The sequence below is a fragment of the Rhamphochromis longiceps genome, linkage group LG3 (genome assembly GCF_057381845.1).
Source record: "Rhamphochromis longiceps isolate RC_006_pf linkage group LG3, R_longiceps_female_GT1.1, whole genome shotgun sequence".
Taxonomy (NCBI): Eukaryota; Metazoa; Chordata; class Actinopteri; order Cichliformes; family Cichlidae; genus Rhamphochromis; species Rhamphochromis longiceps.
This window is the reverse complement of record NC_140559.1, coordinates 11,440,577-11,584,755: the sequence shown is the minus strand read 5'-3', so window position 1 is coordinate 11,584,755 and position 144,179 is coordinate 11,440,577. Positions and strand designations below refer to the sequence as shown.

Here is a 144,179-nt window from a genome sequence, read left to right as displayed (position 1 = left end):
GTAAGAGCTGAGGAGAGTCCCAGATGAGGGCTCACTCAGCAACCGCGGAGCAGAAGCCAGGGGGAGTTGCAGTGACGCGCCCGTGAGCTCCGCCGGCAGCCAGCTGTGCCTGAGTGACCGAGCCCCAGGCCGAGAGGCCGGGGGCACCCCACCTCCGAAATGGCCCGAGCGAGCCCCAATAAGCGGCCGCCAAGGAGTGAGCCGGTGTGTACCCGGACGCCCACCCCCAGACACAAAGAACCACCAACGCACCGACACCTGAGGGAGTCCGCCACCGGCAGGGGAAGTGATGGTGGGTGGAGATAGGCCCTCCAAGGTTTGGAGGCCTGAGATGTCCCCAGAGAGGTGGCGTCTGATACCCAACCTGACATATAGACACAGACATACAGGCACACACAGACACAAACATCCATTCCCACCCTCATGCTCTCATATGCACTTACTCCACACTCAACCAACGTGGAGACAGACATAAAGAGACACTGTACACACAATCACACTCCCCAAGCGTACTCTACCAACCGGGTCTAGGTACCCTTGCTCCTGGAGGGGGGGAACTGCACCCAGACCCAGGTGGTGTTACCCTTTTCCCTGCGGTGGGGAGAGGCAGACCGCCTCGACTCTGCAGCAGCAGGGAGACCCCACACCCCAGACCGCAGTAACACGTTACTGCCTATCTCTGCACCTAAGAATGTCATTGTTTTAATCCAGAGTTACTCATATAAGGTTATGCATTTGTGCCTAAGAAATGATCCAGCTCCTCATATAAGTGAGGTAACACAGGTGGATATCAGTAATGTGCGTGCTGGAGCTGCTCTTCTACCTAGTGTTAGATTTGTATTGTTGATTGTCATTCATGCTTAGAAATATTTACTCATATATGCTTAGAGTTTATAGTCGATGTCATATTGATAGGGGTCTGATCCTTAATAGTCTGCAAAGACTTTGTGTGCATTCCAGGGTGTTCTGGCATTCACACCCTCCTGGGAGCATGGCAGCGGTCATACCTTCTCTTATTGTTTCATGTTAGGATAAACACATCTATATCTGTTCTAGTCTAAGTGCCTTTTGTTTAGATGAACTGCTGGACTCCCAGGCCAGCAGATTTAGGCAAGTCTTTTACGGGGTCACACTCCAGATCTATGAAGTTTGTCACGATTTGAGCATGCTGTTTAGGGTCCATGGCCACATGTTCCAGCGCTGTAACCATGAGTGAGCTCATGTCATGAATAAATGTATCATAATAAATATCTACTAATATCATAACAGCAGCAAATATTGAGTATATCAGTACAGACTTCAGTCTTTCATGGGTTCAATGCTGATAACTGTTTTTAAACAAACTTTATTTTTTGCATTTGTTAACAAGTATTAACAAACTGTATTAACATTTATGGATTAACACATCTGTATGTGTGTAAAGCATGCCCCCCCCCCCCCCCCCCACCCACAGCCCCTTAGTGAGACAGAACAAACAAAAACCCTTTTCCCGTAAAGGCAAATCAAAGAAGGCAAATAGAATAACATGGGGTAATACTGCTGGGTCCAGAGGGTCAGAGATAATGACTCATTCTCAGCAATGTTACAGTTTAAAAACCAGACCAGAAATCCCTCCACACTCAGCAGTGTGACTGTCACTGCAGTTATTTCAGTGGGCTGAAGTTTGATCTGTGTTGTTTACTAAAGTGCAACAAAAGCTGTTTAACATGTTTCATTTTTAATTTGGACAGAAACATTGTGATTTTTGTCTTTTAAGCAAATATAGCAGTCTGTGACATCACTGATGAATCCATCCGTTGTGTTTGAGCCTGTTATCACTACACAAACGTTTGTTTAGTCTTTCCCGAGAAATAAAGTCAAAAACATGGCAGTCAGACATCCCAAGCTGGGTAAAGGGCACTGTTGGTGGCTACACTTACTGTAACGCCCAGTGATTTTAGAGAATATCAGTAGTTACACACTACAGTGGGATATCCCAGCACTGGTGTTAAGACAAACATGGACACATACAGAATAGAAATAATATTTTGTAACAGCCGAATTAAACTCTGAGCTGATTTAGAAACATCACCTCGGAGCACTGTATGTTACTGTAATGTTTTACACTGAACAACAAGCTTTACTGTTGTCTATAGTTTAGTGTTCAGTGCTGAAAGCAGGATTGGGATTTTGTAAATGTGTAAGTGATAGACTTTGTGGAGATCAGAGTACATGAGTGCATTTCAAACACGTGGCTGTTATGTGGGTGGGGACGATCAGCCGATATTTAGCCGAAGCTGACACTGAGAACGATCACAACCAGTCATGGACCGTCTCTGGATCCTGAGCTGCACTCTGTGTGTCCTCCTGAGCTGGATACGTGTGGATCAAGCGGTGGCTGAACCGTGAGTTTGTCTTCAGCGTGTTTTTGTCTGTGTGAGTTGTTCACTGCAGTAACTGCTGTATGTGTGATGCTGTATGCAGCCAGTACCTGGTGGCCATTCCTGCAGTTATTGAAGCTGGAGCTGAGGCCAAATTCTGTGCAACTCTCCGACAGCCCAGTGGGACTCTGGTCATGACTGTCACTTTGATGTCCCGAGAGAAGAACACAACCTTATTCACGCATACGTCAAATGAGGCCTTTCAAACCTGTGTTCAGTTTGAGGTTGGCAACCAGCACTTTCACACACAAAGTGTGTGTTAGTTGTTATCGTAAGCATTATAGGCTTTAATGACTATCTAAATATCCCACTGTCTCAGGCTCCTTTGGTACAAAAGGAGGTGCAACATTTTCAGGTGGAGGTACGAGGAGACACATTTTACTCCAAACAAGTCAGAAAAGTGATGATCCGAGCGTCTGATCCCGTCACATTCATCCAAACAGACAAACCCATCTACCTCCCTGGACAAAAAGGTAACAATGTGCTGTTATGTTATATAAGACATGTAGTTCATTCAAATTCCAACATCATGAGCCAGCTGCTCCACCATCTCCAATTTGTGTAACAAGTTTTATGGTCCAAAATTTGGACACACATGCAATGATTGATGTGAAAGTTGTGCTTCATTTAGCAAATGCTTTTCAAGATATTTAATACGGTCCATCGACCGAAATATTTGTTCGCACTTTGAAATCTGAGTCCATCTTTGAATATAACTATTTTAAAAATTCACAGTAATGCAAAATAAAACATGCAGAATACTCAGAGTGCATGACTCCCCCCAAAGGGCAAAGTCCATATTATATCACTCAGACATGATTTATTGTTTGTACCATCTGTCCCCGATTAGAGTCAAATTCATTTTATGTGAAAGTTTAATGGTTTTATCCTTAATAGTTTTATTGTTCACAATTAAATTATGTTCAAACATGGAATTTAAAGCACCAAAGTGGAGGGCCACGGGTGCCAAAATGTATGAAACACATAATTAGACAATAAATGAAATGTCTTGTTAATTAAAATATAAATTAGTGATACCAATTCAATTTAAATAAATTATATATATATATATATATATATATATTAGGGGTGCAACACTACCTGTATCGATATTGAACCGTTCGATACAGTGCTTTCGGTTCGGTACGCATATGTATCGAACAATACAAAATTTCAATTTATTTTATCAACTTTTCTTCTGAGGACGCTGTCTGTGTTGAGAGCTCAGTGGATCTGCGCTCGACAGTGCAGCCTAGGTGGAGTAGTCGAACGCGGTAGGTCGTTAACAGAGATTTGCCGTGTTGTGGCTTTAACGTCATTTCAGATTAACGCTGACAGCACTAGTGGGAACACAACGAATATGACTGCACATTTACGCCGACATCATCCTAGTGCAAAGACAAGTGGAAGCAGACAAAAACAACAAGCACGCATGCTACAAACTTTACCCGAGTCATTTAGACATCTTGGCATACAGCTTGATGTCATCCATGTACAGGAGGTGGCTGACAACTGCTCCATTCCGTAGTCGGTATCCGTAGCCAGTCTTGTTAATGATCTCACTGAGGGGGTTCAGGCCTATGCAGAACAGCAGTGGGGACAGAGCATCTCCTTGGTAGATCCCGCACTTGATGGTGACTTGTGCTTTGGGCTTGGAGTTGGCCTCAAGTGTTGTACGCCATATCCCCATTGAGTTCCTGATGAAGGCTCTTAGGGTCCTGTTGATCTTGTACAATTCTAAGCATTCCAGTATCCAGCTGTGGGGCATTGAGTCATAGGCCTTCTTGTAATCAATCCAGGCAGTGCACAGGTTGGTCAGTCTGGTCTTGCAGTCTCGGCTGACTGTTCTGTCTACCAGTAGCTGGTGTTTTGCGCCTCTGGTATTCTTGCCAATCCCTTTCTGTGCCCCACTCATGTATTGACCCATGTGCCTGTTCATCTTAGCCGATATGATGCCTGATAGGAGCTTCCATGTAGTACTGAGGCAGGTTATTGGTCGGTAGTTGGATGGGACCGGTCCCTTCTTGGGGTCCTTGGGGATCAAGACCGTTCGACCTTCGGTTAGCCATTCCGGGTGTCTCTCGTTAACTAGCAGCTGGTTCATTTGTGCTGCCAGACGCTCGTGGAGTGCAATCAGCTTCTTCAGCCAGTAGGCGTGAACCATGTCGGGCCCTGGTGCTGTCCAACTCTTCATACTGGAGACCCTTTCTTGGATATCTGCCACTGTGATGGTTACTGGACCCTGTTCAGGGAGGTCGCTATGGTCTGCCTTCAGATCCACTAGCCACTGAGCATTGCCGTTATGGGTTGCGTCCTTCTCCCATATGCTCTTCCAGTATTGCTCCGTCTCCAGCCTTGGTGGTGCTGTTCTCTTATTGTTCCCTTGCCACTGAGAGTACACCTTTGCTGGTTCTGTGGAGAACAGCTGGTTTATTCTCCTGCCTTCTATCTCTCTGGTGTACCTCCTCAAGTGGCTGGCCAAGGCTGTGAGTCTTTGCTTGGCAGTTTCCAAGGCCTCAGGTATGGACAGCTTGCTGTATTTCTTATGCACCTTCTTTGTCGCACCTTTCTGCAACTCCGTTAGTTGGCTAACCTCCCTCCGTGCTACTTTGATCTTGCCCTCTAGCCTCCTTCTCCATGGAGGGTACTGCCCCTTGTGGCTGTTCAACTTGTAGCCAAGCATCTTACTGATCGTATTGTAGATCAGCTTGTTAGTGTTGGTAATCATGGTTGTAGGTATCGTCCGTAGTGCTGCATTAACATCATCTAGCAGACCTTCTGGAGGTACTTCACGTAATCTTGGTAACCAAGGTTTCAAGCTTGGCCATGATCCTATTTTTTAGGTCAGTTCCTCTCGCACTCAACGATCCTTCTCCTATCGCACTTGGGGCTATGTACCCAATCTCGGGTGGGGGTGACCTGGTGTCCTGACTCCTCCTTGCCGTAGCATTTGTGTTGTACCTCGTCAATCTCTAGCTGTGAGAGCAGTCCCTTCTTTCGAATGTTGGAACACTGAGCTACTAGTTGTTTCGCCGTCATTGTGGATGTTGGGTATCGAAGAATCCATAGGTACCTCATTCTATTCGTGTAGCCCCTTCCACCAAGGTTACTTGCGTAGTAGCATTCCAACAACGCCCTGTTTTCGTCTCTTGCCCACCGATGCCTTCTTGTTCCAGTAGCCCACTTGTCATCAGGGTGCCCTGGTTCCTCAACACCTGACGCGGACCTTGTTGATCCAGGCGACGTCCGAGCCGGCATGCCTTCATATTTATCTGTCTCGCTCATGTCTGCGGTAGGCTCGCTTAGGATAGGGGGTCTAGCCTTAGGACCCTTACTGGATACAGACGCCCCAGGCAGGAATCGAACTTGCGATCCTCTGCTCCAAAGGCGTGTAATCTAAAAAAAAATCGTGTAATCTAAAAAAAAAAAAATATATATATATACACATATATATACACATATATATATATAAAACACCCAGCACGCCCCTGCGGGCGGTTTATCCTTTCAAGCTCGGGTCCTCTACCAGAGGCCTGGGAGCTTGAGGGTCCTGCGCAGTATCTTAGCTGTTCCCAGGACTGCGCTCTTCTGGACAGAGATCTCCGATGTTATTCCCGGGATCTGCTGGAGCCACTCGCCTAGCTTGGGAGTCACCGCACCTAGTGCTCCGATTACCACGGGGACCACCGTTACCTTCACCCTCCACATCCTCTCGAGCTCTTCTCTGAGCCCTTGGTATTTCTCCAGCTTCTCGTGTTCCTTCTTCCTGATATTGCTGTCATTCGGAACCGCTACATCGATCACTACGGCCGTCTTCTTCTGTTTGTCTACCACCACTATGTCCGGTTGGTTAGCCACCACCATTTTGTCCGTCTGTATCTGGAAGTCCCACAGGATCTTAGCTCGGTCATTCTCCACCACCCTTGGGGGCATCTCCCATTTTGACCTCGGGACTTCTAGGTTATACTCGGCACAGATGTTCCTGTACACTATGCCGGCCACTTGGTTATGGCGTTCCATGTATGCCTTGCCTGCTAGCATCTTGCACCCTGCTGTTATGTGCTGGATTGTCTCTGGGGCATCTTTACACAGCCTGCACCTGGGGTCTTGCCTGGTGTGATAGACCCCAGCCTCTATGGATCTTGTACTCAGAGCTTGTTCTTGTGCTGCCATGATTAGTGCCTCTGTGCTGTCTTTCAGTCCAGCTTTGTCCAGCCACTGGTAGGATTTCTGGATATCAGCCACCTCCTCTATCTGCCGGTGGTACATCCCGTGCAGGGGCCTGTCCTTCCATGATGGTTCCTCGTCTCCCTCCTCTTTCTTGGGTTTCTGCTGCCTGAGGTATTCACTGAGCACTCGGTCAGTTGGGGCCATCTTCCCAATGTATTCTTGGATGTTCCTTGTCTCATCCTGGACTGTGGTGCTGACACTCACCAGTCCCCGGCCCCCTTCCTTCCGCTTAGCGTACAGCCTCAGGGTGCTGGACTTGGGGTGAAACCCTCCATGCATGGTCAGGAGCTTTCTTGTCTTTATGTCAGTGGCTTCTATCTCCTCCTTTGGCCAGCCTATTACCCCAGCAGGGTACCTGATCACGGGCAGGGCGTATGTGTTGATGGCCCGGATCTTGTTCTTACCATTCAGCTGACTCCTCAGGACTTGCCTGACCCTCTGCAGGTACTTGGTGGTTGCAGCCTTTCTAGCGGCCTCTTCATGGTTCCCATTTGCCTGCGGGATCCCCAGGTACTTGTAACTGTCCTCTATGTCTGCAATGTTGCCTTCTGGTAGTTCAATCCCCTCAGTTCTGACTACCTTCCCTCTCTTTGTTACCATCCGACTACACTTCTCCAGTCCGAACGACATTCCAATGTCATTGCTGTATAGCCTGGTAGTGTGGATCAGTGAATCGATGTCTCGTTCACTCTTGGCATACAGCTTGATGTCATCCATGTACAGGAGGTGGCTGACAACTGCTCCGTTCCATAGTCGGTATCCGTAGCCAGTCTTGTTAATGATCTCACTGAGGGGGTTCAGGCCTATGCAGAACAGCAGTGGGGACAGAGCATCTCCTTGGTAGATCCCGCACTTGATGGTGACTTGTGCTATGGGCTTGGAGTTGGCCTCTAGTGTTGTACGCCACATCCCCATTGAGTTCCTGATGAAGGCTCTTAGGGTCCCATTGATCTTGTACAATTCTAGGCATTCCAGTATCCAGCTGTGGGGCATTGAGTCATAGGCCTTCTTGTAATCAATCCAGGCAGTGCACAGGTTGGTCAGTCTGGTCTTGCAGTCTCGGCTGATTGTTCTGTCTACCAGTAGCTGGTGTTTTGCACCTCTGGTATTCTTGCCAATTCCTTTCTGTGTCCCGCTCATGTATTGACCCATGTGCCTGTTCATCTTAGCCGATATGATGCCTGACAGGAGCTTCCATGTAGTACTGAGGCAGGTTATTGGTCGGTAGTTGGAGGGGACCGGTCCCTTCTTGGGGTCCTTGGGGATCAGGACCGTCCGACCTTCGGTTAGCCATTCCGGGTGTCTCTCGTTAACTAGCAGCTGGTTCATTTGTGCTGCCAGACGCTCGTGGAGTGCAGTCAGCTTCTTCAGCCAGTAGGCGTGAACCATGTCGGGCCCTGGTGCTGTCCAACTCTTCATACTGGAGACCCTTTCTTGGATATCTGCCACTGTGATGGTTACTGGACCCTGTTCAGGGAGGTCGCTGTGGTCTGCCCTCAGATCCACTAGCCACTGAGCATTGCCGTTATGGGTTGCATCCTTCTCCCATATGCTCTTCCAGTATTGCTCCGTCTCCAGCCTTGGTGGTGCTGTTCTCTTATTGTTCCCTTGCCACTGAGAGTACACCTTTGCTGGTTCTGTGGAGAACAGCTGGTTTATTCTCCTGCCTTCTATCTCTCTGGTGTACCTCCTCAAGCGGCTGGCCAAGGCTGTGAGTCTTTGCTTGGCAGTTTCCAAGGCCTCAGGTATGGACAGCTTGCTGTATTTCTTAGGCACCTTATTTGTCGCACCTTTCTGCAACTCTGTTAGTTGGCTAACCTCCCTCCGTGCTACTTTGATCTTGCCCTCTAGCCTCCTTCTCCATGGAGGGTACTGCCCCTTGTGGCTGTTCAACATGTAGCCAAGCATCTCACTGATCACTGCTGCCGTATTGTAGATCAGCTTGTTAGTGTCGGTAATCGTGGTTGTAGGTATTGCCCGTAGTGCTGCATTAACATCATCTAGCAGACCTTCTGAGGGTACTTCACGTAATCTTGGTAACCGGCTACGGGGGATCCAGGTTTCAAGCTTGGCCATGATCCTATTTTTCAGGTCAGTTCCTCTCGCACTCAATGATCCTTCTCCTATCGCACTTGGGGCTATGTACCCAATCTCGGGTGGGGGTGATGATATCTCCCCCCTGACCTGGCGTCCTGACTCCTCCTTGCCGTAGCATTTGTGTTGTACCTCGTCAATCTCTAGCTGTGAGAGCAGTCCCTTCTTTCGAATGTTGGAACACTGAGCTACTAGTTGTTTCGCCGTCATTGTGGATGTTGGGTATCGAAGAATCCATAGGTCCCTGTAACGGTGGACCCAAGAAATACCAGCCGGAGCGACTTTTGACAGTGCAGAACTTTTTATTAAGCTCGGGTTGTAGTGGACACATGTACTCCGCGCTCTCTTTCTCTGCTGTCACGTTCCTTCTCCGTCTGTCACTGCCAACACATAAAGAGACACAATCACTGTCAGATCCCAGCACACCTGTTCACCCCGCCCCTGCGCCGCCCCGGGAGCTCACTGCGTCACGCCTCCTCTGCAGCTGGCCAAGGACCACACCCACGCCACAGTCCCTCATCCTATTCATGTAGCCCCTTCCGCCGGGGTTACTTGCGTAGTAGCATTCCAACAACGCCCTGTTTTCGTCCCTTGCCCACCGATGCCTTCTTGTTCCAGTAGCCCACTTTTCGTCAGGGTGCCCTGGTTCCTCAACACCTGACGCGGACCTTGTTGATCCGGGCGACGTCCGAGCCGGCATGCCTTCATATTTATCTGTCTCGCTCATGTCTGCGGTAGGCTTGCTTAGCATAGGGGGTCTAGCCTTAGGACCCTTACTGGATACAGACGCACCAGGCAGGAATCGAACTTGCGATCCTCTGTTCCAAAGGCGTGTAGTTTAACCACTACGCTATCCAGCTGCTATATATATATATATATATATATATGTATGTACATACATACATATACTGTTTATATGTATGTATGTATGTATGTATATACATTAATTAAATATCAAATATCTCAAAAAGTTTCTTTTCATCTGGATGTTTTCAGTGGGGAAACCCTGAACCAGTGACTTTGTTTTGTTCCAGCCAGGGTGCGATACCAGAGCTCTGCTTTGCACTTCTTCCATGTAGTGAACGGCAGATTGTTCCTTCAGTGGGCTGGTTTCAGTCATTATACAAATGTACTGTTTATAAGATTGGGGAAACTTGCAGTCAGCTGAGATTGAAGAAGTCACCTGGATCAATTTCTCCACTGAAAACGTCCAGATGAACAGAATCAACTTTTGGAGATTTACTTACCTGGATAATTGAGCGTACACCAACACACATTTAGGTTTTTATTTCTGATTTCCAGTTTCCAGCACATATTTAATGATCTTTTTATATATTCAATTCATTTTTTCTCATTTTGATTATTTACAAGGATAGTTAATTATTTCATTGTCCAATTATTGGTTTTCAATTTAATTAATTATTTTGTGTTCATTAATCAGTTTTATCTGTCACCCATCAAACTCAGGGACACAGACAATTTAATGCTTTGGCCGGGTGTCTGTTTATTTAGTGTGCCCTGCTTAATGCACACAGCCATTCGGACCTGATGGAGCTACACCACAAGAAATATTTTAAAATACTTGCCGTGTCACCAAATATGATTTTGTTATTTTTATGTAGTGCAACCTTCAAGCATTTGGTCGGTCTGTCCACATAACCACCAATTCATATCAGTCCCTTATCTGAGATCTGTATTGACTTGCTGTGTAGGGTAAAAATCAGATGTTGTGTTTGTTGATAAGCTGCAGTGACAGATCACGATGCACTGCAGCACAGCAACCATGAAATATTTAATTGAAAATTGAAACTCAAAATACATAATTTAATTAATAATAAAATTGTTTAGATATTTAATTAATTATTTCCATTTTAATTAGTAATGTAATTAAGTGTTTATTTTGTTAATTTTAGCAGTCATGGCCCCAACCCTAATGGACCTTTGTTTTAAAGTATAAGGAGAGAAACAGAGACACAATCTCTTTAAAATTTTTCTCACAGTGAATTTCAGAGTCGTTGCGATGGATAATAAGATGCGACCGGCCAATCAGCTGGTGAGTTTTTGAACAGTGTTATTAATGATGCTGTTTAGAATTGAGATGCAGTGATTTACACAACAATTTCTTAACTCCACCTGTCTTTGGTTCTTTCTTTCAGTATGATGTCATTGAACTTCAGGTAAGAGAATATCTCCAGAAAAGGTTTTTTTACTTCTGCTGTAAATGCATCAACACAATGCTGAACACATGGAGTCAGACTTGATTGTTCCCTGCTCACTGCTTATGTACACACTGCTTCTGCAGTATTACTCCAGGTCACTGACAGTTTCAAAACTGGACAAATTGGGTTGCATATATACAGAGGTGGGTCGAGTATCCAAAAATGTTATTCAAGTAAGAGTAGCATTACTTTAAAATATTATTAAGTAAAAGTGAAAAGTAGTGTTCAAAAAAATACACCAGAGAGATTGCTGCCAGCGCTCGTAGGGTCAGGTGCAGCTGCCATTCCAGCCAGTCTTTAAGCCTGTATAATGATATTGACAACAAAGAGTTGTACTGGTCTTACAGCCAACAGGAAAATGTCCAGAATGCCAGATTCCCAGTCAAGTCCTGCTGTCACCACAACTTTGCACTGCCAGTAAAGTTAGAAAGCTAGCTCCCTGTGACTCATAGCTGACAATGGCCTTACCAGCTTATTATTCCTTTCATTGGTATTATAGAAAATGAACAAATAAACAAATGTTCAAAAGAATTATTGTGTTTTTACACCTGCCTTTTCATTGGCATTGTTGTCATTTTAGAGGCAAGGGAAACGATATATATATATATATAAAAAAAACACCCAGCACGCCCCTGCGGGCGGTTTATCCTTCAAGCTCGGGTCCTCTACCAGAGGCCTGGGAGCTTGAGGGTCCTGCGCAGTATCTTAGCTGTTCCCAGGACTGCGCTCTTCTGGACAGAGATCTCCGATGTTATTCCCGGGATCTGCTGGAGCCACTCGCCTAGCTTGGGAGTCACCGCACCTAGTGCTCCGATTACCACGGGGACCACCATTACCTTCACCCTCCACATCCTCTCGACCTCTTCTCTGAGCCCTTGGTATTTCTCCAGCTTCTCGTGTTCCTTCTTCCTGATATTGCTGTCATTCGGAACCGCTACATCGATCACTACGGCCGTCTTCTTCTGTTTGTCTACCACCACTATGTCCGGTTGGTTAGCCACCACCATTTTGTCCGTCTGTATCTGGAAGTCCCACAGGATCTTAGCTCGGTCATTCTCCACCACCCTTGGGGGCATCTCCCATTTTGACCACGGGACTTCCAGGTTATACTCGGCACAGATGTTCCTGTACACTATGCCGGCCACTTGGTTATGGCGTTCCATGTATGCCTTGCCTGCTAGCATCTTGCACCCTGCTGTTATGTGCTGGATTGTCTCTGGGGCATCTTTACACAGCCTGTACCTGGGGTCTTGCCTGGTGTGATAGACCCCAGCCTCTATGGATCTTGTACTCAGAGCTTGTTCTTGTGCTGCCATGATTAGTGCCTCTGTGCTGTCTTTCAGTCCAGCTTTGTCCAGCCACTGGTAGGATTTCTGGATATCAGCCACCTCCTCTATCTGCCGGTGGTATATACCGTGCAGGGGCCTGTCCTTCCATGATGGTTCCTCGTCTCCCTCCTCTTTCTTGGGTTTCTGCTGCCTGAGGTATTCACTGAGGACTCGGTCAGTTGGGGCCATCTTCCCAATGTATTCTTGGATGTTCGTTGTCTCATCCTGGACTGTGGTGCTGACACTCACCAGTCCCCGGCCCCCTTCCTTCCGCTTAGCGTACAGCCTCAGGGTGCTGGACTTGGGGTGAAACCCTCCATGCATGGTAAGGAGCTTTCTTGTCTTTATGTCAGTGGCTTCTATCTCCTCCTTTGGCCAGCCTATTACCCCAGCAGGGTACCTGATCACGGGCAGGGCGTACGTGTTGATGGCCCGGATCTTGTTCTTACCATTCAGCTGACTCCTCAGGACTTGCCTGACCCTCTGCAGGTACTTGGTGGTTGCAGCCTTTCTAGCGGCCTCTTCATGGTTCCCATTTGCCTGCGGGATCCCCAGGTACTTGTAACTGTCCTCTATGTCTGCAATGTTGCCTTCTGGTAGTTCAATCCCCTCAGTTCTGACTACCTTCCCTCTCTTTGTTACCATCCGACTACACTTCTCCAGTCCGAACGACATTCCAATGTCATTGCTGTATAGCCTGGTAGTGTGGATCAGTGAATCGATGTCTCGTTCACTCTTGGCATACAGCTTGATGTCATCCATGTACAGGAGGTGGCTGACAACTGCTCCGTTCCGTAGTCGGTATCCGTAGCCAGTCTTGTTAATGATCTCACTGAGGGGGTTCAGGCCTATGCAGAACAGCAGTGGGGAGAGAGCATCTCCTTGGTAGATCCCGCACTTGATGGTGACTTGTGCTATGGGCTTGGAGTTGGCCTCTAGTGTTGTACGCCACATCCCCATTGAGTTCCTGATGAAGGCTCTTAGGGTCCCATTGATCTTGTACAATTCTAGGCATTCCAGTATCCAGCTTTGGGGCATTGAGTCATAGGCCTTCTTGTAATCAATCCAGGCAGTGCACAGGTTGGTCAGTCTGGTCTTGCAGTCTCGGCTGACTGTTCTGTCTACCAGTAGCTGGTGTTTTGCGCCTCTGGTATTCTTGCCAATTCCTTTCTGTGTCCCACTCATGTATTGACCCATGTGCCTGTTCATCTTAGCCGATATGATGCCTGACAGGAGCTTCCATGTAGTACTGAGGCAGGTTATTGGTCGGTAGTTGGATGGGACCGGTCCCTTCTTGGGGTCCTTGGGGATCAGGACCGTCCGACCTTCGGTTAGCCATTCCGGGTGTCTCTCGTTAACTAGCAGCTGGTTCATTTGTGCTGCCAGACGCTCGTGGAGTGCAGTCAGCTTCTTCAGCCAGTAGGCGTGAACCATGTCGGGCCCTGGTGCTGTCCAACTCTTCATACTGGAGACCCTTTCTTGGATATCTGCCACTGTGATGGTTACTGGACCCTGTTCAGGGAGGTCGCTGTGGTCTGCCCTCAGATCCACTAGCCACTGAGCATTGCCGTTATGGGTTGCGTCCTTCTCCCATATGCTCTTCCAGTATTGCTCCGTCTCCAGCCTTGGTGGTGCTGTTCTCTTATTGTTCCCTTGCCACTGAGAGTACACCTTTGCTGGTTCTGTGGAGAACAGGTGGTTTATTCTCCTGCCTTCTATCTCTCTAGTGTACCTCCTCAAGCGGGTGGCCAAGGCTGTGAGTCTTTGCTTGGCAGTTTCCAAGGCCTCAGGTATGGACAGTTTGCTGTATTTCTTATGCACCTTCTTTGTCGCACCTTTCTGCAACTCCGTTAGTTGGCTAACCTCCCTCCGTGCTACTTTGATCTTGCCCTCTAGCCTCCTTCTCCATGGAGGGTACTGCCCCTTGTGGCTGTTCAACTTGTAGCCAAGCATCTCACTGATCACTGCTGCCGTATTGTAGATCAGCTTGTTAGTGTTGGTAATCGTGGTTGTAGGTATTGTCCGTAATGCTGCATTAACATCATCCAGCAGACCTTCTGAGTGTACTTCACGTAATCTTGGTAACTGGCTACGGGGATCCAGGTTTCAAGCTATACCTCGTCAATCTCTAGCTGTGAGAGCAGTCCTTTCTTTCGAATGTTGGAACACTGAGCTACTACTATGTGTAGTAGCTGTCACTGTCACTTGATTTAACAGGATCCTCACAGTAACAGGATTGGACAGTGGCTAAATGAAACATCCAATAGCAGAATACTGCAGCTTTCTTACTCCTTGGACGCTGAGGCCCCTGAGGGACCGTACCAGATCATTGTGTCAGTGGGTGAGAGGAAAATATCTCACAACTTCAAAGTGGAGAAATATGGTAAGTCAGTCTTATTTATTCTTAAATTCTTTGTTGTAATGGAGTGCAAATGCTGACATTCATATTTCCCCCAGTTTTACCCAAATTTGATGTGACAGTAAATATATCTGAAGAAGTGAGTATTGGGCAGGAAGACATTGAAGCTAAAGTGTGTGCAAAGTAAGGAAAAGTTCTTTCAGGACAAATTATGTGTTGTAAAATCTGGAGTTTGGAGAGCAAATGACTCATAATGTTTACTTATTTTTCTTAAAACAGGTACACGTATGGACAGCCTGTACCAGGACGTGTTACAGTCAATGTATGCAGACCTATTAATTTGTATAGAGGTTTTGGTATATCGTCGCACGATTACGATCTTTTGGCCCTATTGCAGATGGGTGGCTCCTGCCACACAGAGACAAAGCAGGTACAGTTATGGCTTCATTTCTCTTTTATTCCCTGATACTTTGGGTACATTCAGGCCACTGCATTAGCATTACGGCACACGGGTTGCCTGCTGTACTCAGTTAAGCTGGCGCCGTGTGTCCTCTTTACTTTTTTTCACTACAGTTTCATTGTCTCATATGTCACATACTGGGTTATGTGCCTTCATTGAGCCGTGAGCTAAGGCAAGTGGTGTGTTTCATTATGTCTGACACACAAGAGAATACAATTTCAGACTGTTACACTGACACAAGCAGAATGAATAGCTACAGGGTTTACTGAAACATGCAAACACAAATAGAAATACAGCCTGAAGTCTCTCAGGCAAGCTTCCATGAGTTCAAACCCCATTGTTAGATTCAAAGAAGGACATGGGAATAAAGGATGTGCTTTTGCAACAGGCTGCTCAACAATGTGATACAAGTTCAAACTGGTTGTCTGCTAAGTTGTCTGTTATGTGTAGAAACAATAATCCCTTGAGGCAGGTGTCCTTGTTGTGCTTGGATGGTTCATAGGTCAACATAAAGTACCTGATGCAAATAAAGGAATGAAAGAAAAAAAGCTTTCTCTAGAAATGATCAGGTATGGGGACTGAACTGGAAATGAATGTAAAAGCAGCCAAAGTCTAAACAAAAACTGCTCAAGCAGGAAGAAATTAACAAAGTTTGGCTCTTTGGAAGCCAACAAACAAAAAAAAGGGTGGTTGGGTGAAGATTTTTTTCACAGTACTGTATAACATATATATGGTAGTACTGAGATTTTGAGGATGTAAATGAGATGCTGCTGGGAAATTTAAACGATACAGTGGTTTTGTGAGGTGATACCATCATACTGCTATACAGGCCCAGCTCGACAGGATGTTTGGGATGTTGTGGAGGATACAGCGTCTGTTTTTTCCAAAAAGAATTTCAGATTTCGATTCATCTGAGCACAGAGCAGTGTTTGTCATTTTAAATGAGCTTTTGCCCAGAAAAGAATGCAGCGTTTCCAGTTCGCATTCACATTTGACTTTTGAACTTTGTGCGCAGATATTGATTTGTGGAAGTGCTCCTGAGGCCATGCAGTGATCTGAGTGGCAGAATGATGACAGTTTTTCATGCATTGCTGCCCAAGGACCTGGAGACTGCATCTGATAGTGGATTTCAGCCTTATCCTTTGCATGTTTTGATGACATTGTGCGCTGCAGATGATGAGATATTCCCCGTCTTGATAATTTTACATTAATGAAATTATTCTGTCATTGTTCTACAATTTGTAGACACAGTCTGTTGCAGATTTGTAAACCTCCGCCCGTCTGTATTTGTGAGAAACTCTGTCTCTCTATGATGATCTTTTTATACACGTTTATCTGAATGATCTGTTGCCAGGTAACATAATCAGTTGCAAAATGTTCCTTCAGCTGTTTATGTTTAGTACAACTGACCCCTCCAGACTTTTGTCCCCCCACCCTGCATTTTTAAACCATATTGCTTTCATCAAATTCTAAATGAGCTCAAGTCTTCCATGACTCCTCTCTAGTTTGAACATTTAATATATTTTATAGATTCGATTGTGAATGAGATTTGATTCTAATTTTGGTTTATTCTTGTATCAGTGATTTTCTTTCTTTATTGCTCTTTCCAGGCAGACAAGACTGGCTGTGCAACTTTTTCCTTCAACATGTCAATTTTTACTAAAATGGACCAAAAGGTGCTTCAAGATGTTCTGGATATCAGGGCCAAAGTGGAAGAAGAGGGAACAGGCAAGTTGTGTTATTCCTTTAAAATGACACATCAATGTATGTTTAACCAAAAAGGCATTCACAGGACTGTAACATGAAAGTTTTTACATTCAGGTGTTTCACTCCCTCAAGAGAAGAGAGTCACGATTTCTTACGTCCTTGGAAAAGTGTCTTTCATTAACGTGCCCAAGGTTTGGGAACGGGGATCTAATGTGGAAGGAAAAGTAAGCCTAACATGTTGTTTTCAGCTCAGTTTGTCGTACAAAGCACATTTAAATTGTTTGTATTTTCCATTGATAGAGCATTGTGTTCTTCAACAGGTCAGAGCAGTGTACCACAATAATACACCAGTTTGTGACGCACCGGTCTACCTGTTCACGGGACAAATGTGGCAAACACGCTCACTACAAAATCTGACAACTGACAGCAACGGTGTGGCCTCATTTTCTTTCAGCACTGATAACTTTGACCAGGATATCCAACTCCATGTGAGCTGACACACGGAAACAATGTGTAATTTAATGCAGCCATGACAGCAGCCTGAAGCCACAATTGGTTTGTGATAGGCTGCAAATGTCCAAATACCTCCCACAGTAGGAAGCTGCAATCCTGAAACAGTTTATGACTCATCTTCCTCCACCTTTGCCCTGCTTATAAAGTCTCGTTGTCCAATGTTATTTGTAGATCAAGTTTTTAAATTTTTGTTTCCTATCCCCAACTAGGCAAGCCTGACACCAACAGTGGGCTACCCGGGATATAGAACTGCATACTATGACAGGGGATTTCACACATTATCCATGTCCCAGCCGTCTTCTCCCGATATTAAAACAATCAGCTCTCTAGAGGTACAGAAGAAGGATAAATCACTTCCCTGTGATGCAGAAGAAGACATATCAGTCAACTACACTATAGTGGGAGAGTCTCCGGGGTCTGTGGATGTCATTTATCTGGTGAGTTATCTCTGGGTTTACTACAAAGTTGAACATGACCAGACTTTTTGTGTGTTTGCTAAAAAACTACTGTTGTAATGCCCATCATGACTGAAGAAGAAACTTTCAGTCCATCATGAGAATCCAGCAGCTTCGATCTATTTCAGCATAAATACTGATCCAGCCCAAACTATATGCTTTAGCAAAAAGGAAAAAGCCTAAACGTAAAACTCGGAGGGCGTCTGTCTCCTGAATCCAAAGTGGAAGCTGGTTCCACAGACTTCAGGTCTGGTCCCTGTGCTTTGTCCCTCATCATTTTCTGTCAGCTTAGTAATTAGCCTCAGTGTTTGGTCCTTTGTTCATGATATCCTTAGTTTTCTCTCTCTGTTAAGTATTTATATTCTTTGGCCTTCGTAGATTTAGTCATTTCTGTTCTCAGTTAATCATGCTTTCCCTGTGTTTCCCCTGCACTTTTCAAGTCTCGTCTTTTAGTGACTCCACGTTTAGTTATTTTCTGTTTTATTTTTCTAATCCTTTGTTTTGTGCATCTTAGGATTCTCAGGATTTGTATGTGTAAAAAGAATTTATGTGTGCATAAAAAAGAATTTGTGTACGTGAGAAACTCTGCACTCAAGTTTCAAGTTACAAGTACAAATTTTGACCCTATTTTTCTTCCTTTCATCTGATTGGCCAATGTCCTGTCATATAGTTAGGGCTGGACCAGGTGACCCTGAATCCTCCCTTAGTTATGCTGCAATAGATGTAGGCTGCCGGGGGATTCCCATGATGCATTGAGTGTTTCCTTTCCAGTCACCTTTCTCACTCACTATGTGTTAACAGACCTCTCTGCATTTAATCATACCTGTTATTAATCTTATTGTAGGGTCTACCTTACAATAGAAAGCACCTTGATGTGACAGTTTTATTGATTTTGTACTGTATAAATAAATTGAATTGAATTATTTCAATTGATTCTCACTGAAGGCATCAAAACATCAAAATGAATGAATACATATTTAATCATTTGGTGAACAATGCTGAGCACTTGTTGGCCTATTTTGTGGTCCATCTCATCCCAAACCATCTCCTTTGAGTTTAAGTCAGGTGACTGTGGAGGCTAGGCCATCACTCTCCTTCTTGGTCAAACAGCACTCACACAGCCTGGAGGTGTGTTTGGGGTCGTTGTGCTGTTGGAAAATAGATGATGCAATGGCATGTGGCTGCAGGATGCTGTGGTAGCCATGCTGGTTCAGTGTGCCTTCAGTTTTGAATAAATCCCCAACAGTGTCACCAGCAAAGCCCCCCCCCCCCCCACACACACACACACACACACACACACACTATCACACCTCCTCCTCCATGCTTCACAGTGGGAACCATGCATGCAGAGACCATCCATTCACCTTTTCTCTGTCGCACAAAGACACGTCAGGTGGAACCAAAGATCTCAAATTTGGACTCATGAGACCAAAGCACAGATTTCCACTGGTCTAATGTCCATTCCTTGTGTTTCTTGGCTGAATCGTAGCATAAATGAATCACTCATTCACTCACCCCCTCCCTCCTGGCTCACAGCTTCTTCTTCTGCTTGGTTGGCAACCAATGTTAAGGCGCATTACCGCCCCCTGGCTCACAGCTCAGTGGACATATAGATGTGAAAATATATATTTAACACGTGAGGAAAATACTAATAAAATAAAATAAAAATAAATAAAATAAATGTTACCTTTAGAAATCTTTTTTTTTGCTCTTTTTTGCTCTATAAAAATGGTTGTTTTTCTTTTTCAATCACTTATCTTACCTGTAGGATTTACTAAAAAATGGAAACAAATTAAGTTTGAGTGAAAATGTAAATTTTTTGCACTCTCTGGTCAACTGACTCAGTGACTCAAATGACTCAAAACACCCGATTCACTTTGGTGAGTGACTCACTAAAACTCGATTCAGCAAAAAGAATCAAATTTACCATCACTACCTGCTACTGGAACTCTGTGCGGCATTTATCTGGACTCTAATCTGAGCTGCTGTTAACTTGTGATTTCTAAGGCTGGTGACTCTGATGAATTTATCCTCAGCAGAGGTGACCCTTGGCCTTCCTTTCCTGGGGCGGTCCGCATGTGAGCCAGTTTCATCGTAGCACTTCAGAATCAGAATCAGAATCAGAATACTTTATTGATCCCTGGGGGAAATTATTTTTTGTTACAGTGCTCCATTTTAAACCAACATTAAGACAAGACAGACAATACGCTAACTAAGAATAGTACAATATATACATATATATACATACATACATACATAAGTCACTTATAAATAAATATTTGGAAAAGAAACATGTGTAGCTGTAGCAGCAAACAGTGTGTTAAGTGGATGCGTTGTACAGGGAGATGGCCACAGGCAGGAAAGATTTCCTGTGTCGTTCAGTGGTGCTTTTCGGTAATCTCAGTCTCTCACTGAACGAGCTCCTGTGACTGACCAACATGTCATGGAGTGGGTGGGAGGTGTTATCCAACATTGTCTTTATCTTGGACAGCATCCGCCTCTCCGACACCACCTTGAGGGAGTCCAGCTCCATCCCCACAACATTGCTGGCCTTACGGATTAGTTTATTAAGTCTGTTGGCATCTGCGACCCTCAGCCTGCTCCCCCAGCATGCAACAGCATAGAGGATCGCACTGGCCACCACAGACTCATAGAAAATCCTCAGCATTTTCTGGCAGATGTTGAAGGACCTCAGTCGCCTCAAAAAATAGAGACGACTCTGGCCCTTCCTGTAAAGTGCTGTGGTGTTTTTAGCCCAGTCCAGTTTATTGTCAATGTGTACTCCAAGGTATTTATAGTCCTCCACAATGTCAACACTGACCCCCTGGATTGAAACAGGGGTCAAGTGTTTCCTGGTCTTCCTGAAGTCCACGATCAGTTCCTTGGTCTTTGCCACGTTGAGCTGCAGATGATTCTGTTCACACCACGTGACAAAGGATTCGACCACAGCCCGGTACTCTGTCTCATCATCCCTGCTGATGCATCCAACCACCGCAGAGTCATCAGAAAACTTCTGAAGATGGCAGGTCTCTGTGCAGTGGCTGAAGTCTGTGGTGTAGAGGGTGAAGAGGAAGGGGGAGAGGACAGTCCCCTGTGGTGCCCCTGTGTTGCTGATCACCTTGTCAGACACACACTGTGGGAGACGTACATATTGTGGTCTTCCTGTCAGGTAATCAACAATCCAGGACACCAGAGAAGCATCCACCTGCATCGCTGCTAACTTATCACCCAGGAGGGTCGGCCTGATGGTGTTGAAAGCACTGGAAAAGTCAAAAAACATGACCCTCACAGTGCTCGCCGGCTGGTCCAGATGGGTGTAGACACGATTGAGCAGGTAGATGATGGCGTCCTCTGTTCCGAGACGAGGCTGATAAGCGAACTGAAGGGGATCCAGATGTGGTCTTACTATGGGTCGCAGCTGGTCCAGGATGAGCCTTTCCAGGGTCTTCATGATGTGGGAGGTCAGTGCCACGGGCCTGTAATCCTGGGGGCCACTGGGACGAGGCGTCTTTGGTACAGGGACGAGGCATGATGTCTTCCACATCACCGGGACCCTCTGCAGACTCAGACTCAGCATAAACAGTTTATGAAAGACTCCACACAGCTGGGGGGCACAGGCCTTGAGGACAAGGGGACTCACTCCGTCTGGTCCAGCAGACTTGCCTGAGTGAAGTCTCCTCATTTGCATCTCAACCTGGTATTGAGTGAAGGTGATGGGTGGGGGAGGGGTGTCAGGACTCTCACAGGAGGCAACATGTGAAGAGAGAGGCTGGCACAGTGGTGTGGCTCTGGATTCCAGGCTGACTGCAGGTGAGGTTGTGGGGGTGGGAGCAGACACTGTGGTGTCGAATCTATTGAAAAACAGATTCAACTCGTCGGCTCTATTCTCACCTCCCTCAGCTCCCCTGCTGTTGGTTGGCCTGAATCCAGTGATGGTCTTCATGCCCCTCCACACCTCTCTCATGCTGTTCTGCTGGAGTTTCCACTCCAGCTTCCTCCTGTAATTGTCCTTAGCCTCTCTGATCTTGTCCTTTAGTAACACCTGGACCTTCCTCACCTCCTCTTTGTTGCCCCCTCTGAAAGCCCTCTTCTTGTTGTTGAGGAGGGCTTTGATGTCCTTAGTCACCCACGGCTTGTTATTTGGGTAACAATGAACAGTCTGAGCTGGAACAATGGAGTCGGTGCAGAAAGTTATGTAGCCTGTGATACACTCAGTAAGCCCATTGATGTCCTCGGCGTGAGGCTCACAGAGTGTTTCCCAGTCGGTCACCTCGAAACAGCCCTGTAGTTCCGCTATTGCCTCCTCTGACCACCTCCTAACAGTCCTGGTGGTCACAGGTTCCCTCCTCACAATTGGCACATAGCGGGGGGTGAGGTGAATCAGGTTATGATCTGACCTACCAAGTGGGGGGAGGGAGGAGGAGCTGTATGCATCCTTGACGTTAGCATACAGTAAGTCTAAAGTTTTCTCTCCCCTGGTGGGACAGTCCACATATTGTTTGAATGTTGGTAGTGTATTGTCCAGTGATACATGGTTGAAGTCACCCGAGATCACAATAAAGGCACTCGGGTGCTGAGTCTGTAGCCGAGCTATGGCAGAGTGGATAGTGTCACATGCGGCTGTGGGGTTAGCAGAGGGGGGAACATAAACAGCCACCAAGATGACGTGAGAGAATTCCCTGGGTAAATAATACGGCCTGAGTCCAACAGCACACAGTTCAGTGTCCGGGCAACAAATCCTTTCTTTGACTGTTATGTTGGCAGGGTTACACCACCGGTTGTTAACTAAAACAGCAAGCCCACCTCCTTTACGCTTACCGCTAGCGATGCTGTCCCTGTCCGCCCGAACAGTGTGGAAGCCTTCCACGGAAGCATTCTCATCGGGAATGTCCTGGTGCAGCCATGATGGTTTTTGTGACTGCACCTGGGGACACATTCAAATATGAATTCTAACAGTTGTGTCAGCTGTTCTGTCAGCCGTGTACCAACCTGACTTTTGCACAAAACAACTGATGGTCCCAACCCCATTAAGAAAGCAGGAGATTCCACCAATTGACACTGATAAGGCTCACCTGTGAGGTGAAACATGTCAGGCGAGGGTTTGCAGCACTGTTGTGCAGCAAAGTTGTGTACAGGGCTTTGAGTGCTCAGAAAGAGTAGAAAAGCGCTATATAAGAACCAGTCCATTTACCATTACCATTCACTGCCAGTAAAGCAAAGGGCAGCTCTGAGGACTCTAAAACATAAAACATATTTAGAGATATTTATATACTTTTCTTTGCTTCAGTATGCATCTACATTGTAGAAAGTATTAAAATAAAAATTAAAAAAACACTGAATGAGAAGGTGTGTCAAAACTTTTAACTGGTAGTGTATATCCACCAGTGTTGGTCAAGTTACTTGAAAAAAGTAATCAGTAACTAATTACTGATTGCTTCCCCCAAAAAGTAATTAATTACTTAGTTACTTAGTTACTTTTTAAAAACACGATTTACAACCTGAATAGGTGATAAAGTGATAGATCTTTCAGCCCAATTCTACTTTTTCTGCATAATCCATCATACAAAATGTAATCAAATGGAAAAGTCTCTTTTTAAAACTTGTTTTATTATTTTTAATCTTTTAACTTCATGCATCAAGCAAAAATTTAATTATATGCAACATTCTCTGACTGGAAGAAATTAGTTTAACATTTAAACCTATTTTCTGCACATTCCAGCACATAAAATAAAATATTTTTTGTGTTTACACTCAGTCTTTCAAATAGATGCAAGTAAAACACAGCAGAAAATAAATAAAGTCAAAGACTCAGCGGTCCTGTTGCTCTATTTTCACCTGTAAAGCAGGACTGGGATAGGCGGAGGTTTACCCTGGTGCAGGTGTGCCGCGGTCAGTTAAAGAATCCGTGAGTTTCTCTGTGAGTTTCCCATTACGTCGTAGCTACTCGGTGCTTGTTTGGAAGTTTAGGGGTTTTTTTCGCTGTAAAAAGAAGTTTTCTTCCCACGCACAGCGGACACTAATGTTTTTGTCACTTTTTATGGAATCAAACTCAAAGTAAGGCCAGTACTTCCACGCTTTAAACGCTGCACGCTCATACTCTCTCAATCAATATGTGATCCACTGTTGATCTGCACACAGCTGTTGTCACTAACGGCGCACTCGCTTACGTCACTGTCGTGAAACATTCTCGCAAAAAATCACGGTTTTAGTAACGCAGTAACGCAGCGTTCCTACGGGAAAGTAACGGTAATCTAATTACCGATTTTGCAATAGTAATCCCTTACTTTACTTGAAAAAAGTAATCAGATTACGCGTCACTGCCCATCTCTGATGTCCACAGATATCAGTGCTAGTTCATTCTTGTTTTTAAATGATTTCTGTCTTCCAGGTGTTGTCCAGAGGAGCAGTCACCATGCAAGGACAAACACAGGTTGAAGTGCAAGATAGATCGGGTAAAATTTCCATATTTCCACAAATGCCACAGCCAAGCATTGGCGTTGGTCTGTTTTGTTGATCTGTGGATGCATGTTTGGACCTGTGTTTCAGTGAATGAGGGCCAGGTGTCCTTTAAAGTCAGAGTGTCTCCTGAGATGGCTCCAGAGTTCCAGGTTGTGGCTTATGCCGTCCTGCCAAGTGAGGATGTAATTGCCCACAGTGCTGACTTCTCTACTGACAAATGCTTCAGCAACAAGGTGAGTGTAATTCTAGAGGTGTGCTGTGTGTTTGGTGTCTGCAGTCATGCCATGTCGTTCAAATCAAAGTCAAATTCAGTTGGCTAAATCACCTGAGGATTTCTAGCATCAGTAAATGGACTGGTTGTTGCACAGCTGTTTCTACTCTACCTGAGGACTCAAATTGCTTCTTTATATGACCTCATGACCCGCTCACTCCCATTTATACAAGCACTTTTTCAATGATGATGCAAGTCCTACCTATCTAACACTGACACAGTGTTCATACAGTGTCCAACGTGGGCTACAGCCATCACATGGGACTCATGATTTGTCACTCACCACAGTGAAGCAGCTCATTTAGCCAGCAGTGAGTGGGGAGTTTTCACAGTCACTAAACTTCTACGGGTGTTTTGTGTGTGTCAGGTGTCAGTGGAGTTTTCACCGTCTTCAGCCGTCCCAGGTGAAGAGACCAACATGCAGGTGACGGCCCTGCCACGTTCTCTGTGTGGTGTGAGCGCCATCGACAAGAGCGTTCTCATCAAGGAGCCTGGGAAGACTCTGGATGCAGATAAGGTAACTGCTGATATTAACACCAGTGAGGTGGACACATCCCTTATTTCCAGAGCCCGTAGTGTCGTGAGTTACCAGCAGCTCATGCCTTCGCTCCGGTACTTGTGTCCTGATAAGTATTCTTTGGGCAGTCGTACATTGAACTGTTTTAAACAGTCAAATGCTGAGTTTGTCTTAAAGCAAACTGGTATAAAAAATACAAGGTTACATATGCATGTGTCTGTGATGACAGTCTTTCTAGCGAGTAAGTAAGTACCATGCTTGTTGCTCATGTGGTTGCAGACAGCAATATTTTAATCTTATAAAATTAATTCCTTTTGAGCAAATTAATATTTCAGCATGGAGATAAATCCAGGATCATGACTTTTTTTTTTTTAGCAAATAATTCAACCATGCAAACAAGTGTATGACCTGCCAATCACTGTCTGCTTTACTTGAGAAGAATTTAACTTTGCACCAAAACTGCTCAAATACACGAGTATTTGTTGATGTTAAACGTACAGCAAAACCTGGAAAAAGTGATACTTGGTGAGTTTAAGGAGCTACAGAGACAGCTTCAAATGGAGAACACTTACTGTAGCCATATAAGTCACTAAGAACGATGTGGTGTTTATAGTAAAATTGTAGAACTTCTGTAACATTTGGTAAACAGATACTTCAACTACAACACCTCACATCTGCGAACACTTACTGCTGACTTGATCATTTTTATTTATTTATTTTTTCAGAATTCTTCTTAGATAATGTAGCAATTGATTTGAGCCTAATCTGTACTTGTATTTGCACCAGTACTACAGGTAAGAGTTAAAAAACACATGTGGATCAAATGTGACCAGGCAGGCAATAAATGTTTGGAGGTTTTGCTGATCTGCACTTTTCTTTTCAGATATTTGACTTGCTCCCACTCAAGAAATCCTCAGGTATCCCGTATGAGGTTGATGATGCTACAGACTGCCTTAATGTGAGACCAAAAAGATATGTTTTGCCGCACCCCAGTCAAGAGCAAAATGACGCCTATGCAGTTTTCCAGGTAAAATACAAGTATACCTGTGAGTCCGTCAAACTTAATCTAAATACAATAGTTTTTGTTGTTGCACCAGTTTTTGCTGATCTTTGTGTGCTGCTGAAATATCTAGAAAGTCGGACTGAAGATGGCGACAAACTTGCTTTTTCGATTGCCTTCATGCCTCAAGTTCAAAGGAAAAGTCTACCATCAAGGCCCTGGTGTCTACTATGATGGCTCTAGTCATGTCTACTATGGTGAATCATTCACTTGTTTGTGTTGTGTCTGGCTATAAATTTTGCTTTGTATTTACCAAAAAGAAAACAGGAAATTAATTTTTCTTTTTTTATTTAGCTATGGCTCCCCGGTTTAGAGATGGTTCTATTCAACTAAGTAGTCCTGGTCTGGGATCTGCTGGGCAGCTTCCTCCACTAATAGAGACAGCTCGCTCTTTCTTCCCTGAGACGTGGATCTGGGATCTGGTGGAAGTTGGGTAAGTATCTGTTGTGAAGAGATCTGGTGCATATTCCATTTTAAAAAGTTTATACGATCACATTTAGAAACCCATGTGACCTTTCTGCTGTGTCTTTGCACACATGAAAAACATGAAAATAGAATAATTGTGAGTTTTTTCTTGAGCATGTTTTGATGCTTCAGGCTGATGTTTTGTCACATTTAAAGTTTGGTGGGATACATTATTTCACTGTCATCAGCACCGTGGAGCTCTTTTACTTTGTCAATGCAACATATACAAGTCATTCACACTGCAGGATGTAACTACACTGTTATACAAGTAATTTACAGACATAAAAACATGTTTGATTATGTTACAGAATATGTTTGTGTGTATCTGCTGCTTCAGAGACGATGGGAAAAGGGGCGTGTCCCTGACTGTCCCAGACACCATCACCACCTGGGAGACGGAGGCTTTCTGTTTGTCCTCTCAGGGTTTTGGTTTGGCTCCTCGTAAAGAAATGAAAGTCTTCCAACCTTTCTTCCTTGAACTCACCATGCCCTACTCCATCATCCGGGGGGAGCACTTTGAACTGAGGGCGACTGTCTTTAACTACCTGACCAGCTGCATCATGGTAATGAATGATTAAAGTGTTTAGATACATGTCTGTTCATAGCCAAGGAAAGCCATACTGAAAACATGACTTTCTAAGCAAAATTTATATCATAGTTATTAAAATACAATAGAAAATATCTTTTCTTTGGCAATATAACCATGCAGGATGCAGGCCGTTCTTGAAGGGCCCCTGCTCACCAACACCTGCAAGCTCACCTGTAGGTGTGTTCACATTTGAACTCAGGTTTAAATGTAGCCATGTCTGTGTTCCTCGTACAGGTTACTGTCACTCCTGGGCCGTCCTCAGATTACACCCTCACGCCTCTCTCTGGTGATCTGTACACATCCTGTTTGTGTGCCAACGAGCGCAAGACCCTCAGGTGGACCATGATCCCAACAGCCTTAGGTGAGGATCAGGCTTTGGTCCTCCACACGTGGGGGTTGTAGGGAGTGGGGCAGAACGTCTATACCTCCAGTCTGAGGGCAGCAGCTGCCTCCATCCTCATGCTTTACTTAATGCAGCTGTCTTAGCCAATTACAAGTCATTTTGAAACCTTCCTTTCAATTCATTATGCATGCTTCCCTTGGTCAGTATCATTAGAACAGACTGTTTGCAGTTGCATTGCCATGCAAATGATTTCTTCTTAATCTTAAATGGATCTTATGATTTGCAGTACTTTGGCCTCCAGCAGGACTCAGCAGCAACCCTGACATCATTTTGGACTGTTTTTTTCAGCTCATGTTTTTCATGCCTGATGCAGTAAAATTTCCAATTGTAATTGATCTTACCTTCGATTTAGAACCAACATTAAATCTAGATTTAGATCTAGTGTGATCACAGTTAACCGCCTCCTTTTGTCCCAACACATTTCCTTCTAGTTTCTACAAAATCTGTAAAATAACCTCGGTAACCTTTATTTTAATGGAGAGACAAAGAAGGTGACCTGTGCTGCTGCTTTTAGGGGCTGTGAATGTGACTGTGTCTGCTGAGGCCGTAGCGTCCCATGTGTCATGCGATAATGAGGTTGTGAGCGTACCAGACAGAGGTCGCATCGACGTGGTCACCAAATCTCTCATAGTGAAGGTCAGTGTCATAAATACAAGATGAGAAAAACATTTTTACTCATAAAATTTAAATTGTTACTCATTTTAAAGATACTTTTCTTCAGGCCGAGGGAACTGAGACGACAAAGACATACAACTGGCTTCTTTGTCCAAAAGGTCAGTGTGATGTCCATCAGTTACAAAGTTTAAATAAAGAAATGACCTAAATGCTCAAAGTTAGCAGTGGAGTGCACTGTGTACATAAAATGTGCCAAATTTTCATCTTTTACTTTCACAAAATGTAACGATATGTGCTGAAGATCAGGCCACCTGGTGACTTTGGACAGTAACTCTGTTGTAGTCGTGACTTCCTGATTGGACGTTTGTTGTGTCTGTACACAGGAAGCCCGCTGACGGAGGAAGCAGAGATACATCTGCCTGAGAATGTGATAGAAGGATCTGCCCGCACTTCTGTATCAGTCCTGGGTAAACCTCATCATTTCATCTCAATTTTGATTCAGCCAAATAAAATATGGCAGGTTAAAGCTTTGTTAAAAAGGCAAATTACGAAAACAACAGAAAATAAAAGAGACGTCATGTTCAAGTAAAAGTAAAAACCGTATTCAGCTTTTAAAAGATGATTTCATTTATAGATAGACCCACGTCTTCCTGGCCTTGTGTGAAAAAGAAATGGACCCCAAAAAGGCTGTTTGTGCCATTCTGTGCAGGAAGAACTGCAGTCTAGCTTTAGTCATAAGTGTGTTTGAAACGCTGAGTTTTGGCCCAGTCACACCAGAGGGTTTTCCAGCGCAATCGTTCTGGTCATGCAGAATCATGTCAGTAGGATTTAAGTCCAGATTTTGACTCGACCACTTTCTGGTGTCCTGGATCATTTTCCATCTTAACCCTCTGGGGTCGACGTATGCGCCGACACGTCAAAATCACATGACCAATTTAAGACGACACAGCTACAAGATAGTGAGGGGATTTCTTTCTCTTGTTGGAGAAACGGCTCTTTCGGCTCGGCGCATTAAAAAGAGCCAGGACTTTCAGCTCCCAACCGGCTCTTCAGGTTGTTTTGTTGGTCGAAAGTAACGGACTTCAGACTATATACCAGGTCTTGAATTGTGTCGATGGACCACGTAAAACCAGAGTTATGATAAAAAATACACATAAAGTTTTTTTCTGAACAAAACAGTGGCGTTTACAGCAGGAAGAAGGTAAAAACGTTGTTTTCTACAGACAGTGCTAGCAAACACTCTCTGCTTGCGCGTGAAAAAAGAAAAAGAAAAAACACCCCTTCCCTATTGGTGTTAGAGTTTACCATGTCAGCCAATCAAAAAATGATATGGCAACATGTGACGCTTGGTTATTTAGGGAGAACGGCATTTTTAGTAGTGACGGAAAGCGAGCAAAAGAGAGAGAGAGCGAGTTTTCATATGTCACACATTAGTGACGTTTAGCGTGTTTGGAGGCTGTAGTTAGTGTGTTGTGTAGTTATTGTGTTGTATTGTGTGTCAGTTATACTGCTGAATGTCACATTTGCTCCAAAAACGCCGTCAAAGGCAGAGTCCAGTGTAAACGCTGTTCCCACATGGAAAACTGGACTGATGCTCCTCCTGCTGTCAGACCTGGTTTAGGCCTGTGCTGTTCTCCTCTGTCTTATACTGAACACAAATCATTTGTGTGCCTTCTTATTTGATGCAGAACTGATTGTTCTGTAAATAGATTTAAATGGTTATGTAAAAACGCCTGAGGCCTGGGCTGCATTTTTAGGTAAATAGTACCATATAACTTTGTTGTTTGCAAAATTTGTGCATAATTTTATTCTATCTATTTGCATTTCAAGTTATGAAAATGATTCATTAAACATGTTTGTGGGTTTTACAGTAAAAAATTTAACTTTTTCTACTCGGATTTTGACATTTTTGTCTGAATTTAGATCAATTGTGCTAATATAGTATACCAAAATGAAAAAATAACTCAAATTTCAGATATTTAAAGCTGTGCTGAAAGTAACGATACCAAACAAGGCAAGATAAACAGTTTTTAAAGGTGAGCTATAGAGGTAAAATCAAAAGTAGTCAAAAACGGCCAATTATACCCTGACCCCAGAAGGTTAAATGCCCAAGTTTTAGATTTAAGGCACAAACTGATAGCTGGACATTCTCCTGGTAGAGAGTTCTTCCCTCCAGGTCGTGGCGAGCTACTGAAACAGCAGAGGCATGATTTAACACTGGGCACCAGCTGCCTTAACCAGACTCCTCCGTCGCTAACCGCCTGAACCCAATGCCCCACCCCTCCCCTGCAGCTGAGCCGCAGACAAAGCTACGCCACACAGCCCCAGAGCATCACACTGCTACCACCGCTGTTGGTATGATGTTCTTTCTATGAAATGATGCGTCACTTTTAAGCCAAATGCAACAAAAGTCAAAACTTTTTCTCTTCAGTCCACAAAATATTCTCCCAAATATCTTGTGGAGCATGGAGATGTTTTTTTGACAAATGTGAGATAAGCTTTTGTGTTCTTCTTGGTCAGCAGTGGTTTTGTCCATGAATGCTGTTTTTGCCCCGTCTCCTTTGTATTGTTGAATCGTAAACTCTGACCTTTACAGAGGAAGGCAAGGCCTTCAGTTCTGGGTGTTGTTGGGATTCGCTTGACTTTTTCGGTGAGTCGTCGATGTGCTAATGGAGTAATTTCGGCCACATCTTTTCTAGTTTTCTCAGTTTGTGGATAATGGGTTCCAACATGGTGCACTGGCGCTCCAAAGCTGTAGAAATTGTTTTTAATCCTGTCCAAACTGATAGATCTCAAGACTTCTCGCCTATTTTTGAATTTCTTTTGGTCATGGCAACGACGTGTTTCTTCTGGACGTCTTTTAGCCTGCTTCCCTTTGTCAAACAGATTGTACTTGAGTGATTTCTTGATCCAGCAGGTCTGGCCTTAATCAGGCCTGGGTCTGGTTGGTGAAATGAAACTCAGTCTTCCCAGAAATATTTGGTTAATCACAGTCAATCTACGATTTTCAGTTTGGATGTTTTTTCGCTCACTAAATGAAATCATCATTTAAAATTGCATATTGAAGTATTCAGGTTATCTCTGCCCAATAATACAAAGTTGTTTTACGCTAGTTTTGTTAGTTTTAGTGAATCAGTGTTTTTGATCAGGTGACATCCTCGGCCGGGCTCTGAAGAACCTGGATGGATTGCTGCAGATGCCGTATGGCTGTGGGGAGCAGAACATGGCTCTCCTGGCCCCCAACATCTACATCCTCCACTACCTGAAAGGCACACAGCAGCTCACCGCAGCCATCATGGAAAAAGCTACTAACTTCCTCACCAGTGGCAAGTTTTTATTGTTTCCTCTAAGAAGGAAATCATTTGAATCACTTCAACACACACGGTTCAAGAAACAAGCCGACAGGAGGCAGAACATTAGCCGCAGTTTCTGGTCAAATGTGTCATTTTCCTCATCTGTCAGCAAGAGTCATTGAATTTCCCAAATCTTGATGTACACATGCAGATCCATAAACAAATGGAGTCCAATCATCACCATAGCAACAATGTCTCGATCATGGTGTCCCTGTTGTTACAGGATACCAAAGACAGCTCAACTACAAAAGTGCTGACGGTGCTTACACCACATTTGGAACAGGACCAGGAAACACTTGGTGAGAACATCACTGATCAAACATGTCACAAACCAGAGAGGTTACACTGGTTTTTAAATGTCCCACCAAACAGAAGACGTTTCTTCAAGTTTGACTACCCATTAATAACATAAACATGTCTACCTCTAATACTTAAAATAATTCTCCATTTAATCCTTTGACTAAGCCAACATTAACAATACCTTTTGGTTAATACTGTGTAATTTAGTAGGTAGGAAGGAGCATTAGAGCCACATAAAAATGTTATTGATCATTATTAGAATAAAGTCAAATTTTAAAGCTTAAAGTTATTTTACTTTAAGAAAAAGTCTAAATACTATTTCAATAATAAAGTCTTAATACTGTTTTGTGAAAAAAGTCAAATTCAAATCTAAGAAAACAGTTGAAATGATTACAGTTGTTGCTTCAAACGACTGCTATACCCTGTATAAAATACCTTGAGTAGATGTAGTGAAATCAATCAGTGGTCTTGTGATACAGCATAGATCCTCTTTATTCCACGAGCGTGGAACCATCGGTATCCTTGCATCTGTACATTAGCAGCCATTTCCTTTTATACAAATCTAACCACATGCAGCTTTCTGCACCACTTTCTGCTTTTCAGTGTACTTGTACTTACTGCCACGCTGTTTTTATTGCTACAAGTGACATCAGTTCCTTCCTTGTTACTAAAACTGAGTCTGAAGTACGATTTCACTAATTCAGAGGGTAAAGCAACCGTGGCAGTTTGTCCTGAAATAACTGTGATATCCACATTTCTGCTTTTGTCTCAAAATACATTTTCAAATTTAACCTTGAAATTTCAAGTTTATTTTCAAAATGATCAGTATTTCTTTCTCTTAATGTGACCTCACAGCCAAACATTTCCATCATTGTAAGACGTGTAAGTGTTGTTTTCTTTCTGTCAGGCTGACTGCGTTTGTGGTAAGAAGTTTTGCCAAAGCTCAGTCTTTCATCTTTATTGATCCCAGAAAGATCGAAGAGTCTAAGACCTGGCTGCAACATAAACAACAAGAAAATGGCTGTTTTGAAAAGTCTGGGAAACTCTTCAACAACGGAATGAAGGTAACCTGCAGTTCTTCGCTGTTAGACTGTGGAAACAGCCTCCAGTGTGGACGAACTTTAACAAATTTTATTACTATTGTCATGCAAACACGGGAAACACTGTACTAAATACCGTAATAGCTCACACCAGTATATTCTATTATTTTATTTAAGAAATAATTTCCATACATCTTGTTCCATTCACACCAGCACTGCTTTCTATGTAGCATTCACACATATTTATACTAAATACAAAGTATGCACTAGAGACCAACTTGGGATTAGTATCTTGCCCACAAATATTTGGCATGCAGGCTGGAGCAGCTGGGAATCAAACCACCAACCTTCTGATTAGTAGATGACTACACAAACTGTTTATAAGGTTGGGGAAACCCGAGGTGAAGAAACATCCATCTCACTGGAAATACAATGTCCAGATGAACAAAATCAACTTCCCGTTCATCTCTTTAGCTGGATGTTTGAACATGCATGAAGACATTCATGATACTAAAACCACATGCAGCTGAAAATCATTTTCATGACTTCATATCTCTGAATGTTGGTGCACTGATGATAAAGTGTCTATGATGTCTTCTGTTGACAGGGTGGTGTATCTGATGAAGTGACTCTCAGTGCGTACGTTACTGCTGCCTTCTTGGAAATGAATACATCCCAACATGTGAGTAGCTGTGTGCAGATCAACAATGGATAATATATCGAGTGTGGGAGAGAGTATGAGCGTGCAGCGTTTAAAGCGTGGAAGTACTGACCTTACTTTGAGTTTGATTCCGTAAAAGGTGATGAAAACATTAGTGTCCGCTGTTCACTGTGTGGGAAGAAAACTTCTTTTTACAGCGAAAAAAAAAACCTAAACTTTTGTGGGGAAGTAATCAGTAATTAGTTACTGATTACTTTTTTCAAGTAACTTGACCAACACTGCCCACTACCAGCCAACATCACCAGATGACACAGCTCACCTTTGTTATTTCTATTGGCCTTTTTATATGGAGTATGCATCAAGATATTAAAGCAGCTTCAGTGTCAACAATGCAAGTCATGATCATTGTTAGTGATGCCTGTGCCATTCTGAGAAGGGTAAGTGTGTGGAAGTGTGAAAAGATGCCAGAATAAACTTGTCAAAATCAAATAACTATCTTATCTTGACTAAAGGGGTCCAGACAAAAATACCGGCAAATATTTGAGTTTTATCAATTTTTAAAGTATTTTTTTCTTTTGTGCACAGCTACTGACTTGTTGCAGGTGCCTCGGTTGGCTCCAACAAAAACAATTTTCTGTCTCATTCCACCCATTCCCATTTTTCCCATGTACTCCTTAAATTGTCCTGACAAAATAAAGGCTGAAGTGCCATTGATGACACAATTGTTAAAAATTCCATAAATTTTAGTCACAAAAACAAAAACAAGCACTGGTAAACAATTTGGGGTCTGAGTGTGCCATGATGTGTTGACCTGTGGAACCAGCACGCTAATACAGTCTGGATCAGCTCTCTGTCTAAAAAGTCCTAATCTCTGATCCTATGGGTTTTACTCAGGAAGCAGTAAAGAACTTAGGTGGAGGGTAATGGGTGAGGAGACTCTCTCACTTCTAACTGCCTCTGGTGTCGAAATATCTACCCTGCATGTCTCTGATAAAAACAGGGGACCTAAGCAGCCTTGTAGGCCTGGTGTTCATTGGCCACTTCTCTCTAGACCAGTGCACTTGGCATAACTTCACCCTTGACCAGTGCACTTTGTATAACTTCCCTCTAGACCAGTGCACTTGGTATATCTTCGCCCTTGACCAGTGCACTTGGTATATCTTCCCCTTTGACCAGTGAACTTGGTATATCTTCGCCTTTGACCAGTGCACTTGGTATATCTTCCCCTTTGACCAGTGAACTTGGTATATCTTCGCCCTTTGACCAGTGCACTTGGTATATCTTCCCCTTTGACCAGTGCACTTGGTATATCTTCGCCCTTGACCAGTGCACTTGGTATATCTTCCCCTTTGACCAGTGCACTTGGTATATCTTCCCCTTTGACCAGTGAACTTGGTATATCTTCCCCTTTGACCAGTGAACTTGGTATATCTTCCCCTTTGACCAGTGCACTTGGTATAACTTCGCCTTTGACCAGTGCACTTTGTATAACTTCCCTCTAGACCAGCGGTCCCCAACCCCCGGGCCTCGGACCGGTACCAGTCCGTGAGTCGTTTGGTACCGGGCCGCGAGAGTTATTTTATCGTTTTCATCGTTAACTCGGTTTTCCTGGGTCTTTTCACGTGTGTTATGAATAAACCGGTATTAGTTTTATTTTGTTGTATTTATCCGCGACACCTTGAAGGCCGGTCCGTGAAAATATTGTCGGGCATAAACCGGTCCGTGGCGCAAAAAAGGTATGGGACCGCTGCTCTAGACCAGTGCATTTGGTATAACTGGGCTTAATTTAGTGGCTTGGATAGCTAAGCCCAAGGCTCGGTTACTTTTAAAGAGTTGGAATAAACTGTAAGAGCTTTTCATACTAATGTAGATTAATACTTGGGTTTTTAGCTTTACAGTTTCATGAAGGGTTAAAAACTGGAAATATCTATAAATTAGACTTTTAGAATGCAGGATATTTTATTCACCCAGTTTAGCATGAGCAAATCAAAAGCACAATCAATTAATAATAAAACGGAATCAAATTACTTATCTAATTAACCTGCTCTCAGCTAATGCTGACTTTGTTCTGATCTCTGTGAAGAGAAAGGTTGTAGAAAATAGGAATCTGGAGTTATTTCTTTGATCCTTACTGTATGGAAATCCAAATCTTCTTGAGTCCATAATCCAACATGGCAAATTAAAGCAGAGAGAAAAACAAAAAATGCAAAACCAATTTGCAGGTTCACATTTTGGGCTGAGCGGTTTACCTCTCTGGCGTCTTTGCTGAAATTTTCACTTGAGATCTAACTGTTCATCATGCAGGGGACAAAGGGAAGAACCTTATATTTCTTCTTGGCTAACCTTTATATCTGTTCACCCCTTCTTCCCCCCTCTCCTTGTGGATGCATCTGGCCTCTCCCATTGTGACATCCACACCTTATCATCCTCACTCTATCAATCTGACTTACACATACATGATTTAAAACAAAGTTTACATTTTAAAATCACTTCACTACATTTTCTTCTTTCCTATGTTACTCTTAACATAGAAAACTCCATTACATATGAACCTTTAGTCTCATATAAATATACTTTTATTCATATTTGTTTATTTTCCTTCTTTGTCTGCCTCTGTCCGCTGGGAGATGTTTTTGCAGCTTCTCATCCTCTTTATTAAATACAACATATTGGAAAACATACTTGCCTGTCTCCCTTCATATGCAGATGAACTTGCATGCCCAATTCCACTCTCACCCCTGCAGGTGGTCAATCCTTCAAACTTGGGTCCTCTACCAGAGGCCTGGGAGCTTGAGGGTCCTGCGCAGTATCTAAGCTGTTCCTAGGACTGCGCTCTTCTGGACAGAGATCCCTGAAGTTGTTCCTGGGATCTGCTGGAGCTACTCGCCTAGTTTGGGAGTCACTGCACCTGGGACCACCGTGACCTTCACTCTCCACATCTTTTCGAGTTCTTCTCTGAGCCCTTGGTATTTCTCAAGCTTCTTGTGTTCCTTCTTCCTGATGTTGCTGTCGTTCAGAACCGCTACATCAATCACGGCGGCTGTCTTCTTCTGTTTGACTACCACCACTATTTGCAGTTGGTTAGCCAACCCAACACCAATTTTGTCTGTCTGTATCTAGAAGTCCCACAGGATCTTAGCTCGGTCATTCTCCACCACCCTAGGGGGCGTCTCCCATTTTGACCTTGGGTTCATACTCAGCACCGATTTTTCTGTATACTATGCCGGCCACTTGGTTATGGCGTTCCATGTATGCCTTGCCTGCTAGCATCTTGCACCCTGCTGATATGTGCTGGATTGTTTCAGGGGCATCTTTACACAGCCTGCACCTGAGGTCTTGCCTGGTGCGATAGACCCCAGCCTCTATGGATCTTGTACTCAGAGCTTGTTGCTGTGCTGCTATGATTAGTGCCTCTGTACTGTCTTTCAGTCCAGCTTTTTCCAGCCACTGGTAGGATTTCTGGATATCATCTACTTCCTCTATCTGCCGGTGGTATATACTGTGCAGGGGCCTGTCCTTCTATGATGGTTCCTCGCCTTCATCCTCTTTCTTGGGTTTCTGCTGCCTGAGGTATTCACTGAGCACGCGGTCAGTTGGGGCCATCTTCCTCGTACTCGTGGATATTCGTTGTTTCATCATGGAATGTGGTGCTGACACTCACCAGTCCCTGGCCTCTTTCCCTCCATTTAGCATGCTGGACTTTGGGTGAAACCCTCCATGCATGGTCAGGAACTTTCTTGTCTTGATGTCAGTGACTTCTATCTCCTTCTTTTGCCAGCTTATTATTCCAGCAGGGTACCTGATGACAGGCAGGGCGTAGGTTTTTTGATAGGCCGGATCTTGTTCTTACCGTTCAGCTGACTCCTCAGGATTTGCATGACCCTCTGCAGGTACTTGGTGGTAGCAGCTTTCCCAGCAGCCTCTTTGTGGTTTCCATTTGCCTGTTGGATCTCCAAGTAGTTGTAGATGTCCTCTATGTCTGCAATGTTGCCTTAGTTAGATTCCCTCAGTTCTGCCTACCTTTCCTCTCTTTGTTGTCATCCGGCTACATTTCTCCAGTCCAAATGACATTCCAATGTCGTTGCTGTATATCCTGGTGGTGTGGATCAGTGAATCGATGTCTCGTTCACTCTTGACATACAGCTTGATGTCATCCATGTACAGGAGATGGCTGACAACTGCTTCATTCTGTAGTCAGTATCCGTAGGGACAGAGGATCTCCTTGATAGATGGTGACTTGTGCTATGGGCTTGAAGTTGGCCTCTAGTGTTGTATGCCACATCCCCATTGAGTTCTTGAGGAAGGCTCTTAGAGTCCTGTTGAGCTTGTACAGGTCTAGGCATTCCAGGATCCAGCTGTGGCGCATCGAGTTATAGGCCTTCTTGTAATCAATCCAGGCAGTCTCGACTGATTGTTACCAGTAGTTGGTGTTTTGCACCTCTAGTATTCTTGCCAATGAGTGGGGCACAGGAACATGTGTCTGTTCATCTTAGCCACTATGATGCCTGACAGGAGCTTCCATGTGGTACTGAGGCAGGTTATTGGTCAGTAGTTGAATGGGACCGATCCCTTCAAGATTGTCTGGCCTAGCTGGATGGGACAGATTCCTTCAGGACTGTCGGGCCTACAGTTAACCATTCTGGGTGTCTCTCGTCACCTAACAGCTGGTTCATTTGTGCTGCCAGACGCTCATGGAGTGCAGTCAGCTTCTTCTGCCAGTAGGCGGGAGCCATACTGGTGTATGGCAAGGTGCTGGCCAAGGCTGTTAGTCATTGCTTGGCAGTTTCCTTGGACAGCTTGCTATACTTCTTGGGCACCGTCTTTGTCACACTTTTCTGCAGCTCCGATAGTTAGCTATCTTCCCTCCTTGATCTTAGCCTCTAGTAATAATAATAATAATAAATTTTATTTATGAGCGCCTTTCAAGTCACCCAAGGACACTTTACAATAGGATAAAATGCTTAGTAAAACAATGGCAGAATAAGAACAATAAAATAAAAGCACAAGATAAAATTAACAAACAGTGGATTCACAGTGAATATGCAGATTTGAACAGATGAGTTTAGAGTTGGTATTTAAACTGGGGGAGAGAACCAATGTTTCTTATTTCTGGGGGCAGAGAGCTCCACAGCCTGGGAGCAGAGCAGCTGAAAGCTCTGCTTCCCATGGTGGTGAGGCAGAAGGAAGGTACAGCAAGCTGGATAGAAGAAGAAGAACGAAGTGAACGGGCAGAACAGGTGGTGGTGAACAGGTCAGAAAGGTAAGGAGGAGCGAGGTTATGAATGGCCTTGAAGGTGAGCAGAAGAAGTTTGAATATTATCTGGAATTTCACAGGGATCCAGTGAAGTTCCTGAAGAACAGGTGATGTGCTGGTAGGAGGGGGTTCTGGTGATAATGCGAGCAGCAGAGTTCTGAACCAGTTGAAGCTTATGGAGGGATTTTTGGGGGAGACCATGCAAAAGAGAATTGCAGTAGTCAATACGGGAGGTAACAAGACTGTGGACAAGAATGGACGTAGACTGGGTGGAAAGAGAAGGAAGCAATCTGTTAATGTTACGTAGATGGAAGTAGGCAGAACGGGTGAGATTATTGATGTGAGATTTATAGGAAAGTGAACTGTCTAGGATGACACCAAGGCTCTTAACCTGAGGAGAAGGGAAAACTGTGGAGTTATCGATGGTGAGTGAGAAATGGTTCGCCTTCAAAAGGTTGGATTTGGTGCCAATAAGGAGGATCTCAGTTTTATCCTCATTGAGCTTTAGAAAATTAGAGGTAAACCAGGATTTTAACTCGGATAGACATTCTGTAAGGGAAGAAGGTGGGAGGGAGGAATCAGGTTTGCAAGAGAGATATAACTAGTCTCCTTCTTGTGGCTGTTCAACCTGTAGCCAAGCAGCTCTCTGATCACTGCTGCCGTAGTGTAGATCAGCTTGTTAGTCTCGAAAATCAAGGCTGTAGGTATCGCATTTACAACATCTAGCAGATCTTCACATCTTGGTAACCAGATACGGGGGATCTAGGTTTCAAGTTTTGCCATGATCCTATCTTTCAGGTCAGTTCCTCTCGCACTATAGCACTTGGGGCTTGGTACAAATCTCGAGTGGAGGTGATGACATCTCCCCCCTGACCCCCTCTTCCTCCCCTCCTGGCTCCCATGGCATTTGTTGTGGAAGTTTTCCATTTAAATAAAGCCTGCAGACGAGCAGTGAGCGGTAGCTAACAATCTTTAATCCAAACACACAAAGAACAGAAAACCAAGCTTGTGGAGAGCCTACATGACCGCGGGGCAGGTCAGCAGAGTCTCCCTGAGACCAGCATGGCTCTCAGTTAAATACCTTCTCCAGGAACAAAAGGCAGTACACAGCTGTTTAACACCTTAAGGTTCACAAAGAGACAAAAGACTCTTCCTGTGGAGTTGTCTGCTTCCCCCAACTTCCTTACTACACCCCCACCATTTGTCTTACAGTATGGGTGTCAGACATGTTAAAATGCAGTGGCACCAAGGCATCATACAATAAAATAATGTGATTAATACATAAGTAAAAGAAATTCCTATACACATTTGTGTTGTACCTCGTCAATCTCTTGCTGTGAGAGCAATACCCTTCTTTCGAATGTTGGAACGCTGAGCTATTAGTTGTTTTGCCGTCAATGTGGATGCTGGGTATCGAACATTCCATAGGTCCCTCATCCTCTTCATGTAACCCCTTCCGCCAGGGTTACTTGTATAGTAGCATTCCAACAACGCCCTCCAATGCCTTCTTGTTCCAGTAATTGATCTGGGCGACATCCGAGCCAGTATGCACATATATATATATATATATATATATATATATATATATATATATATATATATATATATATATATATATATATATTAGGGGTGCAACGATACACAAAATTCACAGTTCAGTTCGGTTCAATACTTTGGTCTCGCGGTTCGATATTTTTACGATACAAAAAAATGTCATGCCTTTTTAATTTGTCATTTATTAAAATTATAAATATATATTTTAACTCAGAAGTACAGTTTTTAAATTTAATGTTGCTGAAACAACAAAATAATTTAAAAAATCAATCTATCTGATTGAGAAATCACTCATGTTTGGAAAAGAGAGGCTGGCCTGTAGGTGACCTGTGGAAATCTCACAGTCTAAGAAGACTAACCTGACACTTTTCATATCCTCCCTGGTGAATTTAAAGTGTCGGTCCACCGAGTTAATGTGATCCGTGAATTGTGGAACGTCCTGAGAATTGATTTTCACCCAGGTGTCATCCACATACCTGAACTCTCACCAGCAAGGACTGATATCACCACCCAACCTGTACAGTGTTTTTTCAATATGTTCTTTATATTGTAAATACTACTAGAAGATTGCTCCAGTCTTTGCTTGATCTGTACTTTCCTCTAATTGCTGTGTTTTCTATTATCACGCTGATGTTTTGAGTGACTGAATCAGGAACTCTGCCTCCTATTCTTCTCACACTGGGTTTAATGAAAGAAGGTTTCTGTTTGTCCATTAAAGTTCTTTGTTTTGATCTTTTAAAGGATCCTGTGATGATCCAGAGCCTGGCTTGTCTCAAGGAGTCTCTCAGTGACCTGAGCAACACCTACACTACAGCTCTGCTGGCCTATGTGTTCACTCTGGCAGGAGACGTGGAGACCCGAGCTCACCTTCTGCAGCACTTAGACACAGTTGCAGTGAGGGAAGGTGAGTCATCCTCTAGCAGGACATCATTCAGGCTTCATTAGCATCACTGTGACTGTTATTGTGTTTGTAGGAGGTTTCCTCTACTGGTCTCAGACAGCAGCAGAAACATCAGCCTCCCTGTCAGTGGAGATCAGTTCTTATGTGCTGTTGGCCAAACTCAGTGCCTCCCCGACTGCTGAGGATCTGGGATATGCCTCTGGTATTATCAGGTGGCTGACTGGGCAGCAGAACTATTACGGAGGCTTCTCCTCCACTCAGGTACGACACCACCCGAACAGTATGAAGCTCATCTTTGAGTACAGTCTTAGACAAAACCAGGGACAGAAGAAATAATACTGAAGCTTTCATTTTTCTATCAGATATGTAAAACAGATTTGTTTTAGCAGGCAGAGAAGTTTTTATTCTTTAGTTAGAATATGACATTTAAGTTTTGTCTAAAAATTCATTGTTTTAACAGAATAGCAATGTTACCTCAGACTTCTGTACACCAACTACACGTAACAGCCTGTAAATAACAGATCACCTGCGAGTTTATACCTGTAATTTCTATACTTTGATAATTCTCAGTTAAAGATATTTTAACCTGTTTAACGTTTATTTAACCAGGAAGTGAACTTTGGAAAACTTGAGATTAAGGATCTCTTTTGTGAGAGGGTCTCAAAGTGACACAGGCCGTTTTAACTTAATGTCTATTCCACTTAAGCCCATGAAATATGGAGACATATGCTGTGTGTGTTAACCACAATGAATCCATCCTGTAGGACACGGTGGTGGCTCTTCAGGCTCTGGCTCTCTACTCCACTCTGGTGTTCAGTGCTGAAGGTTGGAGCACAGTGACAGTTCAGGCTCCCAGCAGTCAGCTGACGTTTGATGTAAATCAGGGCAACAAACTGCTCTACCAGGAGGAGGCGCTGCAGGACGTGTCAGGAAAATACAGGCTGGAGGTGAAGGGCACTGCATGTGCTTCAGTGCAGGTCAGTGACAGCATCACGTGAGAAGCTCCTGGTTGATGTCAGAGAAAGGGTTTCTTCTTTTTCTTTTTCCTTATACAACTTCAGAGAGCATTAGCATTGTCACATGTAATAAAGCTCATCTTGCACATGTATTGTCATACACAATAAAGACATTAGACCTGGCAGTAATAACTGTAGAGAGTACAATGCTATTTTAAACTAAATTGGAGAACTGAGCAAAAATAAATGAACTTTCTGTCTGTATCAGAATCAGGGAAACTATTAATCCCACAGGGAAACTGAGTTGTCATAGCAGCAAATATACAACAAACATCAAGCACTCGTATAAAATGAGTGTAGATATAACAGAGATACTCATATTAAGATGAATATAGACATATAGGTATGACTATAAAAGTATGTGTGCTAATATGTGTCATGGTGTAGAACAGTGACAGCAGGGTGCATTGAGGTGTGATTAGTTCTGTTCCACACGTGACCCAAGTGTGTTTCCCAGATTTCTGCCACCTACAACATCCCAACACCTGCTGATGTCACCACTCTCAGTGTGAGAGTCCATCTAGAGGTCAACACCAGTGAATCTGCTAGACCCAAATTCACTGTGCAAATGCAATCACTGTAAGTATGTGACAGGTGAGAGGAGCGCTCTTTACCCGTGTGGAGGAACTGCTGGAAGATGAAAAGCAAGTGTGCACACAGGTCAGTATAATCACACTGTTCAAACACAGGTACAGTGGAAAGGAGGAAACTACAAACATGGTGATCCTGGACATCAAAATGCTCTCTGGATTTTCCCCAGACCCCGAGTCTTTGAAGAGTGTGAGTAATTAGACAGATTCTACCAACGAGTGCATCTCATGTGATAATTGTGAGGATAATAATAAAATGATGTCATCTCCTCACAGCTCAAACGTGGCCTCCTGGTGAGTCGTGTTGAGCAAAAGGAGGATCACGTTCTGGTGTACTTAGAGGAGGTAAGTGAAAGTCACCGTGGGGACACCAGATGATGATCTTTGGTACAAACTGTGTCTGCGATTGTTTCTGTCTCGTCCAGTTATCAAAGGACACACCCATCAACCACAGCTTAGAGATCATCCAGGAGCTCCCAGTGGACAACCTGAAGCCAGCCGTGGTCAAGATCTATGACTACTACCAACCAGGTCCAAGTCTAACTAAGCTTTACTCCAACAGCACACTGACACACTTCAGAGGATCCATCAGACTGAACAGTTCATACAAGCTGATGTTTCCATCAGTGACTCAGAGAAATGACACGTTCATGTTTTTCTACCATGTTTCTGTCAGGTGACCAGGCTGAGACCCAATACATGTTTGTCTCGTGAGCTGCAGGTACGAAGCTGTAACAACACACAAGGACACCTTTCACACACGTTCATGTTCACAGCATCAATGAAAAGAACTTTGAGCTTTTACTAACTTGTATTCTTCGTCTCACAGTTTGAAGAAGGTGTGGCTGGTCCTGAGGTTTAAACCTGCATTTGAATAAAGATACTTTTCCTGCTCACATGTGTGTAAGTGTGTGTGTTAACAGCTCCAGTATTATTAATGCTTCTTTAATAACAGGCTTCATTATTAATAATCGGCAGAATGGAAATTATAGTGCTGTGAATGCACCGCTGAGACTGGCCTCATGCCACATTTCTGTCTTTGTGCAGGTTTAGACAAAAACAAAAAGGTGCAAGTGGGCAACAAGTGGGCAACAAGTGGGCAACAAGTGGGCAAAACATTAAAAGAGCTAAACGTGCTCGTGGGAGACATTGAGTGACAGCTGGCAAGTGACGTCCACGGAAATACAGACAGAAACGTGTGTGTGTGTGTGTGTGCGCGCGTGTGTGTGTGTACGTGTGTGTGTGTGTGTGTGCGCGTGTGTGTGTGTGTGTGTACGTGTGTGCGTGTACGTGTGTGTGTGTGTGTGTGTGCGCGGGCGTGTGTGTGCGCGTGTGTGTGTGTCTGTGTGTGTGTACGTGTGTGTGTGTGCGCACGCGTGTGTGTGTGCGCGCGCGCGTGTGTGTACGTGTGTGTGTGTGTGTGTTCGCGCGGGCGCGGGCGTGTGTGTGCGCGTGTGTGTGTGTGTGTGTCTGTGTGTGTACGTGTGTGTGTGTGTGTACGTGTGTGTGTGTGTGTGTGTGCGCGCGCGTGTGTGTGTACGTGTGTGTGTGTGTGCGCGTGTGTGTGTACGTGTGTGTGTGTGTGTGTGTGTGCGCGGGCGTGTGTGTGCGCGTGTGTGTGTGTGTGTGTCTGTGTGCGTTTACGTGTGTGTGTGTGTGTGCGCGCGCGCGCGTGTGTGTGTGTGTGTGTGCGCGCGTGTGTGTGTGTGTGTACGTGTGTGTGTGTGTGTGTGTACGTGTGTGTATGTGTGTGTGTGTGCGTGTGTGTGTGTGTGTGTGTGTGTACGTGTGTGTGTACGTGTGTACGTGTGTGTGTGTGTACGTGTGTGTGTGTGTGTGTGTGTGTGTGTGTGCGTGTGTGTGTACGTGTGTGTGTGTGTTTGTGCGTGTGTGTGTGTGTGTGTGTGTGTGTGTGTGCCTGTCTGTGTGTGTGCGCGTATGTGTGTGTTTGTGTGTGTAAGCTGGAGGAGGTCTGGGCCTCTTTGCTTAGGCTGCTGCCCCCGCGACCCGGCCTCGGATAAAGCGGATGAAGATGGATGTGTTACATGGAAAAATACAAAGATCAGTTTCAGAGAGCTTGTTGGAACAAATGTGTCATTATTAATAGTCTTGTAACGTGCACACAGTCACTACATGAATCTGTGACTGTTTAGCTCAATTTGAATGTTAAATAATTAAATAATGTGGTGGCAGATTTCTTTTCTCATGTATTAATTAGAGATGGACCGATCCGATATTACGTATCGGTATCGGTCCGATACCGATACCGATACGTAATAGTTTGTGGAGCTTCGCAACCCGGCATTTCATCTCCGACAAAGTTATCCCCGACAGAAGTAAAGCAAGTGTGTAAGTCCATCTCTGAATGTTTGTAAAGCATTCCTGCGTTAAGCTTAACAAGCGACTGCCTCTTCTTGCTGCTACTTCAATCATGAAACTGCTTAATGATCAGCTGATCGGCTTTTCTGTCGCAAGTCCGTCTCTCTTGTTTGTTTTTGGCCCACTTTGCACCAGAAAGAGGAAACCAGCGGCTGAACAACAACAGCAGCACGTTTAAGCTTGATAAGCTGTTGTTAGAATTTATTTAATATTACTTTCTACACCAGGATCTTTTTCTACAGCTGACGGCTGGTAACTGTGCAGGGGCGGATCTAGCAAAGTTTAGCCAGGGGGGCCGATAGGGCATTAACAGGGAAAAGGGGGCACAAAGACATACTTTTCTTTCTTATTCTCATTTAAAATGTCGAGCTTTTAATAAATAATTATCTGACACCCAAAGTTTTAATTTGATGTAAAATGAATAGAAGTCAATTACTGTATATAGTGACTATTAAGTCTAATATATATACCCTAGTAAGCTATAGTACTTTTTCCTTTGGGAAGGTACCATCTGTGCAGTCTGCAATTTTGTTGAAGAAAGATGTTGAATCTATTTAATATTTCTTGAAAAATAATTGATTTCTGTGCATATTTTTTCACACTGCATCAAATTAAGGTTGATTACGTCGATTAAGCATCATGAGGTGGAGCGTGAGGGGTGGTTCCCTATTTTTTATTTATTTATTTTTGTTGTTGCTGGGAGTTGGAACCCTACTAGTCAAGTTGCTTAATATTTACGCTAAGTACTCTTTAAAATACCAGAAAAGGGAGGATGGTGTAGGTTTAAGTCTATTAGATTGATCAGTATTGCTGAATTATGAAATTTTTTTTTTTGCATACAGGTATAACAGAATAGCTTTAGTGTAGTTGTTGTTTTAAACTTGAGTATGAACTTATACAAAATGCAGCAAGATATTTAAAAAAACAGTTTTATTGATTAAAACACACTATATCGGATTCATATCGGTATCGGCAGATATCCAAATTTATGGATAAATTTATATCGGTATCGGACATAAAAAAGTGGTATCGTGCCATCTCTAGTATTAATCACATATTTAATCACATCTCATTAGTTATAGTAATATCACTTTCTCACTTTACCATAGTGAGAGCACTCCTGTCACTAGTTTACATGCACGTGGAAAGTTACCACAGGGAGGCCGTTGTAATGGGAGACGTTAAACAGATAGTGGGACTCCTGCTTATCAGGGATGTAAATCTTTAGGTGACGGCCAAGCAGAAAACAAGGTCATAATTCTCTGTGTGAGGGAGGAGGTATAGCCCCCCCTGTGAGAGGGGGGGCTATACCAACATGTGAGAGTCTGTGGATGTTCTTTGTCTGTGTGTCTGTATAGAAGATGTAAGGGCGGTGGCCACAATTCAGAGATGGTCCTGGTGTTTCACTGGGATGCTCTCTCCACATTGCAGTGTGTTTATTAAACCCACTTCAAATCAAGCTCACTGACTGTGTTGCAGGTTATTGTTAAATTTTCCACGACAATTTGGCGTTGTCGGCAGGATTCCTCCGGTGAGTTTCACTGAATCACGGGCACGCAGTGACTGGCCATCCTGAGGTAAAATGGCCTCAGTCCCACCGTTGTTTTCAAAAAGGGGGAACCGCGGTGTGTGCTTCAGCGACTCACACATGCAGGAATTTTTAAAAGAACCAAGAGAGGCACTGAAAAGGATCTGCAACGGTGAGATGTTTTGATTTGGGAGCATTTTCAATCGGACCAACAGGGAAAGCCTCGCTTCCTTACTGCTGCAATTATTGGGTGCAGGTTCCTAGAAACTTAGTTTGGGTATTCTAGTGGGTATTCTTGTTGCAGTGGTAAGTGCAGGATCTTAGAAGCTCAACAAGTTCAGCCTTCTAGTGTATGGTTTTTTAGCAGTTTTGCACCAGCAAAAAAGGCAGAAAGGCCGGACAGCAGACGCGCTTGTTCGTACAATGGCAGCTGGGCCCAGCAAATGGGGGCGTCCCTACAGGTGGTCCGGGTGAAAACCCAATTTTTATTTTTTTATCTTGTTTTATTTTAATTCTTTGGCCATAGAGTTTGGTCTGGTTAAAAAAAAAAACAAGTGTGAGAAAGAAAGAGCTGTCGACAGAGAAAAGAGTTGTTGTTTTTTTTGTTGTTGTTTTATTTTTTTTTGGACGGACCGCTGGGAGGGAAACCTCAGGAATTCAACGCCTAATCTCAGGACCGTCATGGGAAAGGACTCTGTCCTTAGTTTACGGTGTTTAGCACTTTTGCACCACAAGGAAAAGGCCGGACGGTGAACACGCTTGTCCGCAAAGCTGAGCTCAGCAGTACGGCCGTAGGAGGCATCCCTCTGCCTAGTCCGTGCAAATCCAGGTTTTGATTGCATGATTTATCTATTTTTTCTCTTTCAGAAATATGGGAAAGAATACATGCAGTATGAAGTGTGTAGAAACTGAGGAATGCAGTAAAGAGAAGTGTGTCTGTGTGTAAGAGGTGCTGTGGGTGGTGTATAACCAAGAGTGATGGACAGAGATGTGTTAAAATGTGGACAGAAGAATAAGAGAGGGAAAGTGTTAATAAGTAGTGATGAAAATGATATTAAATCTGTCTTAGTGTGCTTGTACAGGTGGCTACTGTTGTGGAAATTTATTAACAAAGCCTGCAGACACGATGAGCAGTTAAATGGTGATAGCGGCTTGTCCGTCTCTTTTAGTTGAGCTACCTTAATAAAACTATTTATTTGAACCCTTTTGCCTCCTTGACTCCTTTTTCTGACCCGGACACTTTTTGTTACTTCCCCCTCACCACCTAGACCCCTCAGGGGAACGTAACAAGTGTTGCGGGAATTGCCGTCTTGTGTGTGACTGGGTGCAGTAAGGAGTGTATGTGATGTGTGTGTGATCATGCGCGTGAAGGAAACGCGGGGAGCGGAAGAAGAAAAAAGAGAGAGAGAGAGTGTGTCATGGTTAAAAAAGTTAGCAAGCATCTCCCCTCGCGTCTCCCGACCACGGTCAGGGGACTGACGGCGAGGAATGGTTAACACAAGGATTTAAACTTATTCTACGCTAGATTCGACACAGCGAACAGCATGAGACCGGACAGTGTGCGCACCGCGGATGACGTCAGTGCGCACACTGTGTCTGAGGAGGATGTGTGGATGTGCTTCAGGAAGGTGAACGCGCGCAAAGCTACTGGTCCGGACGGGATTCCCGGCCGCGTCCTCAAGTCATGCGCGGCTCAGCTGGCTGGAGTGTTCACACACATCTTCAACCTTTCCCTCTCTCTGTCTGTAGTCCCAGCCTGCTTCAAAATGGCCACCATCGTCCCTGTACCCAAATCCTCCACCATCTCCTCATTGAACGACTGGCGACCTGTAGCCCTGACCCCCATCTTGAGCAAATGCTTCGAGAAGCAGGTCAGGGACTTCATCTGCTCTGCACTACCCGACTCACTGGACTCTCTACAATTCGCATACCGCCACAACAGGTCCACTGATGATGCCACAGCCCTGACACTACATACCGCCCTCTCGCACCTGGAGAAGAGAGACACGTATGTGAGAATGCTGTTTGTAGATTACAGCTCAGCATTCAATACCATTGTCAGGAAATCTGGTGTATCATTGATGTAGCTGGGATGCTTGTTCGGGGTTAGGTAAGAGGCAAGCTAGGTCTTATAAAGCAATTTCCGGTGTACTACCAAATCATGGCCTGGCCACTGTTGCATTTTCCTTCCTTGTGTCACACATGGGTCCATCTTATCCCAGATAGCAAATATTCACTGAAACAATGTTAAATCAATATCAGGCAATTCCATTGAATCAACATCAAAATCTGATATTGAATTTACATCACTTTTGCACCCTCCGTTAATATTAAAACAATGTCAGAATTTGATATTGAATCATTGTTTATTTCTTAGCAAAAAACAATTTCAAGTACAAAGTCATGGAAAGACAAAAAAAAAGACCTTTCTGGATCATATTGCACACATATGCAGATGTTTTGAGGCAATTTACTTTGTATACAGCAGCCATAGAGCGAGAGTCAGGGTAAACGGTGGGAAAACCGAATGCAGGGCTAACAAAAGCACCCTTTTAGCTTTATAACGGAAAGACATGAATTTATGACATGAAAATGTTTGTTCAGAGTTGAATGTTTTCCATGAAATTTATACTTTTCTCATTTTGTATAAGCTAGCTTTAGAGATATCATGTATATTGTAAACCAAATTGACTATGTTGTAGAACTCAAGCTATTAAATTCCAAGACTTGGTGAATCTTAAAACAGCGCAAATAATGTATAAAGTAAGAAATAAATTGCTTCCCAAAGAAATCTGTAAATTGTTCATAGAAAGAGAAGGTGGGTATAACTTAAGAGGGAAATGGAATTTAAAAATACAAAGTGCTAGAACAACTTTAAGAACTATGTCTATCTCAATTGCAGGACTTAAATTATGGAACGGTCTAACGGAAGAAATAAAAGACAGTCAAAACATAAAACAGTTTAAAGTAAAATATAAAAACCTAATTTTAAATAAGTATAAGAATGAAGAAAACGGGGTTAACCCAGGACGGTAATGTTGCTGGTAATGGTGTTGTGGTTCTTTTTTTGTTTTGTTTTGGTTTGTTTGTTTTCCATAACTTGTGTATCTGCAAATATACACATTCTGTATTTTTCATATGAAAGAAACTATACTGTGGTGGGGCTTGCTAATTTCTTGTTTTTGATTTATGTATGTTTTGTTTTGTTTTGCTTTACTTCATATGTTTCATATGTTGTTTGTTTAATTTAAGACAAAAAAAAAATTAAATGAATGAGAGGTAAAACTTGAAGGGGTAGGGACAAATAAGTAAATACTTCAGCCTACTCCTTTTCAAACAAATACTGGAATGATATTTTGTAATGATTGTGAAGGCACATGTTTGAAATGTTTGAAATAAAAATGAACTGAACTGAACTGAACTGAACTGAACTCTCTAATAAGCAGAAGATAGTAAGTATGTTTTGTTTTATTGCCCTACCTAGAAAGTTATAACTGATTAAGACCCCCAAACACAGATCAAACACAAAATTGCTTAATGATGGACTTGGTGACAAACTTTTTGAACCCAGATAACGTAAACATTATTTTATTGCTTTACAGCCCGGTGATGGTAAGGTCTTGCAGTGGATAGAGTTCCTGCCCCCCCCCCCCCCATACATATATTGTATCATATCATATCAAATGTATTTATATAGCACATTTAAAGACCAAAGTACACCAAAGTGCTTTCCAGTAAAACCATGATACAGATAAAAATCACAATATGAAATATAAATTTCAGTTTTGATCTCTCATTAGGAGAGATTAAGGTTTAAAAAGTACTGTTTTAGACGTGATTTAAAAGATTGAACAGAATCTGATGCGTGAATATCAAGAGTTAGATTATTCCAGAATTTGGGTGCGGCAATGGCAAAGGCGCGGCCTCCTCTGGTCTTCAGCTGAGACCTAGGTTGCACTAGTAGCAGTTGGCCTGATGGTCTTAGCTGGTAGCTGGTCTGTATAGCCCTAAGAGAGCACTAAGTAATCAGCTGCCATATTATTTAGGAGTAAACAATAAGATTTGAAAATCAATTCGATATTTAATAGGAAGCCAATGTAAGTTGGCTAGAACAGGGGTGATAGAATCATACCTTCTAGTGCCAGTTAAGAAACATGCTGCAGCATTTTGGACCAACTGCAATCGCTGAAGGAGGGAAATTTGGAGGTCAAAGTAAAGAGAATTACAATAATCAAGTCTTGAAGTGATGAATGCATGAATAAGTTTCTCTAGATCTTTATGTGGTATGTAAGGTTTAGCCTTTAAAATCTGGTGTAGTTGGTGTAAGCGAGAAAATGTTTCCTTTAAGGCCTACATGTTCTAACCTTGCCAAAAGAATATCATGGTCAACCATGTCGAAGGCTGAAGTCAGATCTAATAGAACTAAGACGGCAGAGCGCCCAGAGTCAGCAATTAGAAGGAGGTCATTGAAAACTCTTAGTAGGGCAGTTTCGGTACTGTGACGCGGTTTGAATCCAGACTGGAATTTATCACTTATACCGTTTATCTCTAAATGGGTCTGCAGTTGCTGAAACAATATTTTCTCTAAAATTTTTGACATGAATCGGCCTGTAATTTGCGATTTGTTATAATAATAATACTAATACTAATAATAATAATAATAATAATAATAATAATAATACATTCTATTCAAAAATAGCACCTTTCAGAAAACCCAAGAACACTGTACAGCAAATAAAGCAGATATATGTTAAACAAAAACAGAAAAACTGGAAATATACACAACAATAAGAGTAACAGATAAAAGTTAAGAGCATGCAGAGGTTTAAAGATAAGGACTTTTACACAGGTGAGTTTTGAGGGTGGACTTAAAAAGAAAAGTGACTAAAAGCCCCCCATTGTAATAAGACAAGCGGAAAGAACAGAGAGAGAGAAAGAAAAGATGAAGATCTGAGGCACTGAGATGGGAAGTTCATCTGTACTAAATCAGAAAGGTATGGTGGAGAGAGACAGAATGAATAGCCTTAAATGTATAAAGGATTATTTTAAAATAAATGCGAAATTTAACAGGGAACCAGTGAAGCTGCTTCAGGATTGGGGAGATGTGGTGGGTAGAGGAAGTCCTAGTAATAATACGGGCAGCAGAGCTCTGGACACGTTGGAGGTTGTTGATGGATTTTTTTTGTAAGGCCAAATAATAGTGAATTACAGAAAGAAGCCATTTACGTCTACTGTGAGCGACCATCTTTGAACAGAGGCGGTGGTTTACGACACCAACTCTCTGCCATCTATAATCCTGTTTTGAGATCCCTTCCCAGACGCCCTAACGCCCATTTGCATCCTGGGCCATCTGACCTCAGGAAATCACACGATAGGGTGGGGCCAGGTTTCACAATGAGCTCACCCGAAACCCTGGCTGATTAGGACCCACACCCGCTTTCACACCTTGGCTCATGCGATTAGGTAGAGGATCATCAGGGGGTCCTTTTGTCCCTCTTTGGGGGGAAACTCCCACTGGGTTTAAATCTGGGACTCCCCACCAATTGGACCCTTAGAACTGAAGAAGCTTCTCGAATGAGAGGTGAAACGTCTTCAAGCAACTCAAAGAAGTCCAGACGCTTTTCTTTCCAAACTCCTTAGACAACTGAATGGTATATTTATGAAAAATGTGTCAGAGTGGAAGAAGGTAAATGATGAAAAGGAGGGGCCCGAGGACAGATCCCTGGGGCTCCCCAGTCGATAGAGGAGAAGGCTGAGAAGTGAAGGATTTCAATTGAATGAACTGAGTCCGGTCAGACAGGTATGATTTAAACCAGGCTAAGGGAGTATGAGAGAAGCCAATAGAAGCTAATCTGCTAGGAAGAATGGGATGAGAGATGGTGTCAAAGGCTGCACTCAGATCAAGGAGAATAAGGATGGAGAGGAGACCAGAATCAGCTGCCATAAGAAGATTGTTTGTTATCTTTATAAGAGCAGTTTCGGTGCTATGCAGAGGACGGAAACCAGACTGGAACTGTTCGTAAAGGTTATTATCAGTTAGGTGTAGATGGACTTGTGAAACAACCACTTTTCAAGAATTTTTGTGAGAAATGGTCGATTGGAGATAGGACAAAAATTGTTAAAGTTGTTGGGATCTAGACCTGTTTTTTTTTTTTTCCAGGATTAGGGTGATGGTGGCAACTTTGAAGGCGGCAGGAACAGTTCCAGCAGTGAGTGAAGAGTGAATAATAGCAGATATGAGGGGAAGGAGAGGGGGTAGACAGGCTTTGACAAGGACTGTGGGAATAGGATCAAGCTGGCAGGTAGAAGACTTTGATTTGTGGATGAGATCAGCAATATCAGTTAAAGACAGAAGTTGAAAAACAGAAGGGAAGTGAGAAGGGGGTGGAATTAAGACGGAGGAGCTACATTGAGCATCACTGAAAATATTCATAGGATTAGAGAGTCGCAGAAGTTAGATGAATAGATATGAGCGGGCAAAGAGTCAGGTGGCCTGTAAAAGGAGTTGAATAATGAGAATAGGGTCTTGGCCTCAGGAAAAGGGGGAGTATCCCCTTTTCCTGAGGCTGCGAACCAGAATGGTGATGGACTCCTGGAGAGCTCCGTGTTTTGGAAGGCAGGGCTCTAGACTAACTTTTTGCCATGCGCGTACCGGTACGCCTAACTTTTTAAAGTTAGGCGTACCGGCACAAAAGTTAGGTGCACACAAATTTTATAATAATTTCTATAATATAATGTGTTTTTCTGGATACACTGTGCTTTTTCAGCATTCAAAGATTGATGACACCGTGTCAGAGCACTGGCTATGAATTTCAGAAGGATCAGGCCTTAACTTAACAGAAAAGTTAGCTATAGTTCTTTTCCTATTACAGCTACATCCACTTCTGTCGTGCCTAGGCTGCTCACTAGGGCTGGGTATCATCACTGATTTCTATAATCCATTCGACTCCGGTTTTCAAAGTCCCGATTCGATTCAACTTAGCCTCAGACAGTCAGAAATATTATAATTCTGATCATTTATCAGTACTGACTTCATCAGAATTGTGAACATCACAGCAGATGCCTTTGTGTGAAAGTAACTGAGAATAAAACACAGAAAAACATGAAGGAGATTTTCCTGGTCTGGCTTTTTATAGCAGATAACCTTAAAAATATTCTACAATGTTCTGCATATAAAGTTTAAATTTCTTCAGTATTGAACAACAGAAAAAATAGGCTTTCTTGTCCCAGGTCATTTAAGTGAAAAAAGAAAAAGACAGCAGCCACAGCGCTGTAAACAACGGTAGACTGGTGGGTAATAAGTGAATGAATAATACAGAAAACAGAGATTGGAGACGGGAAACTGTTCTTGAAGTACAGAGAGCGAGAGAGAGAGAGAGCTAGCTGTGCATGAAGTGTGATTTTAATAATAGTGTTACTTGAGTTGTTTGTTATGTTTGTTTAAAAATCACTCTATTGCCTAGTGAGTTGTTTCACTAACGGTTTTCAGTTGTGTTAATAAACCTTATGTTTTTCTTCTTATCTAACCCCCTGGTCTCTGGGCTCATTTATGTTACGTCCGCTGTCGCCTAGCAGAGCCGGGTCGTAACACCGGTTGTGTGACATGTTTTTAAAAAGTAACTAAGTAACTAATTACTTTTGAAAATAAGTAATCAGTAAAGTAATTGGTTTACTTTCTTGAAGAAGTAATTAATAACTAAGTACTATTTTCAAGTAACTTGACCAAAACTGCTTATGTGCATCTGCCAGTTGTGGTTCTTAATAAGTTGAATCCCGAGCAGGTGATCTTCAGACAGAACAGCAACAACAACAAAAAAGGAAACACAAAACAAAGGCATTGTAGAAATCTCAATCAGGTTCCACAGAATCCCTTCCAAATTTTTCTGTGGTGCGACTAAAGAAAAATATTTGGTTGCACCTGTGCGACCAACTGTTCGGGTAGCAAAAAAAAAAAAATCTGCAGCCTTCTCTGTGGTCAACAACAGACACACATTTTGCCCCTATCGTGGACTAAACCGATCAGAGATAGTAAGGGGCGGGACCTCTCTGATTGGCCGTGGTCCAGTTGAAAGTGCAGGTGGAAGTGGGAGGTGAGTAGCTTGAATAAAGCGATATCGATTCATTAAATCCTGAATCGACTTTTAAATATAACTGTGTTTTGTCAGAACCGCCAGATTCTCAGATTAAAGCTCACAAAACCACTTCAACAACAACCAAACAGCAGATGAGAGCAGGTACACGGACTCCACACAAAGACGTAAACACAGAACGGACCCGACGCATCAGAATCAGCTTTGTCTTTCTCGGCTTTCTCACCCGACGGCCCGCAGACGGACACGCTGTCGGAGCTTAGCAATCCTGATGCGTCCGGTCCGCTGTGATTACGTCTTTTTGCGCTGATTCTAAGCTGCAGGTTTTGTCTCTCCAACCAAAATTCGCCGAGCCAGCAGCAGAAGAAGCAGCAAACTGCGCTTCACATTTGATCAATGTTGTCATGAATTCCCTCTGACTTTTGCTGTTTTGCTTCCACCACGATAAAAATCACACTTCCTGCACAGCTCTCTGTGTGTACTTCAAGAACAGTTTCCCATCTCAAATCTCTGTTTTCTGCATCATTCATTGGCTTATTACCCACCAGTCTACCGTTGTTTACAGCGCTGTCTTTTTCTTTTTTCACTTAAATGACCTGGGACAAGAAAGCCTAATTTCTGCTGTTCAATACTGAAGAAATGTAAACTTCTTAAAATTATGCTACATTTCAGAATATTGTAGAATATTTTTAAGGTTATCCGCTACAAAAAGCCAGACCAGGAAAATCTCCTTCATGTTTTTCTGGGTTTTATTCTCAGTTACTTTCACACAAAGGCATCTGCTGTGATGTTCACAATTCTGATGAAGTCTCATGTGTATCAGTACTGATAAATGATCAGAATTATAATATTTCTGACTGTCTGAGGCTAAGTTGAATCGAATCGGGACTTTGAAAACCGGAATCGAATGGATCATAGAAATCAGTGATGATACCCAGCCCTAGTGAGCAGCCTAGCCACGACAGAAGTGGATGTAGCTGTGGGTAATAAGAAAAGATGAAAAGAACTATTGATAACTTTTTCGTTAAGGCCTGATCCGTCTGAAATTCATAGCCAGCTCTGACACGGTGCCATCAGTCTTTGAATGCTGAAAAAGCACAGTGTATACAGGAAACACATTATATGCTGCAATAAATGCACTGCCCAAGTGTCCCCTCTCCCCACTGCCTTTCAGCAGCAGACAGCAGCAAACAGGTCGTCAGAGAAGGCGATGTGATGATTAAGTTCAACATTTTCTACAATATTGACAAAGCACTTTAAGCACAAGTTTGTTAGTTAATAATTTACAAATCAATATTGTCTGTATGGACTTCAATTCCCCCCCCCTAAAAAGTGCAAATGTAAAACTGCGGTGTTAAGCGATGCGGTTGAAAAATTTCGGCGCACCGGTGCAACCCTGGCAAAAAGTTAGTCTAGAGCCCTGATATAGTGGCAGAGAACTGGTGGAGAACAAACAGGTCCTCACTGTCCTGTATGTCCCCCATCACTGATTTCATCCCAGTAGATGTCTTTCTGAAAGTGCAGAGCTGAGTTTAAGGATATAATCTACCCATTGTTGTCATCGTCAACACCCTGTACAGCTACCTGAATGCGACTCCAACAGAGGTTTTACCTGTTCACTGTGACAGCCAGTGGGCTAGCCTTGCTTTCCTGTCGCCTGTCTCTTTCAGGTGTCTAGTTGGTGGAGCTGACCCAGTTTCAGATGCAGCACACCAGTAGGCCAGTCCCCAGTGTGTTATAAAGAAACTCTGACTGAACATCCAGGTCTCCTTCTTCGCTCCTTATGCTTCCCTGGGTGATCGAGAACTTATCCTGACATGGTGCATTCAGCCATGGATGTCGCACCACTTAATCTGTTTTTAGGTTTCTTTACTTTGTTCCATTAAAATATCTTATAGCATATTAAGCCTTTGTGTGGTCTCTCTCTTCCTTGTCACATCCTTTGAGCCAGGTTGTGCAGTTATTTTGGTCTGATAAGCTTTCTAATGTTTCATTAAGAGCTCTGTACTACCTTGTTAGATTGAAGGCAGTGCTGTCCGTGTTATATTTGTCTGGATAAATTGGTGACTTGTAGACACAAGGTCAACTATGGTGTTCCACAGGGTTCAGTGCTAGGACCAATTCTGTTTACATTATACATGCTTCCCTTAGGCCAGGGGTCTCAAACTTGTGGCCTGCAGGTCACCTGCAGTCCATGTCATCCCCACTTGCGGCTCACATATTGACGTGAAGAAACATTTTTAAAATTATTCAAAAAATGATTTAATATGGATGCAATATGAGCAGAGTTTTACAGGCATAGCGCTAAAGAATGTAGCCTCATGGCTAGGGATGGGTATCGTTTAGGTTTTATCCGATACCGGTGCCAAACCGGTACTTTTGAAACGGTGCCGGTGCTCAAACAGTGCTCAAACCGGTGCTTGAAGAATGGAGAACAAAAACTTTGTCCAAAAACCTCTCATGTTCGGCTGGTTTTTTGTAAAAAGATAACAATGTTAGCCTTTTCTGCAGCTATAGGGCATATATGGTATCACTCTTGGCTGGAAGCAGTGCTTAAACAATGGAAAAAAACACAAACTTTGCCCAAAAACCTCTCATGTTCAGCTGGTTTTTTGTAAAAAGATAACAATGTTAGCCTTTTCTGCAGCTATGGGGCATATATGGCATCACTCTTGGCTGGAAGCAGTGCTTAAACAATGGAAAAAACACAAACTTTGTCCAAAAACCTCTCATGTTTAACTGTTTCCCACTTTTTCTTTGGTCATTTTAGCCTTTTTGGCCAGGGTGAAGGGAGTATCTGCCATCAAACAAGAAGACAGCCGCATGTAGCTATGATGATGTTTGCTAGTTCACCTTACATGCATTAATGTAATAACGTGGTTAGCCTACTCAACATAAATTACACACGAACAACATTAAGCTACTCACGCAGAGAAGAACGGCTGCTGCTGCATCATCATCCTCATCATTCCTGCTACACTGGCAGGGCTAGGGGCCAGGACTCTCCTCTTCGGGTTTTTGGGGGATGTTGCTAACTCCGATAACAGGCTGATAACAGGCAACCCACCCGCAGTAGATGTGCTCGGTGTGAGGTCTCGCAGCAAGCTATCAAATACGGCGCATTTCTCGGCCTTTAAAAATAAACGCTATGCGTCGCCAGGAGTTTCATCGGATTCGAGGTGTTACCTCCTTTGACAGTATCACAGTATCAGCTTAAAGCACTTGTTGCAGGCTGCTGAGTTTGCATATTTTGCTGTGAAGTACAGCCAGACTTTGACCGCTTCGCCTTGGGCATTTTTAATCTGTAGCTCTGCTCTAAAAGAACGTACGTACCTGGACCCGCCTACTATCCTCGAAACGTAAAATGATTGGCTAGAATTCAAAGTGTATCACATCTCAGGAAAAAAAAGCACAGAAATGCTGCTTTTTGGTCTGGTTACTACCGTTTATGACAGAATTATGTGTGTGTGAGCGTGAGGTAGGGGGAAAAAGGAGAGTGAAAAGTACAAGGTGCCACCCATGAAAAGCGGAAGAGGGAAGCTTGTAAATACACTGCAGTCATTGAGTCTGTCCATCATAGTCTGGTATGGTGTCTCCCTGCTAAACAGTTGACCTGTCACACTGCTTCACATTGCTAGATATAATTGTACATTATACACTCTGTGGTATTCATTTCTGTAATCCTGTTTTTTATGTATATAGAATTATTATTTTGTTGGTGCCGTTTACATGTTGTTGTGTTTTACACTGTGGTGCTTCAGAGACACCATCAACCGGAACCAAATTCCTTGTATGTGTTTGCACACACACCGATAAACGCGACTCTGAAAGAAACCACTGCAGCCAGCGCAGAGCACCACACAAGCCCAGATGTAAGTAAGCTATTAAAACTCGACTGTACGCTGTGTTCACTGCCTCCAAAACAGAAAAGTTGGGACAGCCTTTCAACTTTCCAACAGTAGATTTTGACTATACCGCTCTACCACGATAGAGCATGTTGATGGTGTCATCTAGCTGCACCTGTTTTGGTTGAAAGCATTGCAGCGGCTGCAAGCAATATCATATGCAAATTATGTTCATGTTTCGGAACATGAGGAAAGCCAAAAACTGCGCTTCCTCCACTTCTGTACCATTGATTCATTAATGTTAAATTCTCTCACAGCTGCTCTATTCCCATGTTGTTACAGTATATTAATGACTAACCTCGTATTGTGGATGGATTATCTCAGTTGTTCTCCTGACTGAAGTTTGGTCCGTTTACAGCATCCTGCCATGCGATTGCATTTGTCCCTAACCATCGGGAACCCTCATGCTAACTGTTATTGAGTGGAAAAGGGTTAGCGTTCATCCTCAAGCTTCACTGTGTTATGCTAACATAGCTGTGTCGCTAGCGATCAAAAGAACATCATTATATAGTCAAGTCAAAATTTATTTCTACAGCACATTTAAAAGACTAGTGTACATCAAAGTGCTTCACAATAAAACCGCATGCGGCCAGAAAAAGAAACAAATAGTACAATGATACTTAAAATTGCATTTAGTTGGTGTAGTGCAGACCCAATGAAATTCAAAGTGATTCGTTTCAAAAGCTAAGTTAAACAAGTGTGGTTTTAAGCATGATTTGAAGGATTGAATTGATTCCGATGTATGGATTTCGACTGGGAGATTATTCCAGAGTCTAGGAGCGGCAATAGCTAAAGCACGGTCACCTCTGGTTGTTAAATGAGACCTTGGTTGCATTAGGAGCAGTTGGCTGGAGGATCTCAGTGCTCGCCTTGGGTTGTACAGATCAAGGACATCAGTTAGGTAGCTTGGGGCCACGTTAGTTAGAATTTTAAAAGTGAGCAGAAGGATTCTGAAACCAATGCGATATTTGACGGGAAGCCAGTGTAAGTTAGCGAGGACAGGGGTGATGTGCTCATGCCTTCTAGTGCCAGTTAAAGGCCACACGCTTGATCTGGTATTGTCATCCAGTCTGGACGTGTGCATTACGGATGTACGGATGTACGGATGTACAGATGTACGGATCACCAGCTTCTCTGCGGCCTTTACTAACTCTACTTTTTATGATATCTACTGTAATACAGCTATATTGTTTGATGAACTTGCTAACTCCTTTATTTCAACATGCTCCTCGATTTCAGACATTGTGGCTCCATTAATGACTTAACACTGAAGGCCAATTACCAACCATGGCTGAATGAATCTACTCGCGCTCTCTGGCGGGAATGTCGCCGAGCTGAGAGGAGATGGAAAAACGACAAACTTCAGGTGTCCCTGGACATCCTGCATAACTGCCGATCAAAATATCAGAAGACTGTCCAAACTGCAAAAGCTTCATTTCTGTCAGAAATTATTACTAATATTTAAAATCTTCTAATCCCTGCTCTGCTGCTCAGAGGGATGCTCCCCAGCGCTCTGTGAAAGGTTCTGAAATTACTTTATAGATAAGATCTCAGCACTAAGGGCGCCATATCTGCCGGCAGTCTGAATGCTCTATGGCTTTTCAACAGTTTGAGCCCGTATCCTTTTCAACTTTAAAAGAAATTATTGATCGTTTGAGAAGCTGCAATATGCTGCATGACATTCTTCCTTCCCGCATTATTAAGGAAGCTGACCACTATTGGACCCTGTATCTTACTTTTAATGAACTCTTCCTTGTCATCAGGCTGAGTTCCAACTGCCTTCAAGCACGCAGTTGTGCAACCAGTTATGAAGAAAAGCCACTCTGACCCCAACGCTCTTTCACATTACAGGCCGATTTCTAAACTTCCCTTCATGTCTAAAATTTTAGACATGAAGGGAAGTTTTATATACCAGCTAGCCCAACTTCAGTAACCCTGCAAACGTCACTGCTGTTTAGTTTTCTGTCTTCATTTATGTTGGAAGTGATAACAGAGCTGTGTGTATGCCTTGCAGACGTGTTTCTTCACTGTGACCTCTGACCTCTGACAGGAGCTCAGAGAAACGCTGTCTCACTGCTGTGAACTGGTACTGTGTGAATAAAGCTGAGGTGACTGGTTCCACCCAGAGCACTACCACCCCTCCGTCCTTCCAACAGGCCTTCCACAGAAACTCCATCAGCTCTGTCCAAACACAGCTTGTTCCCCTTCAGAATAATCTAGAACCTTCTATAACACTGGTACCCCCTCAAGGACCAGCTGAAGATCATTTTAACAAGAACGTCTCCTGAGCTCCCTCCTGAAAAATCGCGACCTCACTGTGGTCTAACAGCCTGATTCTGGATGTTTTGTCTCCACCCACTATGGTCATGTGACCAGTAGAGTGACTACAACCTCCATCTGAGTCAGTGACATGTTGTACTGTCCCTTTAAGAGTCCTCAGGAGCACACTAACATATCTGCCCGTGTGTGTGTGAGAGAGTGAGTGTGTCTTAATCTGGATTAAGCGGACGAGTTTGATTGGATGGTACTCTGAACACACACACACATTAAAGAATGACCTTCATACAGGACATGGCTGTCAGAGGGCGAGCAAGCATCACTCTCACTCAGAGAGAGAGAGGCTGCCAACATCACTGCTTCAGTATTGGTCGTCATGAGAGCGATCAGAGCTGATCAGGGTTATTGATCAGCTGTGATCAGTTATCAGCCTTCACTGTAACAGAATCAGACAGACGTTCCTCCTGATGTTTGATCACATCGACTATCAGTAACTGAAGTCTGTGACTGTATTGATCTCTGAGTCCACCTATGACACAGCGAGCTGATTGGACCGTGGAACAGATCACCTGAGGATGGAGCTCTGAGCTCACAGACACACCTGGAAACAGCTGGAAACAGCTGTTCCTGACCTCAAACACACCTCTTCAGGTGCAGCTGACTCAGTCTGAGACAAACCAGATTTAAGCCGAGGTGCTGACCAACAGAGCTTTCATCCAATCAGAAACAGCCTGGGACGATCACCTGGATGCATCCAGGTAAGCAGACGCTCAGGCAGTGTAAGCATGTACAATGAGATTCACAGCACCTCCTCCCCACGTGTGGAGAGACAAAGGAGGCAAGGTGCAGAGTTCTGTGGTGCTATAAACATATGAACGGTCTCATCTTAAACAATGTCAGAAAATAAAGCACTCTGTGTGTGATCTCTGCTGTGAGTGAGCCCAGGAGCAGACAACAGGACGACTCTAACAACCCACCTGTGACAGGCAGGTACACCTGGACAGGTGGGAGCACCCTGCTGACATCAGGAGCTCAGGTGTGTTAGTGCTGTCCTCAGCAGGTGTTCACAGGTAAGCCCTCTGCTAACAAAGCTCCAATACTCATTGATTATAATCAATACATCAGTTCAGAGCTAAAACATCCTGTCTGCCCCGAGGGTCCCGCCCCACAGTTTGGAAACCACAGCTTTAGTTATCGATTAACCGGCTGCCCTCTGCTCAATCAATGATCAGAGTGTGGCTGATAAACGGACCGTTAGCACGATCGATCCGTGTGATCGATCAGTAATCAATAATCAGCTGTGCGCGTGCACAGATACCGTGAACACACAAACCGATTCGCGGAGACGCGCACGGATACCGTGGTACTGACCCCAGCTGGCGGCGGTCCGGCCCAGCAGCTCGTGCGTCCTCGGGTTCCAGAAGAATTCCCGCCACTCACTCGAGCCCTTCCAGTTGTCCTCCTTAGAGCCGGACATGATGGAGCTGATGGAGGTGATGAAAGACGAGGTGATGATGCGGCTGACGGAGCGCGCGGACACTCGCTCTCCGGGATAAACCCCTCCCCTTCAGCGCCCGCTGACGTCACCGCCTGGCTCGCCAATCGCGGCGCAAGGAGACCCCGCCCTCTGCGGGATTGACAGACCGTGACATCATAGACCGGACCGTGAGGGGGAACGTGACCGTGACGTCACTCACGTATACCAGAACCAGCAGCTGATCGACTGAGCAGACGTCATCACGCACGGCCAATTTATTAGAAACACCCGAGAACTGTAATCAGAATATTTAGTAATCCCCGAGGAAATGACAGTAACAGTACAAGTACTACAAATACCACAGGTTAGTATATAATTATACTGATATACTACACAAACTGCGTGTACAAATACTACAGGTTCATAAATACATGCATGTGTTAGTTATGATGATGCTGACTACATATTTGTTTGTAAATCACAGAGCAGCTGATTTCGTCAGAAATAATAAACCCAGATTCATCCAAACTGAAATTGTAGTTTTTCTTTTAAACACTACGACTTTACTGAAGTGTGATGTATTTAATGTAGTTACACTGTGACACTGGCTTTACTCAGTTTGTAGATGTTTGCCGTAGACTGTATTCAGTGTTCAACTTACAGTCAAAAATTATTAAGAAAAAAGAGAGCTTGTTTGGGGACTGAGACAGCGAAAGATGGCACAGTGTGGCGTGAAGAACATGTGGGGACCCGTCTCCCTTTCACCCCAATAGAAGCGTACGCTGCAGATGGAGAGCCAACGGCTAAGGCCAGGAGAAGTATCTCGAGTCGCCTTCATAGCTTCCTGTGTTTCATCACTCTTGACATGCTTCGTAGCATTCAAGAATGGACTATTCAACATGCACAGCAAATGGAGCATGTTCATTGGTTCATGGACCTCCCTGAACTAATGGCATTTATTGCAATTATCATCTTGCGGGGAGTTTACAGGGTTCCATCTGTAAATGACTGCTGGTCAGCAAACCTGGGAAACCCACAGATAATTGGAACTATGGCACGAAACCGCTTCCAAGACATCATGCAACACCTACGCTTTGATGACAAGTCCACCCGCAGTGATCGAGCAAAGACTGATAAGTTCGCTGCAATTTCCAGTGTGTGGGGATCATTTGTCACCAACTGCATCACGTGCTACAACCCTGGTCTACATATCACCGTTGATGAACAGCTTTTCCCATCAAAGACTCGGTGCTGTTTCCTGCAGTATATTGCAAGTAAACCTGACAAGTTTGGGATCAAGTTTTGGGTGGCTTGCGACCTAAAATCCAAGTACATTTGCAATGTCTTCCCATATCTTGGCAAGGACCCCAATCGTCCCACTGGGGAGAGACTTTCTGAAAATGTAGTAATGAGGCTGATGGAACCATTCCTAGACAAGGGCAGAAATGTTACCACGGACAATTTTTTCACATCGCTTTCACTTGCGCAAAAACTTCTTAGACGGAAAACCACCATCCTCGGCACAGTCAACAAGATTCGCAGGGAAATTCCTCAATCCACTAGACAGACAGATCGCAATGAATTCACCACTCAGGTATGTTGCAGGTCTTTTGTGGTTCTATGTTTATGTGTTTCATTGTGTGTAAAAGGGCTATGGAAATAACAATTTATCTTATTTCTTAGGTGTTTTCAACCTCTGCTGCCACGCTGACGGCGTATGCGGCCAAACGGAAGAAGACAGTCTAGGAGCACAGAACCCAGCAGGCTCTGGCGTTGACCGAGGATGGTACAGTTTCAACATGTTTATGTGACAGACGCGTGTTTTGCGTCTGCGGTCGGGAGTGCAAATTACATAATCTCTCTCCCCTCTCTTTTCACAAACTTTAAAGGGGCCGCTATACCTAGCAGACAAGGCTGAGCCTGGAACAGGCAAGAGCACAAGAACCTGGTCACCCACCTGAAAGGTTCTTTTAACAGAAGCCTTATCATAATGGCGTTTCATCTTTCCCTGTGAAGCGGCAAGGTGCTGTTTAGCCAGAGCGTTGGCTTGGTTCAACCGCTCACGGAAGTGCTTTACATAACTGCTTACATTTATTTCGAAAACTCCATGTGGGCTCAAAAACCCCTCTTTCAGAGCTTTGAGGGGTCCCCGTGGCCTATGGCCAAATACCAGTTCAGAAGGACTAAAACCAAGTGACTCCTGCACAGCGTCACGGGCAGCAAATAACACAAATGGAACTCCCTCATCCCAGCTCTTTTCAGACTTTAGGCAGTATTTGCGTAGCATCGTCTTTAAGGTCTGATGCCACCGCTCTAATGCACCTTGCGATTAAGGATGATAAGCAGAGGACACAACATGCTTGACACCTAGAGTGCTAGCCACTTGTTTGAAAAACTTGGATTGAAAGTTTGAGCCCTGGTCGGTCTGTATGACCTTTGGCAAGCCAAACACTGAAAAGAATGTTGTCAACGGCTTAACAACAGATTTTGCTGTAACCTTATGTAACGGGACAGCCTCGGGGAAACGGGTAGCTGCACACATGATCGTGAGAAGGTATTGCTTTTGTCGAGATGAAATATTATTTTACATCCATAATCCTTATTATTACTGTTGCATCATTTATGATTTATCATTGTTATCATTTCATTGACACATTTATTGAAACTGGTGAGGTTATATTAAAGTCTGTATTTCAGGTGTTAGCATAAGCACATAATAATCTTTCATTGCAGGTGCAACTGTAATCATGTTATACACATATTGCATAAGTAAAGGGTTGAAGCTCGGTTAAGTTAATTAATGGTTTGAAGCTACGGGCAGCGCGATGTCTGGCCGATCAATGGAGCAAAGTTCAGCTATTGAAAGGTTGCCTACATGTTTACAGTATAATTTACTACATGTTGCCTGTGTGCATTCAGCAGGCTGCACTGGAGTTTGCCTGGTAACAGATGATGTAGGGGGGGGGGGGTCGTGCACTTAGATTAATGACACAGACACATAGCCTGTCTGGGTAAACTGACTGCAAGTGTTGTTTAAGTCTGGACAAGTAGAATAACAGGATGCATCTGGAGGAACTGAAAGAAGAACTGTTCTGTTTTAGTGACGCGAGGTACTGGTCATCATAAGTATAAATATTACACCCACCTATTGTAAGGGGGAGATGGAGCCTGATGTTTTGCAGAGCCGATCTTCACCACATATATGTGTTTTAATAAAATAATTTGTGTTGACCCACTATGGACTTTCAGTCGTATGTCTCTTCCTCAAAATTCGAACCGCGACAGTTCTGGTGCCGAAACCGGTTTGAGGAGGGACTAATGGGGATTGGCTGAGGTGTAGTGGTGTCAAACAGACGGACAGCCAGGAGGTCGACTGAGTGATGGGCCCGAAATAGGAGGTAAGCACCACCTGTTGATTGATGTCCAAAGGTGCTGAATTGGAAATTAAGCTAAATTAAATGTTCACTCAGTAGAGCTTCTGATCTGTGTCCGTGGTCACAGGATAAAAGTTTGGGGAATATTTGACTGATAAAATTTATTGTTGTTAATTCTGGGTGAATTCTAAGTTAATGGGTTGTGTGGTTATGTTAATATGTTACGTGTTTAAGTTGATGTGTTATATTTGTTGACTGTGATGCCAGTCAGGCAAGTTTTAGTTTAGGGTATTTGGTCAGATTGACCAGCAGAACTGGGTTCAGGCATCAAGTAATAACTGGAGGGCTGAGAGCCCACAGTGATGCTTTTAAAACATGTAAACAAATTGATTTAGGACCGGAGCGCGGCTCCGATGAATGCAGTTGTGTTCAGCGTTTGGCACCGACCAATAGCCGCGGACGCGTGGTTATTTTTAGCCCGGAGTGGCCTTCCGCGGGGATTCGGACTCCCGTTAACAGGCTAGGCAATCTACGAGTGATTGCCTTTTTATACTGCATTGTTTGGGTGGAGGGTGAGACCCGACCGTGACCATTCAACGTGGCTGGCTTCTGAGTTTTAAGTAAAGCGAAAGGCATGGGTTTGGTACTAGGGCCGGACGTGGAGCTCCCTGGCAGCTGCGGGAAGCGGTTATAAATTAAGTAGGGCCTAGAAATCTGACCGCTCTTGGCGACGGCGTTCCCGAAGCGGGTGTATTGACCAGCAAGGCGCGGCCTGGGCTTAGATGCTTTTAAATTAGTTAAAAAGTTAGGTGTAATGCTACAGAGGTTGTGAAGAAGTATGAGAATACAAGGATAGGAGTAACTTGTTGAGAATAAGGAACCGTTGAATAACTTGTCTTGGCATCTGGTGTCTTTTGTTTGTCATGTTGATGCAGGCCTGAGTATATAAATAAAGTGTGAATCGCCTGTGTAAATTGCTTACATTGATTATAACTGCATGTGCTGTGAAAATGATTTAACCCTTTAGAGCCGGTCGGAGCGGGCACACTCTGTTTTGCGTAACTATTTTTAAATCCCGGTAGCTCTGCAACCATATAAGCTAGCGCAATAATCTTTTTTGCATATGAAACCGGAGGAGTTGTACTTACATCTGATGCCATCAGCTTGTCCTAGGTCACAGTTTCCTTCCACATATAGCTTTGCAAAAACTGCATAAAAAGCACTTGAAGCAACAAAAACATAATGTTCCAGAAACACGCTTTGCCGATCCGATCAGCTGTTCATAACACTTCCTACGTTGGAATAGACGTCAGCGCGAACTTTTGCATGTCCGCCATTACCTGCCCGAAGCCGGAAGTGACGTCATTTTCACGGAAATGTAGTCTTTTTTGCCATCAGGGCCTCAGGGCCTATACTCGTCTTTTTAAAAGTTATCTTTGACTTTATGACTTTCTTTGTCGTTTCTGGGATGCTTAGGACTCATATTGCACTGCTGGAAATAGTTTATTTTGATGCATATGCTGCTTTTTTGCAAATTTGCAGTATAATATTTATTTTTGTTTTTCCTGCAGTATATAAAAATTGGTGTATTTCAAAAATAAAACTATGAAGACACTCAAAATAAATTTCCTGTGGTAGGAAACTATTTTGTACAACTTTTTTGTATTTACAGTTTTGAGGGATAAGCCTCTTAAATTTCTCTAACTACAAATATATGTTAAAAAAGCAAAAACGATTTTCAATTTTTTTTGTAGTTTATTGCACTTTTTTGCAATTTATGTAATTACTATGCACTTAATGAATACATATTATTAAAATCTGGGCTATAATGGTTGTATTGATGTATAGCAACTTGAAATGCTCCCAAAAATGGCTCCACACCATGTAAAAATATAATATAAGCTCTGGCGGACTTGGTTCTATGGTAGGTCTTAAAGGGTTAATGCAGAAGCTGAGTGTGTGAGGATTGAATAAAAAGTGTGTTTGTGGTGTGTAGAAATCGCGGCAGAAGGATGTGAGAGTTGTTGTAAACAGTGAAGTCAATTGGGGGGTTGTGTTTGGTTTTATATTTTTAAAAAGTAGAGAAACTGCAGTATTGAGTCTGTGGCGCAGTTTGAGAAGTTGTGAAGTGCATGAGAGCCGCGGCCACGCGCTCTGTGTTGGTGAGAGAAAGAAAAGGTGGGGGCTGTGAGTGTGTGTGAGTTCCTGCATGACAGAGAGGAAGGAGAAGGAGGTCAGTTGATTTTCTGTGAAACAATAATGGTTAGAAATCCTAGTGATCAAAGAGGTGATAGTGAACTGAAAAAAAAAATAAAACTAAAACAGTGGTTTAGTGTTCAGGTAATGATAAATAAATAAACTTACTGGTGATCAAGCGGTGATCAAGTACTCAAGGATGAATGGAGGATTTGATTGCTGACTGCATGAGAGCTGTTGGGGTGAAAGGAAAATGAGGTTGGCAGAGTGAATTAACAGGTTAACGCATGCGTGTAAAAAAAAAAAAGGAAAACAAAAAGAGAGAAAGAGAGTGATGAAAGCAAAGAAAATAAAAGTGTGGAAGTGTGAGTGAGAAATTGTCTCCGACTGGGGAAGCAGTGATAGTAGAGGTCACCTTATTCCCCTGCTGGACACACAAAAGAAAACATGATTTGGAGTGTGGTGGATGAGAATAATTAATAACAACATGAAGGAGGTTTTTGTGTTCGCGGTTAAAAACAAATAAAGTTTCACCTTTGGGGTTTAAAGTCAGTAGAGTTCAAAACAAAATGAGCAGAGATGTGTTGCTTTAGGAGTGATGAAAAAATCTAGAGTCACAGTGACTAATGAAAGTCTCTCAGTCTGTCGATTACAGGTGGGGAACGGACCTGGATCAATTCTCCACGGGCAGCAGTCGGAAGAAAATTATAGGTTGAAATCCTTAGAAACAAAATAAAAACACTCAGCCAGAAGTTTTGGCTGAATTGTTTTGCAGCTTCCCGTCCTCATCCTGAACAAGCAAGCTCCAAGGAAGCTAATCTCTCCCTGAAGACACCAAGTGCAGTTTCAGAAGCACGAGCATGAACATCAACAGTGGACAGGAGTCCAAGAGACAATACCAGAGTTCGGAGCAGAGAGGTCCAGCAGCACTGTGGGCAAACGGCATCAGAAAGAGAAGAACCACCATCTAGATTGGATTGATGGAGATAAATGGTAAATGGTAAATGGTCTGTATTTGTATAGCGCTTTACTTGGTCCTAAGTACCCCAAAGCGCTTTACACTATACACAATCATCCACCCATTCACACACTGGTGATAGCAAGCTACAGTGCTACTGGAGATGCGTTTCCAGCAAGCTGCAACCTCACTGTGTGTGAAGGACTTTTGAGAAGACTGTCTGAGTTTGACATTTGCCATGTTTGGAGCGAGATGGCAATGAAAGAGACAGTGGGACAAAGAGAGACACGGGACAAAGCTGAAGAAAACTGACTGCCATTGGACTGAAAAGTGGGAGAGAAAGGAGCAGAAGAGGGCTGAGGCTGCTGTTTTAGTGTGGGGAGTCAAATTAGGTTAAGGAATTCGGGGAGACAAGCGACTGCCTGGAAGTGGAGGATTGACACAGTGTCCAGACCACCACAAAAGGGGGAGGAAGACAAGCACTGAGGTATGCAAGTGTACTGTTAGAAGAATGGAAAGTGACACGACACATGAAAATAATATGGATCAGAGATAACACAAAATTATACATAAAGTGTAACACATTAAAGGAGGGTATTTGTAGAAGGGGTTAACAATACTCAGTGTGGTTGCCGATGGTAACCTGCAAGCATTTGGGGTTTAGCTGTGCCTGACTATGACAGAGTTTTTCATTTAGATGTTTCTGAAACAAAATTTGGGGTTTTGTTTCAGAAAAAGGGGGAAGGTACATAAAAGGACACACAGAAACAGAAGATGTATTAACCCGACTAACACACACACACACACACACACACACACACACACACACACACACGTAATGAAATAATGAAATTCATTAGGATTAGCTCATTAGGATCAAACACAATTTTAAGTAGGCAATACTGTTACCATCATCCTGTCTGGTTTAGTGAGTGGGTTGAGAACTGATACATAGACGACTGAATTAGTATTATTTTGGGGAACATGATAGCAGGGTGAACAGAATCCTGCAGCCAGAGTTTAAATGAGTGAAACTAGCAGATTTTTGTTTTGTTTTGTTTTGTTTTGGGTTTCTGAAGGATGGGGAAGGTTTTACCATGGCACCAAGTTTTAGAGTTGGTATTTTTTCACTTATAAGAGAAAGAATATTCGGTGACAAGTCCTAAGACCCGGGCTTCTTTTTATTTAATTTTGTTTTAAAGCTTTACTTTTGATTTTTGATTTTATTTTTTGAACAGTGCACTGATTTTTGTTTGTGAATTTCTTTTCTTTAAGCAGATCTGCACATCGGGAATTAAAAGCGCTACACGTCGGCGAGAAAACTGTTGCAAGTGAGTTTCTCCACATTAAAATGGGCTCTGGACAAAGCCACTTATTGGGACAATTAAAAAATGAGAGTCCCTGCCTAAGAAGGATTCAGCGAGGTAATCCAATCTAAAGTTCTTGTTTTTCTTTTTGAAATGACGTCATTTTGCTGAGGGCGGAAATCTAAATGCGGCGATGGTTTCCACTATCAGCAAAGAAAGAAGGAATGAAGGAATGAATGAATGGATGAAAGACTGGAAATAAAAACAAACTGGGAAAAGCTGGGAAAAGCTGACAAGACTTGACCACGACTCAAGGTTAACCTCCACCTAGATAGGACAAAAAGGTGGATGAATTTATGTGTGTTTCTTTTTACAGGAGCAGAAAGATGACAGCGACATCTGAGGTTGCATGACGATTTAACTTTTAAATGCTACTTTCTGTGTTTGTGAATCTACCAGGGGGGTTGTTCAGGGGTTTGTGTTGCTCACAGAGATTACTGTGAGAAAGTGTGTATGCACCTGCGCAGCGTTAACATTTGCATTTTCTTCTCTACAGCATGACAGGGCTGGATGTGCTTTGAATATGTGATTTATAACTGGACAAGTAGTTAATGTTTGCTAATAATGTTTTCCTACTACAGGATTTCTGGGCTTATGTGTGAAGAAACGGTGTTTATAGGTTATGAGTTGGTGATGCGATTAAACTGTGGGAGACACATCCTGTCTTGAAAACAATGTGATTCTTTTTACAGGAAATGTTTTTACAGCACCTCTGGAATGTGGAGGGCTGACGCCGAACCCGAGATGGTCAAATGTGTTTTGCTAATGTTTGTTTTGCTTTTGTTAAGAGTGCATGTGGAGGATTCAGTAGAAAACAGACAAGTGACATGAGAAAACAAATAAGAGATGCAGTTCCTATGGAACAGTTTAATATGGGGCTCATAGTGATAAAACAAGGGGAGTGACATTGCTTAAGGAAAGTCACTGATTAAATTGGGGATAAAATAAATTGTGGCACTAATAGTGATTTAATGATTTGGGAAATCCTGAACATGATACTTGTCTGTTGTGCTGAATACTTTTTCACTCTCATGATCTATAGTTGGTTGTGAATAAGATGTTTGATTTAACAGATTTGTTTTCCAGGATACAGGTTGTAGGTGGAGCTGGGACTTAAATGAGCTTAACATGTAACTGCTGATTAACGTTTTTACACAGGGTTACAGGTTGGCAGGAGATTGTTTTAGAGATCCTTATTATTACTGTTGCATCATTTATGATTTATCATTGTTATCATTTCATTGACACATTTATGGAAACTGGTGAGGTTATATTAAAGTCTGTATTTCAGGTGTTAGCATAAGCACATAATAATCTTTCATTGCAGGTGCAACTGTAATCATGTTATACACATATTGCATAAGTATAGGGTTGAAGCTCGGTTAAGTTAATTAACCCTCCTGCCATCCTTTAAAAAACTCACACCCATCACCCTAGGGACCATTCTCAGCCACGCCATAAAAAGACCATATATCCATATCTTATTCCACTTTAAATTAGCCAACCTTGTAAAACTACTTCTCCCTGAAATATTCATGTAAAGTTTTAATTATATTTTCGTTGTTTTAACCCTTCAAATCCCAGTGTTATTACATGAGCGCCCTGTGTTATAAGCCCCAAAAACCAAAAAACGAAACTAAATATTTCCACAAAAAACCAGTTGAAGTAATATGTGATTGTCATTATAAGTAGGCCTTTAGATGGACCAAAGATTGGCACCAACATACATTTTGACCTGCCATTATTTTTTTGCATTTTTTTTGCAATTTAAAAATTAAAACTTCAAGGCCCTGAGTCTTCATTGACATCCAAGAAAAGAAGAAAAAATAAAATCATATGATGATAATTTGGGGTTGAAAAATAGCATTTATAATGGAAGTCAATGGGCAGAAAATGGTCCCCAGGGTGATGGGTGTGGGGATTTCTGCTGCTCAGCCATTTTAGGCTGATTTAAGGAATTCACACTGGAATATTAACATTGACAGGTAAAAACTATCCTGTGGCAAGTTTGGTTATATTCTACTGAACACAGTGGAAATGGCAGCCATTTAACACATAGCAGTGGCACAAAAAGGTCCCAAGAAGGCAGGAAGGTTAATGGTTTGAAGCTACGGGCAGCGCGATGTCTGGCCGATCAATGGAGCAAAGTTCAGCTATTGAAAGGTTGCCTACATGTTTACAGTATAATTTACTACATATTGCCTGTGTGCATTCAGCAGGCTGCACTGGAGTTTGCCTGGTAACAGATGATGTAGAGGGGGGGGGGGGGGGTCGTGCACTTAGATTAACGACACAGACACATAGCCTGTCTGGGTAAACTGACTGCAAGTGTTGTTTAAGTCTGGACAAGTAGAATAACAGGATGCATCTGGAGGAACTGAAAGAGGAACTGTTCTGTTTTAGTGACGCGAGGTACTGGTCATCATAAGTATAAATATTACACCCACCTATTGTAAGGGGGAGATGGAGTCTGATGTTTTGCAGAGCCGATCTTCACCACATATATGTGTTTTAATAAAATAATTTGTGTTGACCCACTATGGACTTTCAGTCGTATGTCTCTTCCTCAAAATTCGAACCGCGACACTTTCCTGATTTTGTTCTAGGTAGTGGACCCACACAGTCTACTATGACATTGACATTGTCCTCTCGCCACTGCTCTACTCCCTCTACACTTCAGACTGTGTGGCCACCCATGGCTCCAACACCATTGTGAAGTTTGCTGACGACACAGTGGTGTTGGGTGCCATCTCCAACAACGATGAGATGGCCTACATGGATGAAGTGAAGAATCTGGCATCGTGGTGCCAGGACAACCACCTCCAGCTGAACGTCAGCAAGACCAAGGAGCTGGTGGTGGACTTCAGAAGGGGTCAGCACAGAGACTACAAGCCCATTATCATCAATGGAGCTCCAGTGGAGAGGGTGCAGTCCTTCAAGTATCTTGGTGTCCACATCTCCTCTGACCTGACATGGGCTGCCCACATTCAGGTCCAGACCAAAAAGGCTAGGCAGCGCCTGTATCACCTACGACAACTGAGGAAGTTCAGGGTCTCTCCAGAGATCCTCAGGATTTTCTATACAGGCGCTGTGGAGAGCATCCTCACACAGAACATGACATCGTGGTTTGGGAACAGCTGGGTGAAGGACCAAAAAGCTCTCCAGAGTGTGATCCGTACAGCAGAACGCTGCTGCAGGATTGCTCTCCCCTGCTTCAGGACACCTACACCAGGAGATGCCGGACTAGAGCAGATACTGAAGGACCCGTCCCATCCTGGCAACAAACTGTTCCAACTTCTGCAATCTGGTAGAAGGTTCTGCATCATCCGGGCAAGGACAGAGAGACTCAAGAGGAGCTTCTATCCCCAAGCCATCCGTGCCCTAAACACACACACCCGCCCTCTCACATCAGAATCAGAATACTTTATTCATCCCGAGGGAAATTAGGGTTACAGCAGGCAGCACCCTAATGGCGCATGCGCACTTACAAAGGAACCTTCTGACCAACTTTACACAAACATCACATTGGGCAGACATGTCAGAAAGGTAGGCTGATAAGAAAAAACAACGAAAATACAGTGTCCTTCGGCCTATCAGGCTAAGTAAACAGTCCTCCAGCCAATCCAGGTGTCCTTGCATGGGATGGGAAGAATAGCCGTAACACAGTCGTTATCAGGGAGTGATTGTTCGGCTCCAGCCTTGGGCCTGCAGCTTGCGCCGTGATGGGGGTCCGCAATCTCAATGTTGATTTTGTAAATTTCCATGCGAGCAGCCCAGGAGAATTTTCAGGCTGCCCTTTAACACTCCGACGCTGGTCTCTCAATCTCCCGTTGGAGAGTCGCGAGCCTCCCCATGATGGTATCAAACTTCTGTTCCATGGTGTTATCATTCTTTTGATTCTGAGATCTCACAACTGCAGTGATCCGTTCCGCGATGTGTTCCAACTGTCGCTCAAGGGTCTCATTTTGAGCAGGCCTCTCTCTGATGTATCCCCCCATACGCTCAACGGTGTTGTTTTGAGCCTTCACAGCAGCTGCAAGCGTCTCCAAGGTGTTGACTATATTACGTTCGTTGTGAGAGGTTGCGCCTCGTTCCATTGCGATTCCAGCGGGCGGCCTTGGGGGGGTTTGAACAGCCAGTTCCGCTCTCTTATTTCTCCGATAAACCAGGGCTAAGCCAACTCCGATCAGCACGAACCCTGTTATCACGGTTCCGAATAGATAGATATCTTCAGCGTCCTCGATCGACAGTCCCGCCAGGCACATGATCCTCCAGTTCTGCCACCCGTCCGTCGTGTATCCGGCAGTGAAAGTCCCTGCAGGGCACTCGGGATCTCCCGAACCCAGGCTTCTCGTTGAGAAAAGGGTGTCAATAGCATTCAGAGACCAGTTGATCAAATCCATAATTCTCTTTTAGGTTTTAGAGAACGACAGTGGGAGGCTATTCCAGGGAAAGTAATGCACACAAGACAAGACAAGGACATAGAGGCTAAGCAGGGAAGATAAGGGTGAGGAGGAGAGGAGAAAAGTGCGACCGCCTTCGCTCTCAGCGAAGGCGGTCGCACTATAACTGACTGAGACAGGACTCTTCCAGACACTAAACCAAGGATTAATGTACATTTCAATTCCTTTAATTTTAAATATGTTTATATTGTCTATCCTGTAAAATAGTCAGATGTCTATTCATATTAATGTACAGAATTCACCTGCTTGCTGCTACTACTGCACATTCACCCAATGTACAGTGGGGCAAAAAGGTATTTAGTCAGCCACCGATTGTGCAAGTTCCCCCACCTAAAATGATGACAGAGGTCAGTAATTTGTACCAGAGGTACACTTCAACTGTGAGAGACAGAATGTGAAAAAAAAAAAAAAAAATCCATGAATCCACATGGTAGGATTTGTAAAGAATTTATTCGTAAATCAGGGTGGAAAATAAGTATTTGGTCAATAACAAAAATACAACTCAATACTTTGTAACATAACCTTTGTTGGCAATAACAGAGGTCAAACGTTTACTATAGGTCTTTACCAGGTTTGCACACACAGTAGCTGGTATTTTGGCCCATTCCTCCATGCAGATCTTCTCGAGAGCAGTGATGTTTTGGGGCTGTCGCTGAGCAACACGGACTTTCAACTCCCGCCACAGATTTTCTATGGGGTTGAGGTCTGGAGACTGGCTAGGCCACTCCAGGACTTTCAAATGCTTCTTACGGAGCCACTCCTTTGTTGCCCGGGCGGTGTGTTTTGGATCATTGTCATTGGTCTTGTATGTCTTCCATTTTCTGATGATTGCTCCCACAGTTGATTTTTTCACAAAAAGCTGCTTGCCTATTGTAGATTCACTCTTCCCAGTCTGGTGCAGGTCTACAATACTTTTCCTGGTGTCCTTCGAAAGCTCTTTGGTCTTGGCCATGGCAGAGTTTGGAGTCTGACTGTTTGAGGCTGTGGACAGGTGTCTTTTATACATCTGATGAGTTCAAACAGGTGCCATTCATACAGGTAACGAGTGGGGGACAGAAAAGCTTCTTACAGAAGACGTTACAGGTCTGTGAGAGCCAGAGATTTTCCATGTTTGAGGTGACCAAATACTTATTTTCCACCCTAATTTACGTATAAATTCTTTACAAATCCTACCATGTGAATTCATGGATTTTTTTTCACATTCTGTCTCTCACAGTTGAAGTGTACCTCTGGTGCAAATTACTGACCTCTGTCATCATTTTAAGTGGGGGAACTTGCACAATCGGTGGCTGACTAAATACCTTTTTGCCCCACTGTATATATATATATATATATATAATGTTCTTCCTCTACACCCCCCCCCCCCCCCCCCCCCCAATTTTTTTGCACATGTCGAGGAGCGTGTCAGGCTACATTTCACTGTGTGTTATACTTGTTTAACTATGCATGTGTCAAATAAAGAACCTTGAACCTTGAACCTTGAAAAGGCTGATCCACTACAGGAATGGGACACAACGGAGCTGGGGCTATGACCTGATTAGGTTTACCTGCAATCTGACATACATGGCAACTGTTGCAAAATTTAGAAACATCACGCTTCATACCAGGCCAAAAGAAATGTCTTAATAGTAGCTGGTATGTTTTCGTGATGCCCAAGTGTCCCGACCACTGGCTTTCATGGGCAAGGGCCAGGATTTTCTGTCGGTACACAGAGGGCACGGCAATCTGCTTGACCTTACTCCATTCTGCACCTTCTGCACCTGGTGGAGACCACTGACGCATCAGAACATCCCGTTCTACAAAAAAGGCTTGTTGCTCTTTCTCGACTTGCTCAGCACTTACCGTACGTTAGAAACAGCTCTGTAGTGTTTCATCAGCTAATTGAGCTGCTGATAGCTGGTCTCTAGTCAAGGGCAGCAAAGAGACCTTAGGAAATGGATCAGGCGCCTCAGGTTTCACTGAGTCTGGGGGTGACAGAACATTGTTTCTGTTAGTGGGTACATCATTCTCCTCGGAAAATGAGGACATCAACACAGAATCAGAGAGGGCAATATCAGTATTTTTACGAGCTTGTGCTCGAGTAATTGCACAGGCTGGATACAGCCCAGGGTGCATAGAAACATCAGAGGTTTTCTGATTCAGGGGGTTGTCTAAAACCTCCAGACGAGGGAGCACTACCCCTCCTGCAATATCATTGCCCAACAACATGGCCACGCCCTCTATTGGCAAGGCTGGGCAAACAGCAACAGGGAAAAATCCTGTAGCAATGGTTGATTTGATAAAAACTCTGTGAACTGGTCTGGGAGCGTAACCCATCTCTATCCCCCGTAGAACAGAATTAAAACCACATTCACTTTCAGCAGAAAACGGTAAGACACTTGCGAGGATGACAGTTTTGAGAACCTCCGGTGTCCCTTAAAATACGCACAGGTTTTAACTCAGATGGATTGTCAGTTAGCGATACTGAGCCATCAAAAATGAATGGTTCGAAACAGGGGTCTGGCACCCTACCACCACAACCGTGGACCTCATGACGGGCCTCAGCTTTTACAAAACCCACCCCTTTGGGTTGCTGAGCATTTGATGTTTTGCGTTTTAAGGCTAAACAGTCAGCAATGACATGTCCAGTTTTATGACAGTAAAACATTCACGGTTTTCCCTGGACCCAGACACTTTAGCTGTGTGGGGCTGTTGCACAGGGCTAACCCGTGGCTTCTCACTGCCAGTAAACGAGGCTTTATGAGTGAGCACAAACTCATCAGCAAGAACAGCAGCAGATGCGAGTGATGTCACTTTCTGTTCATTTAAATATAGCACAATACGCTCAGGGACACATTTCTTAAAATCCTCTAACAAAACTAATTCGCGCAGAGCGTCATAGTCACTCGCTTTCGAAGCAACACACCACTTATCAAAGAGAACCCCCTTTTCCCTTGCAAACTCCACATAAGTTTGGGCTGGCAACTTCTTTTGCTGGCGAAACCTCTGCCTATAGGCCTCGGGGACTAGCTCGTATGCCTGCAAAACAGCCGTTTTAATGCACGAGTAATCTAAAAGTCCTTTAAAGAAAGCGCCGCCACCACCTCTTGGGCTTTGCCGGACAGTTTGCACATTAGCAAAAGAGGCCAAATCTCACTAGGCCACTGCAACGTGCCAGCGATACGTTCAAATGCTGCAAAGTATGTATCAACCTCAGTTTCTCTAAACGTGGGCACTAAAGAAATGCACTTATTGATTTTAAAAGCAGAAGTGGACGAGGAGGCGGGACCGGAATTGTCAGCAGAGACAGATGAGGCTTGAGACTGAGACTCCAGCTCAAGCTTTCGGAGCCTAACGGCTTTGTCTGCCTCTATCTCCAGCCATCTTATTTCGAGCTGAACCCGCCTGTTCTGGGCCTTCTCCTCAGCCTCCAATTGGAGACGTGCCAGCCGCACCTTCAGCCGAGCTCCTTCTCTGCCTTCTGAACTCCCAGAAGAGAGTGGGTCATAGCGAGGAAGCGTGCGCGGCGTTTTTCCCCGCTCATCCCCCTCACCATCCCCACCAGAACCATTTTGGCCCTCTTCCACTACGGCAGCTTGGCTTGGCACACCAGAGACCACAGGCAAAACAGGCGCTTGAAGCACACCAGCTCCCACCAACTTGTCCACCACTAAAGCTTTTATATCACACTTACGGAGGGTTTTTGAAACCTGCAGCTGAAAGTGATCCACAATTTGCAGCAAATCAGTTTTGCGACGGCTATTGATAATCTCAAGAGATGGGGCAGCTATAAAGTGCTGTAAACAAAACGCAGCCGACATTTTATTTTATTTTTTTAATTTAACCCCCCTCCCAGGAACAAAGACCCCCCTATGAGGGATCCCGGACGAGCCCCCACTTATGTTACGACCCGGCTCTGCTAGGCGACAGCGTTTTTTTTAAACTTGTTTTATTAGTTTTAGTCTTTTAACTTTATGCGTCAAGCAAAAATAAAATTATATGCAACAGTCTGACTGGTAGAAATGTGTTTAACATTTAAACCTATTTTCTGCATATTCCAGCATATCAAATAAAATAATTTTTTGTGTTTACACTCACTATTGTGAGTAAAAACACAGTAAAAAATAAATAAAGTCAAAGATTCAGCAGCTCTTAAATTTATTGTCACCTGTGTAGCAGGAGTGGGGCTGGTGGAGGTTTGCCTGGTGCCACAGCGGTCATGTCAGTGGGGGGATCCGGGGGTTTCTCTGTGAATTTAATTTTTCGCTGTAGAAAGAAGTTTTCTTCCCATGCAGAGTGTACAGCGGATGCTAATGTTTTTGTCACTTTTTACAGAATCAAACTCAAAGTAATGTCAGCATTTCCAAGATTTAAACGCTGCGTGGTCGGACTCTCTCCGGCACTCCATGTTATCCATTGTTGATCTACACAAGTCTGTCCCCACCGACGTCGCACACTCGTACGTCATTGTCACAAGACACTCTTACAAATTAAATCACAGTTAACGCAGTGTGCTTACGGGAAAGTAACAGTAATCTAATTACTTTTTAATAATCCCTTACAATACTAATTACTGGAAAAAAGTAATCGGATTACTTGTAACATGTTACTGCCCATCTCTGCACATAAGTATGTCATTGGTTTAGTCCAGAGTTACTCATACATGCCTAAGAAATGCTCCAGCTCCTCAAATAAGTGAGGTAATACAGTTGCAGGTGGATGCCAGTAAGGTGGGTGCTAGAGCTGCTCTTCTGCCTAGCAACACCCTTCGTGTTTTAATTAACCAATGTGCTCGAAATAAAATTGGTATTTACTGTTTTGAAATTGATTTCATGAAAGTATTTAACTTCATTTGGCATAACGGACTTTACTGCAGAATTCCTTAGTGTAGTCAAATTTATAAGAGAAAATTGTTGAGCTGTTAAAATGGGAGACAATCCAACAGAATGTTCCACCCAGATTTATGAAGTTTGTCACGATTTAAGACATTTAAATATTGACATAAATGAACATGTGGTCCTTGACCACAGGTATCAGCACATTAACCATGAGTGAGCTCATATCATAAATACATGTATCATAATAAATATCTAATAATATCTAATAATATCCTAACAGCAGCAGATATTCAGTATATCAGTAGAATTCAGTCCCTCATAGGTTCAGTGCTCTTAACTGTTTTTTCTGTTATTTTCTGGATTTGTTAATAAGGATGAACACATGTGTGTTTAAACATGCCCCACTGCAGCACATTAGTAAGACGGAACAAACAAAAACCCTTTTCCCGTAAAGGCAAATCAAAGAAGACAAATAGAATGACATGGGGTAATACTGCTGGGTCCAGAATATGACTCATTCGCAGCAGTTTTACATCTCAGTTTAAAAATGAGAAAACATATCCATCCACACTCAGCAGTGTGACTGTCACTGCTGTTATTTCAGTGGGCTGAAGTTTGATCTGTGGTGTTTACCAAAGTGCAAGAAAAGCTGTTTAACATGTTTCATTTTGAATCCTTACAGAAATATTGTTATATTTGTCTTTTAAGCAAATATAGCAGTCTGTGACATCACTGATGAATCCATCCGTTGTGTTTGAGCCTGTTATCACTACACAAACGTTTGTTTAGTCTTTCCCGAAAAATAAGGTCAAAAACATGGCAGTCAGACATCCCACGCTGGGTAAAGGGCGCTGTTGGTGGCTACACTTACTGTAACGCCCAGTGATTTTAGAGAATATCAGTAGTTACACACTACAGTGGGATATCCCACCACTGACGGTAAGAAAATGCACATTATTAAGTAAAACAGGCACATTCGAAACAGAAATAACTTCTTGTAACAGCCGAGTTAAACTCTGAGCTGATTTAGAAACATCACCTCGGAGCACTGTATGTTACTGTAATGTTTTACACTGAATGACAAACTTTACTGTTGTCTATAGTTTAGTGTTCAGTGCTGAAAGCAGGATTGGGATTTTATAAATGTGTAAGTGATAGACTTTGTGGAGATCAGAGTACATGAGTGCGTTTCAAACACGTGGCTGTTATGTGGGTGGGGACGATCAGCCGATATTTAGCCGAAGCTGACACTGAGGATTATCACAACCAGTCATGGACCGTCTCTGGATCCTGAGCTGCACTCTGTGTGTCCTCCTGAGCTGGATGCATGTGGATCAAGCGGTGGCTGAACCGTGAGTTTGTCTTCAGCGTGTTTTTGTCTGTGTGAGTTGTTCACTGCAGTAACTGCTGTATGTGTGATGCTGTATGCAGCCAGTACCTGGTGGCCATTCCTGCTGTTATTGAAGCTGGAGCTGAGGCCAAATTCTGTGCAACTCTCCGACAGCCCAGTGGGACTCTGGTCATGACTGTCACTTTGATGTCCCGAGAGAAGAACACAACCTTATTCACGCATACGTCAAATGAGGCCTTTCAAACCTGTGTTCAGTTTGAGGTTGGCAACCAGCACTTTCACACACAAAGTGTGTGTTAGTTGTTATCGTAAGCATTATAGGCTTTAATGACTATCTAAATATCCCACTGTCTCAGGCTCCTTTGGTACAAAAGGAGGTGCAACATTTTCAGGTGGAGGTACGAGGAGACACATTTTACTCCAAACAAGTCAGAAAAGTGATGATCCGAGCGTCTGATCCCGTCACATTCATCCAAACAGACAAACCCATCTACCTCCCTGGACAAAAAGGTAACAATGTGCTGTTATGTTATATAAGACATGTAGTTCATTCAAATTCCAACATCATGAGCAAGCTGCTCCACCATCTCCAATTTGTGTAACAAGTTTTATTGTCCAAAATTTGGACACACATACAGTGATTGATGTGAAATGTTTGCTTCAAATAGCAAAATTTTTTCAAGATATCAATACGGTCGATCGACCGCGATGTTTGTTCGCGCTTTGAAATCTGACTCCATCTTTGAACATAACTACCGTATTTTCCGGATTATAAGGCACACTTAAAATCCTTTCTTTTTCTCAAAAATCAATAGTGTGCCTTATGTATGAATTCTGGTTGTGTTTACTGACCACAAACAGATTTTATGTGGTACACAGTGCTCAAAAATGTGTGAAAAAATGTTTTAGTACGCCTTTGGTAAGGTACGAAGCCGCACCGCTTGATGGATTGTCGGAGCATTACAGCTAGAAGAGTCAGAAGCCTCGCGGACTCGGTCTAATCTGGATCCTAAACGCCGTCTGCTTCAGGTCCTAAAGTCAAACGAACATTGCAGCATCACTGAGAGTTAAAAACTGTCTAAATTCTTTCATCTGTAATAAAATGATCAGCCTTGCTGCTTTACCAGGTGTAACAATTAAGTTTAACATCCAGGCATCCATGCAAACAGAATTTATTAAATGTAACAGAGTTAGAAGTTAGCAGGAAGTTAGCTCGCCGGTTTTGCTAGCTACCTAAGCATGATATAGCATGTTGTGACTGAGAGATTTCTGGATAAAAATAAAATGTAAAGTTCTGCTATCACTTCCAACATTACTGAAGTTGGACTACCTGGTATACAATGTTGTGCTACGTGATCGCTAGCGACACAGCTATGTTAGCGTAACATAAACACAGTGAAGCTGGAGGATGAACGCTAACTTTTTTCCACTCAATAAAAGTTTCCGATGGTTTTTGACAAATGCAATCGCATGGAAAAATGCTTTAAATGGACCAAACTTCAGTCAGGAGAACAACTGAGATAATCCATCCACAATACCAGGTTAGTCATTATTATAAGATAAGATCACGTTTATTAGTCCCACACGTCGGAAATTGGTTTTGTTACAGCAGAAAGTGGACAGTGCAAAGTTACATAACAAAAATTATAAGGCGCTTAAAGCAGTGTGCTTAATTTCTCCACACTATAGGCCTATTCATGAGAGAGAAATGCACTGAAAATTACCCTCTAGGGAAGGGCGTAGATTTCGTTTTGGCATTGGTGGGGACGAATGATTCAGATTTTTTTTCCTTTTTGTCTTTGCTTCTTGATAAAAAAGGAGAAATGTACTTGCCTACATACACTCTAAGAACTAAAACTGATAATTACTTAAATATTTTGGTGCAACACTTTTACACTCAAAAATAATGAGTAAATGCAACAACAATCACATCTCTTAAATACAGCTTATTAATTGAGTAAATCCAACTAAAATGGAATAAGTTGTTATGAACAATTAAAGATGTTACAGTAACATACAAAATTGAGTAAATACAATTGAAAATGTAAGTTAAAACAACAGTAACCAAAAGTTCAAACTACATAAAATTTTAATTAGGAAATGCTGAAATGCTTGGCACATTTAACCTACACCATTACAATTATTTGTTTTTAAATAATGGTTCAATTTACTTAATATTTTTAAGTTAACTTAAGCAAAAACGTTAATTACAATTAAGTGTTTATTTTATTTATACACACACACACACACACACACACACACACACACACACACACACACACACACACACACACACACACACACAGAGGAAAAAAGAACCACGTCAATTCAACATTGTTCACAATGATTTATTTTAAACAGCTTTTTTGTGAATCACACATTTAGCAGATTCCTTCTCTGAACACAGTGAGCTGAAACCTGTTCTACATTCAGTGGATAAAACTTGGATAAAATTTCAGTCACAACAGCCTTATATAATAAAATTGCATCCAAATTGGCATGCTTGATAAAACTCTGTAAAACTGGCATATTGATGCTAACAACAAGAAAAATGTACCTGCCATACAAAGAATAAAAGTGGCTCAAGTGAACGCAGTGCTTTACCTTTTCAGAAAAGGTCAAATGACAAAAATAAAATTAAGATCCCAAAAAAATATAAATCCTGAAAAAACAAACAAACATTTGCACTGTGACATAGTTTTTGAACATCTTATTTTGATTCCAAAAAATTGGGAAGATTATAACTAAAGAGTGACCAAAAAACATCCATAATGATACTCTCCCATTTACATCTTAATGTGAATCTGGAAAGTTAATACAAAAACACAGTTTATGGTACAAACATTATTTATGAACAGGAATGTCAAAACAATGTAATGTCGCAACTGAACCTTTTGGTGAGCATTACATGTCACTTAACAAGTCTAACACTTTAAGAACAGCCCTGTGAAATTTTGTCTACAATGAACAGAGGTCATTTTTCAGTCTTTGAACCTTGACAGAAAGGTTTCCTGGATCCAGCTCCATGAACACTTTTCGAAATGCTTCAAATGTGCATTTGAAATTCTTGGGGTATTTCAGATCCAGAGCATAGCACAGTCCCAAAAGATAGCAACAGGCTTTGCTCAGATTCCCAAGTTTGCCCAGAACAGTAACGCCTTCAATAACAATACCCACATCAGTAGGTTCGCCTGACCTGTCTTGATTCTGCAGCAGGTAAATCTTCATCACCTCCTCAGCCAAAGCCTCTTCAACAAAGACAGCATCAGCACCGTCCTTTAAAAAGAGAAACAACTGTTTTAAGCTCACATATTTCCAAACATTGAAACAAAAAGTTTCATTTGTATGCCATCACCGGTACTCATAATATGTAGACACTGTGCTCCAAAATCTTATAGCAATAGCAAATGCAAATGCTATTCTTTTGTATGCTTTGAAGTGGTTTTTTTTTCCTTCTTTAGAACAGTATCTTAAAACTTTTCTATGATCTCACAAGCTAAAATAAACTACTACTAAAACAGATTTATTGCACCAACCTCAAAGGTTTTGATTAAGGCACTTGGATCCTCTCCCAGATGGTCAATGAAACATCTGATGATGACTTCTCGTTTTTTCTCGATGGAATTTCCACTCTGTAAAACAGGAAGTCTCAACTGAGGCAAAATTTGCACATTTAAAACATGACTTACCATTTCTAGCTTAAACATAACTATTTTTTTTCTGTTGTTGACCTGTTTTCACACCCACCATCAAGGTAAGAACACCTATGGAGCTAAAATATTGAACAGAAACCTAAGAAAAGCCGTTTTTAGTGGAAGGGCCTCTTCAATGCTGTGTTGGAACGTTTTTGTGGTTAGAAAATGCAATCTTCCTTACCTGAAGCAGAAGGTTTAACTGTGCCCTGTGGCGTTGTCCAGCAGCACCTTTCTTGGCTTGAAACAAGGACAGGAGTTTGGATGAATACAAGTCCAACGATGACATGAACTTTGGTTCAAGGTTCAGGGTCGTGATCCTATGAAACGCTGCACTGACCTGGATGGGAGAGGACAAAAAATCTGAAGGCCAAAATTCTGATTCAATCAAAAAAAAAAAAAAAATCTACCATTTTTTGCAACCTGGACTTTATTTTCTAAAATGCAAAAGATTAATTTACGCATCCAGACATAAATCCATATAAGTGGAGTTGTTCAGTATGCAGACTAAACCCTTAACATAAAGTATTATCTTCCACTAAGCTTCTAAATTTTATGTTATGAATTGCTTGCACTATTTCCCTGTGAGATTGTATAATCTTAGAGGGAAGAGGCGGAGCCAGGTTGCCCTCTGAACCATCGTCTGCCTGGCAGCGATGCGAGAGGAACACACCTCTGAAGTGGCGCACATATTCAGAATCGCGTCAGCGGCTTTACAGAGAAAGCCTTTCAGCTCCTCTGGCAGCTCTGCTTCCTCCACCTTCCTGGAGATGACAAACGCTAGCAAGGCAGTGTTGTTAGTCACTGCAGCTGACTGAACAGTGCATTGATGTTGCTTGATCAGTGAACCTTGCGATCAGCTGGTCAAGTTTGGCGGGATGGGCCGGTCGCTGTCCAACGACCTTGGTCATTTTGGTGCCGAAAACTGAAGCTCGGCTCGGCTCCAGAGGGGGAACAGGCGGAAAACTCTGTGAAGCCCTCTGTGAAGCCCTAGGTAGAGACCGGTGCTCTAATCTTCGCTGGCTCTGCTGCTGCCTCAGAGAGGTTGGTCATCATCCCTGGGAACTGAGGCCAGATGGGATCTGGGCAACAAGAGTGAGCGGAGCCATACCTTCCCGCCAGATCATCAGATGGGGGTGGAGCCGGCTGAGGGACGGGAAGTCCCTTCTCACCAGCTGCCTCCTGGATGATGCCAGGCAGATCCAGGAGCAGCGCACCAACAACTGGGAGCGGCGTCCTTGCCGACATGTGAAGGCCAGTGGTGGATGAGCGTCGGCTCATCCACCCTTCTGTCACCAGGCTGCCCAGCTGGGAGGCAGTGGAGCTGCCACCACTGCCGTTTTCCTCACGGTGGGTGGAATCATCCAATTCCGGCCCACCATCGAAGAACTCGATGGCTTCTTCCAGCGAGTACCTCTCTTAGCGGGAACGCCTCCTCAGCATCAGCCTTGAAAAAGGCTGACCTCCGCTGCTTTTCCTCTGGCGGGAGGATCTAACAGGAGCGGCAATAGGATTAAGGTGTGAGGGCGAGGTCCGCATGGTGAGGACCGAGGCAGCCCACGCAGACGGCATGTCGGTCATACGACATGATGTAGCCGGTCTGGCAGGATGGACACAGACGGATCGTCTCGCTGGACATCTTCTGGCTGGCTGAAGAAAAACGGTAGAGCCGATTTCCTGGTCTCACCGTAACTTATACTAGACCAGGGTGAGGCCCACACAGCAGGTGGGCGTGGACTAAAATACTTCAGTGCTGCGCGCACAAGGGGAATACCCACTTAAAGGGCTGCGCCTATACTCATGGTGACACTGGATGACAGTCCATGAACTCATCAATATATTTACTGAACTGAAAAATTCTCAAAATTTAGATTTGGCATTTGTATGACTAAAATAACCCACCACAAAACCAGTATAAATATTTAGGTGGTATCACCATCCACTACTCAGCTTGTATAAAACAATATCATATCCTTCCAAAATTTAACGCATCAAGTCCTCTGAGTAAAATTACCTGCTTTACTTTGTAGTTGATGCAGATTTTTTTCCTGGTGGTGAAGATGGTGCTGAAAAAATACAAATCAAAACTTTATCATTACAAAACATGTCACTGAGTAATCTGCCATAACATCAATCTCTTATAAGAAAGTTTAGCTTGGATTGAAATAAACATTTATTTATGTAAATTGGGAGTAACTAGGCAAGGCAAGTTTATTTGTATAGCACAATTCAACAACAAGGTGATTCAAAGTGCTTTACAGAGACATTAGAAACAAAAACAAATAAAAAGCATGATTTAAAATTGATTAAAGCAAGCAAACAAACAAACAAAACAGTATATAAAATCAGAACAGTAGATAAAATCAGTAGTTAAATGTAAGTTTTGAAATTTAAGCTTAAAAGTGTGGATTTGGTGCTTTATTCAAATGCAGATGAGAATAGGCGAGTCTTCAACCTGGATTTAAATAAACTGAGTGTTTCTGGAACTATACTAACTAACTATATACTAACTATACTGGAAATGATGGCACTTTTGGCTTGACCAAAAGGACCAAAGCTTTTTTTTTTTTCATTATTTTCTGGGATCTGAAAGGAAGTAGGGCCCCGAGTCTAAATTTACTTAAGGCCCCATAGTACTTTGGACCGGCCCTGGATGAGGTAATCTGCTGACCCGGGCGGTCCTCTCAGCGTTCTCTCAAAAACTGGCCCTGTTCGGGACAAAGCTGAAAGCAGCGTCTTATATGCTCTGAAAGACCCCACATAGAACAAGAAAGCTAAGCAGCATGGTTGCTGCTATGAACTGTTCCGCGGGCAGGTCTTCTTAGTTACCAAAGCCATTGATGACGTCTGTTCATCTCCTCCTGAACAACCTGACAGAGTGAGTCAGGCCGCGTGACTACCGCAGCTCCCGCACCGCGACTCAACAGGGCCATTTTCTAGAAATGTCTGAGCACACCTGCTTTCACGTGGTTCCTAAAATGCCCCCGATTAAACGGTGAGGTCGCTGGTACCGGGACATTCCGGTCAAATTACCCGGAACGCAGATAGCGACTCAGAACGTAAAAGGATAAAAGGGCGCGGTTTCCCGCCGCCTTAACTGGAAGACGGGTTGAAAACTTAAATTAACGTGCACAAACACACTGCGAAAAGTGAGCCACCAATGACAAATGCTTTCTTCAGAACATGTTATAAAAGAACGGTGTGGATAAAGACAGCTAATGTAAGAATTGGTCACTTACCTGAAAACGTTACCAAGTCTGCAGTGGATGTGTGTCTGTCTCGTTCAACGTGCAGAAAATCTCCCATGAGGCCATGCTCCTCGCGCGCGGTACATGCCAAAGGTCATTAGTCTTACTCAAAGTTTTAAGTTAGTATTGGGGGACAAAATTATATTGATTTTGAACCATTAATAATTAAAGTTAAAGACAATGATAAGTATGAATACCAGTGTCTCAGTTATTTTGAGTACTTTCTATGAGATATATTGAGTAGATTTAAATAATGCACCCTGTGTTTCAAATACAGAATTTTTTCTTTTAAATAAACTTGAACAAAAGAGCTCAGTTCAACTCAAAAACTGGTGTTGAAAATTTAAGCATTCTTTTCAGTATTTTCAACTCAAGATAACACTTTTGTGATTTTCAAAGATTTAATTTAAGTTAAGTCATTAAGTCATTTAATTTAAGTCATCTAACTTAGAATTATAATGATATTTACTAAGCCCCTGAATAATTTTTTAGGGTCTATGCTATTCTACATGCTTTTAAATCATTAAAAATTACAATTGAATTACAAAAGTATTTTAGACTTTAGTTTACTTCAGCCTTATTCAATATAAATCAGGTATCATACAAAAAGTTAAAAATAACTTCAAATTCAGCAGGGCTGGACTGGGACAAAATATCGGCATTTTGACTAGATTTTCAATTTTTTTGTAGTTTATTGCACTTTTTTGCAATTTATGTAATTACTATGCACTTAATGCAGACATATTATTAATAATTTGGGCTATAATGGTTGTATTGATGTATAGCAACTTGAAATGCTCCCAAAAATGGCTCTACAACATGTAAAAATATAATATAAGCTCTGGTGTGCTTGGTTCTATGGTAGGTCTTAAAGGGTTAATGCGGCCTATATTCCAGTACGCCTTATGTATAAAAACAGACCCGTTTCAGACACGTTCATCGTCAGTGCGCCTTATGGTCCGAAAAATATGGTATTTTAAAAAACAACAAAAGGAAAAAAAATCCCACAAGTTTCATATTTGAGCTCACACTAATGACAAACTTCACATTGCAAAAGACAGCTACTGACAACGAATGGTATGCAGTTATTTCACAGTGATGAGAAATAAAACATGCAGAATACTCAGAGTGCACAACTTCCCCCAAAGGGCAAAGGCCATATTATATTTTCCATTTTGAGACCTGCTGCTGTGATGGAGAATTAGACAGTAATTCAAATTCAAATTCAAATTTTATTTGTCACGTACACAGTCATACACAGTACGATATGTAGTGAAATGCTTGGACAACTGCTCGTGACCTAAAGAAAACAAAAAAGGAAAAGGCTATGAATAAGATAGGAAATAAATATGAAAAATTAAAAAGGGTAAATTTAACTAGGAAGGAATAAAATATAAATTAAGGTTAAAAATGAAATAACTGTACAACACAAATTAGAATGAAGGGTAAATTTAACTGGGAAGAATAAGATAAAGATAAATATATAAATTAAAGTTGAAAATAAAATAACTGTACAACACACTGGGAAAGAATAAGATAAAATATATAAATTAAATTGAAAATAAAATAACTGTATAACAAAATACACAATACACAATATAGAACTATATAAGAATGTATGAACAAAATACACAAGAAGTATAAATAAATATATACACAATAACAGCAGCAGTGATTTAAGTGATGAAGTGAAAACAATGTCCAGAATGTCCAGTGTGTGTGTAAGAACTATATGTGTGGGTCAGTACTGTGTGGTGGTGTGATTGAGAGACCGTATCGCCTGCGGGAAGAAGCTCCTCCTCAGTCTCTCTGTGTTGGTCTTCAGGGAGCGGAATCGCTTTCCTGACCTCAGCAGAGAGAACAGTCTGTTGTTGGGATGGCTGAGGTCCTTCACGATCTTCCTGGCCTTGGTCCAGCACCGCCTGCTGTAGATTGAGTGCAGGTCAGGGAGCTCGGAGCGGATGGTGCGCTCAGCTGACCGCACAACCCTCTGTAGAGCTCGTCTGTCCTGCATGGTGCTGTTCCCGAACCAGGTTAAGATGTTTCCCGCCAGGATGCTCTCTATGGTGCACGAGTAAAAGTTCCTGAGCACCTTGGAGGGCAGTTGGAAGTCTCTCAAGCGTCTGAGGTGGTAGAGACGCTGTCGGGCCTTTTTCACCACGGTGTTGATGTGACAGGACCATGACAGGTCCTGCGTGATGTGAACTCCGAGGTATTTGAAGCTGTCCACTCTCTCCACTGGGCACTCGTTGATGACGGGGGTCTGGTAGTTCCTCTCCTGCTTAGTGCTGAAGTCCACTATCAGCTCCTTTGTCTTACTGACGTTTAGAAGGAGGTTGTTCCTCTGGCACCAGTTCTCCAGATTCCTAATCTCCTTCAGGTAGGCCGTCTCGTTGTTATCAGAGATCAGGCCCACCACGACGGTGTCGTCAGCAAACTTGATGATGGTGGTGGAGCTGGTAGTGGCCACGCAGTCATATGTGTACAAAGAGTACAGCAGGGGGCTCAGAACACACCCCTGGGGGGCTCCAGTGCTGAGAGTGGTGGAGGCTGAGACATGTCCGCCCATCCTTACTGCCTGTGGTCTGCCAGTTAGGAAGTTGGAGATCCACTGACACATAGATGAGCTGAGTCCCAGATGCTCCAGCTTGGTGGTGAGTGTGGAGGGAATTATGGTGTTAAATGCAGAGCTGTAGTCTATGAAGAGCATTTTAACATAATTCCCCCTTCTAGTGTCCAAGTGAGTGAGTGATGTGTGGAGGAGATGAGAGATGGCATCGTCTGTGGAACAATTTGGACGGTAAGCGAACTGTAGTGGGTCCTGTGTGTCTGGTAGTGAAGAAATGATGAAGTCTCTGACCAGGCGTTCAAAGCACTTCATCACTACTGAGGTGAGGGCTACAGGGCGATAGTCATTGAGAGAAGCAGGGTGGGGTTTCTTCGGGACAGGGACAATGATGGACTCTTTGAAGCATGTGGGGATCACCGACTGAGATAAAGAGATGTTGAATATCTCAGTGAACACAGGAGCTAGCTGGTATGCGCAGTCTCTTAGGATACAACCTGGGATGCCGTCTGGTCCTGCTGCTTTCCTGGTGTTCACTCTCTTGAAGGCTCTCCTTACTTCATGCTCGGAGATGACGAGCACGTTTCCGGTGCGTTTTCAGCTTAACTTTGTAATCGGGGACAGATAGCACAAAATGAATCATGTCTGAGTAATGCCTCTTAGTTTATTTCAGAGTCAAATTCTTTTTATGTGAAAGTTTAACGGTTTTAATTTTTAAAACTTCACAATAAAATAAATATGTTTAAACATGGCTTTGGAATTCAAAGTACAAAAAAATCGTGAGGGAAGAATATGGAGGGCCTCGGGTGCCCAAATGTATTAAATACATAATTAAATAATAAATTAAATGTGTCATTAATTAAAATATAAATTAGCAATATCAGTTCAATTTCAATAAATTCTATACATATGTCTCATACATGTCAGTCCATTATCTGAGATCTGTCTAGGCTTGCTGTGCAGGGTAACCAATCAGATCCATGTTTGATAAGTTGCAGTGACTTTGTTTTAAAGTACAAAGAGAGAAACAGAGGTAACCTCTCAATTCTTCTCAAAGTGAATTTCAGAGTCGTTGCGATGGATAATAAAATGCGACCTGCCAATCAGCTGGTGAGTTTTTGAACAGTATTATTAATAATGCTGTTTGCAATTTGGATGCAGTGATTTACACAACAGTTTCTTAACTCCACCTGTCTTTCTTCCTTTTTCTTTCAGTATGATGTCATTGAACTTCAGGTAAGAGGGCGCCTCTAAAAAAGGCTTTTCCTTCTCTTGCAAATGCATCAACACAACACTGAACACATGCAGTCAGACAGACTTGAAGGTTCCCTGCTCACTGCTTGCATACACACTGCTTCTGCAGTATTACTCCAAGTTACTGACAGTGCAAGCTTTAAAAACTGGACAAAGTGGGTTGCATGTATGTAATACACACCGTGCAGGGGTCTGTTCTGTCACTTGATGCCCCACATGTGAAAATAAAATGACAGTGATTAAATCAAATTAATAATTTTGATTTAATTACTGCACAAACACAGCCACAGCTTCCCTGTCATTACAGCTTAGGTTTCTTTATATCACTTAACTTTTAAACATCTATAAACAAGTGCTTCACATCTAGAAGAGGACAAAGCTGGCTACAGATGAAGACAGGACATCTTTATGTCCCCCTAAATTTATATTGTCCAGTTTTAGCTCTAATGTTGTTGAAAAGGAAAATAAAGAATCTAGTTGGTACTGTACTTACACCTGTGTAGTAGCTGTCACTGTCACTTGATTTAACAGGATCCTCACAGTAACAGGATTGGACAGTGGCTAAATGAAACATCCAATAGCAGAATACTGCAGCTTTCTTACTCCTTGGACGCTGAGGCCCCTGAGGGACCGTACCAGATCATTGTGTCAATGGGTGAGAGGAAAATATCTCACAACTTCAAAGTGGAGAAATATGGTAAGTCAGTCTTATTTATTCTTAAATTCTTTGTTGTAATGGAGTGCAAATGCTGACATTCATATTTCCCCCAGTTTTACCCAAATTTGATGTGACAGTAAATATATCTGAAGAAGTGAGTATTGGGCAGGAAGACGTTGAAGCTAAAGTGTGTGCAAAGTAAGGAAAAGTTCATTCAGGACAAATTATGTGTTGTAAAATCTGGAGTTTGGAGAGCAAATGACTCATAATGTTTACTTATTTTTCTTAAACAGGTACACGTATGGACAGCCTGTACCAGGATGTGTTACAGTCAATGTGTGCAGACCTACTAGGTACTTTTTCCAGGGTATATCGGTGCACAGTGAGGATGATTTGGCCCTATTGCAGATAAGTGCGCCCTGCCACACAGAGACAAAGCAGGTACAGTTATGGCTTCATTTCTCTTTTTTCCCTGATACTTTGGGTACATTCAGGCCCCTGCATTAGCATTACAGCAAACGGGTTGCCTGCTCTACCCAGCTGAACTGGCGCCGTGTGTCCTCTTTACTTTATTTCCCTACAGTTCATCGTCTCATACTTTCATCCACGGATTTGAATTGTTAGTGATATCTCATCTTTCTTGGACGGACGTGTCAGCTCCAAAGGAGTGAAGTGGTTATTGTTGTGCCTAAAAGGCTGCATAGGTTGTGTTGGTGTTTCTAATATCTGCTAGATGATTAGCTTTACTGGTAGGGCTAAAGCAAGTGGTGTGTCTCATCATGTCTGTCACACAAAAGAATACAACTTCTGTGAGAAATCTAAGAACTTCAAAAATACTCTGATCTGACTGTGACACCTAAACAAACTGAACAAATATACACATATCCAAAGATTCAGCTCCTGTTAAAAGTTTGAACAATTTACTGAGTTACTGCTCAGTGTTGGGAAGGTTAAAGTGTATTCCACTACAGATTACAGAATACATGCCTCAAAATGTATTTTATTCCGTTACGTTACTCAATGAGAGTAACATATTCTGAATACTTTGGATTACTTAATACATTATCATTCTTTTTACTACTACATGAATGAACTATTTCTGTGTATTTTATTACTATTACTGAGGGCTACTCTCCACACCAACACCAACTGGATGTTTAAATCTTAATATAAATGAGTAACAGTAGGTGGACATTAGGTAAGGCTACACTTTTTGCAGTGATCTCGTATAGAAAACTATTCCGTGCGTATATAAAACAGGTCCGCGGCTCCGATAGCTTTACTTTGTTGTCTGGGTCAACTTTTTGAGAGACAGAGAGAGGCGTTGAAAGGCTGCTCCAACGGAGCTTATTGTTTCGGAGGAAAACACGAACACAGTGTAGTCGAGTCTCAATACAGTGGCTTTCAAAAGTATTCGGCCCCCTTGAACTTTCCCACATTTTGTCACATTACAGCCACAAACATGAAACAATTTGATTGGAATTCCACGTGAAAGACCAACACAAAGTGGTGGACATGTGAGAAGTGGAACAAAAATCATACATGATTACAAACATTTGTTACAAATAAATAACTGGAAAGTGGGGGACATAGCTACAGTGGTTTACTGAAACATGCAAACACAAATGGAAATGCAACCTGAACTCTCTCAGGCAAGCTTCCATGAGTTCAAGCCCCGCTGTTGTTGGCGTTTGTTTTAGATTCAAAGAAGGAAATGGGAGTAAAAGATTTGATTTGATTTGATATACCTTTATTAGTCCCACAAGGGGAAATTTCATAAGGCTGCCGACCTATTGCACGCAATGGCGGCGCCATCTTACCTTCCGACCATACATACATGACACAAAACATCACATGGGGAAGACAGGTCAGAGAGGTATAACAATGGAAAATGCACCACATGAGGAAAGATAAGGAGAAAAAAATAACTCCCCTGGATGGATCGACAATGGGATAAAAGTTCAAACTGGTTCTTTGCTAAGTTGTCTGTTATGTGTAGAAACAATAATCCCTTGAGGCAGGTGTCCTTGTTGTGCTTGGATGGTTCATAGGTCAACATAAAGTGCCTGATCGAACTGAACTGGAAATGAATGTAAAAGCTGCCAAAGTCTCAACACAAACTGCTCAAGCCCATTTTAAAAATTCCCAAGAAAGTTTGTTTATTTGGAGGCCAACAAACAAACACACAAAAAGGTAGTGGGTGAAGATTTTTTTCACAGTACTGTATAACATATATATGGTAGTACTGAGATTTTGAGGATGTAAATGAGATGCTGCTGGGAAATTTAAATGATACAGTGGTTTTGTGAGGTGATGCCATCATACTGCTATACAGTCCCAGCTCGACAGGATGTTTGGGATGTTGTGGAGGATACGGCGTCTGTGTTTTCCAAAAAGAATTTCAGATTTCGAATCATCTGAGCACAGAGCATTGTTTGTCGTTTTAAATGAGCTTTTGCCCAGAAAAGAATGCAGCGTTTCCAGTTCGCATTCGCATTTGACTTCTTCTGCGCAATGGAGCTTTAACCTGCGTTTGTGGGTGGCATGGTGAACTTTGTGTGCAGATATTGATTTGTGGAAGTGCTCCTGAGGCCATGCAGTGATCTGAGTGGCAGAATGATGACAGTTTTTCATGCATTGCTGCCCGAGGACCTGGAGACTGCAGCCATCTGATAGTGGATTTTAGCCTTATCCTTTGCATGTTTTGATGACATTATGCGCTGCAGATGATGAAATATTCCCCGTCTTGATAATTTTACATTAATGAAATTATTCTGTCATTGTTCTACAATTTGTAGACACAGTCCATTGCAGATTTGTAAACCTCCGCCCATCTGTATTTGTGAGAATCAGAATCAGAATCAGAAAGGGTTTTATTGCCAAATGTTGAGCAGGTTTACAACATTAGGAAATTGCTGCGGTGCTTCAGTGCAAACATACTGTCATAAATTACGCTTAAATAGACATGAAAATAAAAATAAGAATAAGAATTAAAAGTGCTAAGTAGACAGATATATACATGATATATACATGAGTGCAGGTGGTGATCAGTGCCAAACATGGAATGATGCAGTGAACACAGCGTAGGGTCATGTGTTAGTGGTGGGGACAGTCATACGGTTATTGTTCATGAGTCCGACAGCAGAGGGGAAGAAACTGTTCTTATGGCGAGAGTTTCTGGTGCGAATGGACCGGAGCCTCCTGCCTGAGGGGAGCAGGTCAAACAGACTGTGTCCAGGGTGAGAAGGGTCAGCTGAGATCCGAGCTGCACGCCCCAGTGTCCTGGAGGTGTACAGGTCCTGCAGAGATGGGAGTCTGCAGCCAATCACCTTCTCAGCAGAGCGCACAACACGCTGCAGTCTCTGTTTGTCCCTGATAGTGGCTCCAGCGTACCACACGGTGATGGAGGAGGTGAGGATGGACTCGATGATTGCAGTGTAGAATTGCATCATCGTCCGTGTTGGCAGGTTGAATTTCTTCAGCTGCCTCAGGAAGTACATCCTCTGCTGGGCTTTCTTGATGACGGAGGTGATGGTGGGCTCCCACTTCAGGTCCTGGGTGATGGTGGTAACCAGGAAGCGGAATGAGTCCACAGAGGTGATGGGGGTGTCAGTCAGGATGATGGGGGGGAGTGGAGCTGTGTGCTTCCTGAAGTCCACAATAATCTCCACTGTCTTCTGGGCATTCAGCACCAGGTTGTTGTGGCTGCACCAGGACACCAGACGTTCAACCTCCCTCCTGTAGGCAGACTCATCCCCGTCCGAGATGAGCCCAATAACGGTGGTGTCATCTGCAAACTTGATTAGCTTGACAGACTGGTGGGTGGAGGTGCAGCAGTTGGTGTACAGGGAGAAGAGCAGAGGAGAAAGAACACAGCCCTGAGGGGAGCCGGTGCTGATGGTCCGGGAGTCCGAGACATTCTTTCCCAGCTTCACATGCTGCTTCCTGTCCGTCAGGAAGTCAGTGATCCACCGGCAGATGGGATCAGGCACATTCATCTGGGAAAGCTTGCCTCGGAGATGGTCTGGAAGGATGGTGTTGAAGGCAGAGCTGAAGTCCACAAACAGGATCCTGGCGTAGGTTCCTGGGGAGTCCAGATGCTGCAGGATGAAGTGTAGGGCCATGTTGATGGCGTCATCTACAGACCTGTTGGCTCTGTATGCAAACTGCAGGGGGTCCAGGAGGGGGGCCGTGAAGGTCTTGAGATAGGAGAGAACCAGGCGCTCAAATGACTTCATGACCACAGATGTCAGAGCCACGGGTCTGTAGTCATTTAGTCCAGTGATCCTAGGTTTCTTGGGGACAGGGATTATGGTAGAGGACTTGAAGCTGGCAGGCACATGGCCTGCAGTGAGGAGTTGAAAATGCCAGAAAACACTGGGGCCAGCTCGTTTGCACTAGAGATGGCACGATACCACTTTTTTATGTCCGATACCGATACCGATATCATAAATTTGGATATCTGCCGATACCGATATGAATCCGATATAGTGTTTTTTAATCAACAAAACTGTTTTTTTAAATATCTTGCTGCATTTTGTATAAGTTCATACTCAAGTTTAAAACAACAACTACACTAAAGCTATTCTGTTATACCTGTATGCAAAAAAAAATATTTCATAGTTCAGCAATACTGATCAATCTAATAAACTTAAACCTACACCATCCTCTCTATTCTGGTATTTTAAAGAGTACTTAGCGTAAATATTAAGCAACCTAACTAATAGGGTTCCAACTCCCAGCAACAACAAAAATAAATAAATAAAAAATAGGGAACCACCCCTCACGCTCCACCTCATGATGCTTAATCGACGTAATCAACCTTAATTTGATGCAGTGTGAAAAAAAATGCACAGAAATCAATTATTTTTCAAGAAATATTAAATAGATTCAACATCTTTCTTCAACAAAATTGCAGACTGCAGAGATGGTACCTTCCCAAAGTAAAAAGTACTATAGCTTACTAGGGTATATATATTAGACTTAATAGTTACTATATACAGTAATTGACTTCTATTCATTTTACATCAAATTAAAACTTTGGGTGTCAGATAATTATTTATTAAAAGCTAGACATTTTAAATGAGAATAAGAAAGAAAAGTATGTCTTTGTGCCCCCTTTTCATGTTAATGCCCTATCGGCCCCCCTGGCTAAACTTTGCTAGATCCGCCCCTGCACAGTTACCAGCCGTCAGCTACGTAGAAAAAGATCCTCGAGTAGAAAGTAATATTAAATAAATTCTAACAACAGCTGATCAAGCTTAAACGTGCTGCTGTTGTTCAGCCGCTGGTTTCCTCTTTCTGGTGCAAAGTGGGCCAAAAACAAACAAGAGAGACGGAGTCGCGACAGAAAAGCCGATCAGCTGATCATTAAGCAGTTTCATGATTGAAGCAGCAGCCAGAAGAGGCAGTCGCTTGTTAAGCTTAACGCAGGAATGCTTTACAAACATTCAGAGATGGACTTACACACTTGCTTTACTTCTCTCGGGGATAACTTTGTCGGAGATGAAATGCCGGGTTGCTAGCGAAGCTCCAAATGCTATCCAGACCACCGACAGGTCCCGCATGCCACAGCCGCTCTATCACGTGATGCATACTGCTCCGACGTGCTAACGTTCTGAGGTGAGTTACGGCGTGTTGCAAGTTTTGTGAGGTGCTTTCGTGATATTTAATGGATCGGATTACATTTTTTATTTTTCTCCGATATCCGATCCAGTAATTTAGGTCAGTATCGGACCGATACCGATACGTAATATCGGATCGGTCCATCTCTAGTTTGCACAGTGTCTGAGGGTGGCAGGAGACACACCGTCTGGGCCGGGAGCTTTTCGAGCATTCAGACTCTTAAACTGCTTCCTCACATCTGCTTCATGAATATGAAGAGTTGTGGTCGGAGGAGGTGGTGTGAAATCCTCTTTTGTGTGGGGTGAGGAGGGGGGTGTTGTAGGTGAAGTGTTTGAAGGTGGTGATGGCTCTATGGAGGGGGGAGAGGTGGGGGGATGAGTGTCCAAAGTGTCTCTATTGTTGGGGCCGTTGGAGGTGTGAAGGCTGCCTGATGGCTCGTCAAAACGGCAGTAGAAGTCGTTAAGGGTGTTGGCTAAGAGCAAGTCATCAGTGGAGTGGGGGGTTTTAGGCTTGTAGTTGGTGATATTCCTAAAACCTTTCCACACAGAGGCCGAGTCATTCTCTGAGATCTGCTGCTGCATCTTCTCAGAGTGCTGATGTTTAGCAATGTCCACTTCTTTAGTGAACCTGTACTTGGCCTCTCTGTAGCAGTCCCTGTCTCCGCTTCTGAACGCCTTTCTCTTTTCCAGCCACAGCTTTTTGAGTTTAGGAGTAAACCAGGGTTTGTCATTGTTATAACTCACCCTGGTGCGTGATGGCACAATGCTGTCCTCACAGAAGTGGATATAGGAGGTGACAGTGTCCGTAAACTCGTCCAAGCTGTTAGAAGCAGCCTCCACAGCCTCGTTGCTCCACAGTTTTTTCGTCCTCACGACAGGTTTGGAGAGCTTCAGCCTCTGTCTGTACGCGGGGATCAGGTGGATCATGACGTGGTAAGAAAGTCCGAGTGAAGCGCGGGGCACCGCACGATAGGCCCCGCTGATCGTGCTGTAACAGTGGTCTAATGTCCTCTCCTCTCTAGTCGGGCATTTAATATAGAAACTCTGAGAAACTCTGAGAAAATGAGAAACTCTGTCTCTCTATGATGATCTTTTAATAAGATAAGATAAGATAAGATAACCTTTATTAGTCCCACACGTGGGAAATTTGTTTTGTCACAGCAGGAAGTGGACAGTGCAAAAGTTATGAGGCAAAAATTAGAATACAATAAGAATAAATACAGTACACAACTGTACAGAATAGAATAAAATAAAATACTATATACAGTAGAATAAAATAAAAATAAATATACAATAAGATAAAAATAGAATACAAATACAAATACTATATACAACTGAGTAAAAATACAACGATGACAGAAAGGATTATTGCACTTAGCATTATTGCATATGTATGGATGTGTGTGCTTGATCAGTTAAAGTCTTTATTATGGAGTCTGACAGCAGTGGGGAGGAAAGACCTGTGAAATCTCTCCGTCCCACACCGTGGGTGCCGCAGTCTCCCACTGAAGGAGCTGCTCAGTGCTGTCACAGTCTGCTGCATGGGGTGGGAGACGTTGTCCAACAGGGATGACAGCTTAGCCGCCGTTCTCCTGTCACTCACCACCTCCACTGGGTCCAGAGGGCATCCTAGAACAGAGCTGGCCCTTCGGATCACCCTGTTCAGTCTCTTCCTGTCCCCAGCAGAGATGCTGCCGCCCCAGCAGACCACACCATAAAAGATAGCAGAAGCCACAACAGAGTCATAGAAGGTCTTCAGGAGTGGGCCCTCCACTCCAAACGACCTGAGTCTCCGCAGCAGGTACAGCCTGCTCTGCCCTTTCCTGTAGAGGGCGTCTGAGTTATGAGTCCAGTCCAGTCTATTGTTCAGATGAACACCAAGGTACCTGTAGCTGTCCACAGCCTCAATGTCCATACCTTGGATGTTCAGTGGTTGCAGTGGAGAATGCTTGTGCCTGCGGAAGTCTACCACCAGTTCCTTGGTTTTACTGGCATTGATCTGGAGGTAGTTCAGCTGGCACCAGTCCACAAAGTCTTGGGTCAGACCTCTGTACTCCTTGTCGTCCCCATCAGTGATGAGGCCGACTATTGCAGAGTCATCAGAGAACTTCTGCAGGAAGCACTGGGTGGAATTGTGGGAGAAGTCTGCAGTGTAGATGGTGAAGAGGAACGGAGCCAGAACCGTTCCCTGTGGGGCCCCCGTACTGCAGACGACCCTGTCCGACACACAGCCCTGAGTCCTCACATACTGTGGTCGGTCGGTGAGGTAGTCCAGGATCCAGGTAGTGAGGTGATGGTCCACTCCAGAGTTCACCAGCTTGTCCTTTAGAACCGAGGGAAGAATGGTGTTGAAGGCACTGGAGAAATCAAAGAACATGATTCTCACAGTGCTTCCAGCGGTCTCCAGGTGAGCGAGGGAACGATGTAGGAGGTGAATGACGGCATCATCCGCTCCAATGCCAGGCTGGTAGGCAAACTGAAGTGGGTCCAGTGATGAGCTTGTTAGGCGCCGAAGCTGAGCCAGGACCAACCGCTCCAGGGTCTTCATCAGGTGGGATGTCAGAGCCACCGGCCTGTAGCTGTTGAGGTCCTTGGGGCGTGAAGTCTTTGGCACTGGTACAACACAGGAGGTTTTCCAGAGCTGTGGGACTCTTCCCAACCTCAGGCTCAGGTTGAAGAGGTGCTCCATCACCCCACACAGTTGGTCCGCGCAGGACCTGACGACCCTCGAGCTGATGCCATCTGGGCCCGCTGCCTTCTTGCCATTAATCCTCCTCAGTTCCCTCCTAACCTGGGTGGTTGAGAGAGACAGGCTGGAGCCTTGTGTTGAGTGTGTATTGGATGCTGCAGTTGGGGGTGGGGGGGAGTGAGCAGGGTGAATAGAGGAGGTGTGAAGTGTCTGAGGTGGAACAGCAGCAGTGGGGGTGGGTGAGCCTGCAGCCGATGTTGTAGACTGCCTCATGGCTGAATCAAATCTGTTGAAGAAATGATTCAGTTCATTTGCCCACGTCACATCCCTCCCAGGCAGAGAGTTCTGCTGTTTGTGGCCCGAGATGGTTCTGAGGCCTCTCCAGACTTCACCAACGTTGTTTTGTTGAAGCTGGTTCTCCATCTTCTGCCTGTAGCTCTCCTTCCCATTCCTTATCAGTCCCCTCAGCTCTCTCTGCACCCTTTTCAACTCCTCTTTGTCTCTGGATTTGAAGGCCCTCCTCTTCTGCTTGAGGACGGTTTTAATTTCTGGGGTAATCCAAGGTTTGTTGTTGGAGAAACACCGTACAGTCCTGGTAGGTACGGTGTTATCCACACAGAAGTTTATATAGTCAGTAATGCATGTAGTAAGGCTGTCGATGTCCTCTCCGTGGTCATCACAAATCACCTCCCACACAGTCGACTCAAAACAATCCTTAAGAGCCTCCTCGCTCTCCTCTGACTCTGTACTCTGTATCTCTGTACTGTGCGGGTGGCTGGTGGCTCCCTGCACACTAAGGGCTCATACACAGGGACAAGGTGCACCAGGTTGTGATCAGATCTGCCCAGGGGAGGGAGAGGTGATGAACTGTATGCCTCTTCTGCATTGGCATACAGTAAGTCCAGTGTTTTATTGACTCTGGTTGGGCAGGTCACATACTGGGTGAAGGTGGGCAGTGTGGAGTCCAGTGAGGCATAATTGAAGTCCCCTGATATTATGAGAAGGGCTCTCGGTGATTGTGTTTGCAGTCTGCTGACCACAGAGTGGAGAGAGTCACAGGCTGCATCCGCGTTGGCCGAGGGGGGGACATACGCTGTTATCGCGATAACATGCGAGAACTCCCGGGGCAGGTAGTACGGACGCATGCTAACGGCTAACAGCTCAATGTCTCTGCTGCAGAGTTGCTCTTTTACAGTGATGTACCCAGGGTTACACCATCTGTCGTTCACAAAAACTGCCAGTCCCCCTCCTTTCCTCTTACCGCTGTCTCTGGTCCTGTCCGCTCGCAGCAGCTGGAATCCCGGTAGTGTCACGCTTGTGTCCGGAGTTAGCGATGTTAGCCACGACTCCGTTAGCATCATGATGCTACATTGCCGGTACTCCCTCTGTGACCAGGTTAGCGACGTGAGCTCATCCATCTTATTGGGCAAAGATCTTACGTTTCCAATAATTACAGAAGGAAGAGATGGTCGATAACGTCTCCTCCTCGGGCGACGGCGCTCCTTCCCAGCACGACACCCCCGTCTTTTCCTCCTCAGCTCGCTGGGAATATCGGGTCTGTCCGCCGGCAGTACCGCTGCAGGACGCAGCGCTAACAGCTGATCCTTACTGTAAACAAAGGATCTCTGCTCTGGGTCCCCAGACACGGGTGAAAAAAGTAGAAATAAACTGAGAAAAACGACCAGGACTAGTACAAAACGGTAGAACATGGTTGCAGAGTCTAATTACTAATACGTTAGTTATAAAAAAAAATTACGAGAAAAAAGATAAGAAAGAAAGAAACTCAGAATGAGCAGAGCTGCTGTAACAGGCTGCCGCACACGGGGGGCGCCGGAAGTAGTATACACATTTATCTGAATGATCTGTTGCCAGGTAACATAATCAGTTGCAAAATGTTCCTTCAGCTGTTTATGTTTAGTACAACTGACCCCTCCAGACTTTTGTCCCCCCACCCTGCATACTATATTGCTTGCATCAAATTCTAAATGACTCATCATAGTTTGAACTAGAGATGGACCGATCCGATATTACGTATCGGTATCGGTCCGATACTGACCTAAATTACTGGATCGGATATCAGTGAGAAATAAAAAATGTAATCCGATCCATTAAATATCAAAAAAGCACCTCACAAAACTTGCGACACGGCGTAACTCGGCTCATAACCGAAGCACGTTGGAGCAGTGTGCTCACGTGATAGAGCGGCTGTGTGTATTTGTAGCCTCACCAGCATTTTATCTCCGGGGAAGTTTTCCCAGAGAGAAGTAAAGCAAGTGTGTAAGTTCATCTCTGAATGTTTGTAAAGCATTCCCGCGTTAAGCTTAACAACCGATATATGGAGCGACTCTCTCTCTCTCTCTCTCTCCTGCTGCTACTTCAATCATGAAACTGATCAATGATCAGCTGATCGGCTTTTCTGTCGCGAGTCCGTCTCTCTTGTTTGTTTTTGGCCCACTTTGCACCAGAAAGAGGAAACCAGCGGCTGAACAACAGCAGCACATTTAAGCTTGATCAGCTGTTGTTAGAATTTATTTAATATTACTTTCTACACCAGGATCTTTTTCTACGTAGCTGACGGCTGTAACTGTGCAGGGGCGGATCTAGCAAAGTTTAGCCAGGGGGGCCGATAGGGCATTAACAGGGAAAAGGGGGCACAAAGACATACTTTTCTTTCTTATTCTCATTTAAAATATCTAGCTTTTAATAAATAATTATCTGAGTCTTACACCCAAAGTTTTAATCTAAAAATGGATAGAAGTCCGTTACTGTATATAGTAACTGTTAAGTCTAATATACCCTAGTAAGCTGTAGTACTTTTTCCTTTGGGAAGGTACCATCTGTGCAGTCTGCAGTTCTGTTGAAGAAAGATGTTGAATCTATTTAATTATTCTTGAAAAATAATTGATTTCTGTGCATTTTCTTTCACACTGCATCAAATTAAGGTTGATTACGTCGATTAAGCATCATGAGGTGTTATTTTAAAGTACTCTTTAAAATACCAGAATAGGGAGGATGTTGTTGAGGATCAGTTTTGCTGAACTATGAAATATTTTGGGTGCAGTGTATTTTTTACATACAGGTATAACAGAATAGCTTTAGTGTTGTTGTTTATTTAAACTTGAGTATGAACTTATACAAAATGCAGCAACACATTAAAAAAAGTTTTATTGATTAAAAACACTATATCGGATTCATATCGGTATCGGCAGATATCCAAATTTATGATATCGGTATCGGACATAAAAAAGTGGTATCGTGCTATCTCTAGTTTGAACATTTAATATATTTTATAGATTAGACTGTGAATGAGATTTGATTCTAATTTTGGTTTATTCTTGTATCAGTGATTTTCTTTCTTTATTGTTCTTTCCAGGCAGACAAGACTGGCTGTGCAACTGTTTCCTTCAACATGTCAATTTTTACTAAAATGGACCAAAAGGTGCTTGAAGATGTTCTGGATATCAGGGCCAAAGTTGAAGAAGAGGGAACAGGTAAGGTTTTTTATTTCTTTATAATGACACATTAATGTGTATTTAACCAAAAAGGCATTCACAGGATTGTAACATGAACGTTTTTACATTCAGGTGTTTCACTCCCTCAAGAGAAGAGAGTCACTATTTCTTACGTCCTTGGAAAAGTGTCTTTTATTAACGTGCCCAAGGTTTGGGAACGGGGATCTAATGTGGAAGGAAAAGTAAGCCTAACATGTTGTTTTCAGCTCAGTTTGTCGTACAAAGCACATTTAAATTGTTTGTATTTTCCATTGATAGAGCATTGTGTTCTTCAACAGGTCAGAGCAGTGTACCACAATAATACACCAGTTTGTGACGCACCGGTCTACCTGTTCACGGGAGAAATGTGGCGACCACGCTCACTACAAAATCTGACAACTGACAGCAACGGTGTGGCCTCATTTTCTTTCAGCACTGATAACTTTGACCAGGATATCCAACTCCATGTGAGCTGACACACGGAAACAATGTGTAATTTAATGCAGCCATGACAGCAGCATGAAGCCACAATTGGTTTCTGATAGGCTGCAAATGTCCAAATACCTCCCACAGTAGGAAGCTGCAATCCTGAAACAGTTTATGACTCATCTTCCTCCACCTTTGCCTTGCTTATAAAGCCTCGTTGTCCAATGTTATTTGTAGATCAAGTTTTTAAATTTTTGTTTCCTATCCCCAACTAGGCAAGCCTGACACCAACACTGGGCTACCCAGGATACAAAACTGCATACTATGACAGGGGATTTCACACATTATCCATGTCCCAGCCGTCTTCTCCTGATATTAAAACAATCAGCTCTCTAGAGGTACAGACGAAGGATAAACCAGCTCCCTGTGATGCAGAAGAAGACGTATCAGTCAACTACACTATAGTGGGAGAGTCTCCGGGGTCTGTGGATGTCATTTATCTGGTGAGTTATCTCTGGGTTTACTATAAAGTTGAACATGACCAGACTTTTTGTGTGTTTGCTAAAAAAGTACTGTTGTAATGCCCATCATGACTGAAGAAGAAACTTTCAGTCCATCATGAGAATCCAGCAGCTTCGATCTATTTCAGCATAAATACTGATCGAGCCCAAACTATATGCTTTAGCAAAAAGGAAAACTAGGGAGGGCGCCTGTCTCCTGAATCCAAAGTGGAAGCTGGTTCCACAGACTTCAGGTCTGGTCCCTGTGCTTTGTCCCTCATCATTTTCTGTCAGCTTAGTAATTAGCCTCAGTGTTTGGTCCTTTGTTCATGATATCCTTAGTTTTCTCTCTCTGTTAAGTATTTAAATTCTTAGGCCTTCTTAGTTTTAGTCATCTGGGTTCTGCTCTCAGTTAAAGTTGTTTGTATTTTAGCCCTCATTATAGTTATTGTGCTTTTCCTGTGTCCCCTGCACTTTTGACTGATTGACTGATGACCTTTATTGATCCAGAAGGAAATTGGGTTAAAGGCTGCCAGCACTCCAGCGCCATCTTACCCTTCCAGCCATACATACATTGCACAAACATCACATGGGGACAACAGGTCAGAAGAGGTAGAACAGTGGAAATACACAATACACGAGGAAAGACGAGGAGAAAAAAGACCCACCCAGACTGAGCCCTTAAAGGGAGATCGGTTTGAGAACAGAAAAAACACCTCAGCACACGAATCTTCAAATCTCACAACAAAAAAGACATCAGAGGCATCATTAAGAAGAAAAGTCTTGATCCTAATGTTCTTTCTAACTTCAGGCCAGTTTCTAAACTCTCTTTTATGTCCGCAATTTTGGCAAAAGTTGTTCTCAAGCAACGTCCGACCTTTTTAGATGTTTGTGGCATTTGTGAAGCATTCCAGTCTGGTTTTAAATCTTGTCCTGAGACTGCACTTTTACTAGTTTTTAATGATCTTCTTATAACTGTAGACTCAGGTTGTTCTGTTGTTTTAGTCCTTTTAGATCTGACTGCTGCCTTTGACACAGTTGATCACAACATTCTCTTATGGAGACTCAAGCACGTGACTCAAGCACGTTGTTGGTCTTAAAGGCTCAGTTTTATCATGGTTTAAATCATACCTGTCAGAGAACTCATGTTCTGTTGCTATTGGGCAATGCCCCTCTTCCTCTGCCCCTGTGTGTTGTGGTGTGCCACAGGGCTCTGTTTGGGGTCCAGCTCTGTTCTCCTCATACATGCTGCCTTTTTTATTTTCAGTTCATTTCAGTTCATTTTTATTTCAAACATTTCAAACATGTGCCTTCACAACCATTACAAAATATCATTCCACTATTTGTTTGAAAAGGAGTAGGCAGAAGTATTTACTTATTTGTCCCTACCCCCTCAAGTTTTACCTCTCATTCATTTAATTTTTTTAAAATTATTATTATTTTTATTCCTATATTTAGGAAATACAACATTCCCTTTCATTGTTATGCTGATGACATCCAAATTTGCTTCCCTTGAATCTGGATGTCTCTTAACCTTTTAATTCAAACACATTGAATTAAGGTGTCAAAACCTTTCACTGGTAGTGATGTCCACAGATATCAGTGCTAGTTCATTCTTGTTTTTAAATGATTTCTGTCTTCCAGGTGTTGTCCAGAGGAGCTGTCACCATGCAAGGACAAAAACAGGTTGAAGTGCGAGACAGATCAGGTAATATTCCCATATTTCCACAAATGCCACAGCCAAGCATTGACGTTGGTCTGTTTTGTTGATCTGTGGATGCATGTTTGGACCTGTGTTTCAGTGAATGAGGGCCAGGTGTCCTTTAAAGTCAGAGTGTCTCCTGAGATGGCTCCAGAGTTCCAGGTTGTGGCTTATGCCGTCCTGCCAAGTGAGGATGTAATTGCCCACAGTGCTGACTTCTCTACTGACAAATGCTTCAGCAACAAGGTGAGTGTAATTCTAGAGGTGTGCTGTGTGTTTGGTGTCTGCAGTCATGCCATGTCGTTCAAATCAAAGTCATCTCCAGGTGGCTAAATCACCTGAGGATTTCTAGCATATACTGGTTGTTGTGGACTGGTTGTTGCACAGCTGTTTCTACTCTACCTGAGGACTCAAATTGCTTCTTTATATGACCTCATGACCCGCTCACTCCCATTTATACAAGCACTTTTTCAATGATGATGCAAGTCCTACCTATCTAACACTGACACAGTGTTCATACAGTGTCCAACGTGGGCTACAGCCATCACATGGGACTCATGATTTGTCACTCACCTCAGTGAAGCAGCTCATTTAGCCAGCAGTGAGTGGGGAGTTTTCACAGTCACTAAACTTCTACGGGTGTTTTGTGTGTGTCAGGTGTCAGTGGAGTTTTCACCGTCTTCAGCCGTCCCAGGTGAAGAGACCAACATGCAGGTGACGGCCCTGCCACGTTCTCTGTGTGGTGTGAGCGCCATCGACAAGAGCGTTCTCATCAAGGAGCCTGGGAAGACTCTGGATGCAGATAAGGTAACTGCTGATATTAACACCAGTGAGGTGGACACATCCCTTATTTCCAGAGCCCGTAGTGTCGTGAGTTACCAGCAGCTCACGTCTGGGCAGTCGTACATTGAACTGTTTTAAACAGTCAAATGCTGAGTTTGTCTAAAAACAAACTGGTATAAAAAATACAAGGTTACATATGCATGTGTCTGTGATGATAGTCAGGTAAATGCATCACCTGCCAGTCAGTGTCTACAGGGAGTGCAGAATTATTAGGCAAATGAGTATTTTGTCCACATCATCCTCTTCATGCATGTTGTCTTACTCCAAGCTGTATAGGCTCGAAAGCCTACTACCACTTAAGCATATTAGGTGATGTGCATCTCTTTAATGAGAAGGGGTGTGGTCTAATGACATCAACACCCTATATCAGGTGTGCATAATTATTAGGCAACGTCCTTTCCTGTGGCAAAATGGGTCAAAAGAATTCAATTAAATTCAATTCAATTCAATTTTATTTATATAGCGCCAAATCACAACAAAAGTCGCCTCAAGGCGCTTCATAGATACAGAGAAAAACCCAACAATCATATGACCCCCTATGAGCAGCACTTTGGCGACAGTGGGAAGGAAAAACTCCCTTTTAACAGGAAGAAACCTCCGGCAGAACCAGGCTCAGGGAGGGGCGGGGCCATCTGCTGCGACCGGTTGGGGTGAGAGAAGGAAGACAGGATAAAGACATGCTGTGGAAGAGAGACAGAGGTTAATAACAGATATAATTCAATGCAGAGAGGTCTGTTAATACATAGTGAGTGAGAAAGGTGACTGGAAAGGAAAAACTCAATGCATCATGGGAATCCCCCGGCAGCCTACATCTATTGCAGCATAAAGATAGTGTCTGTCTCCTGAATCCAAACTGGAAGCTGGTTCCACAGAAGAGGGGCCTGAAAACTGAAGGCTCTGCCTCCCATTCTACTTTTTAATACTCTAGGAACAACAAGTACTGTATTTTCACGACCATAAGACGCACTGTACTAAAAGGCGCAGTCTTAGTTATGTGTGCCATTACTGTATTTAACACACACATAAGGCGCACTGGATTATAGGGCGCATACAAGTACCGTATGCGTATTTAAAAATAAAGCGGGAGCAAACCTGAGTTCGGTACCTTACTTACATTTCTATTACCGGTAATCGTCATCATCAACAACACACAAGCATACAAGTATGCATATTTAAAAATAAAGCAGGAGCAAAACAAAGTTTGGTACTCACATTTTTATCATCAATCAAACCCATCGAAGTCCTCATCCTCTGTGTCTGAATTGAACAGCTGCGCTAAATCTCCATCAAACATTCCAGGTTCACTCCCAGGCCGCTCGCAGCCTTACTTTGAACGGGCGGTTCACACCGATGTCCAGCGGTTGGAGTTCCTTTGTCAGGCCTCCCGGAATGACAGCAAGCTCACAGTTCATTTGTTTCACTAGTTTTTTCACATCGGCTGTGAGGTGGGCACGCATAGAGTCACAGATCAACAGCGATGGTGATGCGTGGAAAAAACCACCTGGTCTCCTTACATACACCTCCCTCAGCCACTCTTTCATCATTTCCTCATCCATCCAGCCCTTTTCATTTGCCTTAATGATGATTCCTGCTGGAAACTTCTCTTTAGGCAAAGTATTTCGCTTAAAAATCACCATAGGCGGCAGTTTCTGTCCATTAGCATGGCAGCCAAGCACAACAGTAAAAGAAGACTTTTCATACCCCGTTGTGCGTATCGCTACCGTGCTGGTCCCCTTCTTCTCCACAGTGTGACTCACCGGGATGTCAAAAGTGAGCGGGACCTCGTCCATGTCAGTGATGTGGCTGGGCTGGATGTGTTTGCTGCAGTAGGAGCGGAAGATGGCCAGCTTTTCCTTATAATCCGCTGGAAGTTGCTGCGCTACCGTAGTCCTGGTCCGGATGGAAAAATGGCACCGTTTCATAAAACGAAAGCACCAAGACGGACCTCCTTGGAAATGTTCAATGTTCATCTCTTCAGCTAGTGAAACTGCTTTTAGCCGAATGGTGACTGTCGAAACGCTTCTCCCGCTCGTTCTTTGCTCGATGATCCACCGCTTGAGTCTTTCCTCCAACTCGGGCCACCTCGCCTTATGTCCGCGGAAACTCAGCTGCGTTTTCTTGACCTGCCGGAGCTTGTTTTCTAGCTTCCTCCATTTGCGAACCATCGATTCGTTAATCTTAAATTCTCTCCCCGCTGCTTGATTTCCATGTTCCTCCGCATAGCTGATGGCCTTCAGTTTAAACTGTGCTTCATAAGCGTGTCTCTTTGCCATTTTCAGGGTTGTTAAAACAACGATGTTCCACATAATGCACATACCTGTCCTTTTATACAGGTATGTGCGATTGTCCGGTATATACGATCAATGCCCACACTTCACCCTTTAGCATTCTCATGGTGTTCTCTACTACGTCCTCCTTACAACACACAGGGCGCACTGCGCTATAGGGCGCGCCGTACTTTTTGAAGAAAATCTAAGACTTTTAAGTGTGCCTTATGGTCGTGAAAATACGGTAGGCCTGCAGAGCGAGAGCGAAGTGCTCTAATAGGGTGATATGGTACTACAAGGTCATTAAGATAAGATGGGGCCTGATTATTTAAGACCTTGTATGTGAGGAGCAGGATTTTGAATTCAATTCTGGACTTAACAGGAAGCCAATGAAGGGAAGCCAAAACAGGAGAAATCTGCTCTCTCTTTCTAGTCCCTGTCAGGACTCTTGCTGCAGCATTTTGGATTAGCTGAAGGCTTTTCAGCAAGTTTTTTGGACATCCTGATAATAATGAATTACAGTCGTCCAGCCTGGAAGTAATAAATGCATGAACTAGTTTTTCAGTGTCACTCTGAGACAGGATATTTCTAATTTTAGAGATGTTGCGCAAATGGAAGAACGCAGTCTTACATATTTGTTTAATATGTGCGTTGAAGGACATGTCCTGGTCAAAAATGACTCCAAGGTTCCTCACAGTGTTACTGGAGGCCAAGGTAATGCCATCCAGAGTAAGAATCTGGTTAGATACCATATTTCTAAGATTTTCAGGGCCGAGTACAATAACCTCAGTTTGATCTGAATTAAGAAGCAGAAAGTTAGCGGCCATCCTGGTCTTTATGTCTTTAAGACATTCCTGCAGTTTAACTCATTGGTGTGTGTTATCTGGCTTCATGGACAGATAGAGCTGGGTGTCATCTGCATAGCAGTGTAAATGTATGCTATGTCTTCTAATGATGCTGCCTAAGGGAACCATGTATAATGTACACAGTCGAGCAGGGCGATATGGCCAAAAATATTTATCACGACATATATTTGAAAATTTGCGATAACGATATAACTGACGATATAATTGATGCGAGACAAAATACAACTCCACAACATTACTAGCGCAAAAAGACAACCTTCCATTTATTTTCACTTAAACAAGAAGCTGGTTTTTATGTACATTAAAGCTTTATAAAAATGTAACAGTGCAAATGCAAATTCCTTGCTGAAAGTTTAACCAAAAGGCATTTCCAGTAGAAATGGGCTGACATATCCTGAGCATAACCATGTATAGCATAACCATGTATAATATCCACTGAAGTTAAAAAGAGGTGCTTTGCAACATTAAACTGCAGTGTACAGTACGTAGTTTTCGGTGCACGGGATTATAACGCACATTAAGCGAAACAAAGCAGCCAGATAAATCAAACTTTATTAAACTCATTCTTCTTGCTTCCTCCACTTCTGTACCATTGATTCATTAATGTTGAATTCTCTGGCAGCTGCTCTATTCTATTCCCATGTTGTTGCAGTAAATGGTAAATGGCCTGTATTTATATACCGCTTTACTAGTCCCTAAGGACCCCAAAGCGCTTTACATATCCAGTCATCCACCCATTCACGCACACATTCACGATGGCAAGCTACATTGTAGCCACAGCCATCCTGGGGCGCACTGACAGAGGCGAGGCTGCCGGACACTGGCGCCACCGGGCCCTCTGACCACCACCAGTAGGCAACGGGTGAAGTGTCTTGCCCAAGGACACAACAACCGACTGTCCAAGCCGGGGCTCGAACCGGCAACCTTCCAATTACAAGGCGAACTCCCAACTCTTGAGCCACGATCGCCCCGATCATATATTAATGACTAACCTCGTATTGTGGATGGATTATCTCAGTTGTTCTCCTGACTGAAGTTTGGTCCGTTTACAGCATCCTGCCATGCGATTGCATTTGTCTCTAACCATGAGGAACGTTCACGTTAACTTTTATAAGTGGAAAAGGGTTAGTGTTCGTCCTCCAGCTTCACTGTTTATGTTATGCTAACATAGCTGTGTCGCTAGCGATCACGTAGCACATCATTATATACCAGCTAGCCCAACTTCAGTAACCCTACAAACGTCACTGCTGATTAGTTTCCTGTTTTCATTTATGTTGGAAGTGATAGCAGAGCTGTACGTTTTAATTTTTTCAGAAATCTCTCAGTCAGAACATGCTATGTCATGCTTAGGTAACTAGCTAAACTAGCAAGCTAACTTCCGCTAGCTTCCTGCTAACTTCTAACTCCGTTAAATGTAATAAATTTTGTTTTCATGGATGCCTGGAAGTTAAACTTCATAGTTACACCTGGTAAAGCAGCAACGCTGTTCGTTTTATTAAAGATGAAAGAATTTAGACAGTTTTTAACTCTCAGTGATGCTGCAGTGTTTGTTTGACCAGAAGCATACAGAGTTTAGGACCCAGATTACTCCAAGACTTAAGAGCATCTTAGTCCGACAAATACGACAATAACGACGGCCGCTTGCGTGTTCTGCAAAAAAATGTGCTTTGTCGTGTATCTGACGGACAAACACCAAACCAGTTCCACATCACTGAAGTTGCACCATTTTTACAAACCAATTCCGGTTCATCTGTTTCACTCAACAATCGGCCATGTGCGTATGAAAACAAAGGCACTGCGCATGCGCGTTTTACTCATATTCTATCACGATATTTCATTTTCCTATCATTGCCTAACATTATACCGGTATTACCGTGAACGGTATAATATGGCCCAGCCCTAGTACACAGAATTGGTCCTAGCACTGTGTGAAGAGGACTCTCCATTTACATGCACAAATTGGAGTCTATTAGATAGCTATGATACAAACCACTGCAGTGCAGTACCTGTAATACCTACAGCATGTTCTAATTGCTCTAATAGGATATTATGGTCAACAGTATCGAATGCTGCACTAAGGTCTAGCAGGACAAGCACAGAGATGAGTCCACTGTCAGAGGCCATAAGAAGATCATTTGTAACCTTCACTAAAGCTGTTTCTGTGCTGTGCTGAGCTCTGAAACCTGACTGAAACTGTTTCCTGAGGGTTTTCAGGAAACAGTGTTAAATGTTCAGGTTCTATGCCATATGTTAAAACAAGATCTAGAGTGTGATTAAAGTGGTGGGTGGGTTCTTTTACATTTTGAGAGAAACCAATTGAGTCTAATAACAGATTAAACGCCATGTTGAGGCTGTCATTTTTAGCATCTACATGGATGTTAAAATCACCCACCATAATTATTTTATCTGAGCTCAGAACTAAATTAGATATAAAGTCTGAGAAATCAGACAGAAACTCTGTGTAAGGCCCAGGTGGGCGATAGATGATAACAAGTAAGACTGGTTTCTGAGTTTCACAGCTGGGGTGGACAATGTTAAGCATCAGGCTTTCAAATGAATTAAAAGTCTGTCTTGGTCTTTCATTAATTAATAGGCTGGTGTGAAAAATTGCTGCCACACCTCCCCCTCGGCCTGTGCTTCGAGATTTCTGGTAGTTAGAATGACTCAGGGGTGTTGATTCATTTAAACTAACATAATCATCCTGCTGCAACCAGGTTTCTGTAAGGCAGAGTAAATCAATTTGTTGATCAATTATTAAGTCATTTAATACCACCTTATACCTTTCAAATGTACTTAGACTAGAACCTCTGTCTAAGGAGCTTTTAACCTTTATTTGTATTGCTGCAGCTACCAGTGTCTTCCAGTTGGGTGATTCTCAGCTTCTTTCTTCGACCTCCGGGGTTAGACCACTCTTTAGTCATTGCACAGTTCTGGGGATTATTCTGCCCCGATTTCAAACAAAGATCTGTGTGTTTTGGGTTCACCACTGTGTCCCCCTTTTTACCAAGAGTCTCTCGAACCTCGTTGGTCTGGTGTTCCTGGTTTTCGCCAACCCCTTCATGGTTATTGCTGTGTTTGTGGGATCCATCTTCTCCAGGAGCCCAAACGCCATGACACTTGACCTCAGTTCCTGTCTCGGCAGTCCCTACATCTGTCTCTGCTGTAAAGGATCCGCATCTCCGTGTCCCCGTCTGGTGTCTGTTCCTTTCTCTGCAAGAGACATAAAACCAAAACACCTCTCTCCCTAGCCTTGATAATCTAATGTTGTTATCCATTGTTGTTCTAATGATTCAAATTTGGTTTAAAATATTATGTTCAGGACTCTCTGACCCAGGGACTTATTCTAATCATAATCTATGTGTGTGTAAAAGAAATCAAAAATTAATGAACCATTTCTAAGTCTAACACATTATATGCTTAAGTTTTACCATAGCTAAATTATTAAACACACAAATAAAGTCATAAGATGTTCATAAAACCATTGTTTGATGTTCGGACTCAATTCCCCCCTTTTTTGACACACTCCCATGTGTCAATTCATTGGAGCTAGAAAATTAAGAACTCTGTTCTGTCTCTATGTTTTGGAAAATTTTATGCTTGTTGTCAAAATTTGAAGAATTTTTATCATAAGTAAAAGTTATGGCGTTATCATCCCCCTCAGGGCTTAGCTTTCCCACTTTTAGTAATATTCCTCCCACAAATATTCGCAATTACCCTCCTTTGGTGTGAAAACTGTTGGTGTGGTCAAGTGGGTACTATAGAAACAAAAGCTCAGGACAGAACAGTTATCAGTCATGTACTTCATACAAATTTTGCATATGTTTTATTTCATATTGATCCTCTGAGTGTAATGGTACATTTTAATTTGAATTTATCCAAACTAAACACACTAGGTTTTTCTTTCTTTACTTTGCTCTTGTTCTTTTTCAGTACCACATCCTATCAAATGTTCCTGTCGGTTATATTCTACTTTTAATAACTTACTATTTCAAGCGAGAACCTAAATCAAGTGGACCAATGTTTGTTATTGCATATCTCTATTTCGAATATGGCAAGTCATTCATAGATATTGTTAAAGTTTTGGCGATTTTCCTCTATAAAATTTAATTGACTTTTTTACAGTGGCCTAAGTTAATAGTAACATATTCCAGTCATGAGTGACATCAAAAGTTTTCTCCACTGTAGCATTTGGCATTCCCAATAATATAACATGATACCTTAATCAAAACACAGCTAATATAGCACAGTTTTCTTAATGCAAACATCAGTAACTCAGAATCAGCAACCAAAGTGTTAAGTCTGCAGTTCATACTTATGTGAAGCTACAGTCTCCTCCTCCAGTCTCTCTTATCCTCCTGCTCCTGCAAAAACAAAACAAAACAAAACGAAGCATCCACCCTTCTCTTGCCGGCTGGGTGAATTGTTTGTCGGCATTTACTAATCCTCAAGTTGGTGCAGTCTTTGTCTCAGTCTCAAGTCAGTTAGTTTTAGTCGTCAGTCCATCACAGTCCAGTCACATGCATTCATCCACACACATTCATACCAGATTTTGCTGATAATGGAGTCTCACGCGCAACCTATTCGAGCATCCATCCCCAGCAAGATGACGTCATCATTTTAAAAGGAAAACAATTCTTTGTTCTTTTATTCTGGATTGACTCGCTGCAATCCTTTTAGACTCAGGACTTCTCATGTGATCAGTGTCCCATATAAGTGAATTTCTCTCAAGCCAATTACAATCATGGAGAAACACACTTTGCAACTGTTTTTGTAAGAATATTTCATAGCGCTTTAAATTTCAATCTTTCAGGCCTGGTTTAAAGAGCTGATTGTTAAATCATGGACTCACAAAATATCAACATATCACCACCGGTGGATCACACCTCTCAGATTTTCTTATCTCAGTGCATTGTAACAAAAACGAAAACAGACATAACCAACAAAATACTACTAAAATAACACAAACTAGGGCCCGTTGCAGACATGTCCAAGCATAAAACTATCCCTCTCTCGCTTACGAGAAAGAACACAAGCCAAAGCTCACTGATAAAATCAAGCTAGCGCTAAGCAAAACCAAAAAATCAACCAGAAATTCACAGGAACATTTTGCTTCCTGTCGGGACAATATTGTGTGGGAATGAGAACCTCAGGTGCCGTAACACCTTTTGTTCCTCCTTGAATTAAAACTCAATCACAGAAAATGCCGTACTCCGACCTAAACCTAACACTATTAATTCATCATCCTCACTCTGTGCCACTGTTCCTCATCAGGGCTGTGTGAAGCACAGCAAAGAATTCAGTCAAGGCCTTGAGCCATAAACAGACATCACGCACAGACATTGTTTTCATAACCAAACCGTTTTAGACCTTATTCCTAAAATCTACATAAATGCCCTCTGGGTGACATATAACACATTCTACGTAATCAATGGTAATCAATGGCTCCTCATAAAATTATGTATTGGGATGTTTGTGTGCAGCATTTTGCATATCAGCATAAGCAAAGCATTCTTCATTGCATCAGCGTGTATGTGTGTGTGCGTGTGGATCACTCTTCATTGCACAAGCGTGTGCATGTGTATGTGTGTGCATCACTTCTCAGTGAATCAGCATTCCCGTGTGTGTGTGTGTGTGTGCGTGTGTGTGTGTGTGTGTGTGTGTGTGTGTGTTCATCACTTCCCTGTTCTGCTGTTCTGGGTAAACCACGGCCTGAAGCATGCCCTGGGGTCCTGCCCTCCTCCTTTTCAGTCTGTTTGCGACCATTGCTGCTGCTGCTGCTCAAAGTTCTGTCCGTCCTGGTTCTGACCCCAATCGGGGCAGTCCTTTCTCCAGTGTCGATGCTCACCGCAGGTGAAACCTGCATCTTCTTCTGTGTTTTTTGTCCATTCTGAGGTGCCTTCTGACCTCAGTTACTCCTCCTGTCTCGGTCACGCCCTTTTCGCCGCCCGATCATCCGTGTTGGTCCATCACTGTCCTGCACAGTGTGAATGCAAAGTTATCAAGGTCAGCATTCTTTTGCTCGGCCTTACTTTTCCTTCGGGCTCGGCGGGCGTCTCGTCACAGCTCTGTCAGCTGACGCAGTCTGGGAATTTCCCCCGTGTAGTGAAACGGGCCTTAGGTTTAGTGCTCTCCGTCTCTGCTGCATGAGATCGTTTTCCTGCAGCACTGTTGACTTTTTCAGGTCGTTGTTGTGGGTCCAGCTGTTACAGCATTTGGTCAGGGTCACGTAGAGGGGAGGGCAGGAGTCCAGGTCAGCCTCGGCTTTCAGGGCCGGCAAAGCAGCCTGTAATTAAGCATAAAGAGAAAAAACAAAAAACAAAAACAAACGAACAGGAAAATGATGTTGTGTTGGCTGTGTTATTCAGAAAGGGGAGAAACACCGGGACCAGGCCCTGTGTCAGCCTTCTCTCCCCCTTTTTTTGTTTTTTCTCACCATATAATCCACTCATAACCCGCCAAGCTGACAGGACAACATAGGTACATGTTAAAATTCTTAAGATCATGTTTAAAAGCCCAAAAATGGACTTTTCTTTCATTCAGTAATCACTTGTATTAATCAATCAGCAGAAAACATGTCACAATTTGAATCTTTTAACCACTAAATTTGTCGTGTCTTCACTGGTGGGTCAGACCAGTGTCTTTTTTTTTTAAGTTAAATTGTTGTCGTGCAACCCAGAGAGTTTATTTGTCAGTAATGTATTTATCCTTTAACAACAGGTGTATGTTAAGTTTCGCTGCTTTAACCTTGCTGGAACATCTTCACATGTTCATGAGTGTAAGCTGTTTCTTCATTGCATGTGTGTGCATTTGTAGGCAGGCAGGTTAATTTTAACTTTTTCTCAAACTAGGCGTTACCTTAAAAGGAGCCTCTCTCTCACATTTCTCTGCTTGTGTGTGTTTTTGTTTCACCTTTTGTTGTGATGCTCCGGACGCCTTCCCAACCTCCACAAGTCCGTTGGCCCCAAAATTCAACCCAATGTCATGTGGTCTTAAAACCTTCATTTCTCCTCTAATTCTCTCCTCGCTGCTGTCTGTCTCACAGCTGCTGATTCGTGCTGGATGTGGTTCCCATTACCTATAATTTTGCTTCGGCCGCTGTGCTTGTGGGGGCGGTTGGTCCAGGTCCGCAGCTTCCTGTATTAACACACTAAGAGATTTATTTAATTTCATTTTCATCACTGTTAAACAGATAAGCAGGCAACACGCCTACCTCGACAGCGTAAACTGCACGCCAGTCTCCCAACACATTCCTCTCTCTACTCCTCCATAATTCTCCACTACACACCTCTTACTATCTCTCCTTTTTATTTTTATTTTTAAATGCTTACACCACAGAGTAATACACCCAATTATGCCCGTCTATCTCTATGTGGCTCCAAATTCCCTCTTTATTTAATTTCACACTCGTCAGGGGACAGGCACACAACAATTTCAACCACTGAGACGAGGAATTCAACCTTTTTATATTTCACCTATGATAGAACTCAACCTTAGATGTGAAAGCATTCTCTTGTTCTAGTCCAGAATAAATGTGAACCCGTGGTTACACGGCCGTCCCAGGGTTATTTCTGTAGCTATACGGGAGTCCTCAGTTCCCAAGTTGCCACCTTAGCATCCAGACGCCGCTGGGCCTGGCCACGCGTCCACGACCAGGAGGGGTGCCACACCATGAACAAAATTAGTTTCCACAGGTACACTAGGCGTCAACCTTTGATCTTAAAGCATTCTCTTCGCACTAATGTCCTCCTATTCAGACACATCAACCGTCACTGTCACTGTGTTCCACGCTTCACACACAGACAACATACCCAGAGCGCGCCTTACACACACCCAGAGCGCCTTACACACACACACACACACAGCACTTTTCCTCAGCGGGAGTTTTACACAGAAACCTCTGAGCTCAACTGTTAGAATTCTTTAAAGCACACTGCACACACTGCACCATAGACCAAAATACCCCTTTCTCTGCGCTTATGGCCGCCACAACGGGGCAAAATCGCATCGTAAAGGTGATGCATACGTCCCCTGAAGTTATTACTGATACCATAGGCCAGGTTCTGCTTTATCTTTATTTCATGGCAAGTAAAATTTTACTTATTATTTTATGACCGCAGCCCTCGAGGCTCAACTGATACCATAAACCACCGTCAAACCTCTATTCAATGTACTGAAACCAGCACCAATCACTGCTGTACTCACGGCCGCACCACCGGAACACGGCCGTATCATAAACCAAACCTACGGACGTGTTTCGCTTTTACACGTTGCCAGCGTTCAACTGCACCGTGAGCCAGCATCTGCTTTTCCTCAATTCTATACTAATTTCATGGCCGCATGAACGAGGACTTAACCGACACCATAAACCACTTCAAAACCTCTATTCAATGTACTGGACTGATGGCCGCGTCTCCAAGAGATTCTAATGCATTATTGCTACAGAAGCCAGTCTTCGACAAAATTAAATGTGGAAGGTAAAGTGGGCTGCAACTAGCTCAACGTAGTGTCTTATTAGTATCTCGGTAGAAGCAGTTTACTGCAACTAGCTCAACGTAGTGTATTATTAGTTTCTCGGTAGAAGCAGTTTATCTTACACACTGGAATTCAGCCTCAACTTATGTTGTTAGTATCTTGCACCAAAAACCAGACACCGACAAATTTAATGTGAAAATACGTGTAACTCAGTGAACAGATTAATTTGGAAAGCCCAATATGCACATTTGGTATTTATAATACAACAGGCTGTGCTTACCTTTTTATTTTTGGACCGGTCCTCTGTTCACCTTGCCTCACGATCTCACCAAAGGCCAAATCTGCACCTCCTCAGCACACCAAAGATCCGGGTCACGGCACCAAGTTGTTGAAATCTCCCAATTCTTTGAATCTTTGGGCTGAAGGAAGGACAATACTCGGTGTATAAATGCTCAATCAACAATCATTTATTTCCATACAATTCAACACAAAGAGCATTTAGAACCATCATGATGGGGAGACATGCATGAAGAGGGTCACAGCAGTCTCAAAATGGTGACGTGTTACTCAGCTTCTTATAGCCGCTAATGGCCCCCACCTAGTCGTAAAAGCCCAAACATTCACATGCTTTCTCTCTTACGGTGCCTAAGTTATAACCTCGGCTCCCTGTCTTCCTACAAAGGTGGGGGTATGGAATGTAGCTTATCTCTTCTGCCCTAGACGCAGAGTCTCCTGAACAATCTTTCTTTTTATGATTCAACTGTAAAGCATGTCAAGAAAACAGTGTAACACATTCACAGCAGATCAAAGATACAGAGTGATGCACACTTATCTAATGAACTAATCTGTGAATATGTTCTGTTAACTCAAAAGTATAATGAGAACTAGACTACATACACAGCACACCATCTAAACTAAAGGATAATATACGTCCTACAGCTGTTATCATAATTCAACTACTTTGATTACATATATAAGGTAACATATGATAACAGAATAATATCACAGTACTAACAGAGACTTGGAGGAGAGAGACCTAATATTTAATAATCCACATTTCACTGTTTTACTCTTAGGTTCATATGTGGATACTGTATTGTTCTTTCTTTGTGATTGTTTATGTTTAAGTTGTTTGTTGCTGGTTTTTAGTTTGTTTTTTGTCTTTTTGGAAGCTGACACAGTCTCTATGGAGATGGGTTTTTGGGGGGGTAGCAGGAGGAGAGAAGCTGCAGAGAGGCGTGTAAGACTGCAACTCTGCTTCCTGGTCCCAACTCTGGATAGTCATATTTTGGGGGGTTTAATAAATTTGTCCATATTTCTAGAAATGAGAGCTGCTCCATCCAAAGTGGGATGGATGCCGTCTCTCCTAACAAGACCAGGTTTCCTCCAGAAGGTTTGCCAATTATCTATGAAGCCCACATCGTTTCTGGGACACCACTCAGACAGCCAGCAATTTAAGGAGAACATGCGGCTAAACATGTCACTCCTGGTCTGATTGGGGAGGGGACCAAAGAAAACTACAGAGTCCGACAAGTTGCACACTGATTCAATATTGATTTTAGTGACCTCCGATTGGCGTAACCGGGTGTCATTACTGCCGACGTGAATTATGATTTTACTGAATTTAGGTTTACCCTTAGCCAGCAGTTTTAAATTTCCTTCAATGTCGCCTGCTCTGGCCCCTGGAAGACAATTGACTATGGTTGCCGGTGTCTCTAGCTTCACATGTCTGAGAACAGAATCACCAATTACCAGAGTTTAACCCCCGGCGGGTGTGTCGCCGAGTGGGGAAAAACGGTTAGACACATGAACGGGTTGGTGGTGTACCTGGGGCTTCTGTTTAGGACTATGCTTCCTCCTCACCGTGACCCAGCCACCCTCTTTCCCCAGCTGCTTGGGGTCTGCCGGGGAACAGCTAGCGGGGCCTACGCTATCTTCGGCTGCACCAGCTACAGGGGCCTGGCTAGCTACGGGTGAATGAAGGGTGCGAAGCCGAGTCTCCAATTCAGTAATCCTGGCCTCCAGAGCTGCGAATATGCTACATTTGTTACAGATATCATTACTGCTAAAGGAGGCCGAGGAGTAACTAAACATCTGACACAATGAGCAAGAAAGTGCAGGAGGGACAGGTGAAGTAGCCATGGTGCTAACCAGTCGGCTACGAGCTAAGCTAAGCTAGCAAAACAGTACAGAGACAGTGAGTGAATACTTTGGCTATAAATTAGGTAGTGAGTACACAGAAAGTGTGCTTCGGATGAAGCACGTGAAGATTATACTATGAAAAAGAATGTATTTAAAAGTTGTTAATTAAATTGCTAAGCAAATAAGCTACTCAGAAACACAACTGTGTTCGAGCAGGAACAGGAAGTGATACTCTACCGCAGAGCGAGCGGACACCAAGTGACAGTGCCACCAAGAGTTGATTAGATGTCAAGAAGGACTTGACAGGCTCAGAAAAGTCAAAAATAGTGAGATATCTTGCAGAGGGATGCAGCAGTCTCAAAATTGCAAAGCTTCTGAAGCGTGATCATCGAACAATCAAGCGTTTCATTCAAAATAGTCAACAGGGTCGCAAGAAGCGTGTGGAAAAACCAAGGCGCAAAATAACTGCCCATGAACTGAGAAAAGTCAAGCGTGCAGCTGCCAAGATGCCACTTGCCACCAGTTTGGCCATATTTCAGAGCTGCAACATCACTGGAGTGCCCAAAAGCACAAGGTGTGCAATACTCAGAGACATGGCCAAGGTAAGAAAGGCTGAAAGACGACTACCACTGAACAAGACACACAAGCTGAAACGTCAAGACTGGGCCAAGAAATATCTCAAGACTGGTTTTTCTATGGTTTTATGGACTGATGAAATGAGAGTGAGTCTTGATGGGCCAGATGGATGGGCCCGTGGCTGGATTGGTAAAGGGCAGAGAGCTCCAGTCCCACTCAGACGCCAGCAAGGTGGAGGTGGAGTACTGGTTTGGGCTGGTATCATCAAAGATGAGCTTGTGGGGCCTTTTCGGGTTGAGGATGCAGTCAAGCTCAACTCCCAGTCCTACTGCCAGTTTCTGGAAGACACCTTCTTCAAGCAGTGGTACAGGAAGAAGTCTGCATCCTTCAAGAAAAACATGATTTTCATGCAGGACAATGCTCCATCACACGCGTCCAAGTACTCCACAGCGTGGCTGGCAAGAAAGGGTATAAAAGAAGAAAAACTAATGACATGGCCTCCTCGTTCACCTGATCTGAACCCCATTGAGAACCTGTGGTCCATCATCAAATGTGAGATTTACAAGGAGGGAAAACAGTACACCTCTCTGAACAGTGTCTGGGAGGCTGTGGTTGCTGCTGCACGCAATGTTGATGGTGAACAGATCAAAACACTGACAGAATCCATGGATGGCAGGCTTTTGAGTGTCCTTGCAAAGAAAGGTGGCTATATTGGTCGCTGATTTGTTTTTGTTTTGTTTTTGAATGTCAGAAATGTATATTTGTGAATGTGGAGATGTTATATTGGTTTCACTGGTAAAAATAAATAATTGAAATGGGTATATATTTGTTTTTTGTTAAGTTGCCTAATAATTCTGCACAGTAATAGTCACCTGCACACACAGATATCCCCCTAAAATAGCTAAAACTAAAAACAAACTAAAAACTATTTCCAAAAACATTCAGCTTTGATATTAATGAGTTTTTTGGGTTCATTGAGAACATGGTTGTTGTTCAATAATAACATTATTCCTCAAAAATACAACTTGCCTAATAATTCTGCACTCCCTGTACTTTATTGAGAAGACTTTAACTTTACATGAAAACTGCTCAAATACACGAGTATTTGTTGATGTTAAACATACAGCAAAACCTGGAAAAAGTGAGACTTGGTGAGTTAAAGGAGCTACAGAGACAGCTTCAAATGGAGAACACTTACCATATAAGTCACTAAGAACGAACAGTTTATAGAGAAATTGTACAACTTCTGTAAGATCCCTCAACTACAACACCTCATATCCGTGGAGGCTTACTGCTGACTTCATCATTTTTATTTATTTATTTTTTAAGAACCCTTCTAAGGTAAACTAGCAGTTCATTTGAACCTAATCGGTTCTAATATTTACACCAGTACTTCATTTAAGAGTTTACAATTATGTGGACCAAATGTGACCATGATCATGATAGATCAGTCAAAACTTCATAGGACTAAAAATGTTTGGAGGTTTTGCTGATCTGCACTTTTCTTTTCAGATATTTGACTTGCTCCCACTCAAGAAATCCTCAGGTATCCCGTATGAGGTTGATGATGCTACAGAATGCCTTAATGTGAGACCAAAAAGATATGTTTTGCCGTACCCCAGTCAAGAGCAAAATGACGCCTATGCAGTTTTCCAGGTAAAATACAAGTATACCTGTGAGTCCGTCAAACATAACGTAAATACAATAGTTTTTGTTGTTGCACCAGTTTTTGCTGATCTTTGTGTGCTGCTGAAATATCTAGAAAGTCGGACTGAAGATGGCGACAAACTTGCTTTTTCGATTGCCTTCATGCCTCAAGTTAAAAGGAAAAGTATACCATGATGGCTCAACTGAAATCTATTCCATGTACTACCATGGTGAATCATTTTCTTGTTTGCGTTGTGTTTTTGATACAAATTTTCTTTGTATTCAACAAAAAGAAAACCGGTAATTATTTTCCTTTTTTTTCTTTAGATATGGTTCCTGATCGTCGTGATTCTTCTGGTCGTGGTCTGGGATCTGCTGGGCCAATAGTGACAGCTCGCTCTTTCTTCCCTGAGACGTGGATCTGGGATCTGGTGGAAGTTGGGTAAGTATCTGTTGTGAAGAGATCTGGTGCATTTTACATTTTAAAAAGTTTATACGATCACATTTAGAAACCCATGTGAACTTTCTGCTGTGTCTTTGCACACATGAAAAACATGAAAATAGAATAATTGTGAGTTTTTTCTTGAGCATGTTTTGATGCTTCAGGCTGATGTTTTGTCATATTTAAAGTTTTGTGGGATATATTATTTCACTGTCATCAGCAACATGGAGCTCTTTTGCTTTGTCAATGCAACATATACAAGTAATTCACACTGCAGGATGTAACTACACTGTTATACAAGTAATTTACAGACATAAAAACATGTTTGATTATGTTACAGAATATGTTTGTGTGTATCTGCTGCTTCAGAGACGATGGAAAAAGAGGCGTGTCCCTGACTGTCCCAGACACCATCACCACCTGGGAGACGGAGGCTTTCTGTTTGTCCTCTCAGGGTTTTGGTTTGGCTCCTCGTAAAGAAATGAAAGTCTTCCAACCTTTCTTCCTTGAACTCACCATGCCCTACTCCATCATCCGGGGGGAGCACTTTGAACTGAGGGCGACTGTCTTTAACTACCTGACCAGCTGCATCATGGTAATCAATGATTAAAGTGTTTAGATACATGTCTGTTCATAGCCAAGGAAAGCCATACTGAAAACGTGACTTTCTAAGCAAAATTTATATCATAGTTATTAAAATACAATAGAAAATATCTTTTCTTTGGCAATATAACCATGCAGGATGCAGGCCGTTCTTGAAGGGCCCCTGCTCACCAACACCTGCAAGCTCACCTGTAGGTGTGTTCACATTTGAACTCAGGTTTAAATGTAGCCATGTCTGTGTTCCTCGTACAGGTTACTGTCACTCCTGGGCCGTCCTCAGATTACACCCTCACGCCTCTCTCTGGTGATCTGTACACATCCTGTTTGTGTGCCAACGAGCACAAGACCCTCAGGTGGACCATGATCCCAACAGCCTTAGGTGAGAATCAGGCTTTGGTCCTCCACACTGCCAGGAAACCGCTGTGTGGCAGGCTGAGTACGACCCAAGTGCAGGACCCAGAAGCAGGATGTGAACTCTCAGGAAGTGACTTAAAAAGAATCCACATAAGATGGCTAAATAGAATAAATGGAGATTAAAACAATAAAGAGCAATTATAAAAACACTATGTGAGAAATACTGCTGAAATATAAGTTATCATAATGAAATGAGAGAATCTGAGACCCAATAAGCTATATTCATGGAATTTAGAAAGCTGTGTTTGCATTAGACGACAGTGAGTGTGCAGTGTAGAGCTAGGACATGTAGACAGTCAAATGCAGCTGCAAATCCAGGTAAACCAAGAATATAACCCCTGTGTTTGCAAGGCTAAACGTGGGGGTTGTAGGGAGTGGGGCAGAACGTCTATACCTCCAGTCTGAGGGCAGCAGCTGCCTCCATCCTCATGCTTTACTTAATGCAGCTGTCTTAGCCAATTACAAGTCATTTTGAAACCTTCCTTTCAATTCATTATGCATGCTTCCCTTGGTCAGTATCATTAGAACAGACTGTTTGCAGTTGCATTGCCATGCAAATGATTTCTTCTTAATCTTAAATGGATCTTATGATTTGCAGTACTTTGGCCTCCAGCAGGACTCAGCAGCAACCCTGACATCATTTTGGACTGTTTTTTTCAGCTCATGTTTTTCATGCCTGATGCAGTAAAATTTCCAATTGTAATTGATCTTACCTTCGACTTAGAACCAACATTAAATCTAGATTTAGATCTAGTGTGATCACAGTTAACCACCTCCTTTTGTCCCAACACATTTCCTTCTAGTTTCTACAAAATCTGTAAAATAACCTCGGTAACCTTTATTTTAATGGAGAGACAAAGAAGGTGACCAGTGCTGCTGCTTTTAGGGGCTGTGAATGTGACTGTGTCTGCTGAGGCCGTAGCGTCCCATGTGTCATGTGATAATGAGGTTGTGAGCGTACCAGACAGAGGTCGCATCGACGTGGTCACCAAATCTCTCATAGTGAAGGTCAGTGTCATAAATACGAGACGAGAAAAACATTTTTACTCATAAAATTTAAATTGTTACTCATTTTAAAGATACTTTTCCTCAGGCTGAGGGAAGTGAGACGACAAAGACGTACAACTGGCTTCTTTGTCCAAAAGGTCAGTGTGATGTCCATCAGTCACAAAGTTTAAATAAAGAAATGACCTAAATGCTCAAAGTTAGCAGTGGAGTGCACTGTGTACATAAAATGTGCCAAATTTTCATCTTTTACTTTCACAAAATGTAACGATATGTGCTGAAGATCAGGCCACCTGGTGACTTTGAACAGTAACTCTGTTGTAGTCGTGACTTCCTGATTGGACGTTTGTTGTGTCTGTACACAGGAAGCCCGCTGACGGAGGAAGCAGAGATACATCTGCCTGAGAATGTGATAGAAGGATCTGCCCGCACTTCTGTATCAGTCCTGGGTAAACCTCATCATTTCATCTCAATTTTGATTCAGCCAAATAAAAATATGGCAGGTTAAAGCTTTGTTAAAAAGGCAAATTACTAAAACAACAGGAAATAAAAGAGACGTCATGTTCAAGTAAAAGTAAAAACCGTATTCAGCTTTTAAAACTTGTAAAAGATGGTTTCATTTATTAGTTTATTAGTTTAGGGCGGGAGCGTCATTGCACTGAATTTCAACCATAACCTGCCGCGTACCATAAGAACGCTGAAGGTCTCCTTTCGCGTTCCTCAGGAACGCCACGTGATGTGACAAAACGTCGGCATGTTACGCCTCAGGAGTGAGAACGGGCTTAGAAAAAAAAAAAAAAAAAAAAAAAAAAAAAAAAAGGAGTGAGAACGGGCTGTGCTGTCAGACCTGCAGGGTTTAGGCCTGTGCTGTTCTCCTCTGTCTTATACTGAACACAAATCATTTGTGTGCCTTCTTATTTGATGCAGAACTGATTGTTCTGTAAATAGATTTAAATGGTTATGTAAAAAACGCCTGAGGCCTGGGCTGCATTTTTAGGCAAATAGTACCATATAACTTTGTTGTTTGCAAAACTTGTGCATAATTTTTAGAAATGTACAATTTCTATTTGCATTTCAGGTTATGAAAATAATTTGTTAAACATGTTTGTGGGTTTTACAGTAAAAAATATAACTTTTTTCTACTCGGATTTTGACATTTTTGTCTGAATTTAAATCAACTGTGCTAATATAGTATGCCAAAAGGAAAAAATAACTCAAATTTCAGATATTTAAAGCTGTGCTGAAAGTAACGATACCAAACAAGGCAAGATAAACAGTTTTTAAAGGTGAGATATAGAGGTAAAATCAAAAGTAGTCAAAAACGGCCAATCATACCCTGACCCCAGAAGGTTAATTGCCCAAGTTTTAGATTTAAGGCACAAACTGATAGCTGGACATTCTCCTGGTAGAGAGTTCTTCCCTCCCCTGCAGCTGAGCTGCAGACAAACCTACGCCACACAGCCCCAGAGCATCACACTGCTACCACCACTGTTGGTATGATGTTCTTTCTATGAAATGATGCGTCACTTTTAAGCCAAATGCAACAAAACTCAAAACGTTTTCTCTTCAGTCCATAAAATATTCTCCCAAATATCTTGTGGAGCATGGAGATGTTTTTTGGCAAATGTGAGATAAGCTTTTGTGTTCTTCTTGGTCAGCAGTGGTTTTGTCCATGAATGCTGTTTTTGCCCCGTCTCCTTTGTATTGTTGAATCGTAAACTCTGACCTTTACAGAGGAAGGCAAGGCCTTCAGTTCTGGGTGTTGTTGGGATTCGCTTGACTTTTTCGGTGAGTCGTCGATGTGCTAATGGAGTAATTTCGGCCACATCTTTTCTAGTTTTCTCAGTTTGTGGATAATGGGTTCCAACATGGTGCACTGGCGCTCCAAAGCTGTAGAAATTGTTTTTAACCCTGTCCAAACTGATAGATCTCAAGACTTCTCGCCTATTTTTGAATTTCTTTTGGTCATGGCAACGACGTGTTTCTTCTGGACGTCTTTTAGCCTGCTTCCCTTTGTCAAACAAATTGTACTTGAGTGATTTCTTGATCCAGCAGGTCTGGCCTTAATCAGGCCTGTGGTCTGGTTGGTGAAATGAAACTCAGTCTTCCCAGAAATATTTGGTTAATCACAGTCAATCTACGATTTTCAGTTTGGATGTTTTTTCGCTCAGCAAATGAAATCATCATTTAAAATTGCACATTGAAGTATTCAGGTTATCTCTGCCCAATAAGTTGTTTTACGCTAGTTTTGTTAGTTTTAGTGAATCAGTGTTTTTGATCAGGTGACATCCTCGCCCGGGCTCTGAAGAACCTGGATGGATTGCTGCAGATGCCGTATGGATGTGGGGAGCAGAACATGGCTCTCCTGGCCCCCAACATCTACATCCTCCACTACCTGAAAGGCACACAGCAGCTCACTGCAGCCATCATGGAAAAAGCTACTAACTTCCTCACCAGTGGCAAGTTTTTATTGTTTCCTCTAAGAAGGAAATCATTTGAATCACTTCAACACACACGGTTCAAGAAACCGCCGACAGGAGGCAGAACATTAGCCACAGCTTTTGGTCAAATGTGTCATTTTCCTCATCTGTCAGCAAGAGTCATTGAATTTCCCAAATCTCGATGTACACATGAAGATCCATAAACAAATGGAGTCCAATCATCACCATAGCAACAATGTCTCGATCATGGTGTCCCTGTTGTTACAGGATACCAAAGACAGCTCAACTACAAAAGTGCTGACGGTGCTTACACCACATTTGGAACAGGACCAGGAAACACTTGGTGAGAACATCACTGATCAAACATGTCACAAACCAGAGAGGTTACACTGGTTTTTAAATATCCCACCAAACAGAAGACGTTTCTTGAAGTTTGACTACCCATTAATAACATAAACATGTCTACCTCTAATACTTAAAATAATTATCCATTTAATCCTTTGACTAAGCCAACATTAACAATACCTTTTGGTTAATACTGTGTAATTTAGTAGGTAGGAAGGAGCATTAGAGCCACATAAAAATGTTATTGATCATTATTAGAATAAAGTCGAATTTTAAAGCTTAAAGTTATTTTACTTTAAGAAAAAGTCTAAATACTATTTCAATAATAAAGTCTTAATACTGTTTTGTGAAAAAAGTCAAATTCAAATCTAAGAAAACAGTTGAAATGATTGTTGTTTCAAACGATTGCTATACCCTGTACAGGGAGTGCAGAATTATTAGGCAAGTTGTATTTTTGAGGAATAATTTTATTATTGAACAACAACCATGTTCTCAATGAACCCAAAAAACTCATTAATATCAAAGCTGAATGTTTTTGGAAGTAGTTTTTAGTTTGTTTTTAGTTTTAGCTATTTTAGGGGGATATCTGTGTGTGCAGGTGACTATTACTGTGCAGAATTATTAGGCAACTTAACAACAAACAAATATATACCCATTTCAATTATTTATTTTTACCAGTGACACCAATATAACATCTCCACATTCACAAATATACATTTCTGACATTCAAAAACAAAACAAAAACAAATCAGCGACCAATATAGCCACCTTTCTTTGCAAGGACACTCAAAAGCCTGCCATCCATGGATTCTGTCAGTGTTTTGATCTGTTCACCATCAACATTGCGTGCAGCAGCAACCACAGCCTCCCAGACACTGTTCAGAGAGGTGTACTGTTTTCCCTCCTTGTAAATCTCACATTTGATGATGGACCACAGGTTCTCAATGGGGTTCAGATCAGGTGAACAAGGAGGCCATGTCATTAGTTTTTCTTCTTTTATACCCTTTCTTGCCAGCCACGCTGTGGAGTACTTGGACGCGTGTGATGGAGCATTGTCCTGCATAAAAATCATGTTTTTCTTGAAGGATGCAGACTTCTTCCTGTACCACTGCTTGAAGAAGGTGTCTTCCAGAAACTGGCAGTAGGACTGGGAGTTGAGCTTGACTGCATCCTCAACCCGAAAAGGCCCCACAAGCTCATCTTTGATGATACCAGCCCAAACCAGTACTCCACCTCCACCTTGCTGGCGTCTGAGTGGGACTGGAGCTCTCTGCCCTTTACCAATCCAGCCACGGGCCCATCCATCTGGCCCATCAAGACTCACTCTCATTTCATCAGTCCATAAAACCATAGAAAAACCAGTCTTGAGATATTTCTTGGCCCAGTCTTGACGTTTCAGCTTGTGTGTCTTGTTCAGTGCTGGTCGTCTTTCAGCCTTTCTTACCTTGGCCATGTCTCTGAGTATTGCACACCTTGTGCTTTTGGGCACTCCAGTGATGTTGCAGCTCTGAAATATGGCCAAACTGGTGGCAAGTGGCATCTTGGCAGCTGCACGCTTGACTTTTCTCAGTTCATGGGCAGCTATTTTGCGCCTTGGTTTTTCCACACGCTTCTTGCGACCCTGTTGACTATTTTGAATGAAACGCTTGATTGTTCGATGATCACGCTTTAGAAGCTTTGCAATTTTGAGACTGCTGCATCCCTCTGCAAGATATCTCACTATTTTTGACTTTTCTGAGCCTGTCAAGTCCTTCTTTTGACCCATTTTGCCAAAGGAAAGGACGTTGCCTAATAATTATGCACACCTGATATAGGGTGTTGATGTCATTAGACCACACCCCTTCTCATTACAGAGATGCACATCACCTAATATGCTTAATTGGTAGTAGGCTTTCGAGCCTATACAGCTTGGAGTAAGACAACATGCATGAAGAGGATGATGTGGACAAAATACTCATTTGCCTAATAATTCTGCACTCCCTGTATAAAATGCCTTGAGTAGATGTAGTGAAATAAATCAGTGGTCTTGTGATACAGCATAGATCCTCTTTATTCCACGAGCGTGGAACCATCGGTATCCTTGCATCTGTACATTAGCAGCCATTTCCTTTTATACAAATCTAACCACATGCAGCTTTCTGCACCACTTTCTGCTTTTCAGTGTACTTATACTTACTGCCACGCTGTTTTTATTGCTACAATGACATCAGTTCCTTCCTTGTTACTAAAACTGAGTCTGAAGTACGATTTCACTAATTCAGAGGATAAAGCAACCGTGGCAGTTTGTCCTGAAATAACTGTGATATCCACATTTCTGCTTTTGTCTCAAAATACATTTTCAAATTTAACCTTGAAATTTCAAGTTTATTTTCAAAATGATCAGTATTTCTTTCTCTTAATGTGACCTCACAGCCAAACATTTCCATCATTGTAAGACGTGTAAGTGTTGTTTTCTTTCTGTCAGGCTGACTGCGTTTGTGGTAAGAAGTTTTGCCAAAGCTCAGTCTTTCATCTTTATTGATCCCAGAAAGATCGAAGAGTCTAAGACCTGGCTGCAACATAAACAACAAGAAAATGGCTGTTTTGAAAAGTCTGGGAAACTCTTCCACAACGGAATGAAGGTAACCTGCAGTTCTTCGCTGTTAGACTGTGGAAACAGCCTCCAGTCTGGATTTAACAAATTTTATTAATAATGTCATGCATACATGGAAAACACTGTACTACATACTGTAATAGCTCACATCAGTATATTCTATTATTTTATTTAAGAAATTATTTCCATTCATCTTCACACCAGCACTGCTTTCTATGTAGCATTCACACATATTTATACTAAATACAAAGTATGCACTAGAGACCAACTTGGGATTAGTATATTGCCCACAAATATTTGGCATGCAGGCTGGAGCAGCGGGGAATCAAACCACCAACCTTCTGATTAGTAGATGACTACACAAACTGTTTATAAGGTTGGAAACCCGAGGTGAAGAAACATCCATCTCACTGGAAATACAATGTCCAGATGAACAAAATCAACTTCCTGTCCATCTCTTTAGCTGGATGTTTGAACATGCATGAAGACATTGATGATACTAAAACCACATGCAGCTGAAAATCATTTTCATGACTTCATTTCCCTGAATGTTGGTGCACTGATGATAAAGTGTCTATGATGTCTTCTGTTGACAGGGTGGTGTATCTGATGAAGTGACTCTCAGTGCCTACGTTACTGCTGCCTTCTTGGAAATGAATACATCCCAACATGTGAGTAGACTCAAAGAATATCAAGGTATTCAACAAAAAAAAAAAGAGTACTGTTTGTGCTGCTGAGCCATGGAGTTAGGTTTAACCAGCAGTCTAGCACCCTACTGGTATGTGCTGGATTGTCTCAGGGGCATCTTTACACAGCCTGCACCTGGGGTCTTGCCTGGTGTGATAGACCCCAGCCTCTATGGATCTTGTACTCAGAGCTTGTTCTTGTGCTGCTATGATTAGTACCTCTGTGCTGTCTTTCAGTCCAGCTTTTTTCAGCCACTGGTAGGATTTCTTGGTATCATCTACTTCCTCTATCTGCCGTTGGTATATACCGTGCAGGGGCCTGTCCTTCCATGATGGTTCCTCGCCTTCCTCCTCTTTCTTGGGTTTCTGCTGCCTGAGGTATTCACTGAGCACGCTGTCAGTTGGAGCCATCTTCCTCGTACTCGTGAATATTCGTTGTTTCATCTTGGAATGTGGTGCTGACACTCACCAGTCCCTGGCCTCCTTCCTGCCATTTAGCATGCGGGACTTGGGGTGAAACCCTCCATGCATGGTTAGGAACTTTCTTGTCTTGATGTCAGTGGCTTCTATCTCCTCCTTTTGCCAGTTTATTATCCCAGCAGGGTACCTGATGACGGGCAGGGCGTAGGTTTTGATAGGCCGGATCCTGTTCTAACATTCAGCTGACTCCTCAGGATTTGCCTGACCCTCTGCAGGTACTTGGTGGTAGCAGCTTTCCCAGCATCCTCTTTGTGGTTTCCATTTTCCTGTTGGATCTCCAAGTAGTTGTAGCTGTCCTCTATGTCTGCAATGTTGCCTTAGTTAGATTCCCTAAGTTCCGCCTACGTTTCCTCTCTTTGTTGTCATCCGACTACATTTCTCCAGTCCGAACGATATTCCAATGCCGTTGCTGTATATCCTGGTGGTGTGGATCAGTGAATCGATGTCTCGTTCACTCTTGGCATACAGCTTGATGTCATCCACATACAGGAGATGGCTGACAGCTGCTTCATCCGTCAGTAACCGTAGGGACAGAGCATCTCCTTGATAGATGGTGATTGTGCTATGGGCTTGAAGTTGGCCTCTAGTGTTATACACCACATTCCCATTGAGTTCTTGATGAAGGCTCTTAGAGTCCTGTTGATCTTGTACAGGTCTAGGCATTCCAAGATACAGCTGTGGGGCATTAAGTCATAGACCCTCTTGTAATCGATCCAGGCAGTCTCGGCTGATTGTTACAAGTAGCTGGTGTTTTGCACCTCTGGTATTCTTGCCAATGAGTGGGGCACAGGAACATGTGTCTATTCATCTTAGCCACTATGATGCCTGACAGGAGCTTCCATGTGGTACTGAGGCAGGTTATTGGTCAGCAGTTGGATTGGACCGATGGGACCGATCCCTTCAGGACTGTCCGCCCTACAGTTAGCCATTCTGGGTGTCTCTCGTCAACTAACAGCTGGTTAATTTATGCTGCCAGACGCTCATGGAGTGCAGTCAGCTTCTTCCACCAGTAGACGTGAGCCATTCTAGTGTATGGCAAGGTGCTGGCCAAGGCTGTTAGTCGTTGCTTGGCAGTTTCCATGGACAGCTTGCTATACTTCTTCTTGGGCACCGTCTTTGTCACACCTTTCTGCAGCTCCGATAGTTGGCTAACCTCCCTCCTTGATCTTAGCCTCTAGTCTCCTTCTTGTGGCTGTTCAACCTGTAGCCAAGCATCTCTCTGATCACTGCTGCTGTACTGTAGATCAGCTTGTTAGTCTCGATAATCGTGGCTGTGTGTATCGCATTTACATCATCTAGCAGATCTTCACATCTTGGTAACCAGCTACGGGGAATCCAGTTTTCAAGTTTTGCCATGATCCTATCTTTCAGGTCACTTCTTCTTGCACTATAGCACTTGGGGCTTGGTACAAATCTCGGGTGGAGGTGATGACATCTCCCCCCCTGACCTGTCGTCCTGGCTCCCCCTTGCCGTAGCATTTGTGTTGCACCTCGTCAATCTCTAGCTGTGAGAGCAATACCCTTCTTTCAAATGTTGGAACACTGAGCTATTAGTGTTTTCGCCGTCAATGTGGATGCTGGGTATCGAAGATTCCATAGGTCCCTCATCCTATTCATGTACATTTGCATAATGGCTGAAACTAGCCCACTGATGGAACAATGGGCTGGGAGGTCAGTTCCTTAATCATAATTATGCAAATTCTCATGACCATTGATCAACAACCACTGACCAAAACCCACTGATCAAGGACCACTGATCAATGGCCATCAGTACCATTCACAGAGAGTTGGGGAATGGCTGCAATCACAGCATTGTAAGATGGTGACAGATGTACCCTTATGCCCCCTCCTCGATTCAGAGATGGTCTTTCCTTTTTCACGTAAATGGCCTCCTTGACTCCGCCCTCAAACCAGCGTTCCTCCCTGTCCAGGATGTTACATCCTCATCATTGAAAGAGTGTCCACTGGCCTGTAGGTGTGAATAGACTGCAGAGTCCTGGCCTGACGAGGTGGCTCTTCTGTGTTGTGCCATCCTCTTAGCCAGAGCCATTGATTACTGTAATGCCCTGCTCTCTGGTCTTCCTAAGAAGAATATTTCAACTTTACAACTCTTGCAAAACTCGGCAGCTCGTGTGCTGACGAAGACCAGAGGGCGGGCCCACATTACACCGGTTTTAGAATCGCTGCACTGGCTCCCCGTGTGTTTCAGGATCGATTTCAAAGTTCTTTTATTGGTTTTTAAATGTCTTAATGGTCTTGGGCCTTCTTATCTCTCAGATCTGCTTTTACCATACGAACCCTCGCGGACCCTGAGGTCCTCTGGTACTGGCCTTTTGATTGTCCCTAAAGTCAGGACACATACTCACGGAGAGGCAGCTTTTCAGTGGTATGGTCCTCGTCTGTGGAACAGCCTGCCGGAGGAGCTCAGGGCCACAGAGAACGTACATGTTTTTAAGAACAGGCTCAAGACCACCTTTTTAATTTAGCTTTTACTTAGCGTTTATTTATTTTATGCTTATTTATTCTATCCTGTTATTCTATTATTAATTTAGGATTTACCTAATTTTTTTGATTTTATTCTTATTCATTTTTTAATCTTCTTACTCATATTTATATTTATATTTATATTGTATCCTGTTCTTATTTATTTTTTTTAATTTTTTTTTATTTTTTTTACCCTGTATATATCGTATTGCGTCATATCTCCAGTGTTTCCTCGGAGGGCGCTCTCTGCACCGGGGCTGTGATTGACCGTGGCTGCTGGGTCTCTGGGGGTTCTCTCAGCCTGGCTGGGGGGCTCCTTGGCCTCCCTCCTGCTGTGTGCCCAGCCTGGAGGCTGCGGTCTGTGACCGGCTCCCGGTGCAGACGGCTCCCTGTTATAGTGTTTCCTCACTTGGCTCATGCGAGCCCAGCCCAATTTTTACTCTTTAAGTGTACGCGTGTGTGTATGTGTGTGTGTGTGTGTGGGGGGGGGGATATATCTGTATTGAGAGTGTGGGGAGTGAGTTGGAGGGTGGGGTGGGCTGCTTTTAACTATGTAAAGCACTTTGTGCTACATTTTTTCTGTATGAAAAGTGCTTTATAAATAAAGATTGATTGATTGATTGATTGATTGATAGAGGTTGTTTGATTTCCCCGATGTATAGATCCTGGCAATCCTTCTGGAACTTAACACCGTACACTATGTTACTCTGTTTGTGTCGGGGTGGACCAATTTTTGGCGCAGCGTGTTTTGGGGTTTAAAAGCCACAGAGACACAGTGTTTAGAAAAAAATGTGCCTCAGCTGCTCCGATACTCCTGACACATACGGGATCACTACAGGTTTTCACTTAGGCAGCAGTTGTCCTTCTCTCCTGGATCGGCTGGAGCTTAGGTTTACGGTACACATCAGCTTTTAAATGTCCTCCATTACTGATGGAAATCTCACAGTCTAAGAAGACTAACCTGACACTTTTCATATCCTCCCTTGTGAATTTGATGTGTCGTTCCACCGAGTTAATGTGATCTGTGAATTGTGGAACGTCCTGAGAATTGATTTTCACCCAGGTGTCATCCACATACCTGAACTCTCACCAGCAAGGACTGGTATCACCACCCAACCTGTACAGTGTTTTTTCAATATGTTCTTTATATTGTAAATACTACTAGCAGATTGCTCCAGTCTTTGCTTGATCTGTACTTTCCTCTAATTGCTGTGTTTTCTATTATCACGCTGATGTTTTGAGTGACTGAATCAGGAACTCTGTCTCCTATTCTTCTCACACTGGGTTTAATGAAAGAAGGTTTCTGTTTGTCCATTAAAGTTCTTTGTTTTGATCTTTTAAAGGATCCTGTGATGAACAAGAGCCTGGCTTGTCTCAAGGAGTCTCTCAGTGACCTGAGCAACACCTACACTACAGCTCTGCTGGCCTATGTGTTCACTCTGGCAGGAGACGTGGAGACCCGAGCTCACCTTCTGCAGCACTTAGACACAGTTGCAGTGAGGGAAGGTGAGTCATCCTGTAGCAGGACATCATTCAGGCTTCATTAGCATCACTGTGACTGTTATTGTGTTTGTAGGAGGTTTCCTCTACTGGTCTCAGACAGCAGCAGAAACATCAGCCTCCCTGTCAGTGGAGATCAGTTCTTATGTGCTGTTGGCCAAACTCAGCGCCTCCCCGACTGCTGAGGATCTGGGATATGCCTCTGGTATTATCAGGTGGCTGACTGGGCAGCAGAACTATTACGGAGGCTTCTCCTCCACTCAGGTACGACACCACCCGAACAGTATGAAGCTCATCTTTGAGTACAGTCTTAGACAAAACCAGGGACAGAAGAAATAATACTGAAGCTTTCAGTTTTCTATCAGATATGTAAAACAGATTTGTTTTAGCCAGGCAGAGAAGTTTTTATTCTTTAGTTAGAATAGTTAGAACATAGTTAGTTAGAACATGACAAGTTTTGTCTAAAAATTCATTGTTTTTACAGAATAGCAATGTTACCTCAGACTTCTGTACCAACTACACGTAACAGCCTGTAAATAACAGATCACCTGCGAGTTTATACCTGTAATTTCTATACTTTGATAATTCTCAGTTAAAGATATTTTAACCTGTTTAACGTTTATTTAACCAGGAAGTGAACTTTGGAAAACTTGAGATTAAGGATCTCTTTTGTGAGAGGGTCTCAAAGTGACACAGGCTGTTTTAACTTAATGTCTATTCCACTTAAGCCCATGAAATATGGAGACATATGCTGTGTGTGTTAACCACAATGAATCCATCCTGTAGGACACGGTGGTGGCTCTTCAGGCTCTGGCTCTCTACTCCACTCTGGTGTTCAGTGCTGAAGGTTGGAGCACAGTGACAGTTCAGGCTCCCAGCAGTCAGCTGACGTTTGATGTAAATCAGGGCAACAAACTGCTCTACCAGGAGGAGGCGCTGCAGGACGTGTCAGGAAAATACAGGCTGGAGGTGAAGGGCACTGCATGTGCTTCAGTGCAGGTCAGTGACAGCATCACGTGAGAAGCTCCTGGTTGATGTCAGAGAAAGGGTTTCTTCTTTTTCTTTTTCCTTATACAACTTCAGAGAGCATTAGCATTGTCACATGCAATAAAGCTCATCTTGCACATGTATTGTCATACACAATAAAGACATTAGACCTGGCAGTAATAACTGTAGAGAGTACAATGCTATTTTAAACTAAATTGGAGAACTGAGCAAAAATAAATGAACTTTCTGTCTGTATCAGAATCAGGGAAACTATTAATCCCACAGGGAAACTGAGTTGTCATAGCAGCAAATATACAACAAACATCAAGCACTCGTATAAAATGAGTGTAGATATAACAGAGATACTCATATTAAGATGAATATAGACATATAGGTATGACTATAAAAGTATGTGTGCTAATATGTGTCATGGTGTAGAACAGTGACAGCAGGGTGCATTGAGGTGTGATTAGTTCTGTTCCACACGTGACCCAAGTGTGTTTCCCAGATTTCTGCCACCTACAACATCCCAACACCTGCTGATGTCACCACTCTCAGTGTGAGAGTCCATCTAGAGGTCAACACCAGTGAATCTGCTAGACCCAAATTCACTGTGCAAATACAATCACTGTAAGTATGTGACAGGTGAGAGGAGCGCTCTTTACCCGTGTGGAGGAACTGCTGGTAGATGAAAAGCAAGTGTGCACACAGGTCAGTATAATCACACTGTTCAAACACAGGTACAGTGGAAAGGAGGAAACTACAAACATGGTGATCCTGGACATCAAAATGCTCTCTGGATTTTCCCCAGACCCCGAGTCTTTGAAGAGTGTGAGTAATTAGACAGATTCTACCAACGAGTGCATCTCATGTGATAATTGTGAGGATAATAATAAAATGATGTCATCTCCTCACAGCTCAAACGTGGCCTCCTGGTGAGTCGTGTTGAGCAAAAGGAGGATCACGTTCTGGTGTACTTAGAGGAGGTAAGTGAAAGTCACCGTGGGGACACCAGATGATGATCTTTGGTACAAACTGTGTCTGCGATTGTTTCTGTCTCGTCCAGTTATCAAAGGACACACCCATCAACCACAGCTTAGAGATCATCCAGGAGCTCCCAGTGGACAACCTGAAGCCAGCCGTGGTCAAGATCTATGACTACTACCAACCAGGTCCAAGTCTAACTAAGCTTTACTCCAACAGCACACTGACACACTTCAGAGGATCCATCAGACTGAACAGTTCATACAAGCTGATGTTTCCATCAGTGACTCAGAGAAATGACACGTTCATGTTTTTCTACCATGTTTCTGTCAGGTGACCAGGCTGAGACCCAATACATGTTTGTCTCGTGAGCTGCAGGTACGAAGCTGTAACAACACACAAGGACACCTTTCACACACGTTCATGTTCACAGCATCAATGAAAAGAACTTTGAGCTTTTACTAACTTGTATTCTTCGTCTCACAGTTTGAATAAGGTGTGGCTGGTCCTGAGGTTTAAACCTGCATTTGAATAAAGATACTTTTCCTGCTCACATGTGTGTAAGCGTGTGTGTTTACAGCTCCAGTATTATTAGTGCTTCTTTAATAACAGGCTTCATTATTAATAATCGGCAGAATGGAAATTATAGTGCTGTGAATGCACCGCTGAGACTGGCCTCATGCCACATTTCTGTCTTTGTGCAGGTTTAGACAAAAACAAAAAGGTGCAAGTGGGCAACAAGTGGGCAACAAGTGGGCAACAAGTGGGCAACAAGTGGGCAACAAGTGGGCAAAACATTAAAAAAGCTAAACGTGCTCGTGGGAGACATTCAGTGACAGCTGGCAAGTGACGTCCACGGAAATACAGACAGAAACGTGTGTGTGTGTGTGCGTGTGTGTGTGCGTGTGCGTGTGTGTGTGTGTGTGTGTGTGCGTGTGCGTGCGTGTGCGTGTGTGTGCGTGTGTGTGTGTCTGTGCGTATGTGTGCTTGTGTGTGTGTGTGTGCGTGTGTGTGTGCGTGTGTGTGCGTGTGTGTGCGTGTGTGTGTCTGTGTGTGTGTGTGCGTGTGTGTGTGTCTGTGTGTGTGTGTGAGAGCCTTTAACATACAGAGTGTGTCTGTGGAATCCAACAAAGCTCTTTCACTTGTGTACTTCATGTAGGTGTGTTTGTGACAGTGGAACAACATCACAGCTGTTTCCTCCCCAAAGACTGGACACCTTTAACAGTGTACAGGATACAAAAGCCAACCATAAATGCTAACTGTACATGAAACTAAAAGTACACAATGATGTCATTCAAATAACATCTAATGGTACAAGTACATTTATACTCAGCACTACAAGTAAATGGCTGCTCCTAACAGGCTGTGCTAACAAATTAGTCTGTTTGTAAAACATTTTTATCATTTTACAGTTTTATTAAACTGTGGGCATTAGGGCTGTTCAGTATAACGATATATATCTGATGACGATATAAAAACATCTGTCGTTTCATTTCACGCTATCGTTTGTTTCGTGGTGTCGCAAAATAAACAGTTTACGGCAATATTTGTTCATGGTTTTGATGTCACTGTAGTTATTATTAATTTCTAGAAGTTCTCTCTTTCGCTTATATTTAATGTAACCACACTACCGACGGACAAGCGCCTGTTTTTATGCGTTGTGGTTAGCAACAACGACGGTAACACCATCGCCAGTCCGCTTGTTTATGTTCCACATAAACCTTTCACAATAAAGCTCAAGATCCTTTTGAGACTTTTCAAAATAAACTGAATCACGTGAAAGAGCAGATTACTTACGCATGAGAAGTAAAAAAGAGCCGCCAGGTGCTGAAAAATAAACCTTAGACTCAAAAGTTAGAACAGGCTTTTCAGCGCAGCACGCCGTGTAATAAATACTCACAAAGAAAACGGCGGCCGTTACAACTTATGTCTAAAATGTATCGTTTCAGCATCGGTTAAAACACTCGACTCCAGGTACATGACGCGCAGCTGGAAACACTTCACGCAAGTCGAGCTGCCCGAGATTCACAGAATTTACAGAAAATGTTACATTTTTGTGATTTATATCGTTACCGGACGATAGAATTCTTATATCGGGATATGAGATTTTGGTCATATCGCACAGCCCTAGTGTACATGTTTCATACTCCACTGTGTTACATGGAAAAATACAAAGATCCATTTCATAGAGGCTGTTGGAACAAATGTATCATTATTAATTGTAACGTTGTGCACACAGTCACTACATGAATCTGTGACTGTTTAGTTCAGTTTGAACGTTTGCCATTAAGTAACTATAAGCCTTTTTCATACAGCTGACAATTCTATGACATTAACAGCTCGTCCTGTTTATGACAAAGCTCTCACATCATCTATAACTGACTGAGACAGGACTCTCTTCCAGACACTCTAAACCCAGGCACAATGTACATTCCAAATTCCTTTAATTTTAAATATGTTTATATTGTCTATCCTGTAAAATAGTCAGATGTCTATTCATATTAATGTACAGAATTCACCTGCTTGCTGCTACTACTGCACATTCACCAAGTGTATATACTCTATATATATATATTTTTTTTTTTTTTTTTTTTTTTTTTTTTTTGCACATGTCGAGGAGCGTGTCAGGCTACATTTCACTGTGTGTTATACTTGTATAACTATGCATGTGACAAATAAAGAACCTTGAATCTCCAGCTGCTGTTTCATTCACTAAGCTGCTGTTGTTCTTTCAGCTCTAAGAGCTGCTGCCTCCTCCATGTCCTCGTCTCCTCATGAGGACCATTTATCATTCATACAGTGGATTGCAAAAGTATTCGGCCCCCTTGAACTTTCCCACATTTTGTCACATTACAGTCACAAACATGAATCAATTTTATTGGAATTCCACATGAAAGACCAACACAAAGTGGTGCACACGTGAGAAGTGGAACAAAAATCATGTATCCCAAATTACCAAATAATCATTATTATATATATTATATATATTATATAATTACACAGCGGTGTGACTATCTTCACATTGCAGCTAGGGGTCTGAACAAACTTTAATCAGCTGACAGCAATGTGGCAAGTGACTTACCTCCGGCCATGCTGAAAGGAGCTGTGACCGGGGCACACATGCACACGCCTACACCACACGCAGCGCACACTAGTGATGTGTCGGTTGCGAACGAAACGGCTCTTAGAGCCGGCTCTTTGAAGTGAACGACACCAGTGTAGGTTTTTTTTTCTTTCTCGAGCCGTGTGCTTTGCGCTGGGCAGAGGGGGGAGGGGCGGTAGTTACACTCCCAGTAGCACAGAGCGGGAGGGAGAGAGAGAGAAAGAGAGACAACAACGTCACATTAGAAAGGTATAGTAATCATCCACAACTATTTTCAGTTGCAGATGATAAAGGATTCAGAAAGTTTATTCATGCAGAGAATGTGCATCTTCTTTTTGTTTTCATAGTTTAATTTATATTTAATTGTGTTGTGGTTTGCAGTGTTTTGTGTTGTTTCACTTTAAATTTGTTTAAAAGGAAAAAGTTGAAAATTTAAATAGTTAAAAGTTGAAATTTAAATAGTTGGTTTTTGTATTATATGATTTATTTATTACATTTTATGTGGAGTGAATAAATAAAAGTATATTTACAGTACCCTAGAGACAAAGCACGTACAAACTCCAAAACACATAAAAACTCCAAAACACTTAAAAACTCAGAAGCACATAAAAACTCAAAACACGTACAAAAGACAACAGAAGTGCTCCAGGATGCTAGGGGGCAGTGTTGAGCTTTTGTTACCTAGTGGCTACACAAGCAAGGAAGTACCAACGACCGGTTTTGGTGTGTGGTAGTAACAGGTAAATGAACATTTTCTTTGAATTATTTGAATACATATGAGTGCTTGTGTATAAATACACAAACAATACACATATGCTTTCAATTGTGTAATTTAAGTGATCGAGGTAGCTCTGTTTTGGAAGTTCAGTTAACGTTAGAAATGTGTTTTGGAGTTTGTACGTGCTTTGTCTCTAGGGGCCACCGTATATATTTATATATAAAGGTATATAAATAAAACCACTTTTTTTACATTAGTTATTCCTTCTGTGCATAATTTTATATTATATATTATATATTGTTGTTAATAATAAATTAATTAAAGGAACAAAACAGCCTGTTGGGAGCCGAAAGATCCGGCTCTGTAAAAAAAAGATGGGGTCAGGAAGTCACTGATTGTCCATTTAGTAACCCTGATGTGTTTAGGGCAGGCTTGTACACATACACGCGATGTCACGATCCAGGTCTTTTGAGCCAGCATTTTGAGTTTTAGTTTATGTTTAAGCCCTTCAGGTTTTCTAAGTTCATTTTTTATCATGCCTAGGTTGTTCTAGTTCTTCGTTATTAGATTCCCCTTGTGTCTTCCGCCCATGTCAAGTCTCCCTTCCCCTTCATGTGTTTCATGTCTGCGTCTTATGTTTCCTGTTTTATGTTGAAGAGGTCTGGTGTTCCTGTGTTCATCGTGTTTAGTTTTACTCTTCCACTGCTTTGTCTCTAGGGGCCACCACATATATTTATATGTAAACATATAAATAAATCCACTTTGTTTTTTTACATTAGTAATTTCTTTTGTGCATGATTTTATGTTGTTGTTGATAATAAATTAATTAAAGCAACAAAACATTTTTTGATTGGCTGACATGGTAAACTCTAACACCAATGGGGAAGGAGGGTTTTTTCTTTTTCATTTTTTCACGCGCAAGCAGAGAGTGTTTGCTAGCGCTGTCTGTAGAAAACAACGTTTTTACCTTCTTCCTGCTGTAAACGCCGCTGTTTTGTTCAGAAAAAAACATTATGTGTATTTTTTATCATAACTCTGGTTTTACGTGGCCCATCGACACAATTCAAGAACTGGTATATAGTCTGAAGTCCGTTACTTTCGACCAACAAAACAACCTGAAGAGCCGGTTGGGAGCTGAAAGAGCCGGCTCTTTATAATGAGCCGAGCCGAAAGAGCCAGTTCTCCAAAAAGAGGCAGAAATCCCATCATTATCTTGTGGCTGTGTCGTCTTAAATTGGTCATGTGATTTTGACGTGTCGGCGCATCCGTCGACCGCAGAGGGTTAAGATGGAAAATGATCCACGTTATAGTTTCCTGGTTTAATTTGTATGGTTCTGCTCTCCAGCAATAAAGCTGTGAATTTTGAGTTCATTCCTGCCTCTGTGAGTTTGCGATTGGGTCCTCATACAGCCTGCACACAGCCGAATCATGACACGAGAGACACGAGAGTTCTTCTTTACTGATGTTTACTGTGCTTCTCTTAACGTACACAGGTACACTATGGAACTGGTAAATACAGGTGTACAAGGAAATTATATTTCAGCATTAAAACATATTGCAATATAAAATTCACAAAATATAAACAAACATACCACTTTGGCCTGCAAGTAGACAAACCGGTGTTTTTAGAACTTAGGACTTGTTATTTCTTCTTTGACATTCCCACGGCCAGACCGTCACTATGAGCAGCTTCTCTGACCTTACTTCCCAAAACAG

At 42.9% G+C, this 144,179-nt stretch overlaps 5 protein-coding genes and 1 long non-coding RNA gene across 6 annotated transcripts in view; 2 read left to right on the top strand and 4 right to left on the bottom strand.

Annotated features, from left to right (window-relative positions):
- The first annotated feature begins 2,230 nt into the window (after nt 1-2,230).
- On the top strand, nt 2,231-43,751 carry LOC146672912 (alpha-2-macroglobulin-like). Its single transcript, XM_085401365.1, has 36 exons — nt 2,231-2,384; nt 2,464-2,644; nt 2,740-2,893; nt 10,745-10,797; nt 10,901-10,921; nt 14,509-14,674; nt 14,749-14,833; nt 14,930-15,080; nt 16,721-16,838; nt 16,932-17,041; nt 17,138-17,305; nt 17,540-17,767; nt 24,174-24,237; nt 24,332-24,477; nt 24,883-25,032; nt 25,916-26,059; nt 26,166-26,289; nt 26,387-26,525; nt 26,895-27,120; nt 27,381-27,507; nt 28,064-28,185; nt 28,271-28,322; nt 28,548-28,631; nt 31,314-31,490; nt 31,741-31,816; nt 32,725-32,881; nt 33,465-33,539; nt 41,068-41,230; nt 41,301-41,488; nt 41,992-42,204; nt 42,701-42,822; nt 42,933-43,023; nt 43,110-43,178; nt 43,259-43,364; nt 43,510-43,554; nt 43,663-43,751. Exons 1-35 carry the CDS (start codon nt 2,305-2,307, stop codon nt 43,545-43,547), a joined length of 4,368 nt encoding a protein of 1,455 aa, XP_085257491.1. The 5' UTR covers nt 2,231-2,304; the 3' UTR covers nt 43,548-43,554; nt 43,663-43,751.
- Nucleotides 43,752-74,139: 30,388 nt separating this feature from the next.
- On the bottom strand, nt 74,140-74,787 carry LOC146672911 (uncharacterized). Its single transcript, XM_085401622.1, has one exon. It carries the CDS (start codon nt 74,785-74,787, stop codon nt 74,182-74,184), a length of 606 nt encoding a protein of 201 aa, XP_085257748.1. The 3' UTR covers nt 74,140-74,181.
- A 3,110-nt stretch (nt 74,788-77,897) lies between these two features.
- On the bottom strand, nt 77,898-78,647 carry LOC146672910 (uncharacterized). Its single transcript, XM_085400910.1, has 2 exons — nt 78,414-78,647; nt 77,898-78,374 (listed from the first exon to the last, which is right to left on the bottom strand). The coding sequence occupies exons 1-2, from the start codon at nt 78,645-78,647 to the stop codon at nt 77,898-77,900; spliced, it is 711 nt and encodes a 236-aa protein (XP_085257036.1).
- Nucleotides 78,648-80,902: 2,255 nt separating this feature from the next.
- Nucleotides 80,903-139,085, top strand: LOC146672908 (alpha-2-macroglobulin-like). Its single transcript, XM_085401368.1, has 35 exons — nt 80,903-81,016; nt 81,096-81,276; nt 81,372-81,525; nt 91,579-91,631; nt 91,737-91,757; nt 92,307-92,472; nt 92,547-92,631; nt 92,727-92,874; nt 104,120-104,237; nt 104,331-104,440; nt 104,537-104,704; nt 104,939-105,166; nt 106,808-106,871; nt 106,966-107,111; nt 107,523-107,672; nt 123,544-123,687; nt 123,794-123,908; nt 124,006-124,120; nt 124,490-124,715; nt 124,976-125,102; nt 126,024-126,145; nt 126,231-126,282; nt 126,508-126,591; nt 128,425-128,601; nt 128,851-128,926; nt 131,393-131,549; nt 132,118-132,192; nt 136,515-136,677; nt 136,748-136,935; nt 137,458-137,670; nt 138,167-138,288; nt 138,399-138,489; nt 138,576-138,644; nt 138,725-138,830; nt 138,976-139,085. The coding sequence occupies exons 1-35, from the start codon at nt 80,937-80,939 to the stop codon at nt 139,011-139,013; spliced, it is 4,332 nt and encodes a 1,443-aa protein (XP_085257494.1). The 5' UTR covers nt 80,903-80,936; the 3' UTR covers nt 139,014-139,085.
- LOC146672909 (uncharacterized) lies at nt 83,923-88,026 on the bottom strand. The gene is made up of 5 exons (XM_085401633.1): nt 87,947-88,026; nt 86,722-86,773; nt 84,892-85,047; nt 84,552-84,647; nt 83,923-84,291 (listed from the first exon to the last, which is right to left on the bottom strand). Exons 3-5 carry the CDS (start codon nt 84,994-84,996, stop codon nt 83,974-83,976), a joined length of 519 nt encoding a protein of 172 aa, XP_085257759.1. The 5' UTR covers nt 84,997-85,047; nt 86,722-86,773; nt 87,947-88,026; the 3' UTR covers nt 83,923-83,973.
- Nucleotides 139,086-144,025: 4,940 nt separating the features above from the next.
- Nucleotides 144,026-144,179, bottom strand: part of LOC146672907 (uncharacterized) — a 5,948-nt gene continuing 5,794 nt past the window's right edge. Inside the window, exon 3 of the long non-coding RNA XR_014910421.1 lies at nt 144,026-144,179. This exon is cut by the window's right edge and continues 659 nt beyond it. This is a non-coding gene — a long non-coding RNA (uncharacterized LOC146672907).

Bases quoted from the DNA above. Each gene is read 5' to 3' on its own strand.
- LOC146672912 (XM_085401365.1), top strand. From the start codon at position 2,305: ATGGACCGTCTCTGGATCCTGAGCTGCACTCTGTGTGTCCTCCTGAGC. The intron at 2,894-10,744 runs GTAACAATGTGC...TTTTTCTCACAG, and splicing joins CTACCTCCCTGGACAAAAAG to TGAATTTCAGAGTCGTTGCG. The intron at 17,042-17,137 runs GTAAGCCTAACA...GTTCTTCAACAG, and splicing joins GATCTAATGTGGAAGGAAAA to GTCAGAGCAGTGTACCACAA.
- LOC146672911 (XM_085401622.1), bottom strand. From the start codon at position 74,787: ATGGATTTGATCAACTGGTCTCTGAATGCTATTGACACCCTTTTCTCA.
- LOC146672910 (XM_085400910.1), bottom strand. From the start codon at position 78,647: ATGTCGGCTGCGTTTTGTTTACAGCACTTTATAGCTGCCCCATCTCTT. The intron at 78,375-78,413 runs GTGGAAGAGGGC...GGGGATGGTGAG, and splicing joins TGCCAAGCCAAGCTGCCGTA to GGGGATGAGCGGGGAAAAAC.
- LOC146672908 (XM_085401368.1), top strand. From the start codon at position 80,937: ATGGACCGTCTCTGGATCCTGAGCTGCACTCTGTGTGTCCTCCTGAGC. The intron at 123,909-124,005 runs GTGAATCATTTT...TTTTTTCTTTAG, and splicing joins CTATTCCATGTACTACCATG to ATATGGTTCCTGATCGTCGT. The intron at 132,193-136,514 runs GTGAGTAGACTC...GATCTTTTAAAG, and splicing joins AAATGAATACATCCCAACAT to GATCCTGTGATGAACAAGAG.
- LOC146672909 (XM_085401633.1), bottom strand. From the start codon at position 84,996: ATGTCATCGTTGGACTTGTATTCATCCAAACTCCTGTCCTTGTTTCAA. The intron at 84,648-84,891 runs GTAAGGAAGATT...CCTGTTTTACAG, and splicing joins AGTTAAACCTTCTGCTTCAG to AGTGGAAATTCCATCGAGAA. The intron at 84,292-84,551 runs GTTGGTGCAATA...CTCTTTTTAAAG, and splicing joins CCTTAATCAAAACCTTTGAG to GACGGTGCTGATGCTGTCTT.